The sequence below is a fragment of the Mesoplodon densirostris genome, chromosome 11 (genome assembly GCF_025265405.1).
Source record: "Mesoplodon densirostris isolate mMesDen1 chromosome 11, mMesDen1 primary haplotype, whole genome shotgun sequence".
NCBI lineage: Eukaryota > Metazoa > Chordata > Mammalia > Artiodactyla > Ziphiidae > Mesoplodon > Mesoplodon densirostris.
In genome coordinates, this window is record NC_082671.1 from 102,792,484 (window position 1) to 102,936,662 (window position 144,179).

General features: G+C 40.9%; 3 protein-coding genes across 7 annotated transcripts; 2 read left to right on the forward strand and 1 right to left on the reverse strand.

Moving 5' to 3' along the window:
* Positions 1-48,151: 48,151 nt before the first annotated feature.
* On the forward strand, positions 48,152-80,822 carry NAP1L1 (nucleosome assembly protein 1 like 1). Of its 5 annotated transcripts, none has more exons than XM_060111985.1 (16): positions 48,153-48,273; positions 58,535-58,571; positions 63,207-63,292; positions 64,774-64,876; positions 71,547-71,688; positions 71,938-72,018; positions 72,717-72,845; positions 74,109-74,180; positions 74,998-75,137; positions 75,575-75,720; positions 75,814-75,833; positions 77,116-77,238; positions 77,995-78,024; positions 78,535-78,585; positions 79,941-79,984; positions 80,700-80,822. In XM_060111985.1, exons 2-15 carry the CDS (start codon positions 58,555-58,557, stop codon positions 79,974-79,976), a joined length of 1,176 nt encoding a protein of 391 aa, XP_059967968.1. In that variant the 5' UTR covers positions 48,153-48,273; positions 58,535-58,554; the 3' UTR covers positions 79,977-79,984; positions 80,700-80,822. The 5 variants fall into 5 exon arrangements, with proteins under 5 accessions (XP_059967970.1, XP_059967968.1, XP_059967969.1 ...); XM_060111984.1 differs by having other exon boundaries at positions 48,154-48,273; positions 79,941-80,012; XM_060111983.1 differs by lacking the exon at positions 80,700-80,822 and having other exon boundaries at positions 48,154-48,273; positions 79,941-80,620.
* A 14,696-nt stretch (positions 80,823-95,518) lies between these two features.
* On the forward strand, positions 95,519-97,631 carry PHLDA1 (pleckstrin homology like domain family A member 1). The gene is made up of 2 exons (XM_060113164.1): positions 95,519-96,678; positions 97,121-97,631. The coding sequence occupies exon 1, from the start codon at positions 95,534-95,536 to the stop codon at positions 96,650-96,652; it is 1,119 nt and encodes a 372-aa protein (XP_059969147.1). The 5' UTR covers positions 95,519-95,533; the 3' UTR covers positions 96,653-96,678; positions 97,121-97,631.
* Positions 97,632-108,713: 11,082 nt separating this feature from the next.
* On the reverse strand, positions 108,714-110,052 carry LOC132498907 (phorbol-12-myristate-13-acetate-induced protein 1-like). The gene has a single exon (XM_060113137.1). It carries the CDS (start codon positions 109,886-109,888, stop codon positions 109,727-109,729), a length of 162 nt encoding a protein of 53 aa, XP_059969120.1. The 5' UTR covers positions 109,889-110,052; the 3' UTR covers positions 108,714-109,726.
* Between the last annotated feature and the right edge of the window lie 34,127 nt (positions 110,053-144,179).

Consider the following 144,179-nt stretch of genomic DNA (forward strand, 5'->3'; position numbering starts at 1 on the left):
TCTGCACGTTCACCCTTAGGGCCCAGGTTCAATCGCTGGTCGGGGAACTAAGATCCTCCTGCAAGCAGCGCAGCATAGCCAAAAAAAAAAAAAAAAAAAATGCCTCACTGCCTGGATTTCAAAGCTCGCTCTCCCCTTGAGGCTTTCCTCCCAAGTTCCTTTGTGTGCTCCTTGTCTGGCACTGTTCCCTTTACAAAACAGGGATGCTGGGCCGTCCTGAGCTCAAGGAAAGATCCCATCAACTCTGCCTACTTCCTTATTTACCTCTTTTTGTTCTCTTTCAACTCTGACTCCTGGAGAATTCCAAAGAGTGAGGAATTCTTTCCAGTGTGCTAGAATTACATTCTTGCTGCATGTACTAATTTCACTATTATAACTATACAACCAGTCATTCCCAGCAAATGCATGGAGAGCTATGCCACCGCAGAAGAAAATAATAGATGTTCTAAACACACCAATATTCTCCTGCCTTGAATTCTACCAACAACCTGTGGCTTCTCCTGGCTCTAAGGTGCTTAAGAGTCTATCATTTCATTGAACCTTCCTCCACAATGACTGGGTACGGGTTATCTTTTCTCTGTGATTGCTTTCTTACCAAACGTTGAATATATCAGTCTTGGGAGAATAGATGGAGATATGAGGAGAGAAGCAAGAAGGGGTTAAAACGGGAAGAAATGTATGCTTCAAGGAAAGAAGATTCTTTTAGCTGCCTCTAAAAATATTTAAGCTTCATTTGGAGAGACACTTTTTAAAAATCTTCCTACTAGAATAGGATGGGTAAAAGTAAATACAAAAGTAAGACACAAAACAGGAAATGCTAAGAAACCTCACAAAATTTTATTAGGTGATGGATATAATTCGCTATGTATTGATGGCATATTGATGCATTTTCTCTTTAAAATAAGACTATCACAAAATAGATAGCTAGGTAATACCATTATAAAGTGCCTTCTGTGACATTGTGGGTCAAACCCTATTCTTTATGTACTTGTGACAGTACATAAAGCCTTTTGCATCATCGCTGTCCTTGTCCTCCAACACCAGTGTCATTTGGGGTTTTTGTGGATGTCTATACAGCGTCCATTTCCCATTTTTCTTGTGGCAGAGTTCTGATTCTTTTAGGGAGTCACTCCCTCCCACATTCACGTGTGATGGGTAAGTCACCTCACCTGCTCTAGGAGTGGCAGGTGTCCCAGGCTTAGCCGATCAGAGCATTCCACTATTCTAGCCTATGGGTTGGTTCAGTGATGGGTACTGATTCATTCAGAGCCAGTGAGACTCAAATCTGGGACTTTTTGTGAGAACCATTGGGAGAAAGTCTCTGTCTCCTCAATATCAATCTAAGCCTGACAGTGACAGTGACCACTACACAGAGAGGGTCAGCCTGATGCCAAATTCAGCAGAGGATAGCAGAGCTGACAGATGATGAGAGAGAGACTCTTGATAGTTTTAAGGTCACATATCCAATCAGATGAAGGCCCTGGTCTTTTTACTTATTAGGAAAAATAAATTCCCTTTCTACTTAAACCCGTTTAAGTTGGGGGTTTTGTCACTTGCAAACTGAAGAATACTGACTAATATACTGCAGTGCACCCTCTCCGGCTCCAGTCTTTGGCTATTCTCTTCTCAGCGATGCTCACCCCACACACACCCCCACCAGGCACTGAGCACCCTCGTTTGGGCCTGTCGTATAGCAGGATATTATAGCACATGGTTTTAGCTACCACAATTCTTTAATTTCTTCAGCTATCCCTACCCCCTGAAAATGTCTCACGGATCGTCTTTTCTCATGCTGGTCCACACCAGTACTCTGGGACCTTTCTCTTATCTCCTCTTCAAGTCCCTAGACTCCCAAGCCTCCTGTCCCTTGGGCTGTCCTGGAAAAACAAAACATTCTCAATATTTGAATAAGCAGTGCAATTTAGACCTCCCAGATCAGCCTTTTCCATTCAGATGAACTCAGGGCTCTACCAAAAAAAATCCATATATTCTTGAAAAGAAAGTCCTACTACAGGGTTTCTACCCTTATACAGAGATCAAGACGAAACTTGAAATGATCTTTTTTTTTTTAACTATCTTATTTTATAATTGCAGTTGTGTAAAGGTAAGTAATAGTCTGAATTTCCCTCCATTTTTCATAGAACATGTTGCTATCTAGAACATGCAATAAGAAGTGAATAAATGGCTGTTCATTCAGTGTCCACTGAAAAACCAACCTCATTTTTTCTCTGATGCTGTTACATAGACCTAACTTCTTTGGAAATTGCTCTCTAGAGTGTATTACTTGGAGGATAGCTACACTGAGTTCAACATTATAACATATTTGAAGTTCCAAGAAATTTAAGCTTCATGTTCCAGGGAATACTGAGAACTTGAGCCAAGCCAAACATGAAAACCCCACAAAGACCAAAGAATAAGTTCAAGCTCATCTTCACTAAACAAGTGCAGGCCCCGCATCTTTATCTCCACCATATCTGAAGACATGGTTGGATGATGGGTGATGCCTGGGCATCCATATTTTGTAAAGTTTCCTTTGAAAGTATTCTGATTATCACTGAATTTTCAAACAGCATCTTAGGGGTTCAAATGTTGATAAAGAAAGAGGGATGTACAAGGGCCTTGATGCTCTGTTGGAAATGGACACACTTCAGTGTCTTCTCTCCATCTGTTGAGTCAGGCATTCTAAGAAGGAACTGGAATTTGCTTAGTGCTTTGGGTTCTTGAGAGGAAAAACATTTTTATTTTTCTATTAAAAAATTTTTTTTTAATATTTTGGCCACATGACCAGGGATCTTAGTTCATGTGGGATCTTAGTTCCCTGACCAGGGCTTGAACCCGTGCCCCCTGCAGTGGAAGCATGGAGTCTTAACCACTGGACCACCAGCGAAGTCCCGGAAAACCATTTTTAGAGATAATCATTAATAATTCATAAATAAAAGAACCTTACCAGGTCAAAGACATTCAATATTTTTGTTTGTAACTTACCTTTAAATGTTGTCAGTGCCTTTAAAATGTTTGCCTACCAGGAATCACTTTGAATGATTATTTTAAATGACGAATGGCAGCCCAGTGCTCTGTGATACAAAGACTGGTTGTGCCCCAGCTGCATTCCTCAGCACACCTCGTTTAGAGGATTATGATCAGTATGGAGCAACTCTTTTTTTTTTTTTTTAAATGAAATCATACACTATGTACCCTTTTTTTGTCTGGCTTCTTTCATTCAGCATTATGATACTGAGACTCATCCACGTTGTTGCATTTTTTTTTTTTAAGATGTTAGGGGTAGGAGTTTATTAATTAATTTATTTATTTTTGCTGTGTTGGGTCTTCGTTTCTGTGTGAGGGCTTTCTCTAGCCGTGGCAAGTGGGGGCCACTCCTCATTGCGGTGCACGGGCCTCTCACCGTCGCGGCCTCTCCCATTGCGGAGCACAGGCTCCAGACGCGCAGGCTCAGTAGTTGTGGCTCACGGGCCCAGTTGCTCCGTGGCATGTGGGATCCTCCCAGACCAGGGCTCGAACCCGTGTCCCCTGCATTAGCAGGCAGATTCTCAACCACTGCTCCACCAAGGAAGCCCTGGAGCAACTCTTTTAACAAATTATATTAGATTGTTGGTGTGGGGATATGTACACTTGCATTTAACATCTTTTTCTCTTTAATTTAGATTATTTTATCTGAGGATGGGGGGAAAAAAGGAATGATTTTAGCCTACAGCTTCTCTGTGGTGGTGATGGAAATTCAGCAAGAACAAGGTTATTTTCTCTGCTGTTGTTGGCAAGGTCCTTTGCCTCAGAATCTGAAGGAATGACAAATGAAAGGATCATCTCCCTCCCTGTGAGCTTTGCAAATCAGAAATGACATTTCTTTCCTGGAGTGTGATCTTTTGTAAATGTGATTTTACACTTTCTGAAAGCTATGGTTTCTTGATCCAATAGTGTAGTTTGGGAGGTCAGAATTATCCGGGGGAACTTTTTCCAATAGGTGTATACACACACACAGGCACGCGCACACACACCACACCCCACACGCACTTTTTAATTTGTGAATTTGAGTTAGAGGATAAATTTGATTTAAAAATTGACCAAGTAGACAAAATTACTTTGGAAAGTTCATGAAAGGTAGGTAGTGATTACCAGTTGGTCTGCCTCTGTTTTTTTGTGAGCATGAATCTTAGAAAAGGCAAAGAAGGTATGAGGTTAGATGCTGTGGGCAAGAATTTAAGTGAAGAGAGCAGAGTCAAGGTGGCGTACTAGGAGGACGCAGAATCCGCGTCTCCTCACAACTAGGGCACCTACCAGGCACCAGTGGGGGACCACAGACCCCTAAGGGGACGGGAGGAACCCCAGCAACCGGCGGTTTCAATTATAGTTTTATTTTTCCTGATATACTTTTTATCTTCTAATTTTATTTTGTTTTTTATTCTTTGATATTGTACTGCTCCTTTCTTTCTTTTCTTTCTTTTTTTTTTAACCACATCACGAAGCTTGCAGGATCTTGGTTCCCAGGCCGGAGGTTGGGCCCGACTCCTGTGGTGGGAGCTCCAAGTCCAAACCGCTGGGCTAAAAGAGAACCTCAGACCCCAGGGAATATCAAAAGAGAGTGAGGCCTCCCAGAGGTCCTCATCTCAGCACCAACACCTGGCTCTAGCCAACTGCCTGCAAACTCCAGTGCTGGATGTCTCAGGCCAAACAACCAGTAAGACAGGAATACAGCACCACCCATCAAAAAAAAAAAAATGAAATGACAAAAAATATATGTTACGGATGAAGAAGCAAGGTAAAAACCGACAAGACCAAATAAATGAAGACAACCTACCTGAAGAAATAGGCAACCTACCTGAAAAAGAATTCAGAGTAATGCTAGTAAAGAGGATACAAAATCTCAGAAACAGAATGGAGAAAATACAAGAAACATTTAACACGGATCTAGAAGAACTAAAGAGCAAACAAACAGTGATGAGCAACACAATTACTGAAATTAAAAATACTCTGGATGGAATCAATAACAGAATAACTGAGGCAGAAGAATGGATAAGTGACCTGGAAGATAAAATGGTGGAAATAACTACTGCAGAGCAGAATAAAGAAAAAAGAATGAAAAGAATGGAGGACAGTCTCATAGACCTCTGGGAAAACATTAAATGCACCAACATTTGAATATAGGGGTCCCAGAAGAAGAAGAGAAAAAGAAAGGGACTGAGAAAATATTTGAGGAGATTATAGTCGAAAACTTCCCTAACATGGGAAAGGAAATAGTCAATCAAGTCCAGGAAGCACAGAGAGTGCATACAGTATAAACCCAAAGAGAAACACACCGAGACACATATTAATCAAACTGTCAAAACTTAAGTACAGGGCTTCCCTGGTGGTGCAGTGGTTGAGAGTCCACCTGCCGATTCAGGGAACACGGGTTCATGCCCCGGTCCTGGAAGATCCCACGTGCCGTGGAGTGGCTAGGTCAGTGAACCATGGCCGCTGAGCCTGCGCGTCCGGAGCGCTCCGCAACGGGAGAGGCCACAACAGTGAGAGGCCTGTGTACCACAAAAAAAAATTTAAAAATTAAAAAAAAAAAGCTTAAGTACAAAGAAAAAGTATTAAAAGCAGCAAGGGAAAACAACAAATAACATACAAGGGAATCCCCATAAGGTTAACAGCTGATCTTTCATCAGAAACTCTGCAAGCCAGAAGGGAGTGGCAGGACATATTTAAAGTGATGAAAGGGGAAAACCTACAATCAAGATTCCTCTACCCAGCAAGGATCTCATTCAGATTCGACGGAGAAATCAAGACCTTTATAGACAAGCAAAAGCTAAGAGAATTCAGCACCACCAAACCAGCTTTACAACAAATGCTAAAGGAACTTCTCTAGGCAGGAAACACAAGACAAGGAAAAGACCTACAAAAACAAACCCAAAACAATTAAGAAGATGGTAACAGGAACATACCTATCGATAATTACCTTAAATGTAAATGGATTAAATGCTCCAACCAAAAGACATACACTGGCTGAATGGATACAAAAACAAGAACCGCATATATTCTGTCTACAAGATACCCACTTCAGACCTAGGGACACATACAGACTGAAAGTGAGGGGATGGAAAAAGATATTCCATGCAAATGGAAATCAAAAGAAAGCTGGAGTAGCAATTCTCGTATCAGACAAAATAGACTTTAAAATAAAAACTATTACAAGAGACAGAGAAGAACACTATATAATGATCAAGGTATCAATCCAAGAAGATATAACAATTGTAAATATTTATGCACCCAACATAGGAGCACCTCAATATATAAGGCAAATACTAACAGCCATAAAAGGAGAAATTGACAGTAACACAATCATAGTAGGGGACTTTAACACCCCACTTTCACCGATGGACAGATCATCCAAAATGAAAATAAATAAGGAAACACAAGCTTTAAATGATACATTAAACAAGATGGACTTAATTGATATTTATAGGACATTCCATCCAAAAACAACAGAATACACATTTTTCTCAAGTGCTCATGGAACATTCTCCAGGATAGATCATATCTTGGGTCACAAATCAAGCCTTGGTAAATTTAAGAAAATTGAAATTGTATCAAGTATCTTTTCCGACCACAATGCTATGAGACTAGATATCAATTACAGGAAAAGATCTGTAAAAAATACAAACACATGGAGGCTAAACAATACACTACTTAATAACGAAGTGATCACTGAAGAAATCAAAGAGGAAATTAAAAAATACCTAGAAACAAATGACAATGGAGACACGACGACCCAAAACCTATGGGATGCAGCAAAAGCAGTTCTAAGAGGGAAGTTTATAGCAATACAATCCCACCTTAAGAAACAGGAAACATCTCGAATAAACAACCTAACCTTGGACCTAAAGCAATTAGAGAAAGAAGAACAAAAACATCCCAAAGTTAGCAGAAGGAAAGAAATCATAAAAATCAGATCAGAAATAAATGAAAAAGAAATGAAGGAAATGATAGCAAAGATCAATAAAACTAAAAGCTGGTTCTTTGAGAAGATAAATAAAATTGATAAACCATTAGCCAGACTCATCAAGAAAAAAAGGGAGAAGACTCAAATCAATAGAATTAGAGATGAAAAAGGAGAAGTAACAACTGACACTGCAGAAATACAAAAGATCATGAGAGATTACTACAAGCAACGATATGCCAGTAAAATGGACAACCTGGAAGAAATGGACAAATTCTTAGAAAAGCACAGCCTTCTGAGACTGAACTAGGAAGAAACAGAAAATATAAACAGACGAATCACAAGCACTGAAATTGAAACTGTGATTAAAAGCCTTCCAACAAACAAAAGCCCAGGACTAAATGGCTTCACAAGCGAATTCCATCAAACATTTAGAGAAGAAATTGAAACTGTGATTAAAAGCCTTCCAACAAACAAAAGCCCAGGACTAAATGGCTTCACAAGCGAATTCCATCAAACATTTAGAGAAGAGCTAACACCTATCCTTCTCAAACTCTTCCAAAATATAGCAGAGGGAGGAACACTCCCAAACTCATTCTACGAGGCCACCATCACCTTGATACCTAAACCAGACAAAGATATCATAAAAAAATAAAACTACAGACCAATATCTCTGATGAACATAGATGCAAAAATCCTCAACTAAATACTAGCAAAAGGATTATACACCATGATCAAGTGGGGTTTATCCCAGGAATGCAAGGATTCCTCAATATATGCAAATCAATCAATGTGATACACCATATTTACAAACTGAACGATAAAAACCATCTGATCATCTCAATAGATGCAGAAAAAGCTTTCAACAAAATTCAACACCCATTTATGATAAACAGTCTTCAGAAAGTAGGCATAGATGGAACCTACCTCAACATAATAAGGGCCGTATATGACAGACCGACAGCCAACATCATTCTCAATGGTGAAAAACTGAAGCCATTCCCTCTAAGATCAGGAGCAAGACAAGGTTGCCCACTCTCACCACTATTATTCAACATAGTTTTGGAAGTTTTAGCCACAGCAAACAGAGAAGAAAAAGAAATAAAAGGAATCCAAACAGGGAAAGAAGAAGTAACACTGTCACTGTTTTCAGATGACATACTATACATAGAGAATCCTAAAGATGCTACCAGAAAACTACTAGAGCTAATTAATGAATTTGGTAGAGTAGCAGGATATAAAATTAATGCACAGAAATCTCTTGCATTCCTATATACTAATGGTGAAAAATCTGAAAGAAATTAAGGAAACACTCCCATTTACCATTGCAACAAAAAAAATAAACTACCTAGGAATAAACCTACCTAAGGAGACAAAAGACCTGTATGCAGAGATCTATAAGATACTGATGAAAGAAATTAAAGATGATACAAACAGATGGAGAGATATACCATGTTCTTGGATTGGAAGAATCAACATTGTGAAAATGACTATAGTACCCAAAACAATCTACAGATTCAAGGCAATCCCTACCAAACTACCAATGGCATTTTTCACAGAACTAGAACAAAAAATTGCACAATTTGTATGGAAACACAAAAGACCCCAAATAGCCATAGCAATCTTGAGAAAGAAAAATGGAGCTGGAGGAATAAGGCTCCTTGACTTCAGACTATACTACAGAGCTACAGTAATCAAGACAGTATTGGGCTTCCCTGGTGGCGCAGTGGTTAAGAATCCACCTGCCAGTGCAGGGGATATGGGTTCGAGCCCTGGTCTGGGAAGATCCCACATGCCACGGAGCAACTAAGCCCATGCGCCACAACTACTGAGCCTGCGTTCTAGAGCCTGTGAGCCACAACTACTGAGCCCGCGTGCCACAACTACTGAGCCCACATGCCACAAGTACTGAAGCCCACGTGCCTAGAGCCCGTGCTCTGCAACAAGAAAGCTCCCTCAATGAGAAGCCCAACACTGCAATGTAGCCCCCGCTTGCCACACTAGAGAAAGCCCATGCAGCAACGAAGATCCAACGCTGCCAAAAATAAATAAATAAATTTATATATATATATAAAAAAAAGACAGTATGGTACTGGTACAAAAACAGAAATATAGGGCTTCCCTGGTGGCACAGTGGTTGACAGTCCGCCTGCCAATGCAGGGGACATGGGTTCGTGCCCCGGTCCAGGAAGATCCCACATGGCACAGAGTGGCTGGGCCCATGAGCCATGGCCGCTGAGCCTGCGCGTTCGGAGCCTGTGCTCCGCAATGGGAGAGGCCACAGCAGTGAGAGGCCCGCATACCGCAAAACAAAGAAACAAAGAAACAAACAAACAAAAAACCCAGAAATATAGATCAATGGAACAGGATAGAAAGCCCGGAGATAAACCCACCCACATATGGTCACCTTTCTTTGATAAAGGAGGTAAGAGTATACAATGGAGAAAAGACAGCCTCTTCAATAAGTGGTGCTGAGAAAACTGGACAGCTATATGTAAAAGAATGAAATTAGAACACTCCGTAACACCATACAGAAAAATAAGCTCAAAATGGATTAAAGACCTAAATGTAAGGCCAGACACTATTAAACTCTTAGAGGAAAACATAGGCAGAACACTCTATGACATAAATCACAGCAAGATCCTTTCTGACCCACCTCCTAGAGAAATGGAAATAAAAACAAAAATAAACAAATGGGACCTAATGAAACTTAAAAGCTTTTGCACAGCAACGGAAACCATAAACAAGACGAAAAGACAACCCTCAGAATGGAAGAAAATATTTGCAAATGAAGCAACTGACAAATGATTAATCTCCAAAATTTACAAGCAGCTCATGCAGCTCAATATCAAAAAAACAAGCAACCCAATCCAAAAATGGGCAGAAGACCTAAATAGACATTTCTCCAAAGAAGATATACAGATTGCCAACAAACACATGAAAGAATACTGAACATCATTTATCATTAGAGAAATGCAAATCAAAACTACTATGGGGCTTCCCTGGTGGCACAGTGGTTGAGAGTCAGCCTGCCGATGCAGGGGACGCGGGTTCGTGCCCCGGTCCAGGAAGATCCCACATGCTGCGGAGCAGCTGGGCCCATGAGCCATGGCCGCTGAGCCTGCGCATCCGGATCCTGTGCTCCGCAACGGGAGAGGCCATAACAGTGAGAGGACTGTGTACAACAACAACAACAACAACAACAACAACAACAAAAAACCTACTATGAAGTATTACCTCACACCGGTCAGAATGGCCATCATCAAAAAATCTACAAACAATAAATGCTGGCGAGGGTGTGGAGAAGAGGGAGCCCTCTTGCACTGTTGGTGGGAATGTAAATTGATACAGCCACTATGGAGAACAGTATGGGGGTTCCTTAAAAAACTAAAAATAGAACTACCATATGACCCAGCAATCCCACTACTGGCCATATACCCTGAGAAAACCATAATTCAAAAAGAGTCATGTACCACAATGTTCATTGCAGCTCTATTTCTAATAGCCAGGAAATGGAAGCAACCTAAGTGTCCATCGACAGATGAATGGATAAAGAAGATGTGGCACATATATACAATGGAATATTACTCAGCCATGAAAAGAAATGCAATTGAGTTATTTGTAGTGAGGTGGATGGACCTAGAGTCTGTCATACAAAGTGAAGTAAGTCAGAAAGAGAAATGTGAATACTGTATGCTAACACATATATATGGAATGTAAAAAAAAAAAAGTCATGAAGAACCTAGGGGCAGGATGGGGATAAAGACGCAGACATACTAGAGAATGGACTTGAGGACACGGGGAGGGGGAAGTGTAAGCTGGGAGAAAGTGAGAGAGTGGCATGGACATATATACACTACCAAATGTAAAATAGATAACTAGTGGGAAGCAGCCGCATAGCACAGGGAGATCAGCTCGGTGCTTTGTGAAGACCTAGAGGGGTGGGATAGGGAGGGTGGGCGGGAGACGCAAGAGGGAGGAGATATGGGGATATATGTATATGTATAGCTGATTCACTTTGTTATAAAGCAGAAACTAACCCACCATTTTAAAGCAATTATACTCCAATATAGATGTTGAAAAAAATACTTAAGTGGCTAATTCCTTGCTAAAGGAGAACTAACTCAAAATTAAGCATAATGTTATACTGATTTATTTTCAAAAAGCAAAAAACCTACAGAGGTATAATTTTTACCAAAATTACATTATAAGTATATATTCAGCACAAAATATTGTTTCAGGATCTAATGGGTTGAATTTATAAAATACAATTTATTTCATCTTAAATTTCAAATTAATGCTATGGAAGTAGAAACTTAAGGCACTTTTGTATGGTAGCATAACAGCTGTACGAAACTGATTTTACATATTGATACTATGTAAGAAACCAGACAGGTCTATTTGAGGTGGAGGCATTAGGTGGGTGGGTACAAAGAGCACCAGGATTAAATAATACCACTGTTTGCTCAATGTGAAAATTAGAAATGTTTGTAAAACTGCTTGTCACTGACATCCCTGCTTATAAGAAGTAGTCATTTATGCTTCAGCTCCTTCCTGATGCGACTTTGCACTCCATGTAAGGGATATCATGTCTCAGCAACTTTTAGTCCAAGACAATGAGTCCAAAAATGCCGACTAAACTAAAAGCATATTTGCATATTAAGTTTCCCTGTATTCATGGAGCCAAGTAAAGTTAGCTAGAGTGTACTTTCTCAGACACAAATATGGTGGTGACACACTGCTTAAAAATCTTTCAGGAAAGTCCATCATCTGGCCCCAGCCCACACTTTATTCTTACTCCTGATATCCTCCTGTGTGTATCTTATTTAGCTTCTCCTTTTATCCCAGCATACCATGTTTAATCATGCCGCTTTGCCATAATTCTACTACTCTTTTTGCCCTGAATACTTTTCCCTTTCTCAACATGATAAGCTATTTTTCATTCTTCAATACATGGCTCAAATGTTAACGCCTATAAGAAGTTTTCTTGACCCCCCCAGTTAATCAACTTCATCTTTTTCTTCCCAAAGCACAGTGTTTACATTTGTCTCTCCCGCTGGACCATGGGTCTTTCCCAGCAGACTGTGAGCTTCCTGAAAGCAATGGCAATGTCTTATTCATGTTTATATTCCTGTCCCTTTCACTGTTCACACATACTACTGCCTAGCACAAGATCTGACATGACACATCTCTAATGGACGAGTGAATGCTAAATCAATATGGTCTCTGTTGCTCCAAAGTGCAACTAAAGAAGATGATGTTTGTGTAATTAGGCAAGAAGCAAAAAAAAAAAAAAAAAAAAACCTGTACAATTTAAACAAAAAAACTATACATAATTTATACAATTTAAACCGAAAATTTTACTTAGAGAATAAAAATTGGAAAACTAAGTATTTATGGTAAATACAGAAATGAAATGTAAATCATTGGGAATTTGTATAGGACACAGTGCTTAGAGGTGGATGCAACATCCAAGTCCTGTTTTATATATGCTGAGTCTATGAAGAGAGTGAACTAAATGACCAAAATAGCTCATTTTGACATTCATATGGCTTTGTTTCACCAGTGGTTTTTCTATGTGTATGGGTTGTATCAGTGGCCCACTTTTTACATATATAATCACAATACTTTGTTTAAAAAAATTTTGGGGGGGCTTCCCTGGTGGCGCCGTGGTTGAGAGTCCACCTGCCGATGCAGGGGACACGGGTTCATGCCCCAGTCCAGGAAGATCCCACATGCCGCAGAGCGGCTGGGCCCGTGAGCCATGGCCGCTGGGCCTGCGTGTCCGGAGCCTGTGCTCCGCAACGGGAGAGGCCACAACAGTGAGAGGGCCACGTACTGCAAAAAAAAAAAAAAAAATTTTTTTCCACACTGCACTGCTTGTAGGATCTTAGTTCCCTTGAACTCAGGCCCACAGCAGTGAAAGCCCCAAGTCCTAACCACTGGACTGCCAGGGAATTCCCTGTTTAAAGAAAATCTTCATCCCAACAGGGGTTGATCCAGATTTGGGGGGTCCTGAAGCTTATACAACATGGTGGAGAAATCCTTTTTAAGAAAAATACAAAATCACAAATCTAAAATTGTATATGAAAGCATATATTTATTTAAAACAAGATAAGAAATCTTAACAAATGGCAATTTTTAAAAGCTGACAAATACCACAAATATCACAAAACTCAGAAAAACAGCAACATTATTTTTATTAATTACCTCTATAACTTTTTATTTATCTGACAATAGTTTTGTTCTATCACTCTCTGTAGAAAAATAATTCAGTCTTATTTTGGCATGCTTTTCCTAATTTACTCACATCCTTCCAGTGCTGGTCACTTAGGGAAATGTTCTTATTGTGAGAGACTTCTGGCTTTGTGCCTTTTTTTTTTTTTTTTTTTTGCGGTACGTGGGCCTCTCACTGTTGTGGCCTCTCCCGTTGCGGAGCACAGACTCCGGACGCGCAGGCTCAGCAGCTATGGCTCGCGGGCCCAGCCGCTCCGCGGCACGTGGGATCTTCCCGGACCGGGGCACGGACCCGTGTCCCCTGCATCGGCAGGCGGACTCTCAACCACTGCACCACCAGGGAAGCCCTGGTTTTGTGCCTTTTAATGGTGCTGATAAGTCGGGATAATGGGCAATTAGAGTACTTCTGGAAGCCATTTCTACACCAGAAATGCTAGCCATGGTTTCCCTACACACGGAAGTGGTGAGACTTACAAAAACGTGTCCCAAACACCATGTATTACCACCTGTGCTTTCCTTACCCAAGTCCTCAAAATACCTGCAGTTACTACGATAAACCGATTAGACATGAGGGAAAGTGACAAGAGGAGAAGTTGGAACGGAAAGAGAAAATGGTCTTAGCCAATTATGGTGAAAATATCTTTTACAAATTTTGTAAAGTCCATTTGACCACGTGAATACATCAGAAGGGTCCCTCCCAGTGCCTTGGAAGGGGATATTCAGGAGATGGGCCCCAAGACTAAAACCTGCCTCTTACCTAATGCAAGTGGAAGAGAAAAGTCACTTATTCTCCAATCCTCCAATGGAAATGAGAAGAACAAAGGCTGCTGGTAAAGAATGTAGTTAAAACTCAGAGGTCTATTCTGTATTATTCAGAAAATAGCCCTAATTCCCAGTAGATGTGAAGAGGAAGGGAGTGAGCAATGGAAAGAACATTGCTTTGCCCAAAACGTACGGATTCTGGAGAAAAAGGTGACTTGTAAATCAGGAAACGTTGGAAAAATATTTTCTCCTTCCTACAGGTTTATATGACTTTAGCCTAGGAGTCATAAACGGGTAAAATATAGGTCATATTTAACCTGAAAGCAGGTTTTATTTGGTCCACAAAGTGTCTTTAATTTTTAAGAAAATGAGCCAACGCAAACAAATCTGACTTCAAAATACAGCGTTCTGGCCACACTGACCTTCATCTCTCTGTGGCCACATTCAGCCAGGCTGGGCAAGGATTGCCCCTTTTAGCTATAATGCCTGATCCCCAGCTTGCACAGTTCTCACTACTTACACGAGCACACAAAGGCTTTTATTTCAGCCCACTTTAGTTCTTGCTTAGGCCTGACTGTTCTGTCTTTATCCTTCAGGGTGTTTGTGTTTGATCCAACCAGAATGCCTACACTTCACACTTGTGAGGAGACCAGGAAGGGCCCAGTTTTATTTGGAGTGACTGGGCATGTCAGAGGTGGCATCACAAGACTAGGAGAGACCCTTCCATGGGAGGGAGACCCCAGTAGACCACACTGTGCCGGTAACGGGCTACCTCTCAGGACATTGTCCCAGACTGCATGAGTCAGACTCAGGAAAACTGATGGCTGACAAGAGAGTGGGGAGATCCTGTTGGGGACGCGGACGTGCAGTGCCAATAACTGGGGTATGGAGTTGTTTAAAGGCAGGGGGAGATTCGTACAGGGAAAAAGAGGAAAAGCTTTGGGAGAAAGATGAAAATTTGAAGACAAAAGAAGCAATTTAGAACAATGGGGAAATCCAAACAGGATCAGGGGAACTTCTTTTTTTTTTCATTTTGATTTTGTTTTTTATTTTTTAAATTGATTTTTATCGGCATATAGTTGCATTACAATGTTGTGTTAGTTTCTACTGTACAGTAAAATGAATCAGCTATACATACATATATCCCCTCTTTTTTTGGATTTCCTTCCCATTTAGGTCACCAAAGAGCATTGAGTAGAGTTTCCTGTGATATACAGTATGTTCTCATTAGCTATATACAGGTGAACATTTTAAATGATCAGATCAGAATGATAAAATTCACATGATTTTAATTCTTAATTTATCTATATTTTCTAATTTTTTGAAATGCACATGTATAATTTAATTTTTATAAATACAGTAAAAATTTTAAAGATGAAGATTTTTTTTTTTTTTTTTTTTTTTTTGCGGTACATGGGCCTCTCACTATTGTGGCCTCTCCCATGGCGGAGCACAGGCTCTGGACGCGCAGGCTCAGAGGCCATTGCTCACGGGCCTAGCCACTCCGCAGCATGTGGGATCTTCCCGGACCGGGGCACGAACCCGTGTCCCCTGCATCAGCAGGCAGACGCTCAACAACTGCACCACCAGGGAAGCCCAAGATGAACATCTTTTAATTGAGAAGATGACTATTTAAAAAAATAAATGAAGAGACTTCCCTGGTGGTCCAGTGGCTAAGACTCCACGCTCCCAATGCAGGGGTCCTAGGTTTGATCCCTGGTCAGGGAACTAGAGCCCACATGCTGCAACTAAGAGTTCGCATGCTGCAACTAAAAATCCCCGCACGCCGCAACTAAAGATCCTGTGTGCTGCAACTAAGACCCGGCACAGGTAAATAAATCAATAGATAAATAAATACACTAATATTTTTTAATAAATAAATAAATAATAATAAATAAATAAATGAAGATCCAAATTGGCTATCACAAGGGTATTGGAAAAATGTACGGGAGTAAAAAGTTTTCTTACTCTTGGAAAAACAGATTAAAGAATAAGGGCTTCCCTGGTGGCGCAGTGGTTGAGAGTCTGCCTGCCAATGCAGGGGACGTGGGTTCGTGCCCCAGTCCGGGAAGATCCCACATGCCACGGAGCGGCTGGGCCCGTGAGCCATGGCCACTGAACCTGCGCGTCCGGAGCCTGTGCTCCACAACGAGAGAGGCCACAACAGTGAGAGGCCCACGTACTGCACAAAAAAAAAAAAAAAAAAAGAATAAAAGACCTCAGACTAAAAAAATTGATAAAGAAAAAATATTACAAAGAAAAGGACAATTAGATACAGTTTAATAATATCATCAAGTGAAAAGGCATTTAAAGAATCTGTTTATGATAATAATCACATTGTTTAAAATTATTTACAGTTATAAAAATTTCTTTTTAAATGTTTACAACGTACAAGGAAATAGTCACAGATGATAAATTAATGAACAAACACACACAAATTCATAAATTAAAAATAGAAGTTATTATGGACTCTGGATCCGTATATTTTGTAAAGAAATTTATCCCGACTTTTCAACATCAGCCTGTCTTTCAATCATTGTAGTTTCATTAAAGAGAGAAAAAGGAAATTATTACTCAGAGGTGAATAATTGTTCAGGGAAATGAACCCCTCTGAAGGAATGTTTAGAAGATATTTGCTTAGTATCAGAATTTTAAGTTGCTAAAAGTCCACCATACTGGGACGAAAAGGCGGCCACTGGCCAGGCATTGTTTCATCTTTTCACGCAGTCACCTTAAATCCATGATACAACAAATCTTATAATAAGCATCCACTCTAAGATGCAGAGTGCAGCATTAATAAACAAGTGAGTAGAATTGAAATCACCTTATTATGTCTTCAGACAAGTTTTGAGCATCTGCTGCACTATGCTGATCACTAAGAAAGAAAAAAAAAATGTGAGGCCCAAGAGAAGCTCTCAGATCCAGGGGGAGATGGGGCAGGCAGATGAAAAAAATAGTTAACAGTATCTGTGGTATCATCTGAGGGACAAAGGGATGGGCCAGGTAGTTAAGACTCAGGACAGAAGGAGCTGGAAGCTGGTCTTATGGTGATATGGACTTACTTGGGCCTTGAAGGAAGAGTTGTCAACAGAGTCACAGACTAAGAGAGAAAAATTGTTGAAGCCATACCCAGCATGAGTAAAATTGAGTGTAGACAGCACTGGGAAGGCTCAGATGTAAGTGCAAGAACACTTTGTAATAGCAAATCCAGTCACACAAGTTAAGTAACTTTATGATCGCATTTATGTCCACCCAAAAATACTAGACTGCAATTCAAAAGACTGTAATCTGACCTAGCCTGGGGTTTTGGATAAATTTCTTTTTCCTTTCTATATTTTGTAAAAATGCTTTGCACTATTTTTGGTTATACAACCAATATATGCTCAACATAAAAAAAAAAGCAAAAATAAGAAAATAAAAATTAGAGAAAATTTCAACTCTGAAGTTATCACTATTAATATTTTCATAGATGATATTGCTAGATTGCTCTCCAAAAAAGTTATATCAATGTATACTCTCACCATGGGTATTATTTTTATGGAAAAATATATACAATTAAAATTTTTTATTTTAATTAAAAAAAATAAAATGATTTGTCACAGTCACTTGGTTAATTCCAAATTAGGTGTGGTTAAAATCATAGTCTTCTGAATTGTCATCTAGTATTATTATGCAAATATAATAGAAGTAGTGATCCCTAGACTAGATAGAGGAGGAAATATAACTCGTGGTGATATATTCTTATTCCTTCCTAGGGTCATGATTGGGAGAAATGCCCTTTATAAACAAAATGCTGATGGATATGGCTACTACAAAAGTTAACTTTACCAAAATTTTTACTTTAAAATTATGACCAGGGAGGGGAGTAGAAAACAGAAAAATAATTTAACTTATTCAAGCAATTTTATATTTTGGAATCAGTGTTAAATGTAAATTACTCCATGATGCACAGACCTTGAAGCATCTTCAGGAGATGTTTGAGGGCCTGGGATTTCCAGGAACTTAACAAAAAAATTTTTTTTATCTTAAAAAAAAGAAAATTTGGGGATGAGAAAGAAGGAAAGGCTGTCGATGAAAGGAGAGCTGCATCTGGTTAGGGTTAGGTTTCTTTTGGAGAAAAAGGGGCATCTATTTGTCTATTCATTTTTAGCTGAGGGACCAGGAGGACAATGAAAAGAGATGGCATAACAATCGTCCTTGTTTGTGTTTGAGTCTCTGGCTTGAAAGAAAAGAAAACCAAAAACTGATGAAAGTGATTCCTTGATACTCAGAGAGATTATGGGCAAGATCTGAGGGCCTAGAACTGGTGGAACTAATGCTTCTTGACACTCTGAGGCTCTGGCCTAAAAGGAGCTGCTTTCACTTCTGGTGACAGTGTAGCATGAAGTTAGAGAGGAGGCCAGTCAAACTGATGGAAACCAGAGAGTTCGGTTGGAATTTCCGGATAGAAATCAGCACTCCTCAATGCCTGGATGACCAGTGGAGACCACACCAGACCCTGACCTTGGTGTTCTCACCACTAACACTGTCAGGAGGGCCAGTGGTGAGGCTTCTCTGAGTCGTATGGGGGGAGGTGGGGAAGAAGAAGAAAGGGCAGGTGCTGTGCTGTGACCACAACTGACAGATCCCTTTGGGGATTCCCAGAAATATCTGGGGGATACTTTGAGAGGGAACTGATTTCCTTCTGGGTAAGGTGGACAGGGGTATAGGTAGGGAGGGAAGGGGGTTGAATAAGGGCTCAGGCTGCCGAATCAGCAATAAAGGCAAGTGTGACCAAGTTTTGTAGTCAGTCCAGTGAGGTCTGCTTGTCTGAGCTGCATGTAAATTCCTGAATTCCATTGCTGCCTGAATTCCATTGCTTCCTGAATTCCATTGCTTTGTCCTCAATGACTTTGGGGGAGTTTCTTCTCGTAAAATACTGTTTTCCCTCCCATTTAAAACCACTAATCTTGTTTCCTTCAACACAATCATTTTCAATGACTGTGTACTTTTGTAACAGATGGTTCTAACACATTTGATTCTATGATCTGCATTGTTGTTGGACACTTAAGCCATTTTGTTTTCTGCTGTAATAATTTATGATACAATGAGCACTCTTCTTGATACAGTTTTGAGTACAGCTCTTATTATTTCCTTAGAATAAAGTCTCAGAAGGGAGATTTCTGGGTCAAAGAATGCACAGATTTTTAGGGTTTTAATAGCACTACAAATTATCCTCCAGAGAGTTGTGCCCATTTGTGCGCTCACTGGGAGGGCATAGGTGTTTGCCCACATCCATTTTAACAATTGGGTACGAATATGTTAAAAAACTTTTTACACATTGAAAGGATATTGATGAATGAATATTTCATATGGTGAATATTGATGTCTTGATTTTTAGCATATGTTTGATGATTATTAGTGAGGTTAGATATGCTTTGCCTTACTGGCCATTTGTATTGCTTTCTAAAAAAACACTTTTTAAAAATTTCATAGACTTTTAATGTGTGAAGGACAAAAGGAGGTAATAAGCCTTAAATTAGAAGAGAATATTCAACGTAAATTTTGGTGTGCCTTTTTTATGTAGAAGAAAAGAAAAGAAAGAAGGAAGTAAAGGAGGAAGGGAGGAAGGGAGGAAAACTTGTGGCCCAGGAATTGTCCTTCCACTGCAAAAACTACATGTCTTTAAGGAGTTCTGCTTCCTCCTGAAACCATACCCTGGTGTGTGGTGTGTGTGTGTGTGTGTGTGTGCGTACACATGTGTACACACACACACACACACACATATATATATCCTTTTGCCCTGGGTTTTGGTCAGTAATGCCCAGAACTGGCCTGCAGACCAGTCACCCTGTGACACAGTGCCCCAGAATATACTCTTTGGTAACAAGAAAGTGCTGTGTTGATACTTAAATTCTCTGCCTGTCATGTTTGCAAATGTAATATGTTGGGCTACAAATATAGCCTCTGTTGGTGTGTATACAAAAGTATCTAGTGATTTGAATAATCCATGCCTACAGTTTGTTGTCTTGAGGCTAGGCAGGGCTGTTGCCTGAGGAGACAGTGTTTGTCTGCCTTTCTCATATATCAGTAAGGGAAGGAAAGGGACTAACCATTAACTGAGCACCTATTATTTATTCCTGACAATCGCCTTGAGAGGTTTGTGTTTCTCATCCAAGCATTTTGTAGTTGAGGATCATGAGGCTCAGAGAAAGTAAGTAAAAATCACTGAAGGTTCCCCGGGGCAGTACTGGAGGAGCTCTAAAACCAGTGCTCTTTTCTAAAAACAGCTCCTAAATGTCAGCCATTCAGGCATCAATTTCAGAAACTGCTATAGCTGAACACCGTAGTAATAAGCTTTTTTTTTTTTTTTTTTTTTTTTTTTTTTTGCAGTACGCGGGCCTCTCACTGTTGGGGCCTCTCCCGTTGCGGAGCGCAGGCTCAGTGGCCATGGCTCATGGGCCCAGCTGCTCCGCGGCATGTGGGATCTTCCCGGACCAGGGCACGAACCCGTGTCCCCTGCATCGGCAGGCAGACTCTCAACCACTGCGCTACCAGGGAAGCCCGTAATAAGCATTTTAACTTAAATCAATTCACTTTAAAATTTTTAATGTTTATTTAAAAAGAAAATAATATTACTACTGTAAATGGAATCTAGTGTCAATGGTCACAAACAGAATGTATGAAAATCTCCATGGACAGAAACGCTTGTTTTTCAGCTCATCCTGAACCTATTTCCGCCTCACTGTGATCTTAAAATCTCTGTCTTGTGGCCTGTGAGGTCTTGGTCGACCCCTATGTACCACCCTGCCCCAGTGCTTCTCTCGGAGAGCTGAAGGCTGCACATCAAATAAATGTGAAGGCCATCTGTCTCCGAGCTTGGCCTCAGAGGCCCTCCCTGTCCCACCTCCAGGACTATAATGCTCATCCTCGTATGTACAGTTGATAAGCATACATACTTTGGGAAACTCTGAAACAAACAGCTTCCTATCCTTCCCTTCTAAGAAAAAATACTAAACGCAGACACTGCTGAGGGATCAAAATACAAGTAAAGACTCTGCAGTTCTGGGCACATGAATTGCCTTAGTCATTCAGTAGTGACTTTGGAAAAACACAAAGGGCTAATGTATCCTTTTTAGTAGATACCATTTCTCTTCTAAAGCTCTCCTTGGTGATATTTATTTATTTTGAGTCTTGTGGGTAGCAAACTAGACTGGAGCATGACTGATCTATTCATTTATGCTGTCTTTAATGTTGAAGGCAATTGTTACCATTGAATCAATTCTGTCATGAATCAAGCTAGTAGTTATGGCCACCGACAGAAATGGCCTAGTGGTGCCTTGGGCTTTTATTCTGTAGGCAGTCATCATCTCTCTCTGATTCATTCAGAATCTGAAAGGAAACATTCTTTGTAGCTGCAAGGAATTTTCCTTGGAACATAAATGGTTAAATGCTGATTTTCTGAAAGCTTCTTCAGGTGATGACATTTTGGTTGCTAGGTATAGCCTATTCTGTTTGGATATGCAGGTCCCTAATTCCTGTTCTATGTGCACACATGTGCCCTTATTAAGGAGTTACTAGACTGTATCCCAGTGGAATCTACCCTTCAGGACAGCCAAGATTCCAAGTTTCTTGTGTTTTGCATAGCATCTTTTCTCTGTTTTCCTTATGTGGAATCTTGTTAGGTTAAATAAAAAGATCCTTTGCAATTAAAAACAAAAAACAGGAAGAAATGAGAACAAGACTCTAAGTAAAAGAAGCCCCTTATTTATAAGGAGCCCCCATCTACATATGTAATTCATTCCCAAAGTATAGACATTGATAGTTTGGAAAACTGTAGGGGAGGGAAAGAAATCTCTTTCCCTCTACCCTCCTAGGTTCTCTGGTTAGAGCCCTGTAAATTAGACTGACAAAAAAACAGATTAACAAGAGGAAACCTGGGACTTCCCTTGTGGTCCTGTGGTTAAGAATCTATCTTGCCATACAGGGGACGAGGGTTTGATGCCTCGTCAGGGAACTAAAATCTCACATGCCTCAGGGCACCTGCACGCCACAACTAGAGAGAACAACGCGCCACAACAAAAGATCCCACGTGCTGCAACTAAGACCCAACACAGCCAATAAATAAATTAATTAATTAATTAAATATTTTTTGAAAAGAGGAAAGCTTACAAATTTATTTAACATAAGTTTTGCATGACATAGTAGCCTTCATAAGGAAATGAAGACCAGGGAAACAGTTAAGTCTGAGTGTTTTTTTTTTTTAAAGAAGATGTTGGGGGTAGGAGTTTATTAATTAATTAATTTATTTTTGCTGTGTTGGGTCTTCGTTTCTGTGCGAGGGCTTTCTCTAGCTGTAGCAAGCGGGGGCCACTCTTCATCGCGGTGCACGGGCCTCTCACTGCCGCGGCCTCTCTTGTTGCGGAGCACAGGCTCCAGACGCGCAGGCTCAGTAGTTGTGGCTCACGGGCCTAGTTGCTCCGTGGCATGTGGGATCCTCCCAGACCAGGGCTATGAACCCGTGTCCCCTGCATTAGCAGGCAGATTCTCAACCACTGCGCCACCAGGGAAGCCCTAAGTCTGAGTGTTTTTTGTTTTTTTTTTAAAGCTTTCTTTCTTTTTTTTTTTTTTTTTGTGGTATGCGGGCCTCTCACTGTTGTGGCCTCTCCCGTTGCGGAGCACAGGCTCCGGACGCACAGGCTCAGCGGCCATGGCTCACGGGCCCAGCCGCTCCGTGGCATGTGGGATCTTCCCAGACCGGGGCACGAACCCGTGTCCCTTGCATCAGCAGGCAGACTCTCAACCACTGCGCCACCAGGGAAGCCCGAGTGTTTTTAAACTAGGTTTGATGAAGAGTGGAAAGTCATGGGAAAAGGTGATAGAACAAAAGGGTATGAACTAAGGGTAGTAAACTGGGGAAATTTAGCAAGACCTGTTCACCAGATTCCTCTGTCCATCTTAGAGACAGGGATGCTCCTTTCTTCTGGGTGTAGGAAGGCACCTCTCACAGGAGGGTCTTATGACCTGCTTCAGAGGAAGGTCAGAGAGTCCTTCCTGTACCTGACGTTTCTCAAATTCCTTTAGCGTACAATATTCAAAATGCCAAGGTGCCATATTGTGCGGTAGCGTGTTCTGAACCTCATCACTACTAAACACTTTTTTTGCTTAAACAAAGGTTCATTGAGAGCCTACTGTCCTTTAAACACCTTTTCCATTGAAACAATAGAATGAATACTGCTTGGGTTCCAGGGCTGGCTCCTAAAGCCTTTTCTTTTTTTTTTTTTTGCGGTACGCCGGCCTCTCACTGTTGTGGCCTCTCCCGTTGCGGAGCACAGGCTCCGGACGCGCAGGCCCAGCGGCCATGGCTCACGGGCCCAGCCGCTCCGTGGCATGTGGGAACCTCCCAGACCAGGACACGAACCTGTGTCCCCTGCATCGGCAGGTGGACTCTCAACCGCTGCGCCACCAGGGAAGCCCACTAAAGCCTTTTTACCTAACTTGGAATGAAACTGTACCATGAGCTGGGCAAGTCATATCTCTGAGCCCTGGGAACAGCAGGCCACTTGATAAGACGGGAGGAAGGGAGGAGGAGGGAGAATGGCACTTTCTGTTGTGGGAACTGACTAGCGCTAGGACCAAGGATCAGTAAATACGTATTATTTTCATATCATTTGGGGCTAGCGCTGTTCTAAGTGCTTCACGTAAAATAACTCATTTAAGCAGATATGTTTGGGTTCGTGCTGTCACCCACTTGCCTTCTGTACCCCTTCTCCACTCCGAGGGCACCTCTCTCCACGTGACCAGGGCACACGTTGCTGTCCTGTGCTCTCTGCTCTGGCTCTTGCCCTGGCCAGGCGGACACTCCACGGTGCTCCATGCTCTAAAATCCTCTCTTCTCCAACCCCTACTCATCAAAATTACCATTATTTCAGTGCAGCTGACCTTAGGTGCTAAGAAGAATCTTTCCAGAGATGCTTTTATTTGCAAAGAGGATACCTCAGAAGTCAAAGGCATTTCTGGTGGTGTTTCAGGCAGGTGGGTCTGGCAGTGAGGAGTAGACATGTATGGGTTCCAGGTTCCTGAGTGGAAGGGCCTGCCCTTCTGAAGGGACAGTTGGTGGAGACCACACCTCAGAGCTGTTTCTGTTTTTACAGGATCTTCCTTTCTCCACTTCTGAACATGAGAAAAGCACGGGGGAAAAGTACCAGCAGAGATAAACTGGCACACTCAGCTTCTCTTAAATTCTACAGAACATACCAAGGCAGGGGAAGCGAAGGCAATGCTGTGAAAAAAAATAGGAGTCTTCTTTGGCTTCAGCTTTTCTCTCATTGCTGTCAGTGTGCTAACACCTGTTACCTAGGGATCATCGGCTGACCTACGTGAAAATTAATTCACACTTACCCCCTTTCAGGCAAGCTCGGAGTAGAAAAGAAAGTCTTAAAATTAACTTCTAGAACTCTTAGCCCATGATGCTATTTTGTTTGTTTGTTTGTTTCTAAATATTTATTTATTTATTTATTTGGTTGCGCAGGGTCTTGGTTGCAGCACGCGACATCTTCGTTGCTGCATGCAGGATCTTTAGTTGTGGCATGCGAGCTCTTAGTTGCGGCATGTGGGATCTAGTTCCCTGACCAGGGATCAAACCTGGGCCCCCTGCATCGGGAATGCAGAGTCTTAGCCCCTGGACCACCAGGGAAGTCCCCCGTGATGGTGTTTTTTTATCTCAATTCTTAATGATAATGGTGGACTAAAGCCTTCAAAGGCAGGAGATGCTGATTTTCCTTAGTCATCTTTTGGGTATAACTTTCTGAAACAAGAATTAATTATTTCACAAAGGCATGATCTTTGCTTCTAAACAGAAGGTTAGGACTCTATTAGTCTCTGTCTTCTCCAAATTAATAATGCAGAGGTTAAAAGCAATGACATCATTTCAACTCAATTTCCATTTTTATTATAGTAAAATTGTTTTATATACTTTCCAAAAGAATTTTAAAACCTGGAGTTCTACTGAAAGAAAAATAAATGTGAGAATAATTATAAGGTACTTCCTGATAAGTAAAAGGGACATTTATGCCTCTTATTTATTTTTCTTTTTTCTAATGAATTGATTATCAAATTATGTACAATGAAATATCAGTGTATAATAGAATTGCTGACTAATGATCACAAAGTTTACTGGCAGGGACTTTGCTTATTAACTGGCCCATGAAGCCAGGACTGTTGCCTGGCCAGGTTGTGCCATCATTTATTTACCTTTTGTGGCTCTAGTCACAATTATTAATTAATTATTTGTGTTATTCTTTATATAATCTCTTTTTTCCCTCTTCAACTGTGGGCTGCCTGAGGAAATTTCTGTCATATTCACCACCATATTTTGCATCCCAGCTGTGAACATAGCCCCCAGTACATAATAGGCCTCATAAATACTTTATATTTACATAAATATAAATAATCATATGTTGAGTAAACAAATAATAACACTAAGCACGTGAGGTAGGTTCATTGTGACAGTTCAGCAATGAATTTGGCCAAGTTTCTTGGCAGTTAAGACCCAAGTCAAAACATACTGGGCTTTTGTTCTAATGGAAAATAACATGTACACGAAGAGACACTTTTCTTTGAACTGAACTCAGAGGCACCAAGTAACAGAAATGACCACATCTGTGGTTTTGCAGAACAACCAAATGCTATTCTAATGTATTATCTTACCGATGCTCCCTAAACATTTACATTTTACTAATAAGAATATTTTTGTAGATAACAGATTACATGGCCCAGGTACATTGATACCAGTTAATCAAGGCAGAATATAGTTTGGTGTTTAATTGCTCAAACTTTGGAGTCAGAAGGATCTGGGTATGCACACTGGCTGTACCCCATACAAGCTGTGTGATCTGGGCAATATACTCCCTCTGAGCCTTGGTTTCCATATTGTATTAAAATGTAACACTAATCCCTACTCATAAATTTGTTGTGTGAATTAAATGAGATAACTTATGTAATCCTTCTGACAAAGAGTAAATGCTCAATAAACGAGAGCAAGTATTATTAGCTAACCATACTGAAGCAAAACTAGGGGAATCTAAGAAATTAATAGCAATCAAAGCGATAAAAGTTTCTTCCAATCTCAGGGGCTTAAGTAAGTATTATGAATTGCATATTGCAATCAATTATTGAGTGAATTTTTCTAGTAAGTGTAGGAAATGAAGCTATTTTATGTGGATGGTTAAAGGGAGTCATCTTTTAGATACCAGGTTGTAGAGAGCAAATTTGTTCTGCTGAGCATGAAAAGATCCCAAACCTGGTATTCTGACCCAGACAGAATTTCCACTCAGCTGATCAGAAGTGCAGATGGGAAGGGTGCTTGTAAATATAGTCAAACTCTTTTATCAAAAATTTAATTAAGTACTTGATTGAGGTTCCCAAGTTCTATACCACATAAAACAAAGGGCAGCAGAACAGTGTGTGATCCTGGACTGCAGGATGAGTCAGGTCAGAGTGGCACCTCCCATGCTGCTGAATGAATTGACGTACCTTTGGTGTCTGCCTACGGGTTCTGTTAAAATGTTGCAAACTGCCACATTTTTATGGGTATAACTCTTTGAGTTTGGGGGTAGAGGCCACCAAGACCTTTAACATCAACTAGCCAATCGTTCTGATCGATTCTTAGCACAACTTTTTCTGCATGAAACATAGGAATGTGAACAGCACAGAGGAGTCCTCACCCTCCTGTTTTCTATAGCAGGAAAGCATTTATTCCAATCACCTATTAATCGTCAGAATGAAATGCGTCTATGACATAGCTTTTATTCCTAGCTGTATTCCCAATATGGTAGAATAAAGCATTATAGTGATAATACAAGAATACATGTTTCTGAAATTTCTAAACAGATTATGCAAGAAAGCTGACATAGTTCAAAACACTAACTGATCCACGATTTAGGGATGAGAACAGATTGCACCGTCATTCCATCTAGGCTATTCCTGTATGGCTCATCAGAGTAAATAGTTAAGCAATTTTATTTCCTATCTGGCATTTAGGACAGGAAATTTAAAAATTATAATGCCTAGAGATTTTTCTGGGGTGTTTTCTTCAGATGTAAGTAATTGATTAGATCATCTAGAGCAGCATCCCCCAACCTTTTTGGCACCAGGGACCGGTTTCATGGAAGACAATTTTTCCACGGCAAGGGCGCGTGTGGCTGGGTGTGCGGGAGAATGGTTCAGGCAATAATGCGATTGATGGGGAGCGGCAGGTGAAGCTTCACTCGCTCCCCGCCGCTCACCTCCTGTTGTGCGGCCCGGTTCCTAACAGGCCAAGGACCGCTGGGGGACCCCAGAGCTCTAGAGCTCTGCTGTCTAATTCGGAGTCACCAGCCACATATGGCTATCTAAATTAAAATTAATTAAAATTAAATAAAATATCAGTTCCTCAATCACAGCAGCCACATTTCAGGTGCTCAAGAGCCGTAATGTGGCTAGTGGCTACCATATTAAACAGTGCAGATACTGAATGCTTCAATCATTGCAGAAAGTTTTATTGGACAGATCTGTTCTAGAATGACTAAAATCACTGGCTGCCAATTTGGGATGGTTCCTAGGACCTTACAAAATACCAAGATCATTCTAAGCTGAATTGAGGGAAGTAATTTGTCCAACTATCAATGGAAATCTATACTTTTGTAATTCCTCTTGTAAATGTCATGCCCTAAGTAATTCTGTCCTGACAGCTGAGAACAGTTTCTCATTCCAACAATAATGCTATGTTACCAGGTCTCTACTAAGCACAGGTTTTTTCATTAAATCTACACAATATTTCTATGAGGAAGGTATTGTCATTTTCAAAATGCGGATGAGGAAAGTAAAGCTCAGAGTGATAAATTTACTTGTCCCAAATCATTCAGCTGGTAAAGGGACAATAGGAATTTAAACCCTATACTGTCTTAAGTCCTGAGCCCTATGTACTATTCACCACACTCTCCAGTCTCTCTATCAGAGAAAATTGTAATAGTGCTTCCTGTATATGAGTCCCTTTAGATCTTTAGATTCTTGAGTCAGATTCTCACACTTAATAGTTGTGTTACCTTGAGCAAACAATTTAACTACTATGTGCCTCAGTTTCCTCATCTGGAAAATGGGAATGATAACAGTAGCTACTTCAGAGGGTTGTGAAAGTTAGGTAGGCATATGTGAGGCATTGGGAACAGTGCCTGGCACTGGGAAGAGCTCAATAAGTGCTATAGTATCATCTCCTTCAGTGTTTTCTTTTTCTCTTTACTTCTTTCTTTCTTTCTTTTTGCGATACGCGGGCCTCTCACTGTTGTGGCCTCTCCCGTTGCGGAGCACAGGCTCCAGACGTGCAGGCTCAGCGGCCATGGCTCACGGGCCCAGCCGCTCCGCGGCATGTGGGATCTTCCCGGTCCGGGGCACGAACCCGCGTCCCCTGCATCGGCAGGCGGACTCTCAACCACTGCGCCACCAGGGAATCCCCAGTGTTTTCTTTTTAAAAGGAGATTAAGAAAGAGCTTTTGGTACTTTCAAGTGCTAATTATTTATAGGTCTGAAAAACTCTTTTCAAACAGTATGTTTTTCAAGATATCAAACAAAGAGATTGGAAGACATACCTTTCCTCATCTCCACCCCCAAAAGTTGGCTGATTTCGGCCAATCTACTAAGGTATCAAGAAAAAGAGAAGCTTCTCCAAAAAGCCTGAGCACTACAGCAGAAAATCCTCAGAGTGCAGAAGGTTTAACCAAAACCTAAACAGAGTCTATTTTCACTCAACTATTTTTTTTTTTTTTTGAGAATGTAAGAAAGGGACATAGGATTCGGAACATTGGGTGGAAAGAATATTATCAGAAAGGGGCCATGTAAGGATTGCCATCAAATGCAGACCTTACTTAGGACCTTTCATTTTGCAGTTCTGCATCTAGAAGACTCTAGGAGAGCCTTTCTTACTGGCACCTGGGAGGTAGGATTCAGAGTTCATAAACATAGAAAACCTGATGGGTTTCTGGGGCAATATTTTTCATGAACTGGGGCAGAAAAACAGAATGTCAAAGCTGAACAGCCCTTTACTATCCTGGACAGAAGACTCTGCATTTCATGCCTAGAAAGAAGGTTGGAAGAACCTATGCCTGCTAGCGTAAGGTTATAATAGCGATGGCCATCCACTCCACATACACAGGCAATAGCAATAGCCCCAGCCTCAGGGAAGAGGGTTCTGAACCATTTAACTAGAAATAGGGAACAAATCAAGTTCCAATAGCAGGAAAACAAACACCAAAAAACCCCAAAACACACACAACAAAATAAATATCCAGGCCTCTTCCTTTCCTTCTCCTTAGAAGGCCCCTGTAGAAATGGAATAGCCCCTCACAGTAGGCCAGAGAAGGAGCAGGAGAATTTCAGAAAGTGGGAATCTTTTGGCAAATCTAAAGCAGCATTTCATTTTGAATTAGGGTTAGTTCTCATCATGTCATCCCTTCTGCAGACTTAGGCATTTCAGGCAGGAGGACAGGAAGACGAACCAAAAGCACCAGCCAAAGGAACCAAAACCACAGCCTCCTTTAATGGATTGTCAGACACAATTTAGAAACAAAAAACAAATTAGAATACATTTCCTCCTTATTGCTTTTCCAGTTTTCTCCAAAACGCCCATTATTTTTAAAAATCAAGATCATTTCTACTTCTTTCTCCCTAAAACAATCAGTATTATATAAAAGAAAACAATAATAACCTTCTAAATGCCTGATATGTGCCAGGCACTGTGCAAGCCACTGAAGCATGGTTTCATCTCATCATCACAAACCTTGAGCAGGATTGCTAGAAAGTGGCAGAACCAGGATCACGAGCCCACAGCTCAGCACCCTTTAACCAGGACACGGTTCCGTCCTATGCAGAATGTAGGACACCTCACAAATCCATTAGCGAAGAGTGCATCCGCCACCCCGCCTTCCCCACCCCATTACCAGCCACATGAGGCCCTCGATTCTAAAGAATAGAAAGTTTGCTTTTGAAGGTTTTCCTTTTGAACTGTTTGTCAGCGTGGGGTCCCTCCCTATCATTTTCAGTTCAAAGGGGACTCACACCACTGTCACACACACACACACACTTTGATGTTGGTCTCCACCTAAAATTCCTTGAAAGGGTACAGCTGCTCCTACATAAATGCCGGCAGAGGGACTAATGGGGGTGTGGGGGGGGCTGGTCTCACATTCTCTATTTTCCTCACTTTGTTTTCCCCTGCGTCCCACTGAAGCCTATATAGTTGTTTCAGGCTTTCCCTAAAGCTGGGGTTACTGAAAGAAATGATAGGGTTCACAGGAAAATAATTTTAAACTGAACGCTAAATATCACTTCTCCCATAGTCTAGACCAGAGGTTAGCAAACTTTTTCTGTAAATGGTCATACAGTAAATAGTTCAGGCTTTGAATCGTTTGTCTCTTTTGCAACAGTTCAACTCTGCCGTTATAGGGAAAACAGCCATAGACAATATGCAAACAAATGTACTTGGCCGTGTTCCAATAAAATTTTATTTACAAAAATAGGCATTGGGCTGGGTATGGCCATGGGTTAAAGTTTTCTGACCCCTGGTCTAGTCCAGTGATGTCAAAAGATATGTAATGCAAGCCTCAAATGTGATTTAAAAATATTTTATAGCCACATTTTTTTTTTTTTTTTTTTTGCTGTACGCGGGCCTCTCACTGCCGTGGCCTCTCCTGTTGCAGAGCACAGGCTCTGGACGTGCAGGCTCAGCAGCCGTAGCTTACGGGCCCAGCCGCTCCACGGCATGTGGGATCTTCCCGGACCAGGGCACAAACCTGTGTCCCCTGCATCGGCAGGCGGACTCTCAACCACTGCGCCACCAGGGAAGCCCTATAGCCACATTTTAAAGAAGTAAAAAGGAATGGGTGAAATTGATTTTACTGATACATTTTATTTAACCCAATATATCCAAAATATTATCATTTCAACATGTAATTAATATTAAAAATCATTAATGGGACTTCCCTGGTGGTCCAGTGGTTAAGAATCCACCTTCCAATGCAAGGGACACGGGTTTGATCCCTGGTCGGGGAACTAAGATCCCACATGCCACCGGGCAACTAAGACCACGTGCTGCAACTAAAGAGCCTGCGCGCCTAAACGAAAGATCCCGCACGCAGCAATGAAGATCCTGCATGCTGCAACTAAGACCATATACAACCAAATAAATAATTAATTAATTAAAAAAATCATTAATGAAATATCTTAAATTCTTTCTTTGTTCTGTCTTTGGACTCTGATGTGTATTTTACGCTTAGAGCACATCTTAATGCAGACCAGCCACATTCCAGCACTCAATAGCTACACATGGGTAGTGGCTATTGCATTGGGTGGGACCACTCTAGGCTCTTCGCAGGTATCTCTAGTTCCTCATCTGGTTCCCCTCTTCTTAGGTTCACCTGTCTGTTTACTCATTCTCTACACACAGAGCCTGTACCAGGATCCTCATTCTTTCCCCTGAGTTTGAGTTGTTCAGCACAGAATAGCATTCTGGGATGCTGCCAATGGTCACTTCAAGTCCCATAGAACAGTGTGTATGTCTGCAGAGGGGGGTTGGTGATGTCTTAGTTCATTCAGGCTGATATAACAAAAATACTATATACTGTGTAGATTAAACAGCAAACATTTATTTCTGACAGTTCTGGAGACTAAGGAGCCCAAGATGAGGGGTCAGAAGATTCAGTGTCTGGTGAGAACCGGCTTCCTGATTCATGGATGGCCATCTTCTTGCTATGTCCTCACATGGCACAAGGGTTGAAGGAGCTCTCCGGGGTCTCCTTCATAAGGGCACTAATCCCATTCATGAGGGATCCACCCTCATGACCTAATCACCTCACAAAGGCCCCACCTCCAGATACCATCACACCGGGGTTAGGTTTCAGCATATGAATTTCAGGGGGACATAAACATTCAGTCTATGGTGGTGTCCCAAGAGAGTCACCCAGCAATCCAAGTTCTGAAGGACAGCCAAAATACGTGTGCATACCCCTGTGTCATACCTTTTGAGGTTTCTCCACCAGAATGAGTTTTAGACCCTCCTCTTTATTTTTTGGTCCCATTATCCAGAGAGTAACTCTTGGATCTGGCATCTCTCTGACTCTCCTGTCCCTCTCTCTATGTCTCTCTCTCTCTGTCCTGGTCTCACAGTATCTCTGCCTCTGTGTCTCTGTCTCTCTCTGTCTCACACACACACATAACTACTGCTAGCTTCCACCTCACACCCTACATACACACACGTGAAGGGAAAATAGTAGTTCTTGAAGAATACACCACGTCGTAAGTTTGCAAAAGGCAGAAGAGAGACACATCCCGCCTACTTGTCCCGTAATGAACAATGCTGCCTCACTTCCTTTGGACTCAGGGCTTCACCACAGCTTAAGAGAAGAGCATTCATTCCTTCCCTTCATCTTTTTACCTCCCGGTTTCCAGTTTTATCTGTTTAGGGCTGCCAGAAATAAGAAGCGAACTCATCACTCAGCGCGCCACTTACTTCTTATGGCCTTACTCCTAGTTACACCAAGACACACCTGAACGATTTAAGCCCAGCTGAATCCTTCGACCACAGCTGTATTGGCTTGGATGAGACCGAACCACTATAACAGAGGCACAACACTACAGAAGCTTAAAGATATAGAGTCTATTTCTCTGTCATGTAATGATTATGAAGAGGGTGATCGATCCAGATCAGAGGTAGGTGTTAGGCTTCTCCGTCACCTCCTGGGGGATGTCCTCATCTGCATTGCTGAAGACACTTAGCCACCAAGCCAGGCTCTATAGCTAGTAAGTCCATGAGAATATGGAGAAGGCAAATCAAATGTCTTAAAATCCAAGCCTAGAAGCAGCACAGGCCATTTCTGCTCATGTTCTACTGGCAAGAACTTGGTAACACAGTCATAACTCAATGTGCAGGGGGCTGAGGAACTTAGTCTAGGACAGTAGCCATGTACCCTGGAAGGAAACAAGACTGGATTTTCGTGGGTAAGGAAATGTCTTCACTACGGGGTATTCTCTTCCCCAGGCTGACTGGGCTGTGAGTGTGGAAATCATTCTTCTAATTTCAACTTCATTATTTTATATAATGATTATAACAGTCCTATGGGATCAAAATTATCTCCATTTTACAGATAAGGAAATTGAGACATTGGGTTATGTAACTTTCATAGAATTTTATTCCTTATTATAGTACATTTTCCTTTTATTATGTTTATTTGGGATATGTCCACAACTAGATCATAAAGTCGTATCCCCAGTGTTACAAAATTCAACGTCTAAACATACCAATTGCTTAGTAGAACTTTGTTAATTGAATGACTGAATTAATGATTAACATATATTTATGTGCTGATGCTTGAAACTAAGAGAAGCAGACTTCTTGCTACATAGGTAAATTATTTTGACATTAAAAAAATTTTTTTTATTTTTTTGGTGGAGCCATGCAGCATGCGGGATCTTAGTTCCCTGACCAGGAATCAAACCCTCACCCCAATCCCTAGTCCGGGAACGGAGGTCGCACAAGCTGTGCGGCGCAGCCCAAAGAAGAAACAGACAAAAAAACAAATGACAGATTAACAAGAAAAAAAAAGGACAGAATTTTTATTATATTTGCATGTACAGGAGTTTACAGAAAATAAGTGAAACTCAGAGAAGCAATTATACTCCGGACCTTTTATACTCTTCTTAACTAAGGAAAGAGAACTTGAGATTAAAGGGACGATAAATTGTGGGGAAGTGAGTAAGTAATATATGGGGGAAACTAATAGAAGATAAGGGCTATTTTAGTAAATTCTGTTTATGCAAACTCATCTTGGTGCTGACTCTCCATCTTTGACGATAGGAGTCACTCTTCTCTCCCTGGATGCATAGGGGAGGTACCTTCCTCAAAGGGAAATTTATATCCTGCTTTCAGGCAATGAGGGGAGGGCAGAGAGCTCCCCCTGCCTCTGTTGACTTTCAGTTGTCTCAGCTCAAAATAATCCTTTTGCCAAAGTGGCATATTTTGGGTGGCATAGAGTTCTGATCCTCTTCCATGTTCAGAGAGATTAAATTACTTGTCCAGGTTTACTCGGGTAGTGAGTGGAGGATTCTGGTATTTAAATCCACTTCTGTCAGCCTGTATAGCATCTGCTTTTATAATGTAAACATTCAGAAAAAGTCTGCTTTTCCAATTTTATTTAAGATTATTTAAATAATAGTTTCGTTGCAAATAATTTGTCTTTTTTACTGTAGCATGATGCTAGTTCAAAGTGCTTTTATGAAATATCTCATTTGATGGTCTAGACAGTAGGATGGCAGGACTTGATAAACTAGTTTCACAGATCAAAAAACTAAGTAACAGGGGCTTCCCTGGTGGTGCAGTGGTTGAGAGTCCGCCTGCCGATGCAGGGGACACGGGTTCGTGCCCCGGTCCGGGAAGATCCCACGTGCCGTGGAGCGGCTAGGCCCGTGAGCCATGGCCGCTGAGTCTGCGCGTCCAGAGCCTGTGCTCCACAACGGGAGAGGCCACAACAGTGAGAGGCCCGTGTACTGCAAAACAAACAAACAAAAAAACCTAAGTAAAAAAGAATTGAGTGACTTGACCATGGCCAAGCAACCATTTGGGAACGTTGTTGCCACCATGATCTAGGTGTTCTGAGTCTCATTACGGGGCCTTTTTGGGGCTATATCATTACTGCCTCTTCCCTAACTGCCCACCCAATGACTTTAAATGGGATTATTCCATTTAACCACAGACCTCTGGGGAATAGCCTTCAGGGTAGTATGAAGGTCAGCGTTCTAAAATCCCACAACCTGGGACTGAGTCCAGGTTTAGTCATTTACTGTTCTGTGGGTATAATGGAACCCGCCTTGTGGGATGAGCTTGGAAGGAGATAAGGCAGTTGGGAGTATTACAAAGGGGCCTCCATTTCCCTGGCCTCAGGTTTCCTTGTAGAAGAACCTCCACCAGAGAAACCTGCTTTATTCCTTCTGACTGGATCATTTATCCCCAGGGCAGAAGGCATGATGTACCTGACTGGGGAGTTTGGGAGAGGGAACTGGGCAAACAAAGCCCAGTCCCTTCTTGGGTTCCCTTTAATTCAGAATTCATTGTCCAGGTCTGTCTTCTACCTTGCTGGGGGTACAGGAGGGCCTGTGCCTGCAGGGAGGCTGGGGGCCTGTGTTGGAGGTGAGGTCTGAGGAAATCCACTGCAAGTACAAAGCCATGTTCTCCAATTTACCCTATCCGTGCTATTTTGATCTCCTTTTGCTTGCCTCTTGCATCTGTCTTTCAGTTGGTTCTAAACTCAGGCAGGGAAAATGGGTTTTATTTACTGGCTCCCTGGAACTCAACTTGCTTTCCTTGTTATATGATCAGGTGTCCTAAATTCATTGGGAAAAAATGTGTCTGAGCAAAGTTATACATAATTTTTGATGTGTGAACCAAGTTTTAACTTGTAGGTGTGAAATGTTTTTATGTAGTTATAAATCTAAATGGGTATTGCTTTTCCACTAAAATCACAGTTTTTATTATTGGTGGTTCTGTTGCTAAGTATTTCAGAACTTTCAATATGTCATAAGAGTAAACTAATTACTAGAAAAGAACACCTGAAGAAATGAAATAATAATTATAATACTAATAAAATATCACTAAAGTTGGAAAAATGGAAGTGAAATCCTTCTACCTTTTTTTGTTTTACATCTTTATTGGAGTATAATTGCTTTACAATGGTGTGTTAGTTTCCGCTTTATAACAAAGTGAATCAGTTATACATATATATATGTTCCCATATCTCTTCCCTCTTGCATCTCCCTCCCTCCCACTCTCCCTATCCCACACCTCTAGGTGGTCACAAAGCACCGAGCTGATCTCCCTGTGCTATGTGGCTGCTTCCCACTAGCTATTTTACGTTTGGTAGTGTATATATGTCCATGCCACTCTCTCACTTTGTCACAGCTTACACTTCCCCCTCCCCATATCCTCAAGTCCATTCTCTAGTAGGTCTGTGTCTTTATTTCCATCTTACCCCTAGGTTCTTCATGACATTTTTTTTCTTAGATTCCATATATACGTGTTAGCATACGGTATATGTCTTTCTCTTTCTGACTTACCTCACTCTGTATAACAGACTCTAGGTCCATCCACCTCACTACAAATAACTCAATTTCGTTTCTTTTTATGGCTGAGTAATATTCCATTGTATATATGTGCCACATCTTCTTTATCCATTCATCCGATGATGGACACTTAAGTTGCTTCCATCTCCTGGCTATTGTAAATAGAGCTGCAATGAACATTTTGGTACATGTCTCTTTTTGAATTATGGTTTTCTCAGGGTATATGCCCAGTAGTGGGATTGCTGGGTCATATGGTAGTTCTATTTGTAGTTTTTTTTTTTTTTTTTTTTTTTTGCGGTATGCGGGCGTCTCACTGTTGTGGCCTCTCCCGTTGCGGAGCACAGGCTCCGGATGCGCAGGCTCAGCGGCCATGGCTCACGGGCCCAGCCGCTCTGCGGCATATGGGATCCTCCCGGACCGGGGCACGAACCCGCATCCCCTGCATCGGCAGGCGGACTCTCAACCACTGCGCCACCAGGGAGGCCCCTATTTGTAGTTTTTTAAGGAACCTCCATACTGTTCTCCGTAGTGGCTGTACCAATTCACATTCCCACCAGCAGTGCAAGAGTGTTCCCTTTTCTCCACACCCTCTCCAGCATTTACTGTTTCTAGATTTTTTGATCATGGCCATTCTGACTGGTGTGAGATGATATCTCATTGTAGTTTTGATTTGCATTTCTCTAATGATTAATGATGTTAAGTATTCTTTCATGTGTTTGTTGACAATCTGTTTATCTTCTTTGGAGAAATGTCTATTTAGGTCTTCTGCCCATTTTTGGATTGGGTTGTTTGTTTTTTTGTTATTGAGCTGCATGAGCTGCTTGTATATTTTGGAGATTAATCCTTTGTCAGTTGCTTCATTTGCAAATATGTTCTCCCATTCTGAGGGTTGTCTTTTGGTCTTGTTTATGGTTTCCTTTGCTGTGCAAAAGCTTTGAAGTTTCATTAGGTCCCATTTGTTTATCTTTGTTTTTATTTCCATTTCTCTAGGAGGTGGGTCAAAAAGGATCTTTCTGTGATTTATGTCATAGAGTGTTCTGTCTATGTTTTCCTCTCAGAGTTTCATAGTTTCTGGCCTTACATTTCAGTCTTTAATCCATTTTGAGCTTATTTTTCTGTATGCTGTTAGGGAGTGTTCTAATCTCATACTTTTACATGTACCTGTCCAGTTTTCCCAGCACCACTTATTGAAGAGGCTGTCCTTTCTCCACTGTACATTCCTGCCTCCTTTATCAAAGATAAGGTGACCGTATGTGCGTGGGTTTATCTCTGGGCTTTCTATCCTGTTCCATTGATCTGTTTTTCTGTTTTTGTGCCAGTACCATACTGTCTTGATTACTGTAGCTTTGTAGTATAGTCTGAAGTCAGGGAGCCTGATTCCTCCAGCTTCTTTATTTGTTCTCAAGATTGCTTTGTCTATTTGGGGTCTTTTGTGTTTCCATACCAATTGTGAAATTTTTTGTTCTAGTTCTGTGAAAAATGCCAGTGGTAGTTTCATAGGGATTGCATTGAATCTGTAGATTGCTTTGTGTAGTAGAGTCATTTTCACAATGTTGATTCTTCCAATCCAAGAACATGGTATATCTCTCCATCCATTTGTATCATTTTAAATTTCTTTCATCAGTGTCTTATAGTTTTCTGCATACAGGTCTTTTGTCTCCTTAGGTAGGTTTATTCCTAGATATTTTGTTCTTTTTGTTGCAATGGTAAATGGGAGTGTTTTCTTAAATCCTTCGACCTTTTAAGTTAGAGCCATCAAAGTGATTAGCAGTAGGAATGTCCCGGGATCCTCTTCTGGTGCTAATTTTGATACCAGAAAGTCATAGCCCACTTGGGCTTTAAATAATGATTCTTTGAACTTGTGATATTTCTTACTGAGGTCTGGGATCTCTTTCACCGAAGGGAGTCAGTACATCAACTCTGAACAAGATTAGGCTGGTAGATATTGCCTGATTCGCCTTCCTCCTTTGGCATCTCAGGTTCTGCTCTCCTCTCCCTTTCCTCCTGCTCTTGGTCTTCCTTGCTGGCTCTTCCTCTTCTGCCAACTCTTCAAATGCGGGGGTTCCTGGTCCTCTTATTTTCTTCTTACCTTGTCTATGGGCATCCTCATCTACACTCCTTGCGTTGAGGATTTCTAAATCTGTACTTCCCACTCAGGAGTTATTCTGCTGAGTTACTCTCCTGAACTGCGTGCCCATTTTCAGATTTCTAACTGCTGGAGGCATCACAGCTGTCCGAAACACGGCATGTCCAGAACTGAACTCATTTTGTGCACTCCTTCTCCTAATACTGGATGATTCCATATAAAAGTCAGCTTCTCTTGAAAAATTGGAAACTCTTATAATACTGAGTCCATGTGACTACAGCTGGCTGGAACTGAGGAGTTGTTCACAGTCCCGACCTCTCCCTTTGTCTGATACCTGGCTGACTTCACACAATATGTTCTTGGCCTGGCAACTGTAGATGTTTGAGTTTGTGACCATGGTCTAGGCCACACTATACCATGTGCTGAATTAAGAAAAAAATCGAAGAATCAAATAGCTTCACTCTTTTCTATTCAGGGTGGAATTACCGGATTTTATTAATCCTGGTTCCTGCAGGTACTAAACTAATTGCATCTTTGCATAAGTTACTCAACCTCTCTGTACCTTGGTGACCTCATCTATAAAATCGTGATATTTATGGTAGCTACCTCACAGCGTTGTTGTGAGGGTTAAATGAGATAAAATATGTAGGTAACTTAGAACAATGCCCAACACAGACTAAGCCACAGTGTTTGCTTCTCAGCCCCTGTTCTTTGTTATCTTTTCTGGATTTCTGTGACATATTTTTTCAAAACTATTTGTAAAATTGATGGTTTCATAAGATTCCAGAAAATAGATTTAATTTGGTTCATGACCTGTAAAGACTCCAACCTTAACTGTGTGGAAATATGTAAATGCATTTTCTATTACTAAGAAATCACATTTCTGGAGTTAAGTAGAGATTCAGTTTGACAACTGAAAGTTGGCCCAAATGGAACTGACAAATACCTGAAACGAACATATTTCATGACTACATGAGAGTTTTTCTGTTTGCGAAATCCCTGCCTGGCCAAAGGCAGAAGTTCTTGTTTGAGCTGTATTTCCTGTATGATCTTGAACAACTAGACCCAAACGTCTTCCCTATGGCTGTTCTCTTGCCAGGAGTGATGTCCTGCTTTCATCACACAGCAAGTACTTCGCCTTCAAGATTGTTTTCAGTCTCACTTCTGATACTCTTGTCTCTTTTCTCTTACACTGAGTAGCAACTACTTGTTTACATGCCTGTTTCTCTTAGAGTGAATTGCTTGAATTCTGAGACATCTTAGCGCTTCACTAGAAAGGACATGATGACTGGCTCAGGCTTTGGTGCCAGGATGCCTGGATTCAAATCCTGGCTCTGCCATGTTTGGGCTTTGTAGCCCAGGGACAGGTCCTGGATCCCTATGAACCTCAATTTCCTCATCTACAGTAACTCACAGGGTTGTTGTGAGGATTAAATGAGCAAATATTTGTAAAACTCTATAGAACAGTATCTGTGGCACATGGAAGACATTGAATAAATTTTAGTGATTATTATTGTTGTTGCTGTCGACTTGATTTTTCTTTATTTCCATATTTTGTCTCTAGTTTCCTCCAATTGCTCAAATTTACTCTGCTACAACTGATACAAATCTAATTTTACTGCTCTTTGCTTCTTCTAGTTTAAGAAATAAGCTTTCAAAATATGAATCACAATTTGATCCTGCAGACAGAATATTGAGAAATGAAAAATATTGACTGTCTAGTTTTGGCAAAAGGTGCATAGCCACATTCCACTCCTTTAAAAACCAAAAAAGAAAAAACAAAAAAACGTATCCTGTGGGCTTCCCTGGTGGCGCAGTGGTTGAGAGTCCACCTGCCGATGCAGGGGACACGGGTTCGTGCCCCGGTCCGGGAAGATCCCACATGCCGCGGAGCGGCTGGACCTGTGAGCCATGGCCGCTGAGCCTGCGCGTCCGGATCCTGTGCTCCACAACGGGAGAGGCCACAACGGTGAGAGGCTCGCGTACTACAAAACAAAACAAAAAAACAACTTATCCTGTAACTCCTCCCTGCTCCCTGGTAAGACCTTTCTAGATCAATAAATTGATTCCTTTTTATTTCTGTACTACTCTCTCCTTCCCTTCTACCCCCATTGTAATGTGTCCAATATACATCTGTTTGCACTTAATTAGTACAGTGTACTAATTAAATGGATGTACTAATTCCTGCCCTATCACATCAGGGAGTACTTGACAGTAACATGACTTATAACTGATGGTGTTAACCTTGATCTGAAACCTGGTGCTGTTTACCAGTTTTCTCCACTATAAAGTTACCATTTTCCCCTTTCCATACTGTTCTTTGGAAGTGAGTCATTAAGTCCAGTCCACAACCAAGGGAGGGTGTGGGGAGAGAATTAATCTTTACCTCCTGGAAGGAGGAGTATCTACATCTATTCTTTGGAATTCTTTTATAAAGAAAAGTCACTTCTCCAATATTTATTTATTTATTAAATAATTTTTGTATCATTATGGACTCATGGATATTTATTTTATTCTTTGGGTTATAATCCAATACCATAATTATTTTCTTGCTGAAATTTTTTCAGCTTTGGCCATTGGGAGCTCTTTCAGATTGGCTCCTGTGTCCTCTTGACATGCTTCCATCACTTTTATTTTATCTTTTTTCAAACTTCCTTCCTTTTTGGCATTATAAGATATTCCAGACTCATATTTTCCCTCCCCTGTCCTAGAGTCAGCCGTTTCTCCTTTTCTAGGAAAATGGTATTTAGAAATCAAAATCAGGTTGCTGGGCATGCTTATTGCTGCTGGCATGTCACTGCTTCTAGGCCCTCTCAATGGACAGAGCTAGGAAATATGTGTATGTATAGTAAGCTATGAATACACACATCTATTATCTATCTATCCCTCTATCTATCTTGTATTTATCTATCTATCTATAAACATGAATTTCTACTGATCTCTCTGACCCTAATCCAGCACCCCAGGGCTCATCTCTTCTTGCTTATTTATGACATTTTCTCTAATAATGAGAGACCTGGCTCCCATTATCTACAATTATTTACTTATTTGTTTGAGCCTACTATTGAGTTAAACTGTGTTCTCCCAAAGTTAGTATGTTGAAGTCCTAGCCCCCAGTACCTCATAATGTGACCTTATTTGGAGAGAGTCTTTACAGAGGTAAGAGGTAAGCAAGTTAAAATGAGATCATTAGGGTGGCCTCTAATCCAATATGACTAGTGTCCTTAAAAATAAGGGAAATTTGGACACAGACACATGCATAGAGGGAGGAAGATGTGAAGACAGGGAGAAGATGAACATCTACACGCCAAAGAGAAAGGGCTGGACCAGATCCTTTCCTCACAGCCCTCAGCAGGGACCAACTCTGTCAACACCTAGATTTCAAACTGTGAGTAACCAGAACTGTGAGGCAATACATTTCTGTTGCTGAAGCCACCCAATTTGGTACTTTGTTATGGTAGCCTTAGCAAACTAATATAGATTTTCTGGTGTACAGGTAAATTAGTTTTGAAATTCCCAATACTTAGCCCTATGAGAAACAGATTTACCAAACAGAGTACAAAGTTTTTGCCTTTAGCCTTATAATATCTAGTCAAAACACTGTTTTCCAGAGTCAGTTCCTTTTCTACCTAGCCCTTCAATTAGGTTATATTATATATTTATAATATAGTTAGATTAATTTGTCACAGCCTGCATTCCATCCCAGGATTCCTCATCATCTTGGTTGATTTCTTTTTAATCTGAATACAGCAAATGGATTTTGATAAATGCATCGTCTATAGGTATCCACTACCTGTAGAGTATAGACGAGTTCCTACCCTAAAACATCCCCTCCCTCTGCAGTGCCTTTGGACTCAACCCTTCACTCCTCCTGAATCCCTGGCAACCACTGGTATGTTTTCCATACCTATAATTTTGCCTTTTCCGTATGTCATATAAATGGAATTACATAATATATAGCCTTTTGAATCTGGCTCCTTTCACTTTAGCAAAAATGCATTTGAGATTCATACATGTTGTTGAGTAAATTAGTAACTGCTTCCTTTTTATTTCTGAGTAGTATTCGATTGTACCACTATTTATCCACTCACTTGTGGAACAATATCTTTGTTGCTTCTGGTTTTTGGCAATTACAAATAAAGTTGCTATAAATATTCCCCTCTAGGTTTGTGTGTGTTTCAATTCACTTGGGTAAATACCCAGATATGAGATAGCTGGTTCTTTATGGTAAGTGTATATTTAACTTTATAAGAAGCTGCTAAACTGACTTAATGACTGTACCATCCTGCTTTCATACCAGCAATGAATGAAGGTTCCTATTGTTCCACATATACACCAGCATTTTGTACCATCAGTTATTTTTTTAAATTTGAGCAGTTGTAATAGGTGTGTAATGATATCTAATTGTGGTTTTATTTATTTAATCTTATTTTATTTTATTTTTGGCCACGACGTGCGGCTTGTGGGATTTTAGTTCCCCAACCAGGGATTGAACCCAGGCCCTCGGCAGTGAGGGTGTGGAGTCCTAACCACTGGACTGCCAGGGAATTCCCTGATTGTGGTTTTATTTTGCAAGCACTACATTTGACAGATTCATCCCTGTTGCCATATTACATCCCATGTTCTGCTGCATAATTCTCTATGAGGTGCATCTACCACATTTCACTATCAATTCTCCCAATAACAGACACTCCCACTGTCTCCAAATAATACCATGAAATTTATTTTCTTTATTCATTATGATCTCAGAGATTTCAGTATTTCTTTAGTTTCTTTTCATCATCAAGTTATTTCATACATGAGGGAAAATAATATCCAAAGAGTCAAACAATATCCAAACCATATCTAAAAATCTTCTTGCATAGACTAGATTCTCAAATTTTCTCACATAGACTCTATGATAAATATAGAATTGATGCAATTATCTTCAAAAAAGGATTATTTAATAAAGCATTATGACTCTGGTTTGTTTTCAATAACATTTCTTTCCTTTCTCCCTCCCTCGCTTGCTTTCCTCCTTGCTTCTTTCCTTTCATTTCATCCCTCAAAAAATATTATTGAAGGTCTTTGCCTGTGGTAGTCATTGTTCAAGCCAGGGATATACACAAACAAGGACCCGACCCTGTAGTAGCTGACAATCTGGTGTAGTGTGTGTTGGGGGAGAAGGAAACATGGGAACATAACATACAGACATGCAGGAAAGAGTTGTTTAAAAACAGGCAAGAGAGTGCAGCCAGCTCTGCCCTGGTGAGATAGGAAGGTTCCCCAGAGGAGATAAAGATTTGAACTAGTTGTTGAAGGATTAATAGAAGGGGAGAGGGACTTCCCTGGTGGCGCAGTGGTTAAGAATCTGCCTGCCAATGCTGGAGACACCGGTTCGAGCCCTGGTCCAGGAAGATCCCACATGCCTTGGAGCAACTAAGCCCGAGCGCCACAACTACTGAGCCTGCACTCTAGAGCCCACGAGCCACAAGTACTGAAGCCTGCATGCTGCAACTACTGAAGCCTGCATGCCTAGAGCCCGTGCTCCACAATGAAGAGTAGCCCCTGCTCGCCACAACTAGAGAAAGCCCACACGCAGCAACGAAGACCCAACGTAGCCAAGAAAAAGAAGAAGAAAAAAAAGAAGAAGGGGAGAGCAGAGGGCATAAAAACACTTGTCATGTTGAGGGTCTGGTGAGTAGTTCAAAAATTATAGAACATGGGGTCCATGAAAGTGGGTAGTGGGAAGTATGGCTAGAAAAATAGGATGGGTTCTGATTGGGACGGGCTTTGCAAGGCTTAGTTTGTCATGTAGACATCAAAGAGCCATTGAAGGTTTTATAACAAAGTAGAGTTTATTAGACTTGTATTTCAGAACCATAACTTTGGCATATAGGTCAGAGAGGAATGAGATTGGTAATAGGGAGACCAATTGCAAGTCTATTACAAATAGTTCAGATAAGAAATATTGAACATAGGAATGGCTTGTTTTCTCCCTAAGTTGTCTATTTGTAAGAAACAAGGAAAAAAAGTAAAATCTGGGAAAGTAGAACTTTATTTGGCATGTAAGTTAGAAAAGAAAAAAAAAAAAAAACAGCCATCAAAGAGCAACATAAGGAATCCTTGCAGGGAAGGAACTGTTCTGTATCCTGCCTCACATGATGATACAGAAACTTACACGTGATAACGTTGTAGAGAACTAAACACACAAACACACAAGAGGACTGAAGTAAAGAGGAAATCTGAATAAGATTGTGGATTATTGTTATCATTGTGGTAAACTGGGTAAAGTTTATGTGGATCTCTGTGTTATTTTATACAATCGTGTGAATCTACAATCATTTTAATAAAAATTTCAACTCAAAATGATAGCAAAATTAAGATATTTTCAAACCAAATATATATATATATATATATATATATATTAATCTCCTTTTGGATGTAGAGGAAGAGATTTAAGGCAACTTTTCCACAATTCCTCCCTGGAATTTTGATTGATTTTATGTTGCAGTCATATAATAATTTGGAAAAAAAAATGGAAAAATAGAAAACCAACCAGATTCAAAACTAAGGTATTTAAATGTGTAGTTTTTTAGATGATAATTATGATTGGTGCCATATTTTACATATTGATTAATTGTGAGGGGAGAAAATAAACATTTATTGGGTACTTAAATGCAATCACTGCTCTGGGGGCTTACATATATTTTTCTATTTCATGCTGCTGAAGAGGCAAATTTTATTATAATTATTTACTATAATTATGTTATTATAATTATTAATGCACTTTCCAGATGGGGAAGCCTAAGTGTCAGAATGTGTAAGTACTTTTGCAAGGTCACAGGTTAGGACTAACCTAAGCCTGACTTTCAAGCCTATGTACTTTCCTACCATGTAAGGACAGTTACAGACACAAGCATATTTAAGACAGCATCTCTGTCCCTGACTTCTCTGGTTGAGCTCTACAGTGTCTGTACCCAATACTGAGAAATGTGGAATATAGTACTTCTGTGGTTATCAGTGTGGATTATTTCAGCTCAGGAAAATATGTTTTCAAATTTGTGACAAGATAGCTTTGATAAAATATTTCGCAAAAAATAGAGTCAGATATGATTAGACTTCAGGGCAGTCCCTTCAACCTTTAAACAAAACAAAAACAAAAACAAAACCTCAGTAAGACGGTTATAACGTTTAACTATTATGGAGTGTTTACTATCTGTCAGGTGCCAGGTTAAGCAACTTACGTGCTGTTTAACATCACACAATGAAATAGGGATGAAACTTGGGCTATTTGACTTCAAAGCCACACTGCTAAACCACTGGGCTATAATGCTGTAAGCATCTACCAGATGAAATTAATGGCAAATGAAGAAAAAAGGAACTCTAATGAAAAGTTTAGCATGATCCACGATCAGTGGCCAGAGCCACCATTGATTGTAAATTAATTTCATGAGTTAACTACACTGTGTGATTTGGGGGCCTAAGGGGGTCTAAGCCATGAGAAGATCTCAATGCTATGCTCACATCAGTCACCTTCTACCCCGTTATGGGATTTGATTTTCTCCGCAGCTCTTTCACTTACTAATACCTAAGACTATTTCATTACTTGTCTATCACTTGTCCCACATCACCAGAACACAAGTTCAATAAAATTAAGAACCATGTCTTTCTTTTTTTTTTTTTTTTTTTTGTGGTACGCAGGCCTCTCACTGTTGTGGCCTCTCCCGCTGTGGAGCACAGGCTCTGGACGCGCAGGCTCAGCGGCCATGGCTCACGGGCCCAGCCGCTCCACGGCATGTGGGATCTTCCCGGACCGGGGCACGAACCCGTGTCCCCTGCATCGGCAGGCGGTCTCTCAACCACCGCTCCACCAGGGAAGCCCGAACCGTGTCTTTTTTGTTCAATGCTGTATTTCCAGTGTGTCAAGTTGTTCCTGACATATAAATATTTGTTGAATTAATGCATAAATGATTGCCCTTCCTGGGTCTTAAATGGTAGAGGTTTAGATTTACAAACTGTGGTTCAAAAGATCACATTAAAAGGCATGCCTTATTAGCAATTTATTCGTGTTTCATTCCTTAGATTGGCTAGGATAATTGAAAGAAAGGGAGGAGGAAGCCGGAGGAAGGAGCTGGAGTAAAGGAAAGAGAGAATATAAACTGGTAATGATAAAACCTTTAAATATGGCAGTGGGGGTTGAAGAAATTAGGAGCCTCGGATCAGTGCCTGAAATTGGTGGGGCACCCTGGAGTGGGATGGAAACCATCATGAAGGCTAACTTCTCAATTTGGTCTCAGATGTTCAAACCACCAAAGTGTAAGGAAAGGAGGTGGAAGTTATTTACCTTTTAGACTGCAGTGCTCTTGAGGACTCCATTGAAATTAGTGCCAAGTGTACTGACATTTTGGGCACTGGTCTACCTAGTTTATTGTAGATTCTTCAGGAGGAGTCATTATTGATGTGATTATAATCCTTATTAGCCTTACATCATTGTCAAGTAGGATGTATATGAAGACAGAAGGTTGAGAAAAACAAAATAATCACATAAGAAAACCCAAAATGAATGGATAAACTCAGTCATCTGTAGCACAGAGTGGGAAAGGCAACTAATTTCAGTGAGGTTGGGGAGTGCCGAGGAAAAAAACCATATCCTCTAAAATGGATTCGGGGTTGCTGCTGAACAGGAGAATTACGACAGATGACTCTAAGCAGTTAGAAGTTTCAAGGAATACAAGAGAGAATAGTTCTCAAACTTTTAAATCTCAGGACCCCTTTACATTCTTAAAAATTGAGGACTCCAAGAACTTTTACGTGTATTATGGATACCTATATTATCATATTTGAAATTAAAATTAAGAAATTTTAAGAGTAGTTATTCGTTATTTCATTTTAAACATTCGTTATTTCATTTCATTTTAACAGAAAATAATCTTTTATATGAAAAGTAACTCCTTTTCAAAACAAAAAAAAATTGACTAGAGTGGCATCGGTTCATGTTTTTGCAAATCTCTTTAACGTCCGGTTGAACAGCAGATGACTGGATTCTAATATTTGCTTCTGTTTCAGTGTTTCCATATCGCATGTCATGTAGCCTCTGTAAAACTCCACTCTACACTTATGAGAGAATGAGAGTGCCAAGGCAAATAACATTTTAGTATTATTATGGAAATACTTTTGACTTTCCCCTTTAAAGAGTCTGGGGACCCTTGGACCACACTTCGAGAACCACTGTTTTAAGAGTTAATATTAGTCAATCCAGCTTCAACTGAAAAGTAGCCATGAGGTTTCACAGGCCCTGAGGCTTTACATGGGATTTACTTTTTCAAAAAGATGAAACAACACTGTCCTCATTATAAAGCATCCAGACAATAAACAAACATGCTATTTTCATCCATCGAAAGTCCTAAAGGATCGCAAGTCTGGTAAAAGGATGGAGAGGTAGCAATGAAGAGCATCCCCGGAAGCCACGGGTACCCGCTGAGTTAGGAGAAGCAAAACCAGTAGAAGACGCCGCCGAGGTGGTTAGAAGGAAAGAACTGTTGTTCTGAGGGGGGAAAGTGGGCGGGGAGAGAAAATGGTTACCGGGGACCGGAGAGTTGCAGGAATTAGGCCGTGACAGCGTCGGGAACTAAGGAGCGCTCGCCATCAGGATGCGGCAAGCCGGGACCCGGTGGCTGGCCCCCTGCCCTCACCCTTCCCAGTACCACGCAAGGGGGACGAGGTGAGCGGGGGTCGAGGCTGGTGGGTCTGGCCCCTTCCTGGGAACGGAAGGGGTTGCGAGTTCCTTTCCAGCGAAGCGGGTAGAAAAGAGATGGCTGGAGGCGTAGTAAGGGGCGGAGGCGGGAACCCGAGGAACCCAAGCTTGGCGCGGGAGGTCTGGAGGTCGCGGGGGGAAGAAGGACGGTTCTGTTGCTAGGCAACCCGTCCTGGACCCGCCTCCCGCTCGCGTTGCTAGGAGACGGCGAGGCCAGGGGGAGGGCGGCGGCGGGGGCCCTACGTGCTGACGCTAATTGTATATGAGCGCGAGCGGCGGGCTCTTGGGTCTTTTTTAGCGCCATCTGCTCGCCGCGCCGCCTTCTGCTCCTCCCGCCGCCGCCCTGAGTCACTGCCTGCGCAGCTCCGGCCGCCTGGCTCCCCGTGCTAGCCACCGGTAACGGACGGGAACTCGAAGGGGAAGGGGGGACGTAGAGGCGGCCTGCGCGGAGGGAAGGGGTGAAGGGACGGGGAATCGCGAGCGGGGGCCGCTGGCCGCCCGGGCCTCCGGGGCCGTCCTGTGAGGCCAGAGCCCGAGCCGTTAACGGAGTCTCGACCCCGCAGCCGGAGAGGGCCCGCGGGATCGGCCGGCGCTTCTCTGGGGAACCGCTCAGGACACGCGCGGGGGTCGGTGCGGCCCGCCTGCTAGTCTGCGCCGAGGTTCTGAGCCCCACCGGCTTCTCAGCGCGGACGGGAGCGAGGCCGGGGCGACGCCCGGGCGCCCGGAGGAGGCGGCGGCCGCGCCGCTAGGGACCGGCAGGCGTCTGGGGTGCGGCCCGGGCCCAGGTCTGTAGCCCACCGCCGCCTCGACGCCCCCGCTCACTCAAAAATAATACTCGGAGGGAGGCCGCTGGGGGATGGAAAGAACCGCGGAGGCTGCGAATTCCGATGGGAGGGAGGGGCTGTGAGGGGACGAGGCCCCTGGGCGGGGAGGGGGCGGGGAGGCAGCGAGGCTCCTGGGCTCCCCGCCCACTGTAGGCGGCGATGGGTCTGGGAGGGGAAACCCCCGGCGGCTTCCCTCCGCACGTGGCCACCGGCGGGGCCTGATTGGAGACCCCTGACTGGTTGTCCCTACTTTACTGGAAGTTGTGGAGATGGTGGGACGTGAAAATGAATAGTGAGCCAATAAGTTCAGCCCTTGGGTTTCCAACTCCTTCCTGCTTCTCTTCGGTCGTAATCTTTTTATTGGTACCGGAGGAAAGTGTGAACGTTAGGTGCTGAATGATGAAGCAGGGCCTCCACTGCTAGGATTTTAAAGAACTAACACGTGTAAAGTGCTTACGTTAGCTTTTATTAACAAGAGATTCTTTTGTGTATCTCAAGTACAAATTAGAATTGGGATGGGTATCTTGACCAGAGCTTGTTATTTGGGGAGAATTGATCCTAATCAGTCTAAGCCTGAACAGTTCTAAGGTGGAAGTAAAGGATTTGGCCTGCAATGTCTGATTTTTCTGGGACTTCTGTTGCTTTCTTACAAATTAGTTCCTTTGTTCACGTTCCCACTCTAAGATAGTTAACCAGTTTTGTTTTTAAGGTGAGTGGGATTATGGTGGAGGAGGTATTAGGGGGTGGAATGCGGCGTCAATGTAAACGTACTGAGCGAAGTGTGTAGTCTGCTGCCTTGTCAGTGCGCCCGCTTTGCCCTCAAAAAGGCAGGGCAGGGAGACGGGTAATGCGGTCCTATAGGGGAGGGCTGGGTTTTCCGAGTACAAGAAGAACGGGGCACGTGATGTCCTCAAGGAGCCCCAATTGTATTCTCTCACTGTCTGATGATTCTGTAAGGACTGCGCTTTAAAAGCCCGCAACTTAAAACTACTTGCCTGATTTCAGGAAAGCTGAGCTGGAAAACGAAATTTGACATTTTTGAAAATACGTAGCATCAAAATACCTTTGCAGAGTAGTATTTAGTTCCTACTTTCTTGTCGGTTTTAATTAATACTTCTATACGTACTTAGTAATAATACACTTTTGGCTAAGGGAAAAACCATATATCTAGAATAACTTATTTAAAGCTGACGGGAGGTAAATGAGGTTTACAGTGATCTTCTGTGGCTAAAGTCTCACGCTTCTTTCGAAGTTTCCTGAGTGCAAATTAATGGCACAAATCTAAAATGTGCCATTTACTTTTTAAGAAGACGGGTCCTTTCATGCTAGTCTAAACACTTTCATAAAATGTATATGTTGCAAGGTACCTATTTTTGATATAGGACCTATTGATAGGGAAAATTACTAAGCTAATACTAAATGTGACACCCTTGTCCTCTAGAGATTAAAAAAAAACACCCAACACTTGTACCAGAACTAATTTAATCCAGGTGCTATTTTTTTTTAATTACTGACTCAACTTGCCCATATTGCTTCGAGATGACTGATTGTAAACTCCCCAAAATGTATTCAGTACAGCGTCCTTTTGCAGGAAAGGGGGCTAAAAAAGGTAGAATCTGATTGACTTAAAGGTATGAAGATGTAAACATACTGCTTTGCTTACTTTATTTTCTGCTTGATTGTAAATTTGAAATATTAATGAAAGGGGATGAATCCTGATCAGTTTAGAAAACTAATGATCAGTCTATTCATATCCTCAAGTCTAATCAAACTTGTAATTACTTGTGTTCTTAGTTGATTCTTTGAGTAAATATTTTAGCTCCTGTTTGGACATACACCTTATTTCATGAGCCAAACAGGCAAATTGGTTGTCTAGATATAAAGTGTTGAGTTGTGATGAGTGCCCTGAAGAAAAAGGAAGTGGGAGATAGTGTAGTATCTATAACCTTCTTTACATGAAGGAATTTGTTAAAACAGTAACATTAAGACCCATTTCATACTAATTTCATCTGAGTAAGTTCTCTCCCTGTTGGGCAGAGTAGGGGTTAGAAGGTGAGCAGGGTTGCTTTCACTCATCCTTGGAAGTAAGTTGCTTAGTACTCTGACTGCAGACCACTAGATCACATTACTGGGCTTGCCGTGGAAAGTGGCCTCTACGCTTCTGGTTACCAACTCTGCCTTTTACTGCTACATATTTGGATGTATTTTTACTTGCTCAGAAGTTTTGTACATTGTGATTTTTATTGGGAAAGGAGGCTATAATTTTGAAGAGTATTAATTTAAATTATTTTCTCAGGTAAAGAGGGTACGTAAGAGCACAACAGGCAGAAAATATTCTTGCATGATTATTCAGGCAGTGTTTTACTCTGCGTGTATAGTAACACATTTAATGCTCCTGGAGATAGCTAGTATCAACATTTTGATGAGGAAACTGAGGTACAGAGCAGTTAAAGAACTTATCCAAGGTTACATAACTGAGCAATGATGATTTATAATAAGGATTTTATATTGGTTTAAAGGGAGTTCCCTTGACTTAAACTTACACTGTATACATCTGCTTGGAATTTAAAAGCACCCTGCTTGGGTTCCACTGGGCTTCAAGGGAAAGTTCAAGCACTTAAAATCCTGAAGATTTCTTCCAACATATGTCTGATATGTGAATAAATTGTTTTAGTTTGTTAATGCTGAGTGAATTTTCAAGACATATCAGTATGTTTCTCTGCTGTTGGGTCAGATGATACCTTGGTCCCTTGAACAGAAGGTAGTGTTCTCAAATAGGAGTTCATTTGGCTTGGGAGTGAAATACAAAAGTCAGTTCTAGGTTAACTTTTGATATCCCTGAAGTGAAAAAAGTGAGCGTAAAGAATGAGATGTTCTAACTGTGAGGTTGTGCTGGAATCAAGTAAAGTACTGAGCCCCTGGACCACCGAAATTGTTAATAGAACAGCAATGTCCAAAATACAGATTTGTTTAAAATGCATTTGGAATGAGATATGAGGTCTGAGGTAAAGGGAAATTTTTTCCTTGGGATGTTACTGGCTCCCTTGAACTCTTTTGCTTTAAAACATTTGTAGTTGTTTTTTTTTTTAATTCTTTAAAAATTTTTATTTTTTAATTCTTATTTTCTTACTTTTGTATTTTTGGCTGTGCCGCATGGCTTGTGGGATCTTAGTTCCCCAACCAGGGATCGAACCCCTAGCCTGGGCAGTAAAAGTGCAGAGTCGTAACCAACCACTGGACCGCCAGGGAATTCCTAAAACATTTGTAGTTTTTAATGATTGGCTGTTTCACCATGAAGTAGTCATTTTCTGTAAAGGAATATAACTGTAGGTTACTATATAATCTATGTAGCAGTAGGCTGATAGGGGAGGCCCCTTGGCTCTTGGACTAGTGGAATTGGCGTGGGTATTGGAAGTCAGATTTTAATTCCTAGTTTTTTCACTTGTGTGTTGCTGAGCAAGTTGCTTACTGATCTGCAAATAAGAGGAAAGCATGTAGTAATGTTCTACAGAGTAAAAGCTCCATGAATATTAGCTTTCTTTCCTTATTGAAAGTAAGGAGAACAGAATCGGGTATACTGGAATGGTAGGTCATTTGATGTCTGGACATCTAGCTATTATAAGACCACAGAATAATCAAATGATGGTCTGATTGAATCACTTGTTTCCCCCTCTTTCTCCAATGGAAGATTTTCTTCGTGTTCAAGTTCTTGGGTTAAGACTTGCCTTCAGTCATGTTATGAACTGCCTTTCCATTGAGATCTTCTGTAACATATATTGATTGGGTAGTGGGTTGAACCTTTGGTCGTAAACTTTAATCTCTTTAAACTTAAAAACAGTGATACCACCTTTTGGTTAAGGATTGTATTCTCCTTTGAAGCTTTTTGTATTCTTCCGTTGTAGATGTGTTTCTTATAAGTGGGATGTAGTTGGATTTTGTTAAATCTAGTCTGACAGTTTTAAAAGGGAGCCTTTAGTTGATTTATGTAATCACTATGATTAGGTTTAAATCTGATTTTTGTGTGTGTGTACTTTTTATTTGTCCAAAACCTGTTTTTCTTTTAGGTTGATGTAAAAATAGGTATAATTTACTTGGTGTTCCTTGTACTTGGAAGCTGCATATTCTCTTTCTGAAATTTTGGAGTCACCCTAGAAATTATAACATGCTTACTTAAGAACATTAGAATAATCCGTTTCCTCCCCCCTTATTCTCACCACTGACAATGTCATGGTAGTTTAAATTTAACACTACACAGTGGTGATATTATGTCTTTTAAAATATTTGTTCAGGTATATGCTGATAACCTTATTTCCTCTCATTTCTTCTTGTATCTTTAGATCTTCTGTTTGGGATCACTTGCCTTCTGCCTGAAGAATATACTTAATAGCATTTATTAATGAGTGCTGGAGATACTTTTGCCTGATATTTCTGTTTCACCTGCATTCTTTTTTTTTTTAATTGAAGGAAACTTTTAATTTTTATTCTTATTTTAAAATTTATTTATTTTTGGCTGCGTTGGATCTTTGGTGCTGCGCGCAGGCTTTCTCTAGTTGCGCCGAGCGGGGGCTACTCTTCATTGCGGTGCGTGGGCTTCTCATTGCAGTGGCTTCTCGTTGCGGAGCTCGGGCTCTAGGCGCGTGGGCTTCAGTAGTTGTGGCACACGGGATCAGTAGTTGTGGCTTATGGGCTCTAGAGCGCAGGTTCAGTAATTTTGGCACACAGTCTTAGTTACTGCTTCTCAGCATGTGGGATCTTCCTGGATCAGGGCTTGAACCCGTGTCTCCTGAAATGGCAGGTGGATTCTGAACCACTGTGCCACCAGGGAAGTCCCTCACCTTCATTCTTAAAGGATGTTTTGGTTGGGTGTAATATTCTAAGATCCTTAGTTATTTTCAGCACATTGAGCACACAGTACGTTCTTTTGTCTTTTGGTGTCTATTGAAGAGAAAACAGTCGTCAGTCTTTTGTGCCTTTGAAGTTAATCTGAGTCTTTTCTCTGTGTGCTTTTTGAGGTGACTTCTGTCTCTTTGTCTTACATTTTCGCTTACATAACTAAGTGTGGGTTTTTTATTTATCCTGATTGGAATTTGTAGGGCTTGTCTTTCGTTAGTTCTGGAAAATTCTTAGCTATTTATTTCTTCAGATATTCTGCCCATTCTGTCCTCTCCTCCTGGAACTTGGATTAAATCTTTTTTAGACATTATTGTGTCCTAAGATGCTTCTTCAGTATTTTTTATCCTCTAGTCTCTGCCATACTTCGGAAGATTTCTTCTAAGCTCACTTCCAGCTCACTTAATTCTCTCTCCATCTGTGTTTGGTTTACTGTTAAACCTGCCCATTTAGTTTGATTTCTGTTATTTTTATTTCTAGAAGTTCTGTTTAGTTCTTTGCCAGATTTGCTCTATCACCTTTAGTACATGACTGTTTCTTGTAGGTACTGCTACAGACACTGTATTTTCAAACTTAATAAGCATGATTGTTTTTTCTGTGTGGTCTTTTTGACAATATTTAAGTCCATTCGTAGGATGGGCTTCTGTTGTATTCTTTTCTGTTGCCCCTATTGTTCTCAAAAATTACTTTATGAATTATTTAAGGTCTAGGATGAAGGCACCTTTCATTTACATTTGGATATGCAGGTGCCTAGGAATGCTGAGATGGCTTTAAGCTCATAGCTTAAGGTTTTGGGTGCAGTGCAGATGAGGTGAATTTGGGCTTTTGAACAGCAGGACTTGTTTATTATCTCTGGGAATATAGCACTTTGAGGTTCCTGCTTAATTTGGGAGGTTTGCTATAAAGATTTCCTACCTTGAATAAGTCCAGGGCTTTTGGTTTCACCAGACAGTAGTTCAAATTTGAGATTGGCAGTTGCCCTCAGGGCAAAAGCGGCTTCCTTCTACTTATCCTTTTGCTTCCTGTTTTGCCTTCAGTTTTGGGTTAGTAATTTCTTACTATCTTGTTAACATTTTTCCATGCTTTTAAGATTTTAACAAATATTTTATTCTGTACTTTTAATTAGTTTTCATTGGTAGAGTTGGTCTGCATAATCTAGCTTGTCACTACCAGGAGTGGAAATTCTTCAGAACTCTTAGAAAGCAATTTCATGTCTGATAAATAAAATTCTCATTGATTTTACTTAATGTTGACTGCAATAAAAAAAAAATCAATGTAGGTGTTAATCTAAACTTGTGTTTCTCAGTGTGATCTGAATGTCTGAGACCACCTGCCTCAGAAGCTGGGTTTCTTATTTCAAATGTAGATTTTTGCGTCCACTCCTTGGTTTTGAATCTGGGTATGGGAATAGCTCCTTTATTTTTAGTTTTCTGATTTATTTGTAACTCTAGATTTACAGAAAAGTTGTAGTTCAGAATTCCCATATGCCCGTTACCCAGTTTCCCCTAATGTTAATATCTTATACTACCATGGTGCATTTACTGGTCAGTCTGCATTTGTCAAAACTGAAAGAAGCTGTTTTTAGCCATCATCCTAGCTAATTATTTTGCAGAAACACTGACTCCATGTAAAGGATAATTCAAAATGGACAGAATGAAAAACATTGTGTGTGTTTATTGAGTGTTAACTAGGTGCCAAACACGAATCCTTTACATGAATTTGCTTCTTAATAAGAGAAATCCAATGAGGAAAAATTTTCTCCTGCTTTTTGAAGATGATGAAATAAGGCCAGAAGTTGTTCGCCTGAGCTAGATTGCTACAAAGCTCGTGTCAACCCAAATGATCTGACTGCAAAATTAGGCATACTTTTCTTTAAAAAACAAAAGTGTATACAACCAAGAAACCTAATTTAGCCAGAATGTGCAGATTGGAGAAGGCATCTCTGAAGAAGTGAATGCCATCCTGTTCTATCTTGAATTCTCTGTAATAAAGAATCAAAAGAATTTCATTATAAGAGTTTGAATTCTAAATGTGATGCCACAAGGTGGATACTGAGGGTAGAAGTGTAACCATTTTTCTGTGAACATGTTAAAATGTTATAAAAATTTGAATTTAGAAGTTCTGGGCGTTTTTTGTTTCATACTTTTGATAATTGCTGGATTTACTACACTGTATATTCAACCCAGCAAATTCTAAAATGTTATGAAATAAGTATCTGTATAGGAAAACCAAATAATGCAGAATGACACATAAGTTCTCATTTACTTCCAGTCTTTTCTCATAGGTAGCTCCTGTTAGGTTTCTGGTGTATCTTTCCAGAAATGTCTTATTCATAAGAAAGTATGTACATGTATGAGTATGCACGTTCATATATATCCAGATTGGATTTTGCCATACATCCTTTACCCCTGCTTTGGTGCTCTTTCCATATCAACTCAGATCTGCTTCATTTTTTTATTGCAAAGCATTCCATTGTATGCACATTAATACTAAGGGTTTTTTTTTGTATACTGCTTTGTATACTTTGTATACTCCTGAAGGATATGATGCAGTGATTGGAAAAAGCAGATATAATACCTGTAATCATGAATTTTATGGCCTGGTCAGTTGGGGGAGACAGACATTAGTCAAATAATCACAATAATTTGTAATTACAAACTTGAGACATCCTATGATGGAAAGAAATGGAGCTTTATAGGAGTGTGTGCAACCAAGAAATCTTACTTAGCCAGGATGTACAAGTTGGAGAAGGCATCTCTGAAGAAGTGAATGCCAGCCTGTTCTGTCTTGAAGAAGTAAATCTTTGAGCTGAGAGCCAAAGAAAATGTATAGGACTGGGAAGGACCTATTAGGCGAGCATGAAACATTTACAGACCCTGAGATCCTTTAATTTTTTTCAAGGTAGGTTCTCATAAGTGAATAACCAAGGCTGGAGATGGACATATTTAAGGCTTTTGTTATTCCCATGGCCAAGGTGCTCTCCAGAAAGGTAATGGTTTATAGGAACACTAGCCATATTTAAGAATGCATATTCACCATAATTTTCTCTGCATTAAAAGAAAATCCTTACTCTGATTTCATAGACAAATTTGAATCCCGCTTATGTTTCTTTGACTGATTGAATATTTTTCTTATTTTTGAATTAGTATCTTCATTTTTTGCTAAATGTTTTGTTAATGCTAGCTAATTAACCAGCATCACTAGAGGAATTTATCAATGCTGTTAGAAATTATTTACAGCAAACAGAAAGTGTATAAAATAGAGTAGGATACATTAGGAAGAAATATTTCTAAATTGTCTAAAGGGTGGATGTTGGATCAGCAATACTATTCCAAATAATAGCACTTCACTGCTAAAATCAGTAACTCTTAATTCTTCAAGTGAAAAGCATATTAAGCATGTTGGTATGAGGAATCACATCTTGTAGCATCTTGTGAGTTAAACTAAGGTTTTAATTTTTAAAAGATTAAAAATTGATTTTAATGTGGGATTCTAACCTTAATTTTTAAAAAAGTAATCTGTGCTTTACCTATGGCATTCAGCCATTTTTCTGGCTCAGTGTAACACATTTTGTCTTAAGTTTTGGCTTTCCTTTTTTTTTAAATTTAATTTATTTTTTGTACAGCAGGTTCTTATCTATTTTATAAGGTTTTGGTTTTCTAAAAGCAGTATTCTCTAAATTAATAGTAATCTTATAGTGCAAAAGAACTTAGGATATGCTAACTTAGGACTGCTCTGATCAGTCTTAACAGTATTCCGGTCTGATAACCAAGAACATTATGGACAATGTGCCAGCATATCCGGGGTAGGCTGGGGGTGTGGTGGTATTCAGTGATGTGACATGAGGTACATTCGCGGAGATGAGGAAGGTTTACTTGACATAGATTGGGACCAGACCTTTTTATAACTGCCATTAAATAGTTTAAAGGTCTGACATTTGATAACAAGAATTATTAAACTAAAAAAAAAAAAAAGGATCTCCAGGGGGAGCATAATGAGTACAGTGCAGCATGTGGCAGATTTTGACTTTTTAACATGAATTTGGTAAAAATTAATACTGTTAAAAATCAAGTGGGTTTGAGAGAGGTAAAGCAGTTGTCCACACAAAGACTTATCCTCAAATGCTCATAGCAGCTCTATTTATAATAGCCCCCTGCCAAAAGAAAACCCACATGTCCATCAACAGCTGAATATTTAAACGTATAATAGAATATATGTTTTCAGTGGAATACCATTATACAGTAAAAAGTAATGAACTATTTGATAAATACTACAACATAGATGAATCTCAGAATAGTCTTTCTGAATGAAAGAAGCCAGACTGGGGGGAAAACAGTACATACTGTATGATGGCATTTCTAGAAAGTTCTAGAAAGTATGAACTAGAGTGACAGCAGAGCAGCGGTGGCCTGGGGTGGGAAGCAGGACGGGGAGAAGGGGGGTGTCCTAACAGGGCAGGGGAAAGCTGTGAGAGTGAGGGACACGGTCATTGCCTTGACTTCAGTGATGGTTCCGTGGGTGTGTATGTATGTGACAACGTGTCAAAGTAAAAACGTAAAATAAAGATCAAGTGGGCTTGATCTGTGAGGTACTGAGCAGTCCAGAAATTGAAGCGAAAATTGACCATTCATGGTTGTTAAAGGAATTTGAATAAAGACTCTTTGTATTGTTCCTTTCCTGTGATTCTAGCATACATTAGATTTTCACCAACAGTGCTATTGTAAAAATCCTTGCCCAATAGATTCTGAATGCCAAGTAGTAACTTGTAAGCAGCATCCTCTGAAAAATTACTTCAGTGACTAGTGTCTATGTTCCGTGTTTTTTCTTGGAATAGTTTTAACGTGGTATTCATTTAAAGGGTTTTGGTTTCAAATGTTTTTATTGGTTATAAATAAGTCGTATGCTCTTTTTTTTTTTTTTAACATTGATGTTTCTCTCCATAGATATTTGGCGTTCATACAACATGGCAGACATCGACAAGTAAGTGGCAGATAGTTAGTTCCTTTTTCAGATTTGGCATCACTTTGTACCGTGTGATGTAGTTAACAGCGGTACAAATTATGTACTATGAAAATGTATGGTAATGACATGCTTTAGTGCCTGCTATTTTAAAAGTTGGGTACAATGTATTCAAGACAAAATATAGTATACATAATCACTGTCATAAATATAGTAAACCGTTTGTCAGTATTTATTCTTAGGGAAGTGCTGAGCACAATAATGAGTCATAAATATTTGGAGAATTCATTTTTACCATTTCTCAAAGATTTTACTACTTGCATTCTAAAGTATCATACATACAGGATAAAAAGTGTATGAACCGTATGTGTAGAGTTTAAAGACTAACAGTACACTTGTGTACAAGTTTTTAAACATGGATCGTTCCCTTTGGAAGCCCTGTGCGCCCCTTCTCAGTTTCATCCTCCTTTTCTCTCCAGAGCTGTCAGTACTATCGTGGCTTTTGTCTAATTCACTTCTTTGTTTTTCTTTAGACTTTTACCACCTACAAATTCTTAATCAGTGTTTACTTTTGAAAATCTGAATAGCAGTTACAAGCTTAGCTGTGTAAAGAAAAAAGCAGTATTAGTTGAAGGGTCCAAGGTAGGAAAATAAAAAGTAAAAGAGACTATCTGGGTCATGGACTGGCTTCAGCTTTCCTGAGTCTTTACAAGGGCTTATTTTGGAGAAGTCATTGGGCAAAGTCATACATCCTGGAAACACAGGTTTATTGAAGTTGGCATCTGTCAGGGTTCTAGTGTGGATGGATGTCGTGCAGAAGTATGGTGAAGGAGAATGAGGTGACCTGCACTGTTTGTTGCTATTTGTAATTTCACAGTAGTCTGCCAACTCGGAATAGGTAAAACAGAACATTTCAGGATGAAGGGGTTATGATGTGATCATCCACAGCTGTTGCAGGCAGCAGACCATGGAGGTGGGAGGGCAGGAAACTTATATCATAAGGGCAACACATTCAGTACTTATAAGAATTTGGCCGATCATCCCATGTCTACTGTCTTCAGCATAAACAGAAGAGTGGCAGCAGACGTTTTAGTGATCATGGCTGTCCAAGTGATTGTCTCCTGAACCACACTGCTCCCGTGTGCATCGCTTGACCTTGGTTGCACAATTGTCATGGTGGATTTATTTTATCTTCCTGGGGTTTCCTTGTGTCTCTCCTCTCTTGGGTTTGCTGTTTGCTATATCTCATGTTTTCTTTTTTTGGTTCTTTGGTTTAGTACCTTCTTGGAAGAGTACAAGGGAAGTAAATTATTTTGAGATGGCATGACTGAAGATGACTATTTTACCCTTCTGCTTGACATTTGGGGTGTAGAATTGTAATTTGGGAATCACTTTTCTTTAGAATTTTGAAGGCATTGCTCCATTGTCACCTTGCTTCTAGTGTTGCTTTGTTGAAGTTCAAAGTCGTCATAATTCTTGATCATTTGTATGTAACACTTTTTTAAAAACGTAGACATATATATCTATTTCTGGAAGTTACTCTGGCTTTGGAGTTCAGAAATTTTTACATTGTTAGGTCTTTTTTTTTTTTTTTTTTAATCTCTTGTTAGGCATTCAGTGGTGGACCCTTTCAGTCTGGCAACTAGGGAATATTCTTGACTTATTTTGCTGGTTGTCTTGTTCCCATTTTCTATTTCTGGAGCTTCTGTTATATGTTGGACTGGCTCTTGTGATTACCTTTTGTCCTAGTTTCCATCTTTGTCTCTTTGCTCTTCTTTCTGGGCAAAGCTGAAGAAACTTTATCTTTTAACTCTTGTATTGAGTATCTAAATTTCTGTTGTTTTAGTTTTCAAGCGTTCCTTTGCTCTCTGTTCCTATTTTTATAGCATCTTGTTCTTATTTCACTGATTGTAATGTCTTTTCTCTGGATGTTCTTTCCCCTGTATAGTCTGGTCTTAAATTTTTCTTTCCTGTTTTGGTCTCCATGTAGGAGGCTTTCCTCAAATAGGAGGTAATACTTACTTGTTTGCTAGTTAAGACTGGGTGGGGGAAATGCATAGTTGAAGGATTTTTTTTTTGCAAGTTAATTGGCGAATTTGAGTGTTGGGAGCGGGGGAGTGCTTTCAATTTAGGATTTTAATGTGGGCTCACCAGGGCAGACATTTGTTGTGAGACTCCCCACTGTCAGAATGGCATTTTTTTCTGGGCTGGTCACATACCCCAGTAAAGAGTGTTTGGGTAAAGATATGGCTTCCATACATTTGGGAACTAACTTGGGAGAAGGCAGCTGGGGAGGGGTCTCTGCATTCAGCATTCTATCAATAGTATGTATATATCTGTGATCCTCTAGTCTGAGCTTCCAGTTCCCTTTCCAGAGAAGAAACTGTTCTGCTAGAGTGAGAAAGAGGATCTAAGGATTTAACTGTTTCTTAGTTTTTGCCTGGTTCTCCCTATTTTATCCACCTTCACCCCCAAGCCCTAGAGTTCTAGAAGTGTCCTTTTTAAGATTCTGTGTTTAGGCTGTTTCTCAGCTCTACCACTGCTGACTTAGACTTTAGTTCTCGATGAATTTTCTGCTTTTTGTCTCCTTGTCCTTCAGTATTTGTTTAAAAACCCCTTTGTCATAATTTTAGTAGACATTTTGGAAGGATTAAGATCAGACGAGTAAGTGCAGTCTGTCATCTAACCTTCATTTTGTCTTAAACTTTGAAAAAAGAGTAAATTGGTTGTGGTAGCTTAACTCTGCCCTACCCTTCCCATCCCATCATTTACTGTGGGACGCCTGTGAGCTCTTAGGAGGGCAGGAGGAAGAGGAAGATGCTTGTTCTTTAAAGCACGAGTCCGCAGACTTTTTCTTTAAAGGACCTGATCGTAAGTATTTTGGGCATTTTGGGCTGTGAGGTTTCTGTTGCAGCTCTTCAGCTCTGCCGTTGTAGTGTGAAAGAAGCCAGAGACAATACATAAATTAATGTGGCTGTGTTCCAATAAAACTTTATTTACAAAAATAGGACTGGTCTGGATTTGGCCATATGACACAGTTTGTGGACTTCTGTTTTAAAGCTTTAAGTTTTAGATGTTCAATAAATGATTGAATGAGATGGCACTGGAGGGAGAGCTGTTCCATGTTGTCTTTATGCTTAACTTTTTTTTTTTTTTTTTTTAATTTATTTATTTTTTTGGCTGCATTGGGCCTTCGTTGCTGCGCACGGGCTTTCTCTAGCTGTGGTGAGCGGGGGCTACTCTTTGCTGCAGTGTGCAGGCTTCTCATTGCGGTGGCTTCTCTTGTTGCGGAGCACAGGCTCTAGGCACACGGGCTTCAGTAGTTGTGGCTCGCGGGCTCTAGAGCGCAGGCTCAGTACTTGTGGTGCACAGGCTTAGTTGCTCCGTGGCATGTGGGATCTTCCCGGACCAGGGCTCGAACCTGTGTCTCCTGCATTGGCAGGCAGATTCTCAACCACTGAGCTACCAGGGAAGCCCTATGCTTAACTTTATAGTGAATAAAAGATAGTCCCCAAATAATCTGTATTGTTTCTGATGGGAAGGCTGTTTTTTTTTTTCCCCTTTGTTGACAGAAACAGATTTTTCTAGCAGAATACAGTTGACCTTTTCTGTAGTTCCTATGTGAAAATTAATTTTTCAAATGCTATTTCTAGACATGAAAGCAACTAATTTTCTAAACCAAATACCATACTAAAATGTAAAATAACACAAGGAATTGTATGATGATCTGTATGTTGAGTTAGATATCCTCATTCCCCGTTTTAATGCTGATTGTAATCTCACGTTCAAAAACTAGATTTTTAAGATGAAATGGGAAGAATGTTATTACGTTTTACCTTCTCTTTCAATGGTCCATCCTTCTGGCTTTACTCTAAGCATGAAGTAGACTCAGGTCTTCTTAACTTTTACTGTTCTTCCCCATCTCCCCTATGAAGTGAAGAAAAAGGAAGGTCCAAAGATAGTAAATACAGGCTGATGCGGTTCTTCCACAGCCACCAGGGATCCAGGATCCTTCTGTTTTTCCAGATTCCTTAATTTATTCTTAGCTGGTGAGTTCCATTCGCTAGGATGCCTCATGGTCCAACACGGCTGCTGGAGCTCTAGCCATCATATCCGTGTTCTAGGGAGGGAGCAATATCGAAAAGGCTTCCAGCTGTTTACCATTCTATTAAGGAGGCTTTATATATATATAAAATTCTACATTCCTCTTTTTTTACCTTACTGCCAAAATATGGTTATATAGCCACATCTAGCTGAAAGGTAGGCTGGGATATGTTGACTTTTTAGCTTGGTGTATTACCATCTCATATAAAATCAGAGTGCTGTTACTAGGAAGAATGAAACCAATAGATTTGGGTAGAAAACACATACTTTCTGACATTACATTCTCTGAATCACAACCTGTCAAACCACATTTTTAAAGCTTAAAGTATAAACTTTATATTAGACCATATGCTTTTAAATGAAATTTTAAGTATTTCCAATTTGTCCTTGTTTACATATGAAGTTAGAAAACTGAATCACCCTTTGGGTTTCCTACTTCATATTTTTGAAAGAGGAATATTAACCTAGAAAATGAACTGAAGTTTTCTATAATTTTTTTTTTTGGGTAATCGGTACATTTGAACCTTGGTGTGTGATACTATAATATTATAGCAAAGAACAGTCTGAACTTGATCAAGATTTGGATGATGTTGAAGAAGTAGAAGAAGAAGAAACTGGTGAAGAAACAAAACTCAAAGGTATTATTTTAAATTCCTTCAGGAGCCAGTGATTGCTGGCGCATGTCTTCTAGAGGGCAGTGGTAAATACCATTCTCTTTTTGGATACTTGTCCACTGTACTGACTAGCCAAACCTGCAGTAACAGTTGTGTGTGTACATGTATGTTTGGGGTGGGGAGGGGGAGGGAGGGAGGGAGGGTCAGAGGGAGCTGGAGCTGGAGAGGAGCGGTAGTGAGGGAGGGGGGAATGGATGCAGTGACCCAACAGAAGTCACTGTGTGTACGCCCTACTGCTGGAGGGATGTCATAGCTTGTCAAACTGTTGCCGGTGAGATTTGTCTCAAGTTAGGTACGTTATATGTGGTGGTAGGAGTTGTTTCTAGTGGTGCTTCTAAATAACACTAGCTTAGACTTATTTGAAAACGTTTAGTATTTAATATGTAGAAAATATGTAGTGTGTGTGTCTGTGTGTTTTAATCCATTCCAACCAAAAAGACATTTATTAAGTGTAGACAAAATCATTCAAAATTTTCTTTAGCACATTATTTTTCAAGGGGGTAATAATGGTAGTGGGGAATTATACTGCTTTAGGATATGCCCTGTAGCTTAGGAGCCAAGAATATCAACGTACCAGATGACCCAACTTCTCATTTTTAAGCTAGAATGAGGTTTATTCTGAAAAGACTGCTGAACTTGTAGCTTCAGCTTTCATTGTGCAGCGTTTTTTAAAAAGGTACAGGACTGTATCTTTAGTGGCCAGTATTGGTATTTCTGAAAGCATGTTGGTTATCACAGCTGTACATCATCCAGTAATAAAATCAGTATTAGAAGTAAATTGATGTTTAAAAACATAAATTGGGAAAATTAATGGTAATTTTTTGGTAAAGTCTGTATTGATGGAGAAAATAAGATAGCAAAATAATTTGCATAAATCTAGGTTATTTTTGGATTTAATATAATTTTTAGATGCCATTAATAACCAAATTTTGTTCGGCTTTAGTTACAACTTTTGACTATCTCAGTTGTTAACTTTCTCTGTTCAGATACCCACAAGCACATTATATAAGCATCAATGAAACGTTCAGATTCATTTGACCACCTTTGTCCCAGGCTTGAAACTGTCACTATATTTGCAGTTTTCTTGTATGTGTTGTTTGACTTCAAAGGGTTATCAAGGATCATAAATAGGCATCTGTATGAATCTTGGAGCTTCCCAAAACATAAGGTGGGTAAAACAAGATAGTAGGAAAAGAAAGGATAATGTTCATAGTAGTTGTGGCAGTGGCCTTGAGAAATGGTGTACGTTAGACATCATTAGAATCTGAACTTTTCCTGTACACTGGGTTTTCCTAGAGTGAATTTTCTTTAGCTTGTTGCTTGTCTCTACTCATACCAGCGATTTATGAGCTAGTCAGGAAAGTTTCATGATTGGATTGTCCTATTCAAATAGCATGATACATTTTCATAAAATCCTTCTTTCAATGCCCTTTTTTTTCCCAAAGCGCGTCAGCTGACTGTTCAGATGATGCAAAATCCTCAGATTCTTGCAGCCCTTCAAGAAAGACTTGATGGTCTGGTAGAAACACCAACAGGATACATTGAAAGGTACAAGTTCTTCTTTTTCATAGTCCTTATTTATCTTTCTATAATCAACGTTGCAGGTGTATATTTTTAAGGCCATCTGGGACTTATGTATGTCACAGTGGAGAGCTAGTGTTCATTAGTATCTAGTATAGGATTATTGGGAGTTTAAAGTTTTGCTGAGTACAGGTTTAGAGTTGGTCTTTTAAAGTTTATTTTGGTTCATCTCCGTAGGAAGTACACTGATCTTAAATCATTTCTGAGATTTGTTAGAAATGCACAGAATTAGAAGAAATACAGATTTCTTATTTATTTCATTGGCAATATAAATCACTAATAATAGCCCAAATATCTTATTCTGCTTATAATTTTTTACATAACTTTATAATTCTAAGATCTATCCACATTGCTGTCTATATGTATGTCTCTTCATTAGTTTCTAGCTTCTAAATGTTTCCTGGTTCTCTGTGATGTGTGTCCACCATGCTTCACTATATGCTTTTTCCTTGATGGTCATCCAGTTTGTCTCCAAGCTTCATCAACACGAATTCAGTTGTGATGTTGTTCATGCTTGTGTATGTCCTCTTAAGGAGCTGTGTAGGGATTTCTTTGGGATGTGTACTTAGTGGAATTGTTAATTATGGGATATGCAGACCTTCAGTACTTCCAGGTGCTTTCTGCAATGCCTATATCCAGTATGTGAAGGACGCTTTACCCTTGTGTCCTTGCCAACAGTTGACATCATTCAGCTTTATAGTTTTTCTGTTTTTACCAATCTAAGAGGTGCAGGCTCATTTTGCTTTACTTGTATTTTCTGATTTCTAATGAGTTGAGCTTCCTTTCATAATGATTGCGAGTGAGCCTTTTATGTTGCTCATTTTGTACCCTTTTGCCCATTCACATTTTGGGGTTTACTGTCTTTTTTTAAAATTAGTTTATTTTTGGCTGCGTTGGGTCTTTGTTGCTGCAGGTGGGCTTACTTTAGTTGCGGTGAGTGGGGGCTACTCTTTGTTGCGGTGCACGGGCTTCTCATTGTGGTGGCTTCTCTTGTTGCGGAGCACGGGGCTCTAGGCGTGTGGGCTTCAGTAGTTGTGGCACTCGTGCTCAGTACTTGTGACTCACATGCTCAGTAGTTGTGGCTCGTGGGCTCTAGAGCGCAGGCTTAGTAGTTGTGGCGCACGGGCTTAGTTGCTCCACAGCATGTGGGATCTTCCTGGAGCAGGGTTCGAACTTGTGTCCCCTGCATTGGCAGGTGGATTCTTAACCACTGTGCCACCAGGGAAGCCGTGGTTTACTGTCTTTTTCTTGTTTTGTAGGAGTTCTTAAGTATTCTAGGTTTTAATCCCTTATCAGTTTTAGACTTTGTAAATAATCTATTGTCATTTCTATTAATTTTGTCCATGGTGTCCTCTATTAAACAAATCCTTAATTTTTATGTTTGTTAAATTTTTTGACCTATGGCTTGTTCTTTTGAAGATAAGTCTTTCCTTACTCCTACATTTCCTATTGACTAGTTTTACCTTTTACCTTTATTTAGGTCTTTAATCCCTTTAGAGATGACCTTTGTATTTCATATTAAATAGGCATCTTTCTTTCCTTTCTTTTTTGGTGAGCTAGTTTTTATAATGCTTCACTAAACAGTTCATTCTTCCCCCATTTATTTGTGTTACCACCTTTATTGTATATCAGATTCTTATAAACACCTTTGTTTGTCTCTGAGCAGCACTCTGCATTGGTTTTTTTGCCTGTTCTTTTGTCATTGTCCCACTTAATTACTCTGGCTTTATAGTATGTCTTAATATCTGGCTGGGTGAGTTGCTTTCTTCTACCACCACTCATCCACCATGGAACACACTTTTAAGGTTGATCTTACCATCTGTAGCCCTTTATCCCATGTATGGTTGAGAGTAAGTTTATCAGTGTTCTCTTAAAAAAACAAAAACAAAACCCCTCAAAATAACAAACAAAAAACTAGAATTTTCATAAGAATTCCAGTATCTTTTTAGTATTAAATTGTCTCATCCATATCCTTGTATTTATTCAGATCATATTCTGTATCTTCTATTACAAAGTTTTCTTCTTGGTTAATTCCTCTATATCTGTGTTGCTGTTGTGAATAGTATTTTTCATTGTATTTTCTGGTTGGCTGTTCTTGATAAAGGAGTACTACTGATTATTATTTTTTTAAAGTTGATCTTGTGTCCAGAAACCTTGCTACTCTTACTGTATAGTAATTTGTTCTGTTATTTCTCACATAGCCCAAAGGATCTTATCTGCAAGTGGCAGTTTTAACTCTAATCTTCCACATTACACCACACTGCATGTTTATTTTTCTTTCTTTGTAACATTGGCCAGGACTTTCATTACTGTGTTAAACATTAACATTAAAAATGGGCATCCTTGTCTTATTTCTTATCGTAACCAGGAATGAGTATGTAATCTCTTCATTAATGTGTCTATTTGTGATTTATTATGACCTTTTTTCCTTTATCAATTCAGATGGTCTTTTGACTTTTTCTTTGAATCTACTAATTGTATATTAAATATGTTTTTGGAAATCTGAGTTGGGTAGTTAATATTTTATTTAGGGTCCTTATTAATGAAAAGAGCTTGTGTGTGCCTGTACACACACTCCCTCCCTCCCTCCATCCATCTCTCTCTCTCTCTCTCTCTCTCTCTCTCTCTCTCTCTCTCTCTCTCTCTCCATCTCCCTCCCTCTCCCTCCCTCTCTCCCTCTCTCCCTCTCCCTCTCCCTCTCTCCCTGGTTTTAGAGTCAAGATTTCAACTTGAAATAAACAAGATTGCTTTTACTTTTTTGTTTTCTGGAACAACTTGTATAAGATAGGAATTCCTTGAACAGTTGGTAGAACTCTTCTAAAAATTGACTTGGGCCTTTGGGATTTGGGAACTAGAGGTCCTGGGGAATTTATCTTTTTTTTTTTTTTTTTTTTTATAACATACTAACTGACCTCTTCAATTTCTCTTGTGCCAATTGTGGAGTTTTATGTTCTTCTAAAACTGTACGCGTTTTATCTAAGTTTCAAATTGATTAATGTGTATAATTCATATTTTTAAAAATCTGATTTTTCCCTTTCATATTCTGTATTTTGTATCTGTGTTAGTTTTGCCAGTTGTCTCAATCTTAATGTTCTGATTTTCCATTTGCATATTTTTTTGTTATTGCTTTTTTTTTCTGGCTTTAATGTTATTTCCTTATGTGGGTTTGCTCTATTCCCTTCCCAGTTTCTTAATTGCCTGCTTAATTAGTTCATTTAATTAAAAAAAATTAATGTCTCTTTTACGGCCATAAAACTGTTTTTATAAATGTTATGTGAATAAGTATGAAAATTTATATGCCGATATCAGTAGCTTAGGCATATTAGTTGTATTGTTCAGGTTCTCTTTATTTTTGCGTATTGATTGACTGCTTGATCTAACAGTTTTGGGGATGAATGTATAAAAAATCTTCTTAATTTATCTTTCTCGTCCTATAATTCTGTCAGTTGTGGATTGTGTCATAGATTTTGTTTTGTCTGATACTAAGATAGCTGCTCCAGCTCTGTTTTGGTTTTTATTTAGCTGCTCCAGCTTTGTTTTGGTTTTTATTTATCTGGCGTGTCTTTTTCCATCCTTGTATCTTACTCTAGTATGATCGTTTTCCTCTGTATTAGTAGTTTCAAACTCTTTACATTTCTTAGAAGTGGTATTGTTTTTGGAGTTAATTGCTCTTCTCTTTTCTTACTATCTAATTTATGGTACTTTTTTCTCCTTTTCTGTTTTCCATTGAAAAGATCAGGTTGTCTTCTGCTGGTTTCAAAGTTAATGCATTTTGTTTTTTGTTATTATGGTAAAATGGATCATAACCTAATACCTCAGTTTATTTACCCCTATTGATCTGTTAAATTTACCAATAATATATTTCCTCTAGGCCTCTTTTTTTTTCTTTCAAGGCAACAGTAAAATTTATCAAGATATTTTTGATTCACCCATAACGTTATATAGCATCTCCTGGGTTTTTTTTTTTTTTACTTCCTCAAAATTATTTTTCATGAATATAATATCTGTGGCATACTTCCTAAAGCCTCATATACCTTATACAGTTTTTATTTTGCCTTCATATCTGAAAATTTTAAGTTCAAAGTTCTTAAGTATCTTAAACATTCACTTCAGTTTTTCTTGTCTACGGTGTTCTCTTTGAAACCCGATATCCCTCTGATTCCTTTTCCTTTGCAGGTTGTTTGCTTTTTTCATTGGCTATCTTTAGAATTTTCTTTTTCCTTTGGTAGCCATCCATCTCCGTAACGTGTCTAGTGGTTCGAACAAGGGCTTTCGCGTTTCTGTAACTGAGACACCCACTCCCCTCATTTCCTCGGATGCCCACCTCCCTCCTCTCCTTCAGCTGTGGTTTCACGTGGCACCAGTACCTCCATGTCGCATAGCTTTTCTGTCTGTCTGTCCTGCTGCCTTTCCGAAGAGGTTTTAAACCTCATGGATGTTTTCTTCAGTTGAACGTACCTTGTTTGTCCTATTTGTTGGTTATTTTAGTTAACTGTATCTTTCATACTGAATATTCCCACCTTGTATTAGCTTTCTTGGTCTTGTTTCAGAGTTAAGATCTATCTTTCTTCAACTCTTTAAATATATTTACATTCTTGTTTAAATCCTTTGTTTAATAATGCTTCAGATGCTAAATACTTCATTCTTTCATAGTACTCTTCAAGTGTCTAGTTATTTTGGCCTTATAGCTCCAGCACACTGGGCGATACCAGTTACTCTAGTAATGAGTGTTGAGGGAGGAATGAAGATTAGACTTCTGTCTGTGACAGTCTCATGGAGAAAGAAAGAGAGAGGGGACTGGATGAGCCTAAGGAGAGCCCCAGTCACCTCAGACTCAGACTTGGCTGACAAGTACAGGCAGTTTTCTTGGCTGCTTTGGGAGGAGCCAGTCTCCTTTGGTTGTGATCCATTGTTCCTGGATTGGAGCGGGTGGAAGAGTGAGTGCTTAGGGCTCTGAGCCAGTCCAGCTTCCATCAGCTCTTCATGTTATCCTAGGAGCAGTGGCACTGGGCTCTGGGAAGGGTGAAGGGGACAGGCAGTGAGTGTCGAAGGCAAGTGTAGAACTTGAAAGCTTTTCTGCAGAAAGCTTTCTTCTACCTTGTCCTCACTGCTGCCCACTCTGGTCACCACCACCCACCTACCCCCATCCCTGCCTTCCAAGTTGCAGCTCACCCTGTCTGTACCAGTTAAAGACAACCTTCAGTCTTACTCAGAAATTGCTCATGGTGTGATGGGTGTGTGTGGGTGTGTGTGTGTGTGTGTGTGAGAGTGAGAGAGAGAGAGAGAGAGAGAAATAGTTGTTTGCTTCATGGTTCTAAAGTTTCCAGGGTTGATTTTTTTTTTTGAGTTGTAGAGTTGCAGGGAGGCTAGCTGACCAAGCTATTTCACCACCTTGACAACATTTTAGTTTTAATTGTAAGAAATAAAAGTTTGTATTTTAGGTTTTTGTTTTTGTTTGTTTGCTTTTACTTCTGATTACCTTAACTAAAGTGATTAAGTAGAGAATTAATTTGCTTTACCTCAATCTGTGTATGGCAGGAAATTCTAACCTGGATTTTGGATCTGTTGTACAGATTCCCTGAACTTAATGGAACTTTTGAGGGTGAACATTTTTGGGGTGGTAGAGGGATTCATAATTTTAATCATTTTTCGAGGGGCTCGTAAACTAGGTGTGTAGAACCTTTAAAAAAATCTGTGCCCTATAGGGAATTGTATATGAATTATATCTTAGAAAAGCTGTTATTTTAAAAAATCTACCTCCCCTCTTCATAAAATGTTACATACTTATTTAATGTAATTTCAAATTCCAAATTAAATACTGAGACTAAAAAGAAAACAATGGTGTAGGATTTACCATCCTTTTTCCAAAACACATATGCTCCCCTCTTTCCCCTAATAATTGATACAGGTGAGACATGCAGTTGACCCTTGAATAACACAGGAGTTAATCAGGAGTCATCCCCCTGTGTCTGCAATTCCTCCATCCATGGATTCAACCAAGCACAGACTGTGTAATACTCTAGTATTTACTATTGAAAAATACCTGCATATAAGTGGACCCATGCAGTTCAAACTTGTGTTAAGTGTCAGCTTTACATATTTTATTTTATTTTATTTATTAATTTATTTAATTTGGCCGTGGTACGCTACTTGTGGGATTTTAGTTCTCTGACCAGGGATTGGAGCTGTGCCCCCTGTAGTGGGCGCTCGGAGTCCTAACAGCTGGCCCTCCAGGGAATTCCCTCAATTGTACATATTTTTAAAAAAATAATTCAGGTTATTATCATTGTTAGGATGGTTAGTCCGTGACTTTTTAACTTTTAGACTGCATTCTACACCCGAGATGCCAGCACTGACGAGCCCAGTGCTGAACTTGATTACAATGAAAGATTTAGGGTTGGTGATACGATTTACATTTTCTTATCAATTTACTGTACCTGGTTAAATTTCCTCTTTTGAAATGTTTTATGGGCAAGAGGTCTGTGTATTTACATCTCGAATTTTAATTACTTGGATACCTTTTGCTTCAAATAGGAAACCTGTTACTAACTTTCATGCTTCAATTTCAGTATGCTAAAAGAAGTGTTACTTGGGTTTTACTGTGATGCTATGTAACTGGTGCTTTCTAACCTTTCAGCTTGCCTAGGGTAGTTAAAAGACGTGTGAATGCTCTCAAAAACCTTCAAGTTAAATGTGCACAGATAGAAGCCAAGTTCTATGAGGAAGTTCATGATCTTGAAAGAAAGTATGCTGTTCTCTATCAACCTCTATTTGATAAGGTAATGCTTTCTAATACTTTGTTTTTTTAATGTAAAATTCAAGAAGATAATAAAGCTCTGGAAATATAAACAAACTTTTGTTAGAACTGTCAGCAAAATGGTTATTAGAGGAATTTGGGACAACTATCAATAACAGCAATTCAAGTTGTATGAATTAATTAAATCTTTAAGCATTCTTAATGAGGGACATCTAGTTTTTAGCTTCGATGCCAGTGTTTTTATGCAAGTTTTTGTTTTTAATCATTTTAGCGATTTGAGATCATTAATGCCATTTATGAACCTACGGAAGAAGAATGTGAATGGAAACCAGATGAGGAAGATGAAGTTTCGGTCGGTATTAAATTTAATTTAGTGTGTTTTTATACCTTGAAAATAATTATCTTTATTGTGAGATGGATCCACTGTTAGCCCAGCTCCACCTGTACCCAAATTCACCTTTTCCTTGCATTTCTATAGCATTTAAAGTTTATAGATTCATATAAACTTTTCGTTTGAACTTCATGATGACATACAAAAGTGCAGATGGAGGTCTCTAAATGTCCTGCCCACAACGTACAGATGGTGGAGCTGTGATACAAGTCCAATGCTCTGTTACATGACCCTGTTTCTCCAGCACTGATGTTTTAATGTCGGTGATTAAGAGAATATATTTTGATTAAGAACACCAGTGGGTGAGGCAGTGGACAAGGTTTATATTTCTTTTGCTTTTCCTCTTTACTGTGCTTAAGTCTTATTTTTTTTCCTCTTCTCTCCCATGAAGCTGAAATTTTTTTCCTACAGCTCATGGTCTTAGTGGCTTTCTTTTTGGAAGGGGTATGGTAGTAGAAATATTATGGAAGTAAGGTCTGGTATGGGTAACAGCAGTGTTTACACAATTAGACTAGAACTTCTTTGGCTAAATGTTAAAATTAGTCATTGAGGGTTTGTTGGGTTCTCTGCCACTGCATGTAAGTTAACGGGATGTAAAAAATTTTATCAAGATGACTAATCTGGGTATCCAGTAATGATGAATGCTGTCTTTTATTAAGGAGGAGCTAAAAGAAAAGGCCAAGATTGAAGATGAGAAAAAGGATGAAGAAAAAGAAGACCCCAAAGGAATTCCTGAATTTTGGCTGACCGTTTTTAAGAATGTTGACTTGCTCAGTGATATGGTTCAGGTAATTTTATTCATAAAAACACCAGTTTACCTCAAAGGGTAAACCTTTGAAGTTTAAATGGCTCTGATGACTAGTCTCTTTATTATTGATTTTTATAGAACGATTGCTTTCTTTTTTTTTTTTTTTTTTTTTTTTTGGAGGGGGCCCATGCCGCGCCACGCGGCTTGTGGGATCTTAGTTCCGCGATCAGGGATCGAACCCAGGCCCTTGGTAGTGAAAGCGAGGAGTCCTAACCACTGGACCGCAAGGGAATTCCCATGATTGCTTTGTTTTGAAAGAGCTGTTATTGGTAGAAGGAAAATTGCAGCTTTGATTAATGTAATCAAATAAATTACAATTTGTTTTCAAAAATTAGATAATGAAATAGTCCCTTTGGTAATTGCTCATCTCACTGTATGATGCTTTCTAATATATCCCTGTGCCTTCTGTTTTTAGATGTGGAGTGTGGTGGTAGGATGGGGGAGTTTCAGTTGTCCTACCCCAGAGACCTTTTCAGTCTGAAACAACTATTCCAAGGCACATTTGCATTTTAAAAGAATACTGTAAAAATAGTTACCTATTTTAACAATTGTCATATTCCCTGGGAAACTGACACAGATATCACCTTCTCTGGGAAACTTTGCCTGTCCTAATCTGAATCATTTCTTGAGCCGCTATCATCTGCATTGTAGTACTTGTTACCTTGTATTGTGATTGTTGGACGTTAATGTCAAGAAAAAGAAACTGTCTCAGAACAATGACTGCTTACTGCATTTCTACTTTTTAGCAAAGTAGAAAAGGAACAAGCAGCTGGAAGAGGCAGCAATTATGATCAGGGAAACTTTTTTTTAAAAATATTTTTGGCTGCACCACACGACATGTGTGGTATATGCATCTTTAGTTCCCCGACCAGGGATCGAACCCGTGCCCCCTCCAGTGGAAGCACAGAGTCTTAGCCACTGGACTGCCAGGGAAGTCCAGATCTGGAAACATTTTTAAAGCAAACATGAATTATTTAGACTTGGTTTTGAACTTTTCAGTCCATTCAGTCTATATAATGATGTAGTTCTCTATTTAGTCACCTTTTTTCAGCCAATGGTGATAGAAGGTAGAACTAAGTAAACTAGTATAAGGCATAACCTGGAGGATTAAATCTTTATGGTTCATAATCGTACATAAAACTGAACAATAAAATGTCTGTCAGTTAAGTGCTTATTGTCTAATAACAGAACAATAGTCTTAATGCCATTCAGATACTCATTTTAATTTTTTTTTAATTTGAAGGAACATGATGAACCTATTCTGAAGCACTTGAAAGATATTAAAGTGAAGTTCTCAGATGCTGGTCAGCCTATGGTAAAAGAATTTTGAAATATTTTCAGTTTTGTAGCATTAGCTGTTTACAAGTAGATAAATGGAACTTTCTAAAGAAAGGTGACATTCAAGGGTTAGACATGGGAGTGGGAAGAAATTAAAACTGATACTTAATTGATGGTAGGAAATAAATGTTTGGACGTTGACAGTTGTGATGCAGTATTTATTCCTTTTCCTTCCTCTGTAAACTATTTTTGAAATATAGTCAATTTTTGATCCTAGATTTAAAATGTATATAAAAATAATAGCAAAGGAACATAAATAAGAAAATGCTTATTCTGTATTAAAAGACATGTGTCTGGGAATTAAATAAAACAAAAATGTTAGAGGGCTCCCACTTCCCCATTATGAAAGATCAGCCAACAGCTTCTCTCCAAAACCATCAGTATTATGTAAAGCATGGGCAAAGGCTCTGTAGGCGATTAGTTCTTATATTACATGTGATAAGGTTGGGCTTTTTCTCTGTCAGGCTAGGTTCTAGTCTAAGGTTTAAAGCTCTCTCTGTGGAGATGGGGGGGTGGGGGATTGGTCAGTTTATTCAGCTGTACCTAACCTATGTCATAAACATGTTACTAAATGGTAATGTTAGCTGAACTAAGTTTTATTCAGTTTATTTTGTGCCACATTTTGCTTTTAAGATACCTCGGGATTTATCTGACCCTTTCTTTCCCAGAGTAGGACTTTGTCACTTAAGGTTTTATATGTTTATAAAAATCATAGATTAAGTTTTATTTACTGAAGCATTGAGATTTATCATGTAGGAATTTAATTACTTTTTATGCTTTTTCTTTTTTTTAAGAGTTTTGTCTTAGAATTTCACTTTGAACCCAATGAATATTTCACAAATGAAGTGTTGACAAAGACATATAGAATGAGGTCAGAACCCGATGATTCTGATCCTTTTTCTTTTGATGGACCAGAAATTATGGGTTGTACAGGGTAAGTTTAATTTTATTACTTTAACAGAATGTTATATCTGTTTTTGCTTTACTTACGATTTGTGATATTTGGTATTTTCTGTGTGTCTGCTTAGTACGTACATACATATTTATCTCCAAACATTTCAGTAAAATGTTTTCTGAGAACGGCTTATTCATTTTCCTAGACTTCTCCATAGACTATTACAGATATTTTTCCAAAGGAGTGTACATTTAAATTTATTATATTGTGAGTTTGTGGTAATTGTAAATATATTTATTGAAAAAGTTTGTTTAGAAATAAAAATTTTCTCTTTGTACTGCTACAAAAGGCAGCACAAATTTCCCCTCTAAATTTGAAATTAAATAGACCATTTAATTAGAAAAATCTCAGCTTTCCTAGCAATTGAAAGTAATGTGTTAATTGTGATAGACCATCTCTCCCCTTTGTTTTGGAAGGTGCCAGATAGATTGGAAAAAAGGGAAGAATGTCACTTTGAAAACCATTAAGAAGAAGCAGAAACACAAGGGACGTGGGACAGTTCGTACTGTGACCAAAACAGTTTCTAATGACTCTTTCTTTAATTTTTTTGCCCCTCCTGAAGGTAAATAGTGTTCTGCTTTGGGTATTTATAGTTGTTTTATTGTAAGCTTTGTTTCCTTTTTATTCATTTGAATTTCTTTTCTCAATTTTGCAGTTCCTGAGAGTGGAGATCTGGTAAGCTGAATTGTTATTTATTTGTTGAATTGTTTACTAAGTATGAAATTAAAGGACTGGTTCTTAAATGTAGGGCGTAGGATAGTTGCTACGAGTATTTTGTTCTGAGGCTTGCAGCGCATAGAGGAAGACCTTTACGCATGTGAAAAATTACTCCATTTAAAATGCTTCTGGTGCCTCTACTGAGAAACGGTGAAAGGCTAAAGATAGTCCTTTCTTCTGAGACTTGCAAATACTGCTGTGAGGGATTCAAGTTTTCAAGACTCGTTTTCTTCCTTATTGAAAATAGAATGTATTAAATCATTTATACTATTTACTAAACACTAACCACATTGTACTTAGAGTTCTGTGTGTGGTTATTATTCCGGTGGAAATTTGGTTTTATATATGTGGTCATATAGCCGAAAACTGAAATGTGCCTAGCACACAGCCAGGAATGAGGAATAGCCTTAAAGAAATCTACACAGGCAAGGTAGGCTAGGTCTGTTTTGAATTTGGCTTAAGTCTGTTACAAAATACTGATGGTAGCAAAACAGTCTTGAGTTACGGATAGAACACCTCTGCCTGTGATGAGAATTCTTTCCTTCAGAGTTTTCCCCCATGACCCTTTGGTGTTTTATTGTTGTTGTTGTTGTTGTTAGAGTGGATTATGTTGGTGAGTCAAAATAAACATTCAGGAATTCACAGAATAGTTAGTGTTTAGTATCACAGAACTAGAACTTTAGTATCATGGAATGATTTTAATTTTGAATAATATCAACAGCATTTCTGTGCTGTACTTTGCCATTAAGTAGAAATCTTAGATTGACTTAGTCTTTATCAAGTAGGACAACCTCTCATTTGGCATTACACAGACGCTTGGATACTGTCTTTTAGGAAGTGTGAAATGATCTTCTCTGGTCTTACGTGCCATATACATAATGTTATTTAGAAAAGCCTGAGATTCTTTCTTACTGTTATTCCGGTTGGTGTTTTCAGTAATTAATATTTTAAAAAGAAAGTTGTAGTCATATAGCAAAGTTGCTTTTGTAACTATTAAGCTAGAGAAAACTTAAGCAATAACCAGTATGTATACTGGCCTGCTAACTTATTTTCTTTTTATTAAAAACCTGTAAACCTAGGGCATATGTAGAGAGTATTTGATCATGCACATGTAAGATAATTTTAAAAGTTTAAAGTTAAAAGTGAAGTTGAGAATTTCTGCATATGATTTAAATCCAAGTCTCGCATATGCCAAATTAAATAAGTTATTAAATTCTGTGCTTTTATTTTTCTTTAACAGGATGATGATGCTGAAGCTATCCTTGCTGCGGACTTTGAAATTGGTCACTTTTTACGTGAGCGCATAATCCCAAGATCAGTGTTATACTTTACTGGAGAAGCTATTGAAGATGATGATGATGATGTGAGTGAATTTGAATCCAGCAGTGAAATCGTTTGGTGAGGGTGTGATAGAATCAGTGAGAGGTTTAATGAATAGATGCAATTGTTAAAAAACAATACAGAATAATTCAAAATTAGGCTGATTACTTATGTCCTTTTAGATAACTTCCTTGAATTAAGTAGATCCTTTTAGGATCTTTGGGTTCATTTATTGTAGTTTTTATTTTCCTGCTATTAGGAAGGCTACTTTCTCTGAAGTAGTAAAACTTTACTATGTTGGGTTAGTGTTGTAAATCCATTACACATCTTTGACCAAACAAAACGTAACCTTGTACATTTTCTACTACTGATAAAAATCTTTATTAGGAAGCATGGAGTTTTTATCCATAGAAATATTAAGTAACAATTAAGGTAAAATTAGGCTGCTCTCAAATATTTTGTATATCTTTCTTGTTAAATGGCAATCATTCATATAGCCTTTAGGTCCTTTTTGTACAGGCAAGTAATATTTACAGTCATAGTTATCTGATCCTACTTCATCCATGATTGTACGGTGTTCTTTATTTTAATTTTTTAAAGTGTCAGGTTTAGATAATGGCACTGAGCTGGGTGATTCCTGAAGCTATTGTCCTTGTTTTAATTTATAATCAGTCACGGTAGGGAATGTATTTTTTTCCGCTCTTTAGATATTAGGGGATACAATGGTGGATATTAACTAAATGCTACTTTCAGATGTTTGTTAGCGTCATTCAAATGTCTCCTTTTTTCCCTTTTTTAGTATGATGAAGAAGGTGAAGAAGCGGATGAGGTAATGTTTACCAAATGAGCAAATAATTCTGTTTAACACATTGAGAAGCAAATTGAGTGACTTATGTATTCCTTTGCTATAAATCATTACTCTGTGATACGGGATAAAAACGTTTTTGGAAAAAAATATGGTTTTAGAATTCTACAGCCAAACAATGTATGTATGAGGTTTCAATAAATAAATTGCAAAACTCAGAACATTTTTTTTATTTCAAATAATTCTGTTCTGCTGCAGGGTTATCAGCTCTTTGAAGAAGTCAAAAGCTGCAGCAAACTTTTTCAACGTTGGCTGCAGTAAACCTTGTCAATAAAACCTGTCTGGATGTCTCAAGTTGTGTTGGGGAATCTTTCATATTAGAAGCTTTCAAATTAAATTGCATTGTCACCAAACTCTGTAATCATGAAACTCTGTTGACTTGTAGAGTAACTTGTATTACATTCTCCCTACCTTATGAGCCGTTTCTTCCTCTTATGTACCTGCTTCATGGATGCGTTTTGAACTTTGATATAGGAAGGGGAAGAGGAAGGCGATGAGGACAACGATCCAGACTGTGACCCAAAGGTGAGCAGATCAGTGCTGCTGTCGGTTAACTTGAAGGCAGGGTAGGTACGAGGTCGTGTTTCTGAATGGAAAGTTTAGTTTAGTCTATTAAGGTCTTGAATAAATCTCTCCCCACTGGCATTTCAATAGTGCGTGTAATTTCAATGCACCTTTCCTAAGAAACGTATATTTTTGGTTCTGACCTTTATTTTTCCTAGTTTCAGGCGAAATAATCCTAGGTTCTATTTTAATGGCACATTATCTTGGGCATTTAAAAAAATTTTTTTTAGAAGCACTTAACATTACTTATTATTGCTTGTATTCTTTAGGTGGTTTTCTCCCCAAAGGAAAGCTTATAAACATAGGTCAGTTTTTAAATCATCTGAATGCAGGAGTGCACAGGAGTGGGGGAGCAATACTCCTAGGTCCTCCCAGTCATCTCTTTGCTCCAGACCTGAGAGTCCCAGTTTCTTATTCCTGGGAAGTTGTCCTATGGACTTTATCTCCCACAGAATGCTTAGTATGTTATCAGAATTCATTTGGAACTTCTGGTTTCTCTTTAATGTATTTATTCATTTGCTTATGCTGTAAAAATACCCAGAAGATACTTTAACCTAGTGAGCAGGTAACAGAGGGTAGTTAAAAAAATCAAATACTCTAATAGGTATGAATTGGTGTTAACGGCTAAGTATAAATGGAATTAGTATTTTAGAATAACTGGTCTATTAAAAGGCAAAAATAATTGGTAATATGACTTAACAAATTGCTTGGCTATTTTAAGATGATAGCTTAATGTGTTCACTTTATGGAGTTCATTCTACGATGTAAAATTGGGGCTTTTATTTTTTAGCATTTTTGTGACTTGGTAATTTTTTTTTTTTTTTTGCTTTATAACAAATTTAATCAGTTATACATATACATATGTTCCCATATTCCCTCCCTTTTGCGTCTCCCTCCCACCCTCCCTATCCCACCCCTCTAGGTGGTCACAAAGCACCGAGCTGATCTCCCTGTGCTATGCGGCTGCTTCCCACTAGCTATCTACCTTACGTTTGGTAGTGTATATATGTCCAAGCCGCTCTTTCACTTTGTCACAGCTTACCCTTCTCCCTCCCCATATCCTCAAGTCCATTCTCTAGTAGGTCTGTGTCTTTATTCCTGTCTTACCCCTATGTTCTTCATGACATTTTTTTTTCTTAAATATGTGACTTGGTAATATTTAAATAAATAATTTGCCATCATTTATTTTTTAAAATTTGGCAGAAATTTTGACAGAACAGTGAGATAATATGATAATTAAGATAGTTAACTACTATTGAAAAATAAACTGAAGCAGGTAGAAAAAGATAGATTGACTTGTTGTTTTCCTTTAACAGAAGGATCAAAACCCAGCAGAGTGCAAGCAGCAGTGAAGCAGGATGTATGTGGCCTTGAGGATAACCTGCACTGTAATAGCCTAAACACAACTATTATTTACTTACAGCCTTATGTTTTTGTATTTTCTTGGTAGACTTGTTTTTTTTTAAAGGAAAGGAACTGATATTTTAAAGACCAAATTTGTTCTACTTAGCATTTTAACTAGTTTTTCTGCCAGATACATTGAATGCACAAATTCTCTCACGCATGTTTGTTCATTGCTACATATTTGGTTCTTCCTGGAGTATTTTTATCTTGTAACTATTAGATTACAGTTATGAAAATGAACAGAACTGTGAAATGAACCAGATTTTTTGTCTTGCTAATTTTTTTCCTGAAGAACCAAAGTATTTTTTCAGCGGGTAGTTGAATGGGTTTAAGTTCGCTTGCACTAGCTGTGCCTTTCATTACTTTGTTACAGAAATACAGTGACTTATACTAAGACAATTTGTCATTTAAAAAACAACACTTGTCAAGACAAGTATATGGTTAAGAATTTCCAGTAAGACCACACCTGATAACTTAGATTGTTAATGGATTTTTGTATTTCAGGTGACAGTTACTATAAAGAAATCTTACTAACTAATAGTATGGTTATTGGTTACCACAGGGAGGTGAATAAAACCTAGTATTTTCAGAAGTTAAGTCTCATTATTTTTATTTTAACTGTACTTTTTAAATTTAACCTCCATTAACTAAGCATCTTTTCTTTGTGGTAGGGTCTACCTTCTGCTTCCCTGGAAAGGATGAATTTACATCATTTGACAAGCCTATTTCAAGTTTTTTGTTGTTTGTTTGCTCGTTTTTGTTTTTGCAGCCTAAAATAAAAATGTCAAATATAATTTTAGTTCTCCAGAGATAATGTCTTAATTTTGTACTAATTCAGGTAGAAGCAGAGGCCTAGCTTAAATTATGTACCCAGTTTACCGCATTATTGAAGAAAAGGGTGCCAACTTTGGAAGAGGTACTACATCTACTAATGAGAGAGTATTAAAAAAGAAAACAAAATCTTAAATGATTTAATGTTTTTAATTGAAAGATTAAAAGGGTAAATTTTATTTCCTTTGGTCAGAACTAGATAAAAGGCCCCAAGCCTCTACAGTTAATTCCAATTCTTATTCCTTAAAGTATGAGTGTGTCATTTACCCACGCCTTTTGTTTTACTATGTATTAAAATGGGTAGTACTGTTTATTTAACTACCTCACAGATGTGTTAAGGCATATTAAGTTAAATTTTATGAAATGTTTCTCAGTCTCATCAAAAGCTCAAAAGTTTGGACCTATTTGTACCACAAATATATGATATTCAGCATTTTATTTATACCAAGGTCTGATAGTTAAACTGGAAAACAAAGATTAAGGACCTTTATTCTGGATCCAGTCAGGCAACCCTTGCACATACTTGTGTGGCTCCTATTTTAATAGAAGTGAATGGAAGCGCAACTGTTTGAAAAGGTCCAAGAATTTTTTTTCCAGCTCTTTTAATTATGACCATATTGTAGTAAATACTGCAGATACCATGGGACTAAAGTAGAAATAAGACCATTTTTAGAGGGGGGAAATGCCATTAAATTAGAGACTGTAGAGCCACGTTTAAAATACCTCAGGCTAATTACTGTTACTTTTGGGGATGAACTGTAAAGCTTTGACAGTGAGGATGGACTAATTGGGTTGTAATTATAGGAAGGCCTTAGAGTTCCTGCTATATTAATAAAATTACATTGCGTTCCTTTTTAGAGGTGATAGAGCTTCTGTTTTAAAAATTTAGTATTAAGGTCTTGGAATGTAAACACATTGTGTTCTTTGTACTGTCTGCTCCTCTCCTGAGATTTTAATTAACTACTGGAAATCCTTAACCAATTGCAGTAGCTTATAGGGGGGAAAAGGGGAAAATGCCATGAAAACACCTGTTTTTCCTCTTTATTTTCAAAATGATTTTGGTTGTTTTGATTAGACATTCTGTGACTTTTTTTTTTCTTTTGTACCCATAGCTCACCTGAACACAGCTTTTTCTGAACTGAAAATTTTTAATCTAAAGATAGAATCCCATTTTTAATGAACTTAAAGAAGTAGCAAGATCACTACTTTCTTTTTTTTCATTCCTTTAGGAAATAGCTGTTGCCAAAGTGAAGAGTTAGATACTATTTCATCTTGTTATATACGGGGGAATATGGTTTGCAGAGGAATTGTTTTTTTAAATAAAGTTGGAGTTTCAAGGGATATCAGTGTTCATCTATGCCATCTCTCCAGTTTCAAAATGGTTCTATTCCATTCTAGAAATTTGACATATGTAATTTGAAATCCTAATAAAATTGCATTTAATTTTATAAAATGTACTGGTGATATTTTGGGTGGTTTTTAAAAAAGAATGAGTATATACTTTTTTTTTTGTTGTTCTTGAAAGAGTGGAGAGTAGAGATGTTTTGAGTAGGCTATTCAATGCTTAGGCCATGCTGGCCTGTAAAGTGTGTCATTTTAAGAGCAACCTCCCGAGCTCTGCTAAATTGTGTTTGTTATTGGAAGACTAGACAGAAAGGAATTCCCTCGTTCTACAGATCATACTCTGAGTTAACTCTAGATGTTTTTGAGGCCCTTCGAATTTTGTCTTTACATTTTCAGTTTATAGTATTCTCTAGCCCAGGCAGTGACTACCAAGTTCTCCTCTAACTATTTCTTTCTAGAAATGGTAAAATCCCATATGATCACCTGTAAAGTAATGCTTAAATTTTTTTCTTTTTATTCAAATATGGTTATAAGCAGAGAACAACAGTTCCATAAATTGATTGGTTTTTAGTTTAACATGGATCTCTGAACGTTATTTTATCTAATTCACTGAAGCTGTATTAGTATTTATGTGGCATAAAAATGTCTTAATTGTGTGGAATTGGCTTACAGAGTAGTGCTTTAAAACGTGGGATTCTACCTCTGTTTCCTTTTTAACACGTTTAATAACAACACATAAACCTTAAAAGGACACATTAGCTTAGGTACATTTTAATTCTGTGAACGGGTTAATGGTTGATTGGTGTATTTGATAAGGCCCTTAAGATAACTGAATTAACTGTATATTACTGCTGCTTGTAAGACAGTGAATTTGTGGGTTATCTGAGTTGTAGGCCATTCCCATCATTGAAAATAAAAATAAAACTGAATCATTGTGAAAACCTCATTGTACCATGAAGAAATATTAAACTATTTAATATTCAAATATTCTTTGCTTGGTTTTAGGGCTTGGTTTAGAATTTGAGTCCTTTTTTATGAGTTAGTCTTATAAAAATTTTAGCCTTTATATTTTTGACTATTTAAATCAAGGCAAATGTTATTTCGATGTACAGAATTAATGGATAGAAGAAGCATACATTCTTTATAGGAACCTTAGGAAAGAGAAATCATATGCTCACGTAGATTTTAATCTGCACTGTATATACTTGGTAATTGTGAACTGGATTTTGTTTTGAAAATCCGTGTTTATAATTAAGGTAGTTTGCTACTTAAAGCACTAAGTCTCTAATAGCTGAAAAGTAAATGTAAATGACAAAGATGAAATTAACTGAGATTAGCTTATATAGTGGTGATATTTGTATACTGGTTTAAAAGTCCAGATGCTAAAAATATAACTTGGAGAAAAAGCCAAGTTTTTGGATTAATTAAGGATTACTTACTTCAGAGAAATGGGAACATCTTTGTTGGAGTGTAGAATTACTTTATTTAAGGATAAATGTTTATTAGAAAACATTGTATTCAGTTAATTATATTTTAAAAAATACAATATACGTGCTATCTTGTGTTTATAAGAGTTTATAGCTTTTGTAGATCTCTTATTTTGAGTTTTATTATTTTGAAACTCGGGGATGTGTTAGTTAAAAGCAGTACTTTTTAGTTCTTCATCTGTGTGGGTGTTTTTTGTTTTTAAAGAGAAGTCTGTGTCTTCATTGGCCGGCAGGCTATTTGAGGCGGATGGAGCGGGAGGGGTGGGGGGCCCTTGCTGTGCCGGCCGTGCTTCACGGGCTGGCTCTTGGGTGATTTAGAACCCGCCTCGGTAGTGCTCTATTATCGCAGGCTTGATTTCCACCTGGTTGAAGGTCTGTGCCGTTGTAGACGCCCACCGTGCCCGCCATGCTGGGCAGGATGATCATGCTGCGCAGGTGCGTTGACCACCTCGGGCTTCTCCTTGGGCGGTGCCGCATAACTGAGCTTGCGCAGGCGCTTCGGCAGCCAGTGCTGTTTCCTCCGCAGGCGGCGGTGCGGCCGCCGTCCCTGCCTCGCGCGCCATGAAGCTGCCTTAGCTGCTCCTAGGACATGTCCAGCGGTGGGTCGAGGTCCAGGCCACAGTAGGTGAGCTCGTGGAAGGTCTGCTGCTTTCCACTTCTGCTGTCTTGTCGGTTCCTCAGAAAGGCTAGGTCTTCATGTATTTTACGTTTGAATATAAGAAGGAACTGGGGATGCGTTGGAAAATGCAAGTGCCAGAAGTGGACAGATTTCATAGTATTAATACTCATTTTTCCATTCATAATGAAGTTAAGCAGTTGTTTCTCAGAAACTTTCATGGAGTGGTAAAAGTTTCTGCCAGAATACTCAAATCTTACGTAAGAGCTTTCAGCTGGGAAATCACGGATGAGTAGGAATTTGTGTAGTGATGGGTGGAGCCTCCGAGCAGAGAGCAGTTCAGGTGAAGGTTTTAGAGGAGACACACCACGAGGGTCCTGAAGTAGGACAAGCCATGGCACTTTCAAGGCAGTGAAAGAATGGATGGCATAAGGGGCAAAGCCATGGAAGGCTTAGCTGTAGAAGTCCTTTTAAAGGGGTTTTCAAGTGAGGATGGCTTTTCCATGAAGATAACTTTAAAGTAAGACATGATTAAGACTTAAGAGTCAACCATTCGTAGGTAAGAACATTGGGGCTGGTTAGAGGCTGGGTCTAAAAGTAGGGTAGAGTGTCAAAGTAAGGGATGAAGGTTTTGGGGGGTTTTTGTTTTTTAAATAATAGATTCAAGGTTATCTGCAACGAATCCTCTTAAATTCCAGATTGCTTTTTGCAAGGAAGCCCTTATGGATATTGCAACTTTTCTCTAAATCTAAAATTACAATAGTTGAAAGAATTCCTGTACATTCTTTGCTCAGAATCACCATTTATTGTTTTTGCTACATGATTCTATATTCATGCATATGTCTTTTTTTCTATAGTACTCGACAGAGTTGGAGACATTGTGCCCTTTTAGCCTTTAAATGCTGTATTTTTTCAGTAGGAAGACGTTCTTACAGAATCACAGTATGATTGATCAGTCAGGAAATTTTACTGTGTAATCATAGTTCATTTTGATGCTTCAGTCATCTCAGATTTGATCAATGGTATCCTTTTACAGTTGGTTCCTGTGTGCTTTTGGTGTGTCCTTCATCATTTGAGCTCTTGTGTACTTTATAGCTCAGAAAGATTTTCTGGGATCATCTTGGGCTTTTTTGTACCAGGTCTGAAACTGGTTATTTCCCCAAGGATCCCTGGTTCCCTTTAATGGGGAGTGGTACTTAGAAATCAAGTCTAGGTGATGGGTTTGCTTGTTCGTGGGATGTTATTATTTCTAGATCTTTTCAGGTGACTTATTATTTCTAGGTCTTTTCAGGTGACAGACTTAAGAAATACATTGAAAACTGAGTACACACTGAATATTTCAAAGTTAATCCAACACAATAGGATTTTTTCCCCAGCCTTACCCCAGTACATATTTGTAACTACCTTCAAACAGGTGGGGTTAGTAGTAGCTGATCCAGCTGGGAATAGTAGGTGAGGTTGCTCTATAGGAATAAGAAACCATGAATAAAAGTGGAAACGATTTTAGACTGAAACTTTGGCAGCCCTAAATAAACGACCCTTACCATCTGTTTTTAATGAATATGGGAATAAAATAGTTGATACATTGGATAGTAGAATGGTTAAATATAAGCTTCGGAGTTAATCTACCACTTGTTCTTTTAGTTTCATTATTTTGATGTCTTGTGAAAGATGGTAGTGGGCACTGATGAGAGAACACATTAGTTCTTGAAGTAGTTCGGGAGTACTTAGAACCTGATATATATAATGAGCAATTAGTAAACATGCTTCCTAAACATAAGAAAACCTAGAATTTGTGGTTGGGATCACCTTTTATAATAGGTTCTGGCAGTTAATTTCAGAATTAGTTGGGGTTTTTTTGTTCTGCTTTTGTTGTTGATTCTAAAGGCAAAATGGCTTCTGGCTAAGAGGTGTTCCTACTTGGTGTACAAAAGAACCCTGAGACTAAAACTGGATAATAAATATAAACTTATGCCCCCATTTTGAAGGTTTTTGATGTTTTTTATAAAGAGATAAGAAAAATAGAAGAAAAGAATAATTGATGCCTGGGCTTTTCTGGTGGCACAGTGGTTGAGAGTCCGCCTGCTGATGCAGGGGACACGGGTTCGTGCCCCGGTCCGGGAAGATCCCACATGCTGCGGAGCGGCTGGACCCGTGAGCCATGGCCGCTGAGCCTGCGCGTCCGGAGCCTGTGCTCCGCAACGGGAGAGGCCACAACAGTGAGAGGCCTGCGTACTGCAACAACAACAACAACAACAAAAAAAAAAATTGCTCCCCCTTACCTAAAATCAGTCTTCAAAATCTGATTTCATTAAAAAAATGCTGATTTATTTCCTTTTGTGAAGTCCAGAAATCATCTAGGGTAAAACTAAATGAAATTTGACTGTATTTAGATACCTCATGCTCCAAAACTTCCAAGTCGTCATTAGCCCATCCGTTTCCATCCCAAACATTTATTAACCTGGATCCCTGGACATTGTGGGTGGACAGTGAGAAGTGTCAGTCTTCAGGTCAGATGTGGGTTTAGACCTGGATTAGGCTAGTTGTCTTTTTGCTGTTTGAGTTGGCTTGGTGAGTGGACCTAGAACCTTTAGAGCAACTTGCACATCTGCAACCTGCCCTGTTTAACCTACATTTGTACTGTTTTCAGTTATGCTTGGCTGTCTTTTCTTTCACTTCCTTCTGGGTCTTGTGCACATACCTTATTAGATCAACAGTCTCTTTTTCATTGAATTAACACGTACTTTTTTTGGGTTCTTTAGTTCTGAACTGGTTTTGCCAGTTCAAGGAGGACTCTAGGAATGCTTGTTCACTGCTGGATTCTCTGATTTCCAGTGTGGAGCCAGGAAGATGGTAGCTATACAGGAAATTTTTATACAGCCAGTGCATAGATGGAGTAGGGTTTATCTGGACTCCTTCCAATTTACCAGCCATAATACTGTATGGGGCCATGTAACAAGTGACTGATTCTCATTAGTTCAATCTCCTAAGTCAACCAAGATGCTCCAAGTCCCTTTGTAGTTGTCACATTTCTGCATACTGAGTTGCTTATTTTAGGAAAACCAATAAAACCACAAAACTGGACCGTGTATATTGTTCTGTGAACTCAGAGGGGCTATGAGAATGTGGAGAGTTGAACCAATTGTTGCAGTTACCTAATATTGCATAAAAAAGCCACTCCCCAAACTTAAAGCATCAACAAGGTTTATTTTTGCTGACTGTGCTTGGGTAGTTCATTTCTGCTCTACTGAGTCTCATTAGGGGCAGCTTTGAAGGATGGGGACGAGAATCATCTGAAGGCTCTTCATACACAGGTGGTCAGTGCTGGATGAGACTTCAGCTGGGTTGTGGCTAGAACTCTACCGAGACACTGTTTCACAGCATGGTGGCTGGGTTCCAAGAATTAGGCAAAGTTTTATCCTACCCTGGGAAGGCATCACTTCTGTACTCTTGGTTATAGTCAAACCCACCAGGGTTTAATGGGAGAGGACTCTACATCTTGCTGGAGGAATGATATAGTTGGGGAAGGTGAGAGGAACTGGAATCTTGTAGTGGCCACAGTTTGTCTTTGGAAAATACAGTTGGCTATAATAGTATTGATAAAAGCTACAATAGTTTCCCAAAATGAAACATCAGGAAAGGTTAAATTATGTACGCCTGTTTATGGAGAAAGAATGTTTTACTTTATTATATTGGAATCTTATCATTTGAATTTATCTGGACAATTGAGATAACCAAATGTACACATAATTAGCTCACTCTGATCATTAAAATGTCAAGCTTGATTAGTAAAAGAACCGTAAATGGTAAGCATACGATGACCATTAAGTACATATTTCTTTTCAAAGGTTGGGTATATTACATAGTTTGGGGTTCAGAAGAAAGCTTCATTGCTCTACTGTTTGTATTTCAGACTAGGTGGGACTTTGCTCTATAAATCTTAATCAGCATTAAAAAAACACCCAAATGCGTATTCAGCCATTTAAGGTAATAGAAATAATGTTTTATTTAATCTTAATACTTGTTTGAAAATGGTAATTATTCCCTCTCGACATGTAAGGGTAAAAGGTAAATGACAGGGCTGCCCAGCTGATCTTTGTTGGAGTCAGTGTTTGATGTCAGCTGATCTGGCCTCTATCATTGCTCCCACCTGCTCTGAGAGCTTCATCCTCTGCTTTGTTTTCCTTGGCACATGGCTTCCGCCTTTAAAGTTGCTTTATCGTCTGAAATGGCTGCTGCCACTCTTACCCATCATTAGCAGGTTTTAGGCAGCAGGCGGGGCTGAAGGAGGCAAAAGACTCCTGGCATCCAGCCATCTCTAGAGATGGCCTTACGATGTGCGCTTTCAGCACAAACGCGGGGCTGCTTGATATAGTAGACCCTGGGCGGAGCAAAGGCTGGCATCCCAGCCACATCAGCCATGCACGCTGAAGAGCTTCAGGTTTAGTAAAGGATTTAGGATATCCTGGAAAACAGGAGGCAAACGGCTGCATTTCAGAAATAAGTAAACCAGTTCCAGAAAGGTGATTTAGGAATACAACCCGAAGATGAGTTCTGATTGGAGTCTTAGCCATCTTTCGCTTTGTCTTACGTGATAATCTTTCCCAGAACCCCTGCGTACACAAGTGAAGTTGAGACAATGACTTAAGCAAAAGTGTAAATAGAATCTCATTAGAAACAAGAACTGCTGAATGTTCCAGTTTCTGATCTGTTGAAGGATGCTGATAGTTAAATCGTTTGTAGTCATGCGTTGTGTGGCGATTTTGTTGCCTCTCACCTGGGGCCTTGCTTTTCCTCTTAGGTTTAGTGGCAGTGTGGAAGCTTGCCATAAAAAGGTTTCCTGGGTTCTCTCTTTGGTAAAAAGTGTTCCTCCATCTTTCTGGGCCTGGCCACCCCACAGAATTCTTTTATTCCATCTCTTTTGCTCCTTGGTTCTCTGTCAGCTGTCATCGGTGATGCACCCTCCACCCTGCAGTCTTGGTCTTTGAAACCTGAGTTCCTCTTCTAAAGTAGCCTTGCCATTTACAGCAACACCCAAGCAAGTTTATCATACCACCTGTTTTCCTGTATCCTTGAATTTTTGGAAGGAATTCTCTATACTCACTGCTTTTACTTTTCCTCCTCTACCACCTAAAAAAGGCCTTTGCTTATTTACTGATTTATTCATTTTTTTGCAGGTATCAGTGATCAGACTGAAGTCTGTTCTCAGACTGTGTGCTATGTTGTAAAAGAAGCCTACAAAAGAGGGAGTTCCCCCATGTATTCTAGTCCCTTAAAAGGAGAGATTTGCCCACTGGCTATCCGTCAGGTATTTGAGTTGCAAGCAACAGGAGCATTTACCTAGTTTGAGTAGAAGTAGGCTTAGGACATTAGGTGTTTATGGGCTGTTACTGGAAGGCAGAGGCTTGGATGCAAGTCTGCCAGGGCAGTGCTCAGAGTAAACCTGCAGACCAGTTGACCAGTGCTTCCACGGTCCGCCACGGAAGTACCTGGTGCTTCCCTGCTGCCATCCCTGAAGCCCCAGAAGTCCGTATCAGTGCACTGTTGCTCAAATTGTTCCTGAGGTTTGGGAAAAGCAAAAACAGCACAAAGTACATAAGTGACGAGCTCACTTAGGGTTGAGTGGAAGGAGAGTCTAAATTGTAAGGGCAGGTAGGGCTTTACATTCCTGTGGAGGGCTTTTCATGCTAGAATAAGGAGTTGGGATGTTCTCTTACACGGACAGGAGGAGACCAACATTTTTCTATCATGATTTAGGAATGGAAGTGGTGGCAGTGTAGTGTGTTAGTGTGGATTCGAGTGGCTGGGCTGTTACAAGAGCATGAGTGAGAGAAACGAGAACCCAAAATTAGGCTGTTGGCACAATAGAAAGGACAGAGACGGCTGATTGACAGTGTTTGATCTGTAAACGGGTTGTAATAGCCCTGTTTTGAACACAATTCTCAATTGCGCTAAGCTGTGTTATACAAATTGGTCACTAGGAGGCACAGTTCATCAACTTGAGGTGAAAAGGAAGGCAGCTAGAGGGACGCATCTCTGAAGAAAAATAGTTCTGTATTCAGTTGAGTTGTTAACCTTTTCATCTCAGCATTTTGGAAATAAGAATCTTGATAAAATTTTTACTGAATAGAATTTTTAAAAATGAAGACATGAATGGCTAAGAAGTCTAAATTGCAGTCTGAACGCAGGCCTTTATGCACTAATGAAGGTGACCTGACTTGTATTTTCATGATTACTTGGCTTTTAACTATTTCTTAAAAGACATTTGAACTTTATCCAAATCTTTAATAATGATATTTTTCATGAGTTTCTACTTTATATTGCAAATTAGGAAGTGTATAGATTAAAAGTTTTATAATCTTGTAATCAAGTTGTAAATGGAAGTAAACACTATAACTTTATAACTTATGTTAAATGTCTTTAAGCCAGTATTAATGAACTTCTAAGCAGGTATCTGCCAACTAAGAAAATTCTATCAATTCAGTTCCATTACTATGGGTGTTTTTTTTGATTACTCTTACTAGCAAGCAATAGGATGATGTATAAATACCCCTCAATATTAAGCTGCATGCTGCTCAGGAAAAGGAAGGTTTGTAGGACGTATTTTAATTTTTTTTTTTTTTTTTTGCGGTATGTGGGCCTCTCACTGTTGTGGCCTCTCCCGTTGCGGAGCACAGGCTCCGGATGCGCAGGCCCAGCGGCCATGGCTCACGGGCCCAGCCGCTCTGCGGCATATGGGATCCTCCCAGACCGGGGCACGAACCCGTATCCCCTGCATCGGCAGGCGGACTCTCAACCACTGCGCCACCAGGGAGGCCCTGTAGGACGTATTTTAGATAGCATTTATAGACTATAGTAGCATTTAAAGTTCAGAGAGGCCTAGCATGTATAGTTGTTAATTCATTTTTTTAAAACTATCACCAGGGCTTCCCTGGTGGCGCAGTGGTTGGGAATCGGCCTGCCAGTGCAGGGGACGCAGGTTTGAGCTCTGGTCCGGGAAGATCCCACGTGCCGCGGAGCAGCTGGGCCCGTGAGCCACGGCCGCTGAGCCTGCGCGTCCGGAGCCTGCGAGCTACAACTACTGAGCCCCTAGTGCGACGGCTGCTGAAACCCGTGCCCCTAGAGCCCACGCTCGCAACAGGAGAAGCCACCTCAGTGGGAGGCCTGCGCACCGCGGCCACAGGGACCCAACGCAGCCAAAAATAAATAGATAAACTTATTTTAAAAAAACTAGTACCAAATACATGTATTGGTACGGCAAGTTTTAGAAGTCTTTTCATAAATTCTTGTTACAATTTGAAAACTAAAAAGTAGGATGCATTATGAAAAATCTGTCAAGCATTTGAAGACATTTTCTTTTTATGACAGATAAGGGCTTTTGAGTCAACTTAAAATTTCTACATACGTTGAGCTGCTTCTGTATGCCAAGAAATGTATTAGGTGATTGGGACACATCAAAACAATGATCTTTGACCTCTTGGAAGAACTGACATTCTCTAGGAATGGGAACAGAAATAAGCAATAGGCATTATAAATGACTCAGTTATGTTAGGAGGTAATGCATGCTATGGGAAAAAATAAGGGAAATTGGGTGGTTGCAGTTTTAGAGCGATTAGGAAAGCCCTCATTGAGATGACATTTGAGCAGAGACTTGAAGAAAGTGATTGGGATGTCTTAAATAGATGATAATATAGGTGATAAGATAACAAGGGTAGAATCGGGGAGGCCATGGCAGTATTTTGGGGGAGAGATGATCAGGATGGTGACGAAGTGGAGAGAAATGGACCGAATACAGATGTGGTTCGAAGGCATAACCGATGGGATCTCTTGACTCAATTTGTGGATTGGGTACTGGAAAGCGAGTAAAGGATTTTTGCACGGCAGGCGTGCTCCTAAACATGTGCTGTCCTGGGGTAGGAGTGCAATGGAGACGCCAGTGATTAAATATTTTAAAGTTCTGTTCAGTGAAGATATGTCCCACACTACTATCCTGCCAAACACACCTTCCCAAGTACCTGGAGGTCCAGGTTTGAAATTCAGATCCTTAAAACTCCCTTCCTTGAGAAGAAGCTGATCTGCCTGTATGCCACTTTCCTTGTCTTCCCATCCCTGCCTCTGAATTGTATGGCAAGGGGCCTCCTGCACGTTTGTGTGGACATTCCTAGCCTGCATGTTCACAATCTGTCCACCTACCTTACACACCAGTGCACACAGTGGTCATGTAATACTCTGAAATAGCCGAGGTCATTTAGGCAGGGTATTTGGAGTGAGTACATGGAGTGTAGTCTAGAACAAGTATGAGTTCCAGATAGGCATGTGGTACTGGCTCTTGAAAGCACAGGGCTCCTATTGTCTTGTTCTAAGGGCAGTACTGCTGCAAGGGTTTTGGCCTGAGCAACTGTACAGATAGAATTGCCATCAACTGAGAGGGGGACTGCAGGTAAGTAGAACAGGTCAGGGTGAGGAGATAAGTTTGGGAGTGCATATATTCTAGTTCTCTGTTAGACACCCAAATAGTACTGTAGAGAAAGGGAAAAAATTCAATTCACAGTAACAGTGGCCTGGAATATATAAAAACTGAAGGGTATCTTTCATTACAGCCATTCTAACCAGCTAAGGCTCTTTAAAACATGAACTTTGACTTCAGACCCTTACTGAACCAGTTCTACCCAGGAATTTGCTTTAACCAGTCATATATAAGCCTATGGACTCCATCCTAGCCGGCATGCTATTTTTTATTTGCAGAAGCTCTATGAACCATGCTTTCTGTGATCGAAAATCCCCTCAGACTTTTCCCTCTAGCGAACTACTCAGTGCATGTCTTCACCAGTATGTGTTCCCTTGCCTGGGAGTGTTATTTTTTAACTTTGGTAGTCTTTGTTTTATTCTTTGGCAACAAGCAGCTGGATATAAATTTGGGAGTCAGGCATATAGATCTTACTGAAAATAATAAGACTGGATGAGATCAAGGGAGTGAGTGTAGATAAAAGAACCAAGCGCCGAGCTTTGGGGCACCCAAAAGATTGGAAAGAGGAGGAACCTGTAGAGGAGACAGACAATGACCAGGGAGGTGGAAGGAAAGCGAATTTGTCTTAAAAATGGTAATATGGCCATTTTTGTGAATTGGTGGTGACTGGTGAAATTAAGAGCAAAGTTGTCACCTATTTACAAGATTCCTATATTATACTACTGAGATTTCCAATAATCAGTTGCACTATGGTTGGAGAAGGCAAACTATACTTACTTCTGAGCTGTTCACAAAGTCAGTAAGTCGTGAAATACCCAACTGGAAATTCTTGAGTTTTCAAGTCTCTAATTATAACAAGTGCTTTTGAAAATCGTGCTGCTGGTTGTTCAGACATTGTGAAGTAGCTTAGATAGAAGGCATTTGTTGCATCCTGATAAACTGCAGAAGGATAGGAACACCAAATGTATTTCTCAAGAAAATGGCTCGGGCTTCCAGAATACATCTTAATGTTTTACCCAGTTCCGTTTGTATAGTATCAATTTTCCATATGAAATGTCTTTCCCAACTACACCTGCCCTCAGAGACTCTGAATTACACATTTAAAGGAAGTATCCTTTCTAAATGAGCTGAAGAATGGCATTCTGTTAAAAAGATGAACAGCTGGTCACGTGGAAATTCTCTGGAATGCTCACTTGTCCTGCAAAGGCAGGGGAGAGACTGAGATGTTAGGTGCAGTGTTTGTCGTTCATTGGTATACAGAATTTTTAAAAAATGTAACCTTTTAAAAATGTAATCATGTAAAGAAATCTTTACGTGACTTTGCCTTTCTCCTTAAAAGACTAATCCATCAACAACGTGAAGGCCGTGAGAGCCCACGAAGTGCAATTGAGTGGGTCTCAGGATTGTGCTGGAATTGTCCCATTTGCTGAAACGTTGTTCCTTAGATTAAGATTCAGGACCCTCCCGTGTTTAAAAGTTATCCTCCGTTCTCGATTACCTTGGGATAAACCTGGAATTTCTTAAGCGTGACGCACAAAGACTTTGAATCTCTCTCTGCTCTCCAAGCACCTCTCTCCCTTCTCCGCCTTTGAATTCTTTGTTCCAGCCTGATGCAACTAGATGAGCTAAGCTCTCCCTTCGTCCTTCTTGAGTTCAAGTAGCAGCCTTTCCTCTTACCTTGACCAACTCTGACTTATCCACCACTGATTTACTTCTTCTTTGTGTAATTCTTCGTATTTTCAGGGTCGGTACATAGTTGGGGTTCTCTGTTAATACATTTCCCCCAAGAGATTTGGTCTCAGCTTAGGCTCTTTATTCTGCCTTGTTTCCCAGAATTTCTATAGACATTGTTTAAATGGAGTAGGAGGGAGCTAGGGGCGAGTACCGCATTACTTTCCCCAGGTTACAGATAAATGAGATTACAAGAGATCTGACCCGTTAGGCGTTTGCAAAGAGAGGGACCCGCGGAGGCTAGCCTGCCGTTTGGAAGGCTTAAAGTGTTGGGACCGGGCATTACCTGAATTTGTCGTTAGCGTTGAATTACTGTTGTGAGATATTGTGGGCTGTACGGGTGGGTCAAGAAGGAAGCTAGAGCGCTTGTGTCACGGGTAAAGATTGGCAGTGCCCGCGCTCCTGGCTCGAGAAAAGGAAGGCGAGATGCCATCCGAAGTGGTCCCCTTCCAAACGGGAACAGACGGGAGCGCTGTTGCTTTAACAGTCGCCCCTTCGGCTCCAACAAGAGCTAGTTAGTGACCGTAAGCGAATGTGAGTGTAAAGGCACCGTGTCCTCTCGGCCTTTGTGCACTAAGATGTTTACGTAGTGTCCGGGGGAGGCACGCTTCCACGGGACTCCGCGGCTCGCGAGCCTCACCCCCAGGCTCCTTGCTCGCCCAGGCAGCGCCAATCCCCAGGGCTGGGTTCCCGATGGCAGAGGGTCAGCTTGGCGTACCAGGCACTGTGGTAGCTGTACCCGTCCTCGCAGCCCCATCCTCATTTTCTGAGGCTGTTAGCAGAGAGCCCCACCGGGAGGAGAGGCGGGACGGCTGGGGATGGCCTCTCGGCGCCCTCTGCGCCTCGGCATCCTTCGCTGGCCATCTCGGGCGCCCTCGGCTGTGGCCCCCGGCGGAGGAGAGGAGTTTCCGGGGCTCGGGTCCCTGCAGCCGTCCCGGGGAAGGAGCGCGGAAGCGAGTGGGCGGCGAGAGGCGGAGCAAGGGACGCGGGGGGCGTGGACGCGGCCGGCTTTGGAAAGGCCCCAAGTTAATGAGGCGTGCGCCGGCGGCGGAGTGCCTTTCGGAGCTGGGCTTTCCCCCGCGGCGCGGGCGCCAGGAGCCGCCTTTTCCGCTGGGTGTCACTCGGGGGTGGGGGGGATGGCCCATTCAAAAGCGCCGCGAGGGGGCCCGGCCAGAGCCCTTCAGTGAGCGCTCGCAAGAGGACGGCAGAGGCCCGGCGGCTCGCAGCTCCCGGACCTTGTGGCGCATCAGGACGCGGCTGCCCTGCTGCCCGGACCCCGAGGAACCGCCGCCGCCGCCGCCGCCGCCGCCGCCGCTCTGCTTCCTGCGCGTTAGCCTCTTCTGCGCGCTCCGGGCGGGCGGCCGCGGGAGCCGTTGGGGCGAGGACGGCGCGCGGCTGCTGCTGCCCGCCCCGGCCCGGGCGGCTGGAAGAGGAGAGGCCGAGCCGAGCGGCGGCCCCCCCTATGCCGGGAGGATGTTGGAGAGCAGCGGCTGCAAGGCGCTGAAGGAGGGTGTGTTGGAGAAGCGCAGCGACGGGTTGCTGCAGCTCTGGAAGAAAAAGTGCTGTATCCTCACTGAGGAGGGGCTGCTGCTCATCCCGCCCAAACAGCTGCAACACCAGCAGCAGCAGCCCGGGCAGGGGCCGGTCGAGCCATCCCAACCCGGAGGCCCCGCTGTGGGCAGCCTCGAGCCGCCCGTCAAGCTGAAGGAATTGCACTTTTCCAACATGAAGACCGTGGACTGCGTGGAGCGCAAAGGCAAGTATATGTACTTCACTGTGGTGATGGCCGAGGGCAAGGAAATCGACTTTCGGTGCCCGCAGGACCAGGGCTGGAACGCGGAGATCACGCTGCAGATGGTGCAGTACAAGAATCGTCAGGCCATTCTGGCGGTCAAGTCCACGCGGCAGAAGCAGCAGCACCTGGTCCAGCAGCAGCCGCCGCAGCCGCAGCTTCAGCCCCAGTCCCACCCCCAAGCCCCGCCGCAGCCGCAGCCGCAGCCGCAGCCCCAGCCGCAGCCGCAGCCGCAGCCGCTCCATCCGTATCCGCATCCGCACTTGCGTTCGCACCCACATCCGCACCCGCACCCACTACCGCTCTCGCAGCCGCACGGCCACCGGCTTCTCCGTAGCACCTCCAACTCTGCCTGAAGAGGGCAGCACCCGGGCCAGACGAGGTAAGGTCCCGGCAGCTCGGCTCCCGAGGGAGGTTCCGAGGAGTGGGGCTGGGGGTGGTAGCGGTAGGAAGCCTTTTCCCCCGTTCGGATCTTGGGTGGAAAAATGAGAAATTAATGCAGGTTTCTGGGAGGCGGAAAGAAGGGAACAAGCTGGAGCCGGGAGAGGCGGGGCAGAGAGGGGAGGGTGCGGGGTTCGGGCGGCGCAGAAAGTTCTCCTGATCGCCCGCCCGCCCGCCCACGCTGACCCACGCGTGTTCACTGGTGCGCTCCCCAGCGACGCCGCAGCTTCTCTCCTTGTCACCAGCGCCACTTGAGTGTGTCTGGGGACTCGAGGGAGCGACCCCGGTGTCCTTCTGAGCTCGCTTTGTCCACGGGACAGGCCCGAAGAGAACTGGGTCTTGTAGGAGTCCGAGCCACTTCAATCCGTGTCATTTCTTTCCAGGTTGTGAGGACTTGAGGAAGTGGGACGAGCACCTTTCTATTGTCTTCACTTGGATCGAAAACAAAACAGTCGCCCCGCCCGCACCAGACCAAGTAGTTTGGACAGAATACGACCGATAACTTGGCGATTCCTCTTAGTTATTCTGCATAGTCTTCATCACAATGCAGGAAATGATTTCGAGTCTAGAGACTTTATTTATGAACCTTTGAGAGGATCTTCCAGTATGGTGGACCTTTTAGGAGCGATGATGTACTGTAATGTTATTTTAATGTATTTTGATTTATGATTATTTATTAGTTTTTTTTTAAATGCTTGTTCTGAGACATTTCTGAATGTAGGCCATTTTCCAAAAAAGAAACTTTATTTTCAAAAACCTATTCCCTAGTAAGTTCTAATCTTGGGAAAGAAGAAAGTAAAAGGGTGGTGAAGGGAACACATCAAGAATTCTTTTTCAGAAGGTCTGACACTTAAATGTTATACCAGGTGGTTGAAATTAAACTCTGTGATACTATGTGGAGTTTTCTTTCTTCTTCTTTTCTTTTGAGTTTCTTTTTCCTTCGACACATATTTTGTGTAGAATGGAAGTTTAAAGAAGCTAAATGTTCAGAATTGTGTAATTATAAAAATCGAATTGCTTTTTCTAAAAGGAAATCAGTAGTAATGATAGCTGATTCAGAATATTTCAAACATAACCCAGCTGATGGCAAGATGATCATATCCTGAATATACAAGGAGGGCTGGGTCTGCTGTAGGAAAAGGCTTTCTTAGATTATCTATGTGTGAAGGGTTTAATAAGGAGTTTTCTATGATTTCTCAGTATGAATGCAGTAGGTGTTTCATTTCAAAAAACATAGTGGGGGAAAAGAATTATTCCACTTGTTTGAGAGAACATTTGTGCTCTTAACCACAATAGATATTACCCTTCTCCAGGAGCTTTGCACACTTGATGTGAACCACATTTTCTGGCCCTTTTACTTTGTTCTAGAAGCATATTCTAGAATCTCATAGTTTAAAATACAGTTTGTAAATATTTCAAGGGACTAGGAGTCATAGCTTTTTGTTTTCATTCTGAGAATAATGTTGATCAGAGACACCAGCTGTTTTGCTTTTTATTGCTCTGTGAGAAATCCAAGGGTTATATGTTTTGTTGTTAGGTTAGCTAAACTCAGAAATTGAAAAAGGAAGGACTGGATAAACACTGGATTTGCAGTAAGAAAACACCCCCAGTCTTGTTTTAGCAGCGACTTGTTCAGGAGTCTGGGGGGTTGTTGGGGCCGGGGAGGGGGAGGTGGGGGAAGAGCATGTGCTTTTAAAGGTAGAACAAACCCTCTTCTGTGTTAAATCAAAAGGATGGTCAAAATCCACAAGGGCAGATGCTACTTAAGTTTAAAAAGAGCCCATAGATGCTACCAAATCCTCTTGCGGCTGAAAATCACTTCCTATCTGCCTAGCTTTACTAACGGGTCTCTGTTTACCATCATCTTTTCTGCAAAGTCTTGATCAGTATTTTCCCAGCTTCCAAATTGGAATGGTCAGTATTGGACCACTGCTAAGTTCTGTAGTCAAGAAATGAAAATAGAATTTCATGCTAGAGATATCTTTATTCTCCCTCCATCTGAAAAGGAGTTTCAAGGTCAAATTACTTCTCAGTGCAATATTTAAATGACTGAAATTTGAGATCATAACTCAAATCCAAGAAGTGGTGGGGGAAATAAACGTCAACCAAATGGCAAGCAGAACTTAAGTGAACTCCCACTTGCAGAGGCTAAGTTGCAGTTGTGAAAAAATATATATGATGGGCATCTCAGAGCAGATCTCAAGAGTTCTTAAGTCAAGTTCGGTTTGATTTCTTTGGAACCACTGCTGTGCTTTTTAATAATGCCTCATTGTACTGTCATTTTAATACATGCAGATCATGTAACCCCAATTAAACCACAGCTATTTTTTCCAGATGGAAGGATTTTTCTTTCAAATTCTCATGCTATAAAAAAATTAAAATCCATACCAAATACTTTTAAAATTAAGATTCTTGTAGGCTTTTAAAGGCACTTGTATGTTGTTAGCTTGCATACCGGCTAGGTAGTGTTGTCAAAAAAAAGTATGCCCAGGCTCCCTCGTGGCTGCTAGAATTTTTTTCTTTCTCACAATGGCTCTGGTTTGTAATGTGGCCACCAGAATCGTGGTTCCTTGTATTATCTTTCCACAGCCCTTAGTCCTTGCTCTGCTGTGATATTTACATTGAGTTGACCCTCTTAGTGACTCTCTAGTCTGAACCCCTCTTAGCATTTAACTGTGAAACCTCAGAAATTAGAAAGGAGAGGAGGAGGATGGGATTTTTTCTTTATTTAACACTTATTGTGGCTTAATAATTTTTCCAACACAACAACAACAAAAAACGAGCATACTTCACAATACTCAGCAACACAAAAAACAAATGCACATCATTTAATGTGTTGGTGGGTCTATTTTACCTGTGAGAAAATGATACAAACCACCTAGGGTATTCTGAGGCCTGACAAATCACCTTCATGGAGAAAGGTGATTCTTCTTTCAACCCAAGAAAAGGAAGAAGGAGAGGACAGGTCCAGTAGAAAACCCACCCCTTAAATAAACATAAAATGTAAAAAGTTGGAAAATTAAAAGGAATGTCCCATCTGGAAACTGAACTTTTTGTCTTTGAACTTGTGTTGGCACCAAGCCTCTTACACAGTGAGTTCAATGACTATCTGTTGGGACAAATGAAAGAAGGAAAAAATGTCTAACTCCCCAGCACCCAGGAGGGCGATTTCTCTGGCCTCACACAGTGCTTCCTTCTCTACTTGCTTCATGCGATTCCCTGAGGACAGCTACCACTGGGACCGGCTATGCATCATGACGGAACTCCTTGGACATACTTTCTTAGTGGAGATCCACATGGATCTGCGTATGCCCTACGGGGAGTGCTGAGGTCAGAGGGCGAATGGCTATAAAGGGCCCTTTCAAAGTGAACGTTCCCCTCATACAGGAAGGGGGATTCTCTCATCATGTAGAAATCAAACCAACTTTATAACTTCATTTCACGTATTTTTTTCAATGGAGGTTAAAAAAAAGAACGAAGCCCAGTTGTTGCTTAATAGAGCTCCTCTTAACACGTTAGCACCGTTAGGAAGTCTGGCTTAAGCTGAGAGGCCCGTTTTAACGCTGTATTGCTCTCATATTCCAAACACTATTTCTCTTAAAGACTCTTCATTTAAGTCTGACACTATATGAGTTGTTGCCAGTGTGTGGGTTCAAACACATCACTTGTTTTCTGTCCCCAGGGAGAGTGACTTGGTTTTAGCTTGGCTCCAAGTGTTTACAGTGTCACGTTCAGTGGCAGGTTTACGAGAGGGATCTAAGACTTGAATGAAACTGGAGCAATCTCATAGAAAATAGAGCTTTGTAGGATGACGATGGGCCTGTGAACATTCCTTTTCCTCTTTTTTTTGTAAATGTCAAACTAATTCGTTTTTGCTTTACCAGTAAAATGCCCTCAGTAGAATAAAATTTAAATTTGGGAATTATAGAGCTCGATGAATCCATCAGTGATTCTTTCAAGAGAAATACACCTATTTACCTAAAACAACCTAAGATGTATTAATTGTGGAATTGGGTTGGATGGGTTTTTAAGAACTATCTTCTAAATTCTTGACACAGTTTAAAGGGTGAATTTTGATCTGCGGTGCCGAACAGCCAATCCAGATTTACATAAGATTGGATGACAGAGTGATCTGTGACTTTGTTGGCAGGACTCCATCTGTCAAATGGAGTAAAGGATCCAACAGGGTTTCCTAGAAAGGGCATTATTGTCCAATGAAGGAAGCAGAAGGGCCCTGGACCATTAGATGCAGCTGCGTAAAAACTACCTGTTCTGAAGCTGGCCTGCTGGTGATCAGCTGGGTGGTGGGGAAGCAGATTTTAACAACAGGTGGTCCTTCCAGACCATTGTATTTATTTTGAGAAGAAAGATAAGACAATTGTCTGTTACATTCCCCTGTCAACCTTCTGCTTAAAATTTCAGAATATGCAAATACGAGCTTTGAAAAGCAAGCATCACCATGTACCAAATGCTTTACAAACTATCACATTTGTGAACTTAATGAAGTGGTCGTCATTTGTGTAAATATGTCTCTTAAATGATTTTGGAGAGATGTGATTTATTTTTCGTATTTTCAAAATGCATTCCATTTCAAATAAAGTATCTGTCAAGATGACTGACCTGTGGACCTTTTGAAGGCCTTGTTCACCAGTCACGTGCGCTGCATGTACCTGTGGGAGCAATGTTCTAAAGGGCTTGGCCATTGTAAAGGCCATGACCACTCTGGGAAGAAAAAGACGATCTTCTGAGGTTGGAAATTTATTTTAAAAATTACCTGGTCATTTTGAATATAGGGTATAGAATTTCACTCAGGTTATTTGGTGAAATAATTATTGCTTTTTGAATGCTAATGAATTTGAGTTGAATTTTTCCATAGTGCCCAGAGGACAAGAAATGGTCCCTAGTGAATTAGCTTGGAGGCAATTCCTTCTTGAGTTCCAGAGAGATTTGAGTCCTAGGTCCCTTGAGAGGGTGAAGACTTGACTCTAGGAGAATCATCTTTCAAGCCGGTATCTGTAAAGCTTCCTGTTTTGTGTTGAGAGCAGAAGAGAGACTCTATTCTTTTTTCTTTTTTAAAAATATTTATTTATTTATTTATTTATTTATTTATGATGCGCCACATCTTAGTTGCGGCACGCGGGACCTTTAGTTGCGGCATGCAGACTCTTAGTTGCTGCATTCATGCGGGATCTAGTTCCCCTGTCAAGGGACTGAACCCGGGCCCCCTGCGTTGGGAGCACGAGCACAGAGTCTCACCCGCTGCACCACCGGGTAAATCCCGAGACTCGATTCTTTAAAGGAATATGGCATATCTTTACTTACAATCTCCATTGGCATCTAAAAGTGTTTAAATCTTCAAAGACTTTAAAATAGGAAATTTGAAGGCATTTTTTATCTCTTAGCATAGCCTTACATTGAGAGCTTTGTTACTTTACGCTTTTGGTTTGGTTTTGTTTTCTTTTTTCATTTGTCCTACTTGGTTATGTGGAGGTTTTCTTGCCCTTTCGGAAGTCTGAGGTCTTCTGCCAGCGTTCAGCAGGTGTTCTGTGTGGATATTTCCACGTGTAGATGTATTTTTTGTGTATTTGTGGGAGGGGGTGAGCTTCATGTCCTACTCTTCCGCCGTCTTGATGCCTCCCCTGTTTGGTTTTGTTTTTAAAGAAGAAATGAAATCTGAGAAGGCAAATTACTGCCGTTGTGAGGGAATTTCAGGGGTACAATGTGAAATAAATGTGTGAAGCAGGTGGTAAAGCAGGGTTGGTAAGAGTCGGGATTTATGAGTACATGGGTTCAAGTCCCAGTTCTACCACTTACAGGCCGTGTAGAGCTTGAGTTACTTAACTTCTTGGAAACTCAATTTCCTTCTCTGTAAAATGGCGTTGATAAAGGTTCCCACCTTCTGGTTATTGAGAAGATTTAATAAGTTAGTAAAAGTGCTTAGAACAGTGCCTGGTGTGGCTATGAAAGGAAGCTTCCTGCATTTTAGGGCACATAAGCAGGTTTGGAGATCATTATAACCATGTGAATATATAATATATGGTGTTTTAAAGCTATGAATTGTATTTTCTGATACCTCAGCACTTCTTTTAAATTGTAAGAACAGTATGATGGCAACATTCTTGTTTTCAACTTTGAAAAAAGACAAAAAAGGCATTATTTATAGTACTACTATTTTCATTTGCTTATCACTTTCCAGTCTCCGTTCACATGCTTATGTATTTTAAGTGAGTTACAATGAAACAATCAGAATACTCATATATGCGTCTGGAGGGGATGCTGTGGTGCTCCACCCAGATTGCCACCTGAGGACAGAGAGGGGAGGGTACTCGGTCCCCACATATGAGACTGTTGGTGGCTGTCATGATGTCAGTTAGCCCTTTCCCTGGAATTGTCCTCAGCCTTGTCTCAGGGAGAGCTGCCTTGCCCTAGGACGTACCCCCTCCTTGGGTGCGATTGGTCTGTGGGGAGTGGGTACAGACCAGGCCCCGTTGTCTCCAGTCGGACAACTGTAAAGGGCCATCCCAGCTCCAGTGCTCCCTGGAGCAGTGGCCGAGGCCTGTCTCAACAAGGAGGTGGCCTTGTAGTTCAACTCTCCCTCCGCCCAGTCCTCCTTCCCTCGCTCCTTCACGGGTGAGGTTCTCAAGAACAGCCCCAAAACCTCCTGCAGTCAAACGTCAGAGTGTCAAGAACCTGTTTCTCAGGGGATCTTGTCTATGACTCTGTGTGTGTGTGTGTGTGTGTGTGTGTGTGTGTGTGTGTATTTCCACCAGCATGCTTCTGTAGGAAGGCTGGTGGTGTTGTAAGGGGGTCTACAGCATAATGATTAACCTTATGCTTTAGAGTAGTTGCTCTCAACCTGGAGCGATTTCCTCCCCCAGGAGACTTTGACCATGTTTGGAGACATTACTGTTTTTCATAACTGGTGGTAGAGGTCAGGGATGCTGTCAAATATCCAGCAATGCACAGGACAGTCCTCCATAACAAAGGATTATGCAACCCAAAATGTTAGTAGTGCCAAGGTTGAGAAACCCTGCTTTAAAGTCAAAAAGTCTTGATTTTATTAGCTGAATTCCCTTGGGCAAGTGATTTAATTTACTTTAGCCTCAGTTTTCATGAGTAAAATGAAGACAATGATTGTACCTGTCTCATGGAGTTGTGAACCCAAAATTAGGTAGTTCGCATAATGAGCTGTCACTGTTCCTGTCACAAAGTAAGCATTCAATACATGGTAGCTATCACCCTCATTATTATTTAAAGTGGTAATTTTAATGACAGCATAATATCCCATTGAGTCGATGTATTATTTCAGTCATTTGCCTATTGTCATCTAGTGAGTTTCTGTTTTCATGCTGTTTTCAACACTCCTGCAATAAATATCTTCATGCATACATCATATTGAGAAGAACATGGACTTGAATTCTAGTTCTGACTTTGTTTAGTCTTTTGACATTAATCTCTGAGCCTAGTCTATTCATCTGTAAGTGAGAATAACAGCCTTGCCCTTGGGGAGCTCTTATGGACATACAGTGAAGTGGCAGTGAAATCTACATGAGTTCAAGTCCTAGAGCCACCATTTAACCACCTTACTCACAGTGAAGCATTATGTAAATGAAAATATTATTATCCGGATACCATTTTAAGAGGGATTAGATACTATATCTATATATTTATTATACTTACATATCTAGATATAGATATAGATATCGTATGTGTGTATAAAACACATATGTGTATTCCAATCCAAATAATTTGGATTTAAGAAATAGGATGTTATCACAACTAGAAAAATAGCATCCAGTAATCCCTAGTTTTTTGTAGAACTTGAGCCAAATTTATATTTGTATTTAAGTGGAAGGAATCCTATGATCACAACATTATAACTGTCTAGAATTATTGACACAGAAAAACCTGAGTAATGAACTCACTGGCCACATGAATCTATTTAGCAAGGTGTTCTTCCTTGCTTTGTTTCTTTCTCAAAGACCTTGTTGGAAACCTTCACCACATAGAAAGGCAATAAATGCCATGGCATGGGTGCTCTTGACCCCTGGCCTTACCTGCCTACAAAGTGAGTCAGGTTATCAAAGATGGCACAGGGTGGGGCAAGAGGGCTTTGAAGATTTAGATGCTCTAGGGTGGGCTATAGATGTAGGCAGGTCTCCTTGGTCTGAAGGTTGTTCTTCAGACAGGTTGTTTTATTTTGAAGGGATTGTTAGGACCTGAGGACAGAAAGGACCGCTTTGTCACCCCTTAATGCAGAGTCACAACTGACTGCTCTGAGATAGCGTCCGTGTGGGAGTGACTTGCTCCCTGCCCCGGGCATTCACCTGAAGTATTGGATGGTTAGTTGGATGCCAGAAATGAAAACTTGAAAAAATAGTCGACGTGGTTATTTGCATACTCTCAAACCCTGCCAAATTCATTTCTAGCAGAGTGGGCAAACATACTCCGTAGTCCTTTGAGACCTGACAGCCTGTGCTTCTGAGGTAACTGATAAAGGAGTATTCAACTACTGTACAGAAAGCAACAGGAAATGACTCTGGAGGGGTTTCAAGGGTTTAATGAAGTCACTGTCCTCCTTTGGCTTTTCTTCTGAAGCTGATAGTTCATCCAGTTCAGCTCCTTTTGAAGCTGACAGTTCAGTTATTTTGCAAGTATTTTGAACTTTGGTGTCACACATTCTCCCGAGTGGTGTGGCTTACTGGGTCAGGGCTGACTCATCACCTCAAAAGAGCAGACCGGCTTTGTGAGTCATCACAGTCAAAGAGGCCAAACTTGTAATAGTTTTCAGCATATTCTCTTTCTAGTTTTTAGCTGCTGGAGAGATGTTCATTTTTACAAAGCTTGGTTCCAGTTTTTAAACACATACCTGTTTTTAATGATCCTTCCAAGGAATTCCCAGTATATATACATTTGTGGGTATGTACATCTATGTATGTATATATGTGTGTGTGTGTGTGTGTGTGTGTATTTGTACATACATATACACTTTTCTTGCTAGTAACGTTCATGGCCCGTGAAGGTGGGATGGTCAGTTTTTTTGTTGTGGAACTTGACATCTGAAGGATTTGAAACTGCACTGAGCAGAGCTGGCTTCCTCAGAGCTTTGAGCATCCTGCTTTGAGGGTTAAGCCCACCCTGCCTAAACCACTATTACAAAGCAGTGGTCTGTGGTGGTGCCAGATCCCCTTTGTAATTTCCTGTTGCCGTGTTTCGACACCACCACTGAAGGGAATGACTGGTCTCTGTGGGAGACGATTCAGTGACTTAGTCTTAGTTTCTTACAGCAAAGGAGATCCTTAAGGTAGACAACAGTGTGAGTTGTGTTTGCAGGCGTGAGAGTGAATCTTGTCCCTGCCACAATGCACTGACTCACTATAGAATAATTGTAATTATTGCCTAGGGTTCTAGTTAAAATCCCTGATGCCTGTAAAAAGTGCCACATAGCTACCACAAGACTGAGCTGCATGGCTGTCTTGACAGCTTGTGGACCCTGGTTTGTATTTGCTTTCTATACAGTGGTGAGCAATAATACCTCTTCTCTACCTGTATAAATGGTAAGTTGAGATCAGAGCTGAAAACAGAATTTTAGGAGTTTTGATAAAGTCTCTTTCATCTCTCCCCTTTCTGCAGAGGAAAAAAAATGAAGCTAAGAGGGCCAGTGACCTGCCCCTGGTCACACAGCCAATTAAACTCAAAGACAGGATTAGAACCCAAATCCGGCTCCCTTGATCCTTAATTAATGCTCTTTCCACTGTGGCACTACTGTGTAAGGCTTGGAAGATAGTTTATGTAAATTCAAGATGTTATTCTAGAAGATAATCACTCGAAGTATTCAGACATCACATCTCTTCCCCCCCCAAAATATAAATTTTTACTTAAATTATATAAACTGTCTTAAGGGGTTTATAGATATTGAAAATAAGCTGTTTAATTCTACTGTTATACTTTTTAAATAAATTATTGTATTTATTTATTTTTGGCTGTGTTGGGTCTTCTTTGCTGCGCGCGGGCTTTCTCTAGTTGCGGCGAGCGGGGGCTGCTCTTCATTGTGGTGCGCGGGCTTCTCACTGTGGTGGCTTCTTGTTGCGGAGCACGGGCTCTAGGCACGGGGGCTTCAGTAGTTGTGGTGCACAGGCTCAGTAGTTGTGGCTCGCAGGCTCAGTAGTGGTGGCATACGGGCTTAGTTGCTGCGCGGCATGTGGGATCTTCCCGGACCGGGGCTTGAACCCGTGTCCCCTGCATTGGCAGATGGATTCTTAACCACTGCGCCACCAGGGAAGCCCAATTCTACGGTTTTAAAACGTGCTTTGTGACTTAGTCTTTCCAAATATAATCCACGTGGGTTAAAAGAAACCTTAAGCAGGAAGAAAATTCACAAAAGAAAGCAATGTTTTGAAATGGGCATATTTTAAAATACAGTTGTTAGAATATAGTCTTTTTCAAAAAATTTTTGAAAATCATTTATTTAGAACCTGGGCTAAAAAACTGCTTGCAGTTTATTTTATCACCTGGCTCCTAAAATATTCATGGAATGTTTCTGGTGTTACTAGTCACCTCCACATACCCCCCAGGTCTTGAAATTATCTCGGGAGCTGAAAAGTTGAAATGACTTGAATGTTTATACGGTTACTTGAGGAAATAGCTCACTGGCTTTTCTAGCTTCTCTGTGTAGGTGTCAGGAGAAATATTTCCTGAAAAACGTTTATGGAAGGTAATAGATCCACAGGTATCCATGAAATGCTGACAGGTCGGGTGGTAAAACTTGTTGCTGCTCTTCCAGGGAATTAGGTGAATGTAATTAACACAGCCCAGAATTCCATCATAAATAACAGTTTACGACCTACCTAGGACACGAAATATCCCAAACTAGACAACTTGGACAAGATTTCAGAATTTGTAACCTTTAATGAGATGACAGGGGAGAAAAAAAGGCGAGGGATCCCTCATAAGTGTATGTACTCCAGAATCCAGTAAACAGGTTTTTAATTCAAAATTACGTGTGCACCCCGGGTGACGTCATTATCTCCTCTTACGTAAAATGACCTTTTACAGGACTTCATTCATAGCACTTGGCTCCGGAGTCACAGCATTTGTCACAAGGCAGCGGGTTGCCTGCTTGTTCTTCATGCAAGTGATGACTGGGAGGGCTTGATAGCGGGTGATGCTGACAGCCTCTCTCTGACAGCAGATCGTCAGCATTCCTGACCGGGGCACTCCAAGAGCCTGGGAAAACACGTTGATTTCAACATGGCTTTAAAAACAATATCCAGTTGAACCAAATGACTGCATAAAAGAGGTACTCAGAGCAGCTTTTGTGGGATTAGCTGGTTCTTGGTGCCCCTAAACAAATTCATGATGATGTTGGTATCATAATCAGGGTACCCTCTTATTTATTTATTTATTTATTTATTTATTTATTTATTTATTTATTTATTTATTTATTTAATGGTGGTACTTTTTAATAGTTTACAGCTACAGTATCAAATTTTATATGTATATATATATGTATAAATACAGTTACAGACCATAAATATCCACAAGGCAAAATACCTGCCACTAGGCAGACCCCCCCACAAAAAGTCTTTGCAACTAAATAAACTAACAGCTTAAGTAATACTGAAGAAAAACAGATGCTGAGGTAATTTTTCATCTAAAGTGACTACAGCCTATATTAAAACATTCTTACTGTAAGAGTTCAAGTAGTTATGAAACCCTTGTCACAAAACCCCCAAATGCAACTTTAATATATAGATTCAAACTAAACAAAAAATATTTTAATTATAAATAGGTAAAATAAATAAGATTATTCCTGCTGAAATTCAATCATGACAGTATTATTTCTTTTTTTATATATCTAGGGACTTTGTTGATAACCTGGCCAAAAAAAACAATAGAATTCATGAAACCTTTCTCAAAAACTACATATTACTCTAATGCCATATATATATATATCTTCAGATGAATATATGTATATGTATATAAATGGGATTTTCATTCTGGATGAGCAATCTGTTCCTTTAAAAATATATGTATGTATCCCAAATATGAAAACATGCTTAATTTCTCTTAAAAGATCACTCTTATACAATGCACACTGACTAGTATGAGAAGGGACATTTTACAGATTTTAGAAACTTTAGAAGCACATTTATTTTCTTACCAACAGTTACGTTAGAATATTTGTTTTACTAAGTTATAGTTACAGCAGTAAAAAAAAGTCACTTATTTTTCATTATTGCCAGTTTTGCAAAAATCCCCATGCTTCTTTATCTTTTAATATTCAACCTGCAAGAATCCACTGGCACCAAGTAACACTTCAAATTTTTTCAAAGCATATAATTTCCCAGTTAAGGCCCATAGGAACACATTTAATAAAAGGTCATCTGAACAGAAACCATACATTTTGAGTAAAAAGAAACTATCAAATTAGTTTATATTTTGTAGTGACCTATGAAATCAACATTCACTATGACATTCAGTGTTCTCAGAAAAAAATTTTACTTTTAAGAATATATATAAACCAAAGATTATACATTGTTCTGGAGTTGTCATCCAAAAGTAGAAACAAACATTGAACATGTTCTGTTTCTTGGCCCCTGCCCACAGTCTAATCATTTGTCAACTCCTCATACACTGGGCAGCAACCTTTAGCAAAAATACTAGAACAAGTCTCTAAGCAAAACCAAAATGTATAAATAATTAATTTCCTTTTTTCAAAGCTCTTCCATTCTTGTTTTAAAATAAACAAAGTGTTTTTTTAATGTTCTCACATCCCAAACGATGACTTCTGGAAAACCTCCAACAACAATTCATTTTTGATGTATCCATCTTCGTGTCCGAGGGCATCTGGAAGCAAGTGAGAGCTCCTTCACGTTGTTCATCTCCATGACAAGGCAGTCTCTCCTCTAATTGATGAAATTTGCACTTACTGGGGAATCTTCCGTTTGAAAGGAGTCTCTTCATTCTTCATTCGAAAGCTTCTAAAGTCAGGTTCCTGAGCGGAAGAGTTTGGATATCAAATTCAGAAGTTTCTGCCGGAAATTCAGTTTGTCTCCAATTCTGAACTGAATGGCACACTCAACTTCAGGATCTGCCGGGGCCCGCGTCGGGCTCTGCTGAGCGCTCTTACGAGCCCTCCTTCCAGGCATCTCTGTAAGCAGCCGCCGGGAACTGTGCTGCAGAATCCGGGAACTCAGTCCTCCAACCCTGGCACCTTGGGTCTGCAGGACTCGGGCTGCGCGCTGGGCGCACGGGCCGAAGCGGGCGGGCGGGACGGAGCTGGAGGCTGCACACCGACCGCCTCCAGGAAACTCTGAGGTATGACCCTCTTATTTATATGCATTTAACTTGACATATAAAATCAAAACTCTTACTTCAAACTTATTGCGCAGAAATTGACCAACAGAACAGGAATGAGAGACAAAGAGTGTGAATTTGAAGTATGGAAAGAATCAGATCTGAAATGGGAGGGTGTGAGTTATAAGGGTTGGCAAGAGGATTCCACCCTCCTGATAGGCAAGGCAGGGGGACCCAGGCAGGCCTGGGAAGTGAAGAGATCTTGCAGGAAAATGGAGGGGAAATGAAGACGTTTTTCTAAAAAACGTCTTCAATTCTTGCTTTCCCCAAGTAGCAATGAAAGTTTCTGTTTTTCTCAGGATGTAAAGTTCCTATGGACCTTTGATTAAGAACACTACGTTTTAAAAAATGAAAATATTTTAGAGGAAAAGGGAAGTGAAGAATTCAGCTTTCTTCTCTCTTTTGAAGACTTTATTTCTTCTGTAAGTGGGTCTCTGAAAAAGGAAATTAACACAGAATAAAGTGAAACTTCTGCGAGTTTTCTATAGGCTCAAAGCTCTTAAGAAACATTTTCTGTAATTTGATTTGAGTTTGAAAATCTAAGTCATTAGACTATTTCCTTCTAGATCCTAACCTTACAGTAAGGAGTGTAGTGTATGGCGGTAATCGTACCTCTCCCACAGGATTGATGTAAGCAATTAATTCAGGCAAGGTACCTAAGTGCTTATCCTAGTGCCAAGTTCATAGCAAGTGCTCCATAGAGAATGGCTACAATAACGAGACAGTGTGAGGTGTGTGATGGGGCATGTAAGACAGTTTTTGGGGCCAGAGGCCAGACTTTCCATGGTTTTTTGCACTTTTTTTTTTGTAAAAAAAGATAATGTTTTATTAATAGCACACTTTAACAAAACTGGTTGCTAATTCAGATATAAATAAAACAATATGTACTTTAAAATAAGAATTAGGAAATACAGACACCTATATGAAAATTGGAACTATTTCTTCAGGTTTTATCATATTGATAAGTCTCATTCTACTCAGCAGATTTAACTGAAAAATAAACTTAAAACTACTTTTTCTGTAAGTAGAAGGTGCTTTAAAAAAAAATTATTTGCAGGGCACAGTGGCAGGCCTGCAGGGATACAAGTAAGAGTAAGTTGTAAGGTTTGCTCTCCAGGAACCTACATCAGAAGCAAAGGGAAGATGAGACATAATCCTATCGCTGGTGTAGTACTAGTCATAGTACTTCATAGAGTATTAGTAATAGAAGTAGCAGCAACTAACATTTATTGGGTACTTACTAAATGCCAGGTCCTATACCACATGTTTCGTATGGATTATTTTATTTATTTATTATAAAGATCAGCATTGGATTTGATTGTGTATAACAGGTGATTCCAAATAAGTGTATTAAGATAAAGACTTACTTCTCTTTTATCTGAAAGACGTCTGGAGGTGGGTTGTGCAGAGCTGATATGGTGACGTTTTGGACCCAGAGGCTCCTTTTACCTTTCTCGTCCACCATCCTTGGTGTACAGGGCTTGTATCCTCACAGTCCAGGATGGCTGCTGGAGTTCCAGACACTGTATCTGAGTGCGAGACAGGAAACAAGAGGAACTGGGCGTAGAGCAGAAGGGAACACCTTGGAGATAAATAATTCTTTTCAGAGACATTTTGGACCCCCATATGATGGCTTCCCATTACCGCGTATTTTCTGTCCAAAGTTGCAAGGAAGGCTGGAAGTGTATTCCTTCAGCTGGGCACATTGCCATCCCAGACAACATCAGGGTTCTGTGAGCAAAGGACAAGAGGAGAATGGTTATTGGGAAGGAAACCAGCAGTCTCTGCCATAGTTCTCATCACCTTCCAGTTGGTAGATGAGAAATTGAGGATTAAGAGTTGGAGACATTTACCAGCCAATGGTGGGACCAGGATTGTCATCCAGGAGTCTAACTCCACTGCCTTTGTGTTTGGTGTGCCCATGTGCTGGCATGAAAATGCAAATAGACCTCTCACAGAGATGGGAAGATGCTTAGAAATATTAGCTTAAAGTCTTTTACATACTTTCACCATTCTTACTAAGGTCTTAACATTTTCATTTCAGACACGGTACTGTTTTAATGGTGTTCAATTGGTTCTTTTTTTTTTTTTTTCTTTCACTTGGTTCTTTTTTACATTTGAACAATTTAAATAGAACACAACTGATTTTTTTTTTTTTTTGTGGTACGCGGGCCTCTCACTGTTGTGGCCTCTCCCGTTGTGGAGCACAGGCTCCGGACGCGCAGGCTCAGCGGCCATGGCTCACGGGCCCAGCCACTCCACGGCATGTGGGATCCTCCTGGACCGGGGCACGAACCCGTGTCCCCTGCATCGGCAGGCGGACTCTCAACCACTGTGCCACCAGGGAAGCCCACAACTGATTTTTAAAACAGAAATATGTAGTTGCTTTCTGTGTCTTCATGTCGGAGTCATATTGACATTGGAGAGAGAGAAGAAAGATCTAAGGTTCTCAGGAATCTGGAGCTCTAAAGCTAGTCTCCATCAGTGGTGCTTTTCCAGCAGCCAGCTCTATCTATCACCGTTCATAGATTCCATGACAAGATCCAAATCAGGGAAACAGAAGAAGAAATGAATGCTTTTTATTCATGCTAAACAGGAGGAGTACCTTAGTGTTTATTCTACCCTGAGAGTTTCTTATTCTTTAAAAGGGAGTTTCTTCAAGGGTCAGCAAAGAGTAGTAGAAGGAATCCTGGACTCTAGGCTTGGCTTGACTGCTAACAAGTTGTGAGAGCCTAATTAGATGATTTTTGCCTCTCCGGATGTCAGTGTTTTGTTTTGTTTTTGTTTTTGTTTTTAAATTGAAGTATAGTTGATTTACAATGTTGAAAGAATGTGTATATTCTTTTTCATATTCTTTTCCATTATGGTTTATTACAGGATATTGAATATAATTCCCTGTGCTATATAGTGGGACCTTGTTGTTTATTTTATATATAGTAAGGACTTTAGTTTCCTCATCTTTCAAGTAAAGATGTCTCAACTGCTCCCGTTCAACTATAATATTTATAATCCTTAGATATTTTTGCCTCAGTTGCCTTTGGAAAAGAGTACAGACTTTGCATTTGGAGGACATGAGTTTGACTCTTAGCTTAGCCCCTCATAAACTGTGTGACTTTGCACAAGTCACCTAGAGTTTTTGAACTTCAGCTTCCTCACCTGTCATATGGGAATAATGAAACCTGTCCCATAGAGCTATTGTGAGGGTTGAAATAAATAATATACGTGAAAGCACTTTGCACAGAAGATGATCACTAAATGTGATCAATAAATATGTCATTAACCCATACTAGCTCTTCCTTTTTAGTGCTTAATGTTTAATATCTATTTTATACCAAAATAAAGAAGAGAGAGAGAGAGAGTTTTTATGTCCTCTCTGCGTTGAGAGAGACAAGAAAGGAAGGGGTTTACAGTCTGTACCCATAGATCAAAAAATGTTTCTTTTCAGTTCATCTAGTGAGTTTAGATACAACACCAAAGACCTCTTTCCCCACTGGGAAGCCTGTGTCTATTCAGGCAAAACATCTAGGAAGAGTTTGTCTCCAGTGTCTGCTAAAGAGCATCCCTGTCTCATGACCTCTTCATTTCAATCCCTGGAACCACGGACAGCAAAAATCTCTAACAACTTACAAAACCATCTGTCTTTATTCTGTGCTTTACCCAGCTCCTTCCTTTGGGAAAAAGAAAACTACAACAAGGCATCGCTGCTCTGGGGGGTTCTGGTTTTGGTTTTGTTGTTTTGACAGCCCAACGTGCCTTCAACTCAACCTCTTCCGACTCCTATCCAATGAAAACCCAATGGTACAGCGAGATCTACTGATCGGAGTGATGACAGATACTAAATGATCCAACTACCTGATTACGCTCTAAGGTTGGAATGTATTCTCACATGATCTAGAATTATTTTCTACTCCATGGCCTGAAATGAAAATGGGTGCTTCTGAATGACTTGATGTAGGCAGAAAATGTGTTTAAGCTGAATCTTCTATTACTTTGAACACACTAATGAGCTGCGTTTGACTTCAATAATGTAACCAGGGAGAATAATGATTGAGGGAGTAACACAAATTGAACAATAATAGTTGCTATTTTACGAGCATTTATTTTATGACAGATTCTTTATCATAACAGTGCTATGAGGTGTAGGTATTATCTCCCTTTTACTGTTAAGAAAACAGAAGCTGACGGAAGTTAAGTAAGTCCCCAAGATCAGAAGACAGTGATACGGGACTTCCCTGATGGCGCAGTGGTTGGGAGTCCTCCTGCCAGTTGGGGGGATAAGGGTTCAAATCCTGGTCCAGGAAGATCCCACATGCTGCGGGGCAGCTGGGCCCGTGCGCCACAGCTACTGAGCCTGCGCTCTAGAGCCCGTGAGCCACAACTACTGAGTCCGTGTGCCACAACTGCTGAAGCCCGTGTGCCTAGAGCCCATGCTCTGCAACAAGAGAAACCACCGCAATGAGAAGCCCGCGCACTGCAACGAAGAGTAGCCCCCGCTCGCTGCAACTAGAGAAAGCCCGAGCACAGCAGCGAAGACCCAACGCAGCCAAAAATAATAAATAAATAGATAAATTTAGAAAAAAAATTTTTTTTGCAAAAATAAATAAATAAATATAAAGAAGTCGATGACGCAGATCTGGGAGACTCCAGAGGCCCTTAAGCCTTCCACAACTTCCAGCCCTTCAGAGTGAGAGGAATGGGGGAGTCCAAGCCCAGCAGGGCTCACCTTCCTCAGGGAGAGTGGGGCCTGGCAGACGGTAGCTTCACGGCCACTGTGACTTTCTGGAGGAGAGTGCCTTGCCATAGGCCATACCATAGTTTGCATGTTCTCTCCCCAGACCACCCTGCAAAGCAGTCTGTGTGCTTTGAAGGCATCATTTTATTTATGGAATGATGAGGTTGTGGATCAATGGGAAAAGACATAAAGACTAGTTTCACTTAGCATTTATTCAAGAAAAACACATGCCTTTATAAGGAATGGAATGGATGACTTGTCTTCCAACTACAACGACAAGGATTACTTCCTTGTCATCCCAGAGACCCCCACCTTGCCGAGGCTCAACCTTGGGCCATAACCGAGGAAAACACATGAATCACGGTGAACGGAAAGGCTGGTGGACGACTGTCCAGCCCATGGAGTGAGGACACCGGCACAGAATCCAAGCAGAAAGGAGCTCCCATCGAGGCAGGGGGATGGGGACTCAAGAGCTGGTCTACTCACCACCCAGCCTTCACCTGGGTCTCACCGTCACTTGAGTTCATTAGGTTTTTTGTGGTTTTTTTCGGAGTTTGTCAAAGTCTCCTCCGGCCCTCTTGCTTCTGCCTTTCTAAGAAGATAAGCACTTTGAGGGTCTTTGTGGCATCGCAGATGTGATGCTGTGCTGTAGCCCCTCCTTCTCTGGCTCTCATCTGCCTGCACCCTACCCACCGGCAGGGGCTCCAGCCACAGGGGTGTCACTGGGAGACCCCTGAGGTCGGTTTCCAGCAGCTCCTTCGTGGTCCCCGGGCATCGCTGGGTTCAGGCCTAACCCTCGGGGCCCAGGAGGTGAAGGCAGTACTACCACTCGTACAGGGGGGCGCTGAGGCCCGGGCTGGGAGCACAGGGCCCTCCCCTTCCCGCTCTGTGTCTCATCGGCCTGTAGAGACCGCACGGAGCCTTGGGTCAGGGCTTCCTCTCGGCCTGCAGGCTGGAGGCGTAGGCAAGGCTTTGGAATACACGTTGCTCCCCACGTCTGAGAGCCACCTGCTTGCCCTAAAGGACCCCTTCCGTCTCCCTTTGGGAGGAGGTGGGGGGTTGCGGAAGACGTCTTCCTAGGAGGATGAGTTTTCTAAGGAGTGTAGAAGTTATAGGAAGGGCAGAGATGTGAAAAGCAGGACAGGCTTTGCCGGGAAGCAGAAAGGGGAGAGATCCTGAGTGGAGATGCAAAGCCCAGCTCTCGCCAAGAGAAGATGAAGGGCGGAGAGCCGGGAAGCGTGGTGAGGACGCGTCCCCATTTTCCCCTGTTCTATCTGCACCTTCTAGAGCAGCTGACGGCGCTGCCCAACAGAGAGCATCTTCCTAAGCGCTGTGTCTCCGTACTCCCCACTCCGCCACACCTCGGTCTGCCTGCAGCCTGCTCTCTCCAAGGCCCTCGCCCTTGATGTCTGGACAGTCCACCTACTGTGTGGACGGGGACCTCGTCCCTGACTCCTGCCTACAGTCTGAGCCTCTCCCGGCCCACTCCACGCCATCAGCTCTGGCGCACGTCTGACCACTTACCATGAGGGTGCTCAGGGCAGTTCCCAGAAGGAGGCTTCTCTCGTGGAGTGCCTGGGCCTTGAGAGGGCCAGGATTCCAGGAACGGAGCAGCTCCGTTTTCCTCGGTGGCAAGCAGGTGCAGCTGGCGTGTGTGATAGCGCATCACCAGCAAAGAAAGAGGCTGGGGGTGGAGATGAGGTTCAGTGGAGAATCAGAGTCACAAATGGCTGAGAAAAGACGGGGGCCCAGTGGGGAGCTGCAGGTGGGAGTCAGCACAGGTGTCAGGAAGGGGGGCGGAGCTGACCTTGTCCTCGTGAGGGTCGTGGTGCTGTTGAGAAATCCGAATGTCCCCGGATACCCCTGACGGCAGAGGTAACTTCGGTTGGGCAACAGTGGTGTTTGGCTTGGCTCCCCACCCACTTAGCTTTCCCTTCTCGCCTCCTTTCCTTTGAAGGTCTAGACAGCTTGTTGGATGCTTGGTGTTGACCCTTCAGTCAAAACCATTATCAGCATGACTCTGTCATAGCGTCTCAGTTTGTCCCTCCTGTGGCCACCAGGACCTTTTGAGATTCCTGGAGTTGAGTCATCCACTGAGGACCTTAGAAAGGCTTCCCTGTGCCGGGGCCAGATGTCATTTGACAGCAAACGTGATATTCAGGCGTCTCAACATAGGTCCTCTTGCAGGACCTGCCCTGAGCTGCCTTCCCTCCCGGGGTGGCCCCTGATCATCAGTTCATCTCCTGTCTTACCTCCTCCGCTCTTCCAGGACATCAGGGGAGCGTCTTCTGACCCTCTTTGCTCAGGAGGGTTAGTCCCAATCTCCTAGATGTCTTACCGTCAAGACCAAAGTCCCTTTGCTGTTTCTCCTGGGAGGCTTAGGGGTTCTTCACACAGATAGAGGAATCCTGGTAGCCTGTCCCATTTCTCAGAGTTTCCAAAACAAGCATACAGATTAATACCCTAGAGTGACGTGTAATTTAAAAAGTAAGTAGCAAAAGACTTCTTTATGTGTGACTTGTAGATACCAGGCCAGACTTGTTTTTAAGCAAAAAGCATTTCCGTGAGGCCTCCTTAGGCCCTGAGCTATTTTTGAGGTTGAGTGCTGGGATCCTTCTGAGCCATACAAGGCAGAGTCCCTCTGGGCACACTGGACCACCCCCAGAGTTACCAAGTGGATTGCAGAGGCATTCCAAAGAGAGGCTGGGAAAACCCTGACAGGAAGTATTCCCAGAACGCTGTGCTCCCAAAGTCCCTGTCGGCTAATGATTAGGGCATAACTGTAAACACAGCAGAAGAGCTTCAAAGAGGAGCATTCTAGAGCCGGCAAAGAGGAAAGTGCCTGCCTGGCTTCTGTCGACTCCGCATCCCCTATGCCAGGGTATTCCCACTTGAACCAAGCACATGCATGTGTTCCGTTGCCCAGGGCCGTGTTTAAACCCCAACTGCAGCCTCCAAAACACCCTTGCCTAGCGTGTTCCATGTCTCTGCCAGATTTCCCTGAGGTTGGAAAGAAGAGAGAAGGCAGGGACATGAGAAAAGGGGATGGAAGCCAAGGTGGCTGGGTTCCTGGACCCCCTCTGACGTCCACCCAGGGCAGATTTCTGGTGGTCACAATCTAGTCTCACAGAGCAAAGCATGCGTGGGCTTTGGAATTAGACAAGCCTCGAGTTGATATTCAGCTGTACCACTCAGTAGACTTGATACTTTATTGCAGTTGTTTTCTTATCTGTAAAATGGGAGTGATAATTCCTGTTTCATGAATAGGCCTTATTTTGGAATTATAAATGTACATAAACAAATATATTTTGGCACCTGACACATAGGAAATAGACTACTACTAACTACTATTATTATTACTACTTCTAGTGCTTCTTGCAAGTATTGTAGTAAAGTAGCAACTGGTTAGTGAGTGCTTATCATATGCTGGGTATTGGGTTAATAAATACTGTGAATACATACATTTTGTGATCACCGCTTCTATCATAAAACTTAAAAAAACCCTGATAATTCTTAATATCAATTTAGTTAAATAAGAATATCGCCAGGGAAGGGAGGTTTGAGTACATTGACATTTCTGTTTGCATTTGCTTACCTGAAATTAGCTCATATTTCACAAGCTATCTGTACTTGAGCCAAGAAACAATACGGTGTTTTGGCAGGTGTTAATCCTATTTCTAAACTTCTATATGGATATTAAGAATTGAGACAGCTGGCTCTTTGGACTAGGTTAAAAACCTAGGGGTTAAAAGATGAAAAACAAAGCAGAACAGAACAAACCCTACTTTTACGTAAACCTCAAGTGATTGAAACCCAAGTATTAGGTATCAGCTGTTTAAATTATTTTACTATCGGACGTAATCTTTCTTGACTCTGCTTCTGTGGCACCTTCCATTAACCAAAATTCCTGGGCTCTTTCATAAGCAGAAAGGAAACATTTCCTGTTCTAGACCATATTTGTAAGGAGGCTAAAAGCATTAGCTTTTGCTACATCGCGCACCAATGCATTTTGTTGGGGGAATCCGTAGCTTTGATGATTCTCACACAGAACGCCTCGGTCTAATTGAAAAGGGGGAGAGAACCCAGCTGAACAAGAATTTCTAAATGGGGTGTCTCTAGCCAGCCAGGAGGGGGACGTCTGTGCCCTCTGCCTGCTTTCCTGCGGGGTGTCTGGTTAAGACTACCTGCTCTGTGCTTCCCCTGCGATATAAAAATTTGTTTTTCTATCTGGCCAGCAGGTTGAGGTGATCTACTTTTCTTGGGATACAGACAGAGGATTTAACATGTTTTAGTTTGACATCAGTCATTGGATGAGGGCTACAAACTGGGGTGGAAAACATGGACATACTTACTGATCCATTCCTGGGCCAGACACTATGGTAAGAGGCTTCATGTGTTTTCCCTCGTTTAATTCCCACAATCAATCTGTAAATTGTAAAGTTCTTTTTTTTAGTTGAATTTTAAGTTGAATTTTATTTTATTTTAAAATGTTTGGCTGCGTTGGGTCTTCGTTGGTGGTGTGCGGGCTTCTCACTGAGGCAGCTTCCTTTGTTGCGGAGCCCGGGCACTAGAGCCCGCGGGCTTCAGTAGTTGCAACACATGGGCTCAGTAGTTGTGGTGCACAGGCTCAGTAGTTGTGGTGCACGGGCTTAGTTGCTCTGCGGCATGTGGGATCTTCCCAGACCAGGGATCGAGCCCGTGTCCCCTGCATTCACAGGTGGATTCTTAACCACTGCACTACCAGGGAAGCCCCTATAAATTAGTTCTTATCTGAACTTTACAGATAAAGAAACAGAGAAGTCAAGGAACTTGCCTAAAGTACACAGTGGCACAATCAGGATTCAAACCAGGGTTTTTCTAATATTCACTCTGCTATCCCAGATGATTGACGTATTAAGAATAACTAGTATATTGGTAGTAAGAACATTTACTTTGTTGTCAGATTTCATGGATTTTAGTCCCAGCTTCCCTGTTGTGTGACTGTGGGCAATTCAGTGCCTCTAAGATTCAGTTTCCTCATCTATAAAAAGGGATAACAATAAATAAAAATAATATAATAATACCTCAAAGAGTTGTTGGGAGGATTAAACAAGGAGGTGCACATAAAACCTAGCATCTGGTAATGGCTTAATACATACTGCCTGTCGCTCTTGCTATTGTTATTTATGTGGGACATGGTTAGTTTGATTGTGAAGGCCACCACAATACCTCTGTTACTCACACAGTGGCTTTTCACAACCCCTTGTTAGAGACTCCATTACCAGAGGTGAGGATAAGAGGCAAGGTAGCAGTATTTAATTTAAGATGACAGGAGTAAGGGCCAGCAAGGCTTTCAGTATTAACTGAAAGGGATTTAAGTGCAGTAAAATCGTGAAATCTATGCCTGGATGTCTTGAGCGACAGGAGAATTGGAGGTGACTTGAGGCTCAGGGAGACACAGGAAGAAGCCCTCCCCTGCCCGGGTCAGGGAGGGGAGGAGATGGGAGGATTCCTGATCTGTCTGCTACCGAAAGAAGTTAGTGACAGGGCCTAGTGGCTCTTGTCACCACTTACCCCAAGCAGTGCTCTCTTGTAGCTATTCCCTAGCCAAGCCTTAGGAAACTGTGTTTGTGGGTGGTGGTGGTGGTGGTGTGTGTGTGTGTGTGCATGTGTGTGTTTGAGAGAACTTGAGGGTCAGAAAACCACTGTTGTGTGGTTCTAGTCCATCACCTTGCTCCCCTTTCATTTATTCATTTTTCATATTCATTCAATACACATTGAATACATATTAATCAATACTTCATTGTTTTGGCTATTCAACAAACATTTATTGAATCTTTCCTACTGGCCAGGAACTTTGATAAGGGCTGTGCTAAAAACTTGAGTGAATAAAAACGGAATGAACTCACTGACAAATAAATAAGCAAATAAATGTCACTTGAAGGGTCTCATAGAGGCTTTTCAGATAGTTAGCTCTATACCTGTCAGAAGGCTATATGGAATTCAGTTTACAGCAAACCATCGATTTTGCCCCTGAATTAGAAATAGATAAACATCTTATAAAATACAAATGTTGAAGTGATAGGTTGAAATGCATTCAGGTTACTATGTACTCAATCGCTGTGACTGAAATTGAAATACAGGATACAGGATGGGGCTATAGGTGGACAGTGATGACTGCAGGAGAGGAGGTGAAGGTGTAGAAAAAGAGGCCGAGTAGAAGTCAGACCTCCCACCGGTGCCTTGTAGTGTCTCTGGCCACCTTCAGACGGACAGCTGTTGCGGGACATTTTTATCCTGCGTGGCTGCAATATCCTTTTGTGTTGCTGGCACCGATTTTTCTTTGAAAAAAAACAACGTGCAATTTATTATAAAGTAGCTTCTAAAGGATTTGTTAATCAACCCATCTCTCTGTTAATCCATTGCCTGAGGAGGCCCCCAGTCTCGATCACAGCCATTCTCATAGGAGGAAGCTAAAAGGAGCCTTGGATACCCCTCAGGAAATGTAACGCGTATGTGATTTGCACAGATTGGAGAAATTCAGGCTTGTTATTTATCTTACTGAAAAGCAGTACTGAGTCTAATGAGAGATGGAGAGGTAGGTCAACCCACTGAATAATTAGCTCTGACAATAAAAGTGTAAATAAAGTCCTTCCTCCAACCTCTTCAGTTCTCAAGAAGACAGCAAGCTGATTTCCTGAGTTCCAGACTCTGGGGAAAGAGGCAGGGTGAAAGGACACGGGCTCTGGAAGCTCCTGGGTGCCAAGCCCAGCATCTCCAACTTGCTGGCAGTGTGTCCTCGAATATACTTTGGTCTTCTCAGTCTCAGTCTTCTCACCTGCAAAATGGGGACGATAATACCTACCTCAGAGGGTTCATTGATGGAAGAACCAAATGAGATCTTATGTACAGCTATATGATCTTGGGCAAGTTATTTAAATACTTTATGCCTCAGTTTATCCATCTGTGAAAAATGGATAATGTGGATAATAGTAGTGTCCAGCTAAGAGAGTTCAGAGAACTAAAATTAGTTAATATATGTAATATAAATAAAGTGCTTAGAACAGTTACTGGCACATAATAAACATTGTATAAATTATTATTATCATATAAAGCATTCAATAGTTACTCCGTAAATGCTGGTTCTTATTTGATTATTCTTTCTTTGATCCCAGGTATGCCGTTTTGTTAAAGCACGGCCCTCACCAGGCAGCTCTCTAGCTAGATTAGCTAGGATTGTTACTTTAAACTATGGTAACAAAAAGACCTAAATGTATCAGCACAATGAAAAAGAATTGTCAGTAACAGTGCAGGATGCTTCCAGATTGGAGGTGGGGTTCTGCTTCACAAAGCCCCTGAGCGTTCTGCCATCTCTGACACGTAACTTTAAAAGCTCCCCTGGGCTTGCGGCCAAGCCAGCTGGAAGAGGGACAGTGCAAGGAAGGACACGTGTAAAAGCTTTCCATGGGCTAGGTCTTGAGGTGGGACACATTACTTCCACCCATGTTTTGTTGGCTGGTTCTCAACTGCATGGCCACACCTGGCTGCAGGGGGATCTGGGAAGGTAGTCTACCTGTGCCGAGGGAGATGAGGAGACCATAAAGACGGGCGAAGAGCTGGTAGTCTCTGTCACACCACCTCAAACACCACCAGTGAGTTCTGCCTTCATGATCAACTACAGACCCCACCACCCGGCTCCACAACCACTCTGCCCTTGAACCTCAGGGTACACATAGCCCAGCACAAATTCTTTGCTGTTTTTTGGCCCAGTTTTCCTTGCTGCGAAATACAAATGTCATGTTCACAGCCTCAGGTTCTTTCCTACCAGACCCTCCATACATTTCCTTCAGATTCAGATTGAGCTGATGCTCGTGGGTCTACTGTGTGCCAGGCACTTTTTTTTTTTTTTTTTTTTTTTTTTTTTGTGGTACGCGGGCCTCTCACTGTTGTGGCCTTTCCCGTTGCGGAGCACAGGCTCCGGACGTGCAGGCTCAGCGGCCATGGCTCACGGGCCCAGCCGCTCCGCGGCATGTGGGATCTTCCCGGACCGGGGCACGAACCCGTGTCCCCTGCATTGGCAGGCGGACTCTCAACCACTGCGCCATCAGGGAAGCCCTGCCAGGCACTTTTACAATTACACTTACAACTCTATGCAGCGAGCATTCTTATATTCATTTTACAGATGAGGAATCTGAACACAGAGAGGTGAAGTCATAACTTGCCCACTACTCTCCTCTTTCTTCCCATCCTGTAGCATTTAGGTTCTTTACCAAGTCAGTTAGTACTCGGTCCTCCTTGATTTCATAAGAACATATCTTGCTTCTCCAATAAAAATGGACTTAAAGCTTCCCGGTCAAACGTGGGGACTCTATATGTTTTCCAGGTCCCTTGAAGGTTCTTACATAGGGTGGGGAACGTCAGGATTACTTGAACTTAACAAAGCTAATTATTGATGAATTTGCTGACTGATCTTTATAACTTAGGTGTTAGCCTCTATCCAGGCCAAACCCAAGATTGTTCAGACCCTAAGTTACCTACAGACTTCCTTCTTTTCCTTCCCTTGTTGCATGTTAAGAGAAATACTGTGTCTTAAGGAAGCATCTGTGCACTTTGTCCAAAGCTTCCCCACACTCTTCCCCAGTCCTCCCATTACATGGTACATTAGTTCTGCTCTTGAAAAATGAATCTTTTGCAGAAATTCCCAGCTGTGACTTTTCTTCTCTAACTTCCCGTATTTGACGTGAGGTGTATAGGCTGGAAATGCTAGCTTCTTGACCGCTGAAAGGTACTTGCATTCTCCCCTTTGTGATCCCTTTAGCTGCTGAAAGATTCCACATCCTCAGAGCCAGAGGCTCAAGAAAGAAAACCAGCTGGGACTCAGATGACAATTAACCCCAAGTGGCCGGTCAAGAGCAAAGAACTGGCTGTGGTGAGTTTGATTGCTTTTGTTGTGCTTCCTTACCTCCAGGGATTGAATTTTTATTATGATTATTTAAAGATATTTATGATAAAATAAACAGTCACAAATGTGAACGGGATTGTATTGCACTGGAGTTCTCGTTGGCTCTCTCCCACAGCTGCAAGTGTTGCGTCCTACATGTTATTAATTTAGAGGTAATCAGGTTTGCATCTGCAGCTGTGCAGCATATGTTTTGCTAAAACGGTCATGGCCACAGGCACCAGAACAATTAAGGCTGGAAAAAATGCCAGCATTTTTTCCCCTCTTCTGATGAACTGATAATGTTTTTCATTTATTTCTTGGTTTTGTATGGTTTTATCATTAGAAAAGAGCAAAGATGTTTTGAGCACCTACTATACATCTGAGCTAGTTGCTTTTCATAAATGTTATCCATGTAGATATACCATCTGGGTTTTTAAGAGTGATTCTGATTTTATTGGTGGAGAGAGAGGCTGAGGTCTGAAGTGTTGCGTGGTAGCAGACAGTAACATGAAGTCAGACAAGCAGGACACATCTAATGCTGTAGTTGGATTGGTACATCCAGGAAAAAGCTGATCAGATGTTGCCAGTTGGAAGTTGCTTTTTCTTTTTCCAATTTCAATTGAGTTCTAAATCATTCTTAGTTTACTTTGATAGAAAAGCACATAGTGCTGTGATCTTGTTTCTGACACAAACACAAAAACTCTCCTTACTTTCTGGATAATCTTCTAGAATTGAACAGATTATAGATTTCTTTGAAGTAGATTTTAGCTGAATTATGGTTTAGAGAAGATAGGTAAACCAGGAACAAGGCTTGCATCTGAGAAGTCCTGAACTGCAGGACGTTCTTTTGGTGTCTGAGCATCCCTGTTTTCTTAATTCAGTCAATGCAACCTGTTCATTCTCTTGCATTAAGTAAGAATATTAAAGATGATTTACCTAGCTAAATTAACCCCTGGATGGAATCGTGTTTATTCAGTAAATATGCAATTTCATTTCGTTTTCTATTTTTTGTTAGCTATTCATTAGCTTTCTGAACATTAGTAAGCATGCCGAGATGCTAAAAGATGATCAAGCTCAGGGCTCGGCAGACTATAGCCCTTGAACAAATCCTGTCCATTCATTGACCTGTTGTCTATGGCTTCTTCTGTGTTATGGTGGCAGAGACAAAACAGTCATCCCATCCCTCAGTATCTGCAGGGATTGGTTCCAGGACCCATGGTGGACACCAAAATCCATGGATGCTCACGTGTCATAGTTGGCCTTCCATGTCTTGGGTACCACATCCTCAGGTTCAATGGACTGCAGATCATGTAGTACTGTATTTATAGAAAAAAGAAGTGGACCATGCCTTTCAAACCCACATTGTTCAAGAGTCAACTGTATTTGCAGAGGTGACTGGTTCTGACAGACAGCGCAGCATCATAGGCGTGTAACCTGAGCAGTTGTAGAGAGACCCAGGTAGAAGGGCTCGGTTCTTGTTTGTTTGTTTATTTTCTGGCATAAGTTTAGCATTTATTAAATGTCTGTTGAATGAATGATGAAGGAATGAATGAAAGAAATCGTGACAGACCTTCTTACATGTCTTTCTGACCCCAGGTTTTATTATATTCCACACTTCCCTAAGTTACCAGTTGGTTCGTGGTTTAATATTCTGCTGTAGCCATCTTGAAGCTATTAATAATTTTTGAACAAGGGACTCTGCATTTTCAATTTTCACTGGGCCCACAAATCATGTAGCTGGTTCAGGCAACACAGACGGTGTGGCCTGAAAAGCCCTCTTTACAGAAAAAGTTTGCTGATCCCTGATTTAGCTGATCTCTCTTCCTTATATTTGTAATTATTTAAATCATTTAATGTGTATAAGAACTACCTGGAGAGCGTGTTTAAAATGTAAATAGTTGGGCCCACACTCAGAGATTCTGGTTCAACAGAGGTTTTCCATGTGGCCCAGGTATCTGCACTTTAAAAAAGCCTGATATGGGAATTCCCTGGTGGTCCAGTGGTTAGGACTCGTCGCTTTCACTGCCAGGGTTCGGGTTCAATCCCTGGTTGGGGTACTAAGATCCCACAAGCCGTGTGGCCAAAAAAAAAAAAAAAAAAAAAATCTGATACTGGTTCTGCTGTGGCTGCTCCTTGGGCCACACCTGGAGAAAACCTGGTGGGACTTTATCACCTTGTGTTTGGATTTCTCATTAGATAAAGGCTTACTGATTCACCAGCCACTAAGCCTTCCCTTTTCCAATCTTCTTTATATGGTGGTCAAGTTAATCTCCCCCAGATGCTGCTTTTGACATCTTACCGTCTTGCTCAGGATCTTTAATAACTACCCGATCTCTGCAGAGTAGCACCCTAACTCACCTGTTTGCCATTCAAAAGCCTCCCACACTGGCTTCCACAAAGTCTCTTTCCAAATGTTTCTCACCCCAGTCCTGTACGGAGGCAGCGAGTGACAGAGTCAAAAGCAAATTCCTGTTTTCACGTCTGAGTTTTACCACTTAGCAACTGTGTACCCTTCTAGGATGCTCAGAATCTTCACCTTGAAAATAGAGACAATAACTTGATATGCTGCAGTGAGGATACAACAGCAAATGCAGCCACATTTCTCTAGCATGTGCTGTGGCCCTAATTAGAGCTAGTGGAACTCTTATACACTGCTGGTGGAAACACAGAAAAGGACAACTACTTTGAAAAGCTAGTTGACAGTTTCTTATAAATTAGCCTACACTTACCAATATAATCCAGCATTCCCACTCCTGGATATTTACACAAGAAAAATGATGACATACGTCCACATAATAACCTATATGTGAACGTTTACTAAACAGCTTTATTCAAAATCACCCCAGAACTGGAGACAACCCGAATGTCTATCCAGTGACGAATAGATGAACAAACTGGAGTACATTCATACTATGGAAACTACTTAAAAAAGAATGGACTACCAGTCCATGCAACACCATGGATGAATCTCAGATGTATTATGCTAACTGACCGAAGGCAGGCTCAAAAGCTATCTTAATTGATTTCTTTAATATATAACTCTTGGGGAAAGCAAAACTATAGGGACACACTGGGATCAGAGAGAAGATTAACTATAAATTTGGCAGTGTAATATTCTATATCTTGATTGTGATGGTGGTTATGCACCTCAGGATGGTTTAAATTCATAGAACTGTATACCTCAGAGTCAATTTTTGCTGTATGTACATTATAGTTCAGTTGACCTAGCTTTAAAAATACTTTAGCTATTTAATACTTCAAATAGTTGGTCACTTAATTTACAGTGTTGCTCTCAGAAACAGCTGGATTAGGTCGGAGCACTTAGCATGTCAGTAGATCTTGGTTTGCCTTGGACAGTCCACGTTAATGCTTTGTTTCCTGGTGACCCAATTGGTTAAGCATTTGTCCCAGACAATAGAGACCTGGTCTGGATGACAAATTATATAGTCATGTTAGGGTTAGGTGACGTTCTCATGGTACTTTAGACAAACTCTTGATATACCAGGCCATAAAGCAGAGTGTTCAAGGGTATTAGGCCAGTGCTAACCTCTCTTCCAAGGAAAAGTATAAGTTAGAGCACATTCTCAGGGCCCCTCTGGCTTAGTCTGACTGATAAGATATGTGGCACAGACTTTGGAGTCCAGTAGCTTTTGGACTAAATACCAGGACAGCTCCTAAGTAAATGGGGTTGGTATTTAATCTAAATAACCTCACCTGTAGTGTAGGTATTTTAATACCTGACTTGCAGGCGTGTTATAAAAGAAAGAGTGACTTGGAAAATGGCCTGGTACCGATTAGTGCTCAGCAGTTGCTCTGGTCACTGTTGCCACTTGTTGCCAGAGTTGGCATCATCCTTCCCTGTGAGTAAAGAGAACTTTTCCATTTATGGTGGGCTGCCTCATCACATGAGGGCAAATAGATTATGCCATGGAAACGTACACAGTTTCCGTTCACTTCAGTCCTATGTGCTTTGGCATTCGCTGACTCTTTTCTTGCCCATGAAGTGGACTTGTTGAAGACTTGTTCCTCACTTAAAACTGGGTCCCTCCCTGCAGAATTACTGGTATTTCCAGTGCCTCCCCTCTCCCTGGCTGTCCATTTGCTGGTTGCTTGTTGTTTGGTGATTTCAAGATGGTGAAATCTATTTAAATCATTTCAGGAATGCAGCACACCCAAGGTGTAAGATAGCAAGAAGCATGCTTCACCTGTGCCCTTGCTTGGTCACTCTGAGTATGGTCAGATCACCAGTTAGATATTTGAGTTAGTGAGTCAAGATATTGAAAGAAAGTGTGAAATTCAAGTAGGATTCCTTTGAACCTATAGAGAAAGAGATTGTTGATTAATATTTTACTGGGCACCCACAATGTGAGCTGATGTAAATTACCTCAGGCAAGTATTTTCTTTGGAGAAATGAATGAGTGTCATGTTCAGGTATAGTTAGGGGATAAAAAGAAATAGAAGATCCAGAACCAGCTTTGAAGGAGTTTACATTGTAGCTCGGAGGACAAAATGAAAACACAGAAATCAAGGGAGTAGTAATATGGAATAGGATTAAGTGCTACATGTCATGCAAAGCCCTAAAATAATAATAATAATAAACGTCAGTTAAAGAAGAGAGACAATATGATTTGGAAGTGGTCAGGGCCTGTATCTAAAAGCTCCCCTTTATATGACATTAGTGTTTTTTTACTTGTGATTTAACAAATTAGTTTCTGGGCTTCCCTGGTGGCGCAGGGGTTAAAAATCCGCCTGCCAGTGCAGGGGACATGTGTTCGAGCCCTGGTCCGGGAAGACCCCACATGCTGCGGAGCAACTAAGCCCGTGCGCCACAACTACTGAGCGTGCTCTGGAGCCTGTGAACCACAACTACTGAAGCCCGCGCACCTAGAGCCCTTGCTGTGCAACAAGAGAAGCCACCACAATGAGAAGCCCGCGCACCGCAATGAAGAGTAGCCCTCACCGCAACTAGAGAAAGCCCACGTGCAGCAATGAAGACCCAACACAGCCAAAAATAAATAAATAAAATCAATAAATTTATTAAAAAAAGAGAAAAAGAAATTAGTTTCTTTCACCAGCTGGAATTTCAGTAACATCCTAGTCCTGTACCAAAGGAGAGCAGGAGCAGTGAGTGTGTCTAGGATTTAAAGCAGAATTCAATTCATTGTTAGCAGATGCAAGACAGATGAGAATGGGAGATAGCTGAGGTAGGGAAATATTTTAGAATACTTTCCAAATTTTTAAAAGACCTACGTGTGAACTTTTAATAGCACGCTACCATGAAAACTTCTGATTTTTAAAAAAAATAAATTATGGGAATTCTACTTTGCCATGAGGGAGACGGGAACCAGAGTTTAAGAAGAAGACGCTTCAAAGGGCAAATGAAGCCTTTCCTGTGATAGTTTGTCTCAGATAAAGTTGCTTTCTGCTAAAAAAAAAAGAAAAGAAAAAAAACCCCCAAAGACCAAAGAAAACTGCCTGCAAGGGTGTTTGATACAAGTGTTTGATGCTAACACAGCCCCAACCCTTTCCAGACTAAAGGTGTACGTGTATATGTGTATAATGAAAGAGCCAAAGTTCCCAAAAGGCTCAGGATTCGTGGCAAAGTTTTCTTTTTACCATCTCTTGATAATATTAGAGTGAAATTAAATAGTGATGGAAAACGGTGTGGTGTCTTCGAGTGAAGTCCTACACTTTACTTCTTTGTATTTTGCTATAATTTAAAAATATATGCATATGCTGGTGGGAAGGTAAAATCATGCAGCCACGGTGGGAAACAGTATGGCGGTTCCTTAAAAAATTAAACATAGCATTACCATACAAGCCAGCAGTTCTGCTTCTGTGTTCATACACAAAAGAACTGAAAGTAGGGACTTGATATTTGTACACCCATGTTCATAGCAGCATTATTCACAGGAGCAAAAGGTGGAAACAACCCAAGTGTCCATCAATGGATGATGAATAAACAAAGTGTGGTATATACATATGATGGAATGTCAGTCAGCCTTAAGAAGGGAGGAAATTCTGATATATGCTACAACGTGGAAGAAACTCAAGGACATTATGCTAAGTGAAAAAAGCCAGACAGAAGGACAAATATTGTATGATTCCACTTATATGAGGTACCTAGAGTAGACAAATTCATAGAGACAGAAAATAGAATGGGAGGAATGGGGAGTTATTGATTAATGGGTAGTTTCAGTTTAGGAAGATGAAGTTCTGGAGATGGATGGTGGTAATGGTTGTACAACAATGTGATTGTACATAATGCCACTGAACTGTACTCTCAGAAATGGTTACAGTGGTGAAGTTTATGACATGTATATCTTAGCAGAATAAAAAACCCCACACATTTCACATAAAAAAATACATGCATATGCAATGAGTTTTTCCCTTGAGTAAACAGCTCCTTTCCTTATAACGCATAGTGGAGAATAAAAAGCGTTTTGTCGGAGTCAGTCAAGCATCCCTGTGGGAATCCTAGTTAATTAGATTGCAGTGTCAAGCCAGGCAATGGTTGCTATGATGGGGGGATAAAGGAGCCTTGGGAATTTTAGCCTTGCAAACCCAAACCTAGAAGGGGTAAGGTATAAAGTGCAGTACTTTTATCAATATTTGTTTGTGGGTTCACTTGTGCATTGAGGATATTCTGGGTGTATGGAAAACAACGGGTAAAGACGTGGGCAGGAATACGTATGTAGTGTTGGGGGGTGAAGGGAGTTAAGGGGTTGGTGTAAGGGGCAGTAAAAAAACCATCCCGGGGGCTTCCCTGGTGGCGCAGTGGTTGAGTGTCCACCTGCCGATTGAGGGGACACGGGTTCGTGCCCCGGTCCGGGAAGATCCCACATGCCGCGGGGCGGCTGGGCCCGTGAGCCATGGCCGCTGAGCCGGCGCGTCCGGAGCCTGTGCTCCGCAACGGGAGAGGCCACAACAGTGAGAGGCCCGCGTACCGCAAAAAAAAAAAAAAAAAAAAAAAAAAAAAAAAAACCCATCCCGATAAGAGGGAGGATTATATAAAAGCAACTAGTGAGACGAAAGGATGGGTTGTGTGAGGTCAGGCTACGGAGGGAGTTCAGATATGGTGTATAAGTAATAGGCATTCGCAGCAGATTCTTATTCTGGTTGTTCGGGCACTGCATGCATCAAAATAGAAATCCTTTCCAAAGGTGAGATTGTATTCTTCAGCAGAGAGGAAAAGATACGCCTTTCAGCCTTCAGAATTCTCCATTCCTTTTTATAAGGGCTCTGCTATGTGCAAAGATTCTTTAAAACCTTCATGCATGGAAAAATGAAGCCATTACAAAGAAGGCAAATTATATTTGCACAGCACACAATGACTGCACTCCAGTGATCCTAGTAAATGACAAAACTGATAACTGGGTTCTTAAAATCCATTCCTGTGACAAACTCATTGCCATTTCTCCTTATCTGATTTGCTTTTTTTAAAGGCTGAGGTGAAGGTCAGGATGCATTGACTTGTGGCATAAATATAAATGTTTCCTTCACTTTTTTCTTCTGACATCATCTACTAGTTGGAGAACATGGAGACTTTTTGTTTGATTTGGAGAAGGCAGAGTATTTACCAATGGCTGAAGAGTGATTAAGAAATAATGTAACTTCAAAGAGTGTAAGGAGAGAGGCTTAGATAAAGATTGCCTGGATCTCTTCTGGATATTATGGGAAGTTGACTTAGGTTAAATTTGAACAAGTCCTGTTGGATAGGTCATTGAAAGTTAAGAATAAGCTTAAGTGTCTTGGGTGTTGTAAAAACATTGTCTACAATGGTAGTCCCTTGCACGGTGTGAGAGGCTGACTTTGCTATCAGGATCTTTTTTATTTTTATTTTTAAAATTTATTTTATTGAAGTATAGTTGATTTACAATGTTGTGTTAATTTCTGCTGTACAGCAAATTGATTCAGTTATACATATATATACATTCTTTTTCATGTTCTTTTCCATTATGGTTTATCACAGGATATTGAATATAGTTCCCTGTGCTATACAGTAGGACCTTATTGTTTATCCATTCTGTATATAATGATTTGCACCTGCTAATCCCAAACTCCCAATCCATCCCTCCCTCACCCACCTTTCCTCTTGGCAACCACAAGTCTGTTCTGCTGTCAGGATCTTATAATAAAATTTTGAATCCCAGTATTTGAAAAATGCTTGCTCCTGCTTCCTAGGTGTTGGTGAAACAGTTTTCAAATACTGCAGTTAGTAAAGGTAGCGTGAGCCATTTGAGTGTAATCAATAAATATTACTAGCAAAGGGAAAGAAGATCTTAAAACAAGTGTCTCCCGGGATAGGCCACATGTTGGTGAAAATTGCTATTAATTTTTAGGGATTTTTTGAGAGCCAGGCTCAAGCAGATTTCTTCTTTTTGGCTAATGGAAAGCCAACATGAATTATGATAGTGCAGAAAAGGACCAAACTATAGTTTTCATTTCTAACAAAGCCACAGAAAATATTTAAAGGGTAGAAAGTGCTCAGCATGTGTCATTTGTCATGAAGCCTAGATTCTGTTTAGCACAGCGAAAGGTGCTTTGCCTAAAAGTAAAAACCAGAAGAGAGAATCTTCACTTTAATTTTCAGGCTATTGGGTTAATGCAGACCTGTACTCTCCAATATATGGTAGCCACATGGACCCACATGGGTCTGTTGAGGAACTGAGCAATTGGCTAGTCTGCACTGAAATGTACTGTGCATATAAAACACACACTGGAGTCTACATTTTTTTAGTACAAAAAATATAGACTATCTTGATGATTTTTTTAATATTGATTTCATTGAAATGATAATATTTTGGTTATATTGGATGAATGCTAAATAAATCATTAAAATTAATGTCACCTGTTCCTGTTTACCTTTTTTATTTTTTATTTTTGCGGTACGCGGGCCTCTCACCGCTGTGGCCTCTCCCGTTGCGGAGCACAGGCTCCGGATGCGCAGGCTCAGCGGCCATGGCTCACGGGTCCAGCCGCTCCGCGGCATGTGGGATCTTCCCGGACCGGGGCACGAACCCGCGTCCCCTGCATGGGCAGGCGGACTCTCAACCACTGTGCCACCAGGGAAGCCCCCTGTTTACTTTTTAATACATTTACTAGGAAATTCAAATTACAGAAGTGGCTTGCATTCTATTTCTACTGGATGGTACTGGTGTAGATGGTACTACATTGACTATAAACACTAAGATGTTTCACTGATGGCGTTTCATTCTGCTAGTATAGATGTAATAGGTTGAAACTCAGTTACGACCTAGGAATCAGGCTTTTTAACCCCTAAATTTTTGTATTAGGAAATGAACTGTTTTATCTTACAGAGGTTTTAAAAAATAGCCAATGTGGTTATGCTTCAACCAATTTATTTTGCATTGGTTTAATGAATTTTTTTTCAATGTGCTGTCATAATGATAACTTTCTATTCTTTGGAAGAATTAGATCAGATGATTAAATCCCCTGCGAGCATTTAGAAGGGGGCAGCCAAAGAAAGCTGATTTGAATACAGGAAATAAACAGTAATTAAACTATAAATGTTGATTTTCTTTTGAAGTCCACTGGCGTGTTTGGTGTGAATAAAGAGCACATTGTCAGTTCTTCTTTCTGCCGCCACAGTTATGGCACGTGAGAATCTGAGACTCGTTGAAAGGTTACGTTAAATTGGGGAGTTTCCCAGGGCTGCTGAACTGAAACTTCCTTTGTTTATATTAAAGCCTGGATAATTTTTTTTTTCCTCAAACAGTACACATTGATTTTAGATAAAATCTGAGAGGATTTTTTTTTTCCCCCTTTCAACTTCCAACCTGGAGAAGAGCTTTGAAAACCTGGAAACATGGTTCCTCACCCCAAACTAAAAAAGGTTTATTTCACTGTGCATTTTTAGGAAACTTTAAGACAGTAGTTCTCAACATTGGCTGTCTTTTATTTCTTTCTTTCTTCTTTCTTTTCTTTTTGGCCACACTGCATGGCTTGTGGGATCTTAGTTCCCTGACTAGGGATCGAACCCCGGGCCCCCAGCAGTGGAAGCACGGAGTCCTAACAACTGGACCACCCGGGACTTCCCTTGGCTGGTTTGTAGGCTCACCTGGAAAGTTTTTTAAAACTCCCAGGACCCAGGCTACACCCCAGATCAATTATATTAGATACTCTGGGATAGGATCTGGGCATCAGTGAGTAATTGTTAACTTCCCCAAGTGATTCCAATGTTTAGCTGAGGCTGCAAACCGCTGCTGCACCAACAGCCTAAGGTACACACCTGTGTTCACCAGCTTTCTCCAGGACTCGAGGAACCTGGCTTACAGTATGTGAATGAGTTAAGTTTCTAAGTGGCCTTTTTTCCCTCCAATTGAAAATTCGAGGGGCTGTATACTGGGTCACCCTGAAGCACATAGCAATGCATACTTTTCTCATGCTCTAACATAAACACTGAAGAGACTTTGATGATTATAAAACCATCACATGTTCCATAATTAACTGAGCTCACCTTACTCAGGGTAGGTGATGCAGGCTGTTTGTCTCTTAAAACCACACACACACATACAAAGTCAGGCTGTTATCCACTGCAAATATATTTTCACAAGTTATTAATCACAAAAGTAACAGTTTCAGCCGGATTCTAAAGAGGACATTTTCAGCAGGGTGAGTAAGACAGAGATTGTACTGAGTTATTTTGGGTTGGGTTGGGTATTACTGTCTTTGCAAACGTAATTATTATGATGGAAACCACATTTTTCCATTGTGAAACTATTTGGTTCTCTTGAATTTGGTTCTGTTGCATTTAAGGTCTTCAAACAGGAGTTCATGTGGTGAAGGTATTTTGTAAATAGTAAAGTGCTAAGCAGGGTAAGCTAATGCATTGTATACATTCTGTGAAGTTTGGCATTTTCCTATTTAAAATCGATATCAAACGAGACATTCCCTGTTGTGCGGAGCCAAGAAAGGTGATTTATTCTGGGGTGGCTCTACTGAGAGTGGGGTGAGCTTCTTTTAGTCATCTCAAAGTGGATGGAGGGTAGATTCTACAAATCCTTGAATCAGTGGCTATTTGGTGTTGGCCGTTTCATTCTCGACAGCTTAGAGAGGTTTTTTCATTTGTTCATTCATTCATTCATTCAAAACGTATTCGTTGCCGGTCTACTAGGTGTCAGGTAATGTTCCAGGCGCTAGGGATGCAGCAGTGAACAAAGCACAACAACAACAAAAAACCAACCCTTCCCTCATGGGGTTTCTGTTTTAGGTGGGGGAGACCAACAATGCAGAAGTATATGTTAGAGAAAATGAAAGAGAGGAAAGGGATAGGAAGAACCAGATTGTAATTTTTCACGTGACTAGTGCCAGCCTCCCCCAGGCGATATTTGAACAAAAGGTGAGGAAGTGAGTCGCACAAATATCAGAGGAAGGGTATCCAGGCATTGGGGACAAGCAGTACAAAGGGCTTGAGGTGGAGGTACACTTGGGCTTGCCAGAGAAAATACAGGAAAGACGAATGTCAGATACATGGTACATAATTTAGAAATATAAATACGTGCCCTGCAGTTTGGGGGGCATACTTATACTAAAAAAATGTCCTTTTATTTCTTAAATCTGGCGACTCAACACTACTTCACATATTTGAAGGAGTAAAAGGAGGCCAGTGTTTGGAGTGGAGGGAGGAAAAGGGAAAGTAGAAATAGACCAAGTACGAGAGGCTCTTTATGCCTGAGTAGTGTTTCATTGTATACATGTGCCACATCTTCTTTATCCATTCCTCTGTCGATGGACACTTAGGTTGCTGCCATGTCCTGGCATATTACTCAGCCATAAAAAGAAATGAAATTGAGTTATTTGTAATGAGGTGGATAGACCTAGAGTCTGTCATACAGAGTGAAGTAAGTCAGAAAGAGAAAAACAAATACCATATGCTAACACATATACAAGGAATCTAAAAAAAAAAAAACTGGTTCTGAAGAACCTAGGGGCAGGACAGGAATAAGGACACAGACATAGAGAATGGACTTGAGGACACGGAGGGGGAAGGGTAAGCTGGGATGAAGTGAGAGAGTGGCATGGACATATATACACTACCAGATGTAAAACAGATAGCTAGTGGGAAGCAGCCGCATAGCACAGGGAGATCAGCTCCGTGCTTTGTGACCACCTAGAGGGGTGGGATTGGGAGGGTGGGAGGGAGACTCAAGAGGCAGGAGATATGGGGATATGTGTATATGTGTAGCTGATTCACTTTGTTATACAGCAGAAACTAACACACCATTGTAAAGCAATTATACTCCAATAAAGATGTTAAAAAAAAGAGAGAGAGAGAGAGAGGGAGGCTCTGGGGGCCAGAGTGCACAGGGCCTTTTTGGCCACCGGGAGAACTTTACCTTTTAGTCCAGCTGAGACTGGGCAGCTGGCCTGCTGTGTTACACGGAGGAGGACGGGTTAGAAGCACAGAGGCCGGTTTGGAGGCTGCTGCGAAGATCCAGGGGAGAGGTCGTGGAGGGGGTGAGAGGTGGTGAGAGTCTGGGGCTCTTCTCATAGGGAGCCAGCCGCGCCTGCTGAGGGACTGGAGGTGGGGTGCGAGCCCGAGAGAAGGGACTGCGTTGAACGAAAGGGGGGAACGTAACGGTGGAGCAGAAGTGTTTTGGAGCGGGGGAGGGGAGATCGGCAGTTCAGCCTGCGCTGGCTTGTTAGTTACCGAGTGGAAATGTCAAGTCAGCAGTCAGACGCGCCCTTTCAGACAGCAAAGTCTGGAATTGTACCCTTTCACCCGAGTGCAGAAGGGAAATGAAAGCAAGGGTGAGGAAGGGGCGAGGAACGGCTGTTTAGAGGCGCTCGATGTTCTCCGCCCTGCTTTGGGGGCTTCACTGAGGATCGCGGTCGTCCTTGGCAGCTCATCGCTAAGTGCAGCTGCCGGAGTGTGGCGCGATCTCTTGAATCCCAGGCGAAGACAGGCCCTCCGAGCCCTCGGATGGCAGATGGTGGAGCTGAGCTGCACGTCCTGTCTCCATGCTTCCAGCTGCCAAGGTCCGGCGGAGTCACTGAATGCCGCCACCACCTCGGTCTCCTGCAGCCCGGCCAGGTCAAGCCTTCCTGACACTTTCTCTCCGCACAGAGTAGTTGTGAGAAAAAGATATGGGAGTTGCTCTCCCTACAGATGACCTCAGAAGAAAAAAAAATCTCTCTGGAGGGACTGAACACATCTTATTATTACGTTTATTGTTGTCACGGTTGTTATGCACCACCATAGTCCTTAGCCCATGGCTATGAGGTGACTGAGGCCCTTCCCATCTACAGCCACTTGGCTGGCTCCAGAGGCCCTCTCCTCCCTTCAGGGTCTTAAGGAGGCTCCCGATTCTTCCTGGCAGAGCTGAGACAGCCAGCAGATGTTATCATTTCATCTCTCCCACCCACTAAAACTTGGCTTCTCCTCAAGGCCCTTTCGCATTTTCCCACAGTTTCCTTCTCGAATCTTTCTCTCAGCCGCTGTTTTCTCCTCCCATTCTCTGTAGATTCTGTGAGAACTTGGCAATTTTCTCTTTGGCTCATTTTGTTACTTTCCCCCCCACCCTTTCCCCTCCCCAATTTCATTACTTATGGCTTGTTATATAGTGAGATTTGGCTTGCATTTTTGTTCTGACTCTAATCAACAGGGCTCAGGATGGAGTTTTGTTGTTGTTGTTGTGTTTTGTTTTTAACCTTCATTATGTCACTTGTGGGTTTCTCAGTTTCAGTCAGAAATCAATTGTGCGTCCCTAATAATGCGACTTCATTTGGGCAAGTTTTGGTGATTCTCCCCTTGCCAAGTCCGAGATGAGACTGCCAGCTGGGATAAAATATGTAACAATTGCCATTAATATTTTGTTTCAAGATTATCAAACTCCACTCGAAAGCTTCCCGGCTTTATTTTGGGAAGACGTTATTTGATCCAGATTTCTGGATGTAGAAGACCTACGTGGTTCGAGTCACCTGCTTTAAGTTGTTTAACGGTTCTGGCTTAACTGGAACTCAGACTCTAGTTCCTAATGGTTCTTGGGCTTCCTTTGTTTGATCCTCTCTTTCTGCCAATTAGCTGGGTTTGAATTCAAAAGCCTTTTTCTTTGATGCCAGTTATTGTTGGTTATCTTACTAAATTCTCCCTCTAGAGCTCAGTGAAGGGGCGAGTTCTCAGTCTTCAGCCCCTGGTGTCCCCTGTCGGGTCTGTTGGAATGTGATATGGGTGAATTTTTCTTGGAAAGAAGTGCCTCAATAATCACTAAGGCCCCTGTGAACAGATCCTAAAGGGACATTTCTTACAGCAAAATCTGCTCTGTTGCCAGTATTTTTGTGATGAATCTTCATTGTGCTGCTACAACTTACCTTGCTGCATAGGTCATCCTGTCATTGGCATCTACAGTTTTCAAACTGGTGACTGGAAAAATAACACAGACTTCTTCCTCCCTCCCTCCCTCCCTCCCTCCCTCTCTCCCTCCCTCCCTCCCTTTCTTTCGTAAGCTGCCACGTATTAAGCTCTTATTCTGTGCCAGGCACTGTGCTAGTCTTTTTCACAGAAGATGCATTTAGTTCTCACGACCCATTTTATAGGTGGAGACTGATCCATACAGAGAGAAATAACTTGCCTAAGTTAGAAGTGGTAAGTGTGGGAAGCAGGGTTTGAACCAGATCTGTCTGATTCTAAAACCTGTGTCCTTAAGGGCAAAACTTCTGATACAATATGGGGTTTAAACCAAATCAGAAGGGAATCAAGACAATTCCTTTTTTTCTCTTCCAAAGATTTTACTTTCTCTAGAATATTTCCAACTACTGTGATACTCATTTGAAATCTAAAAGTTGGATTGTCGTGGCAATATTCTTTCTCTATTCCCAAAGTCAGAACCCTGATTAGCCAAAACAAATCCTAAATCTCTAAGCTGCTAATTAAAAGAAAATATTGTTTTGAACATAGTGAGGTCCTAAATCAGAAACCAACTGTACTGTACATCAGCAATAGACTAAATAGCTATTAAATGCCAAGCTATGGGGAACAGGTACTCATTAAAGACAGACTATCTAATTCTTCCGTGATTACTACACAGTGATTGTTATAATCGAAACGCATATGCCAGATGCACAGCACATTGTTGTTAGCTTAGCTCAGGTTAAGCATGGAGGTAGAAGATGCGAGAGTCATTTGTCTTCTCTTTACTGTTGCTCCCAGCGGAAGGTCGGAACATGAATTCCACATGGGAAGCTGAACTCGATTGGCCCCTTTCAACGTGTGCTTGATGAGGTGTTTCTGATGGGGCTTTTATTGGTCAAGCTTGAAAGATCATCTTTTCAGAAAGGTCAAATTTCCCATTATCAAGGAATAGGGAAATCAGGCTAGAAACTGCTAGGACTTCCGTTGCTAGGTTTCTTTCTTTCTCATTTCTTACACATAAGATAGAAATATAAAAAAATACTTACAGATGACAGGTGGGATGTTCACATGGAAATAAGACTTTATTATGTTTCCCCTCTACTGCCTGCGGTAATTATGTGCCTGAATGTAAGGAAAAGGTGAGCAAAATGCATGAGGCAACAAATACGATTCACCTTTTCTTCTACCACAGCCTCCTGGGACCCACCACGTGGTGGTGAATCAACTACAGATTCTGAAGTGGAACAGCTCTGGGCTTAAACCCTGGCAACTTCCCTTACTGGCTTGATTTTGGGCAAGTGCCACCATCGCTCTAATTTGTGGTTTCCCATCTATAAAGTAGGGATGAAAATAGTACCTATTATAATAAGGTTACTCTGAAGATTAAAAGGATTAATGTCTGTAAAACCTTTAGCATGTGGTGAATATTGTACAGATGGTAGCTGTTTTAAAAAACTTTATTATCACAGAAAACAGACTAGTTTGTTAGTTGTAAATACTGAAGAAATGGGGATAGAAGTTCATAAAGGGAGTGGGAAGATGCTACTGGGACGCCCTGATACCAATTTTATGTAAATCATTTAACAGTGTGCAAAGGATCATATTCTGAGTCTGTGCTCTGAGAGAGGACTGAATCACTTCCATTTCTACCAGTAAATCCTAAAGGCAGTAACGGGGCACAGACCAAGAAATCCTGACCGTCTACCTAGTAGGGGCTAATGCTAAAGGCAGTAACAGGGCACAGACCAAGAAATCCTGACCGTCTACCTAGTAGGGACTAATGCTAAAGGCAGTAACAGGGCACAGACTAAGAAATCCTGACCGTCTACCTAGTAGGGGCTAATGCTACAGGCAGTAACAGGGCACAGACCAAGAAATCCTGACCGTCTACCTAGTAGGGACTAATCTCCTTTCCCTAATTTAATAAAGTAGGATAATGTTGCAGTGGGTGTGAAGAGAGAATATGAAAGTGGCCAGAGTGGGAAGTGGAAGTGGTAGGGAGAGGAAAGGCTCTAAGGTCAACCCCAATCTGCGTTCTGACCTGTGACTGGAACATCATTTGGTATCCAATGTCCTCTATCAACTTGAGTCCCCAAGCAGAGGTGACATACGAGTGCCTAATTTCCATTCTCTTAATCGGCCAGGGCAAGGTTTCTTAGCCAGGTTCATCCTGAGGGCAAAAACTTGGGTGAGGTTTATGGAGGGATGGTATATTCTCTTAATACAATGAGGTAGTGGGAAGCTGTACTACCATTTCTAGACCCATAGGAGGAGAGAAATTGCATTAGGAAGCACCGTGCAGTGGAGGGAAATGACTTTGAACTCTACAGCTCAGCAGGTAGTCACTTATTCCTTTGACGGGTGAGCAGAGAGGCTGAGAGCAATCTCGGCTCCATGGACAGCCCTTGAATGTACTTGTGTTCAGTAATGTAGGCCATCAGAGACCTTTCTTCTTGTCTCTAGGTGTTTCCTTTCTACTCTGTGCATGTTTTTGGATGAACTCTATTCAGCCTCTAGATTAGCATTTTGAAGGCATCCTGCTTTTGTTTAAAAATGAAATCACCACCTGAAGTATCGGGCTACTGCTGTAGATCATTCTTCAGGTTGTGTTAGGACTCCTCTGCCGGTTCTTATAAACCCTGTGCCTTGCTGAATGCATTCATTGGCCTCCCATCTTCTTTAATGTAAATGATTCTGTCAAATTCATTCCAACTTTCATACTCGTGTGAGTTTGGTGTGCTTCTTCTAAGCAAGCCAAGCAAATTCCCCAAGTGCCAAACTTAATATGGAGATTCCGGGACTTCCCTGGTGGCGCAGTGGTTAAGAATCCGCTTGCCAATGCAGGGGACACGGGTTTGATCCCTGGTTTGGGAAGATCCCTCATGCCGTGGAGCAACTAAGCCTGTGCACTACAGCTACTGAGCCTGTGCTCTAGAGCCTGTGAGCCACAACTAATGAGCCCGTGTGCCTAGAGCCCGTGCTCCGCAACAAAGAGAAGCCACTGCAATGAGAAGCCTGCGCACCGTGAAGAGTGGCCCACACTCACACTCGCCGCAGCTAGAGAAAGCCTGTGCACAGCAACAAAGACCCAGTGCAGCCAAATAGAAATAAATAAATAAATGAATTTATTAAAAAAAAAAAAAAAGATGGAGATTCCAAGGGGCATCCAGGTCATTGCTCTCCTCCATGCTATCCCTTCCACCCCCATCCTAGCTACAGACGGAAGGGGTTCTAATAACTGCTGAAAACAGGCCAGTGGACCCTGCCGAACTGTCCTCAGTGCCCGTGCAACTACTAGGGTTTTTTTGTATCAGAAAATCAATGCTTATCCTGTATCCTCAACCTCTGAGCTGCATTATCCAGACCTGGTTGTCTTGTTCTCCTCTGCCAATAGATTTGCATAATTTTTGTGTGCCTTGTTTGATTTCCCTGTCTCCAGCTCTGTTGAGACTGTCTGTGGGTGGTTTCCCTGTACCGGGATGACAAGGGCAAAGGTCAGAAGCTTTCATGATTCATTTCCTTTTTGCTGCACGCAGTGGATGGTTTGCTGGGTGAGTCACTCACATGCCAAACACAGGAGGGTTTTTCTTCACATAGAGGCCCCCAGGCTCCGCTATGCCCTAAATTACAAGAACTGAGTTCTTACTATCTTCTTAAACTTGTTGTATTTATTCCGATGATTTCATAACCCCATTTGTATCCCCTATCTTTGTGTCTGATGACTCTGATTTGTGAACACTGCCTACCCCGTGGAGAACTTTCTGGTATCTTGTGGAGCCCCCACTGAATTGTGACTCTAGAATAATTAGACTCTTAAAAATATACCCCAAACATACTCCAGTATTAAAAAAATCTCTGGTATGTCATCTGTACTGGAGCATTAACAGCAGTCTCCTCATGGCTCCTCAAACATCCACCCTCCTCTTTTTCTCCCAGAAAAACAATTTATGGAGGGAACATAGATCTCAACAGGGAAAGATGTTGAAATACCTAGAGCTAAGCTCTGCAGTAAAGTGTATTTTCCTCAACGAAGGGAGCATTATTATTTTCTTTCTTTTTTTAACCTCTTAAAATTTATGAAATAGAATATACAAACAGAAAACATAAATGTATAGTATAATGAATAATTACAAAGCAAACACCCCTCAGTCAAAAAAGGAAACAACTAGCACAGAAGCCCCTCCTTTGCTTACCTTCCAGACCACACCCCCTCCTTCCTTTCTAGAAGTAACCACTATCCAGACTTCTGTGATAATCACTTCCTGGCTTTTCTGACCACCTATGTTTGCGAGGTTATTATTTTCTAAAGCAATATCACTTCTATCTTCTGCCGGCGGCACTATGTCATTCATTTGTATTAAGTAATGACCACAGGATGACATTGGGCTGGAGTTGTGTATACGTAATGTTCTTTTCCTCACCCCCAAACCCCAAAGAACTTCTTATCTGTGTTTTCTGTGTCATGAACTAACAACATTCCTGGTAAGACACATGTTTAAAATGATGACAGTGAAGAGGTAAAATAAGCATGAAACTTTCCGTGGCCATTCTCCCACATTCTGGGTTTTCTGAACTGCAGGTAGAGTTAAATAATTTTGTGATGGGAAATAGGAACACTCCTCTCCTCCCCATAACATCCTCCCTCTTTAATTTCCCTGGAAGTAGCCCAGAAAGTTCTAAACTATGCAGAACGTGGGCATGAACAGTACCTGTTTACTTGGTCCTGGACCAGCCCCTGCCCTTGACTTCCTGCTGTGAGAACATTCGTGCCATTTCAAATATCTCATCACACCCTTCACTGCAACTCACCCCAAGGATTCTTTGACCTTCTTTGGTCTGACACATTCTCTGTTGAGCTAGAAAAAAAGGTAAGTGGCAATGGGACTTAAAACCTCATTCTTAACATTTTTGTTACCGTGTCTTCCTCCACTTCCTTGATTGGCTCAGGCAGGTTTGAGGACCAGGGAAAGGAAAACTAACCTTTATTGTATCCCTATTTTGTACTATGCACTGTTTTTTTTTTTTTTTTTAACATCTTTATTGGAGTATAATTGCTTTACAACGTTGTGTTAGTTTCTGATGTTTAACAAAGTGAATCAGCTATACGTATACATACACCCCATATCCCCTCCCTCTTGTGTCTCCCTCCCACCGTCCTTATCCCAACCCTCTAGGTGGTTACAAAGCACCGAGCTGATCTCCCTGTGCTGCGTCCCACTAGCTCTCTGTTTTACATCTGGTAGTGTATATATATGTCCATGCCACTCTCTCACTTCGTCCCAGCTTACCCTTCCCCCTCCCTGTGTCCTCAAGTCCATTCTCTACATCTGTGTCTTTATGCCTGTTCTGCTACCAGGTTCATCAGAACCTTTTTTTTTTTTTTTTTTTTTTTACGATTCCATATATATGTGTTAGCATACAGTATTTGTTGTTCTCTTTCTGACTTACTTCACTCTATATGGCAGACTCTAGGTCCATCCACCTCACTAAAAATAACTCAGTTTCATTTCTTTTTATGGCTGAGTAATATTCCATTGTATATATGTGCCACACCTTTATCCATTCATCTGTCAATGGACACTTAGGTTGCTTCCATGTCCCGACTATTGTAAATAGTGCTGGAATGAACACTGTGGTACATGACTCTTTTTGAATTATGGTTTTCTCAGGGTATATGCCCAGTAGTGGGATTGCTGGATCATATGGTAGTTCTATTTTTAGTCTTTTAAGGAACCTCCATACTGTTCTCCATAGTGACTATATCAATTTACATTCCCACCAACAGCACAAGAGGGTTCCTTTTTCTCCACACCCTTTCCAGAATTTATTGTTTCAAGATTTTTTGATGATGGCCATTCTGACTGGTGTGAGGTGATACTTCATAGTAGTTTTGATTTGCATTTCTCTAATGATTAGTGATGTTGAGCATCCTTTCATGTGTTTGTTGGCAATCTGTATATCTTCTTTGGAGAAATGTCTATTTAGATCTTCTGCCCATTTTTGGATTGGGTTGTTTGTTTTTCTGATATTGAGCTGCATGAGCTGTTTGTATATTTT

What these genes read in the sequence shown, in the direction of transcription:
- NAP1L1 (XM_060111985.1), top strand. An exon ending in CAGATGCTGGTCAGCCTATG is followed by an intron (nt 74,181 to 74,997) that starts GTAAAAGAATTT and finishes CTTTTTTTTAAG; the next exon opens with AGTTTTGTCTTAGAATTTCA. An exon ending in ATCCAGACTGTGACCCAAAG is followed by an intron (nt 78,586 to 79,940) that starts GTGAGCAGATCA and finishes TTCCTTTAACAG; the next exon opens with AAGGATCAAAACCCAGCAGA.
- PHLDA1 (XM_060113164.1), top strand. Translation starts at nt 95,534, where the DNA reads ATGAGGCGTGCGCCGGCGGCGGAGTGCCTTTCGGAGCTGGGCTTTCCC.
- LOC132498907 (XM_060113137.1), bottom strand. Translation starts at nt 109,888, where the DNA reads ATGCCTGGAAGGAGGGCTCGTAAGAGCGCTCAGCAGAGCCCGACGCGG.